Source organism: Spinacia oleracea, chromosome 4, assembly GCF_020520425.1.
Source record: "Spinacia oleracea cultivar Varoflay chromosome 4, BTI_SOV_V1, whole genome shotgun sequence".
In the NCBI taxonomy this organism is placed as follows: Eukaryota; Viridiplantae; Streptophyta; class Magnoliopsida; order Caryophyllales; family Amaranthaceae; genus Spinacia; species Spinacia oleracea.
Genome location: NC_079490.1, coordinates 63,107,764 through 63,251,942, shown reverse-complemented (window position 1 = coordinate 63,251,942; position 144,179 = coordinate 63,107,764). Strand labels below are relative to the sequence as shown.

The 144,179-nt window shown below is 36.5% G+C and overlaps 7 protein-coding genes and 1 long non-coding RNA gene across 14 annotated transcripts; 6 read left to right on the top strand and 2 right to left on the bottom strand.

The window, feature by feature from the left end:
* The first annotated feature begins 1,815 nt into the window (after positions 1-1,815).
* LOC110802915 (probable inactive receptor kinase At5g10020) lies at positions 1,816-6,546 on the top strand. The gene is made up of 3 exons (XM_022008366.2): positions 1,816-3,356; positions 4,248-5,744; positions 5,849-6,546. Exons 1-3 carry the CDS (start codon positions 2,459-2,461, stop codon positions 6,436-6,438), a joined length of 2,985 nt encoding a protein of 994 aa, XP_021864058.2. The 5' UTR covers positions 1,816-2,458; the 3' UTR covers positions 6,439-6,546.
* A 10,518-nt stretch (positions 6,547-17,064) lies between these two features.
* LOC110802912 (uncharacterized) lies at positions 17,065-17,559 on the top strand. The gene has a single exon (XM_022008363.1). The coding sequence runs from the start codon at positions 17,065-17,067 to the stop codon at positions 17,557-17,559; it is 495 nt and encodes a 164-aa protein (XP_021864055.1).
* Positions 17,560-83,724: 66,165 nt separating this feature from the next.
* On the top strand, positions 83,725-86,120 carry LOC110789121 (calmodulin-7). The gene is made up of 2 exons (XM_021993776.2): positions 83,725-83,883; positions 85,380-86,120. The coding sequence occupies exons 1-2, from the start codon at positions 83,808-83,810 to the stop codon at positions 85,751-85,753; spliced, it is 450 nt and encodes a 149-aa protein (XP_021849468.1). The 5' UTR covers positions 83,725-83,807; the 3' UTR covers positions 85,754-86,120.
* Positions 86,121-88,338: 2,218 nt separating this feature from the next.
* LOC130460105 (uncharacterized) lies at positions 88,339-89,280 on the top strand. The gene is made up of 2 exons (XR_008920027.1): positions 88,339-88,555; positions 89,027-89,280. It is a non-coding gene; the product is annotated as an uncharacterized lncRNA (long non-coding RNA).
* LOC110789120 (SNF1-related protein kinase regulatory subunit beta-1) lies at positions 88,781-104,463 on the bottom strand. Of its 4 annotated transcripts, XM_021993775.2 has the most exons (6): positions 104,320-104,463; positions 103,913-104,180; positions 91,968-92,146; positions 91,740-91,902; positions 89,523-89,839; positions 88,781-89,020 (listed from the first exon to the last, which is right to left on the bottom strand). In XM_021993775.2, exons 2-6 carry the CDS (start codon positions 104,105-104,107, stop codon positions 89,017-89,019), a joined length of 858 nt encoding a protein of 285 aa, XP_021849467.1. In that variant the 5' UTR covers positions 104,108-104,180; positions 104,320-104,463; the 3' UTR covers positions 88,781-89,016. The 4 variants fall into 4 exon arrangements, with proteins under 4 accessions (XP_021849467.1, XP_021849466.1, XP_056683744.1 ...); XM_021993774.2 differs by lacking the exon at positions 88,781-89,020 and having other exon boundaries at positions 89,175-89,839; positions 104,320-104,462; XM_056827766.1 differs by lacking the exons at positions 88,781-89,020; positions 103,913-104,180; positions 104,320-104,463 and adding an exon at positions 102,184-102,735 and having other exon boundaries at positions 89,175-89,839.
* A 23-nt stretch (positions 104,464-104,486) lies between these two features.
* Positions 104,487-119,865, top strand: LOC110789116 (uncharacterized). The gene is made up of 4 exons (XM_056827765.1): positions 104,487-105,092; positions 116,588-117,666; positions 118,443-119,513; positions 119,617-119,865. The coding sequence occupies exons 3-4, from the start codon at positions 118,749-118,751 to the stop codon at positions 119,734-119,736; spliced, it is 885 nt and encodes a 294-aa protein (XP_056683743.1). The 5' UTR covers positions 104,487-105,092; positions 116,588-117,666; positions 118,443-118,748; the 3' UTR covers positions 119,737-119,865.
* LOC110789111 (protein FAR1-RELATED SEQUENCE 5-like) lies at positions 104,993-117,397 on the top strand. Its single transcript, XM_021993768.2, has 3 exons — positions 104,993-105,092; positions 116,588-116,701; positions 116,823-117,397. The coding sequence occupies exons 1-3, from the start codon at positions 104,993-104,995 to the stop codon at positions 117,395-117,397; spliced, it is 789 nt and encodes a 262-aa protein (XP_021849460.2).
* A 610-nt stretch (positions 119,866-120,475) lies between the features above and the next one.
* On the bottom strand, positions 120,476-123,943 carry LOC110789113 (uncharacterized). Of its 4 annotated transcripts, none has more exons than XR_008932976.1 (9): positions 123,810-123,942; positions 123,357-123,600; positions 122,523-123,064; positions 122,352-122,420; positions 122,087-122,248; positions 121,549-121,936; positions 121,312-121,455; positions 121,027-121,221; positions 120,487-120,875 (listed from the first exon to the last, which is right to left on the bottom strand). XR_008932976.1 is itself a non-coding variant. In XM_056843725.1 (5 exons), exons 2-5 carry the CDS (start codon positions 121,588-121,590, stop codon positions 120,774-120,776), a joined length of 483 nt encoding a protein of 160 aa, XP_056699703.1. In that variant the 5' UTR covers positions 121,591-121,936; positions 122,087-122,343; the 3' UTR covers positions 120,476-120,773. The 4 variants fall into 4 exon arrangements, 1 of the variants encoding a protein (XP_056699703.1); XR_008932977.1 differs by having other exon boundaries at positions 120,488-120,875; positions 123,357-123,579; positions 123,810-123,935; XR_008932978.1 differs by lacking the exon at positions 122,087-122,248 and having other exon boundaries at positions 120,485-120,875; positions 123,810-123,943.
* Positions 123,944-144,179: the final 20,236 nt, after the last annotated feature.

The window sequence follows — 144,179 nt, the reverse complement described above, 5'->3', positions numbered from 1 at the left end:
CCTTTTTCAATCTCTTTTAGGGGGTTGAGTTGGAGTGCAACTCTGCTCGTAAATCTATTTTGGATGGTTTACTATTTTTAGCAGATACTTAGAATGGAAGCTACTATAAATATCAATTACTATAAATGGAAATATGGGTTTGGAGAATGAGTCAGTTAGTCTTAGAACGTCCGTTGCTTGATTAGGAATACATTTGACAAGTGGATGTTTTGTTTATCACTAAACTTATTGCTTCTAGCCTTAGGCTCAAATGTAGACATCTACACTCGGTCCAATATGATAGAAGCTAAAAGGGGACATCTACCCGTGTCACATGGTATATATCTAATTAAGCAAGACTCAATGTCCTAAACCATCTGATGAGCGTAGAAAATATGAGTATGATTCCATATATATGCTTCGGCCATTGGATATATCATGTATGCCATGATTTGTACAAGACCGTATGTTTCTTCCGCACTAAGTACAACGAGCAGATACTAGTGAGACTCAGGAGAGACGCATTGGACTTTGGTCAAGAATATCCTTAAATATCTGGAAAAAAAAATGTACGTGAAGTAATTCTGTAACACTATTTGACTAGCTATATAAGGCTATAACTAAAAAATTATGTAACTTTATGAGATTATAAGTTTATAAATATCTAGTTTTATAAGACTATAACTATACGGTAATACACCTCTATTGAAGGATTCACGAGGAAAAGTTCATTAAAGTAAATGTTTTCTAACGATACAATTGCAATTTTTTACCTTTTGTAATTTTTTTTTCTTCCTTCTATCTCGAGATTTTAAGAAGTACCCTAAAAAAAATTATAAGAAACAAATAATAATAATACATGTTACTGGTCGTGAATGGTTTTGGGTTAGACGAGTTATGGGTTATAAAAGGATTACAGATTGAAACGGTGGGATTAAATGGGTTATGAGTTGAAACGGTTTGGATTAAATGGGTCACGGATTGCAAAAGGATTTTCCTCGGGCAGGATCATTTCGGTTCGGATTGAACGAATTCGGATTGCCACTGATCGGTCTGTTATCGAATTCAGATCTGAATCGGATCAATATTTACATATTGGGTCGGATTCGGGTTGATTATAATTGGATTAGGTGATCGGGTCGGATTTTAGATTTTAGCTCGTGGGTTTTAAACGGTTATGATTCTAAACTGTCGAGAATGGACACCTACTTCAGATAAGGGAGTAGTGCTTGTTTAATGTTAGAATCTACGGAGTACTTGTTTGATGTTAACATCTACTCCCTCCGTCCAAAAATTATAGCCATGTATTCTAAATCGGGCGTCCTATAATTATAGCATTATTTTCTTATTTGAACATAAAATAATTCTCATATTACCCTTATTTGGGACCACAAAATAAATTAAAAAATGCATTGAAAACTTCTTCATATACTTCATTATTTTCCCTTCCCCGTGTACTTTATTACTTTTTATATGTACTTTATTCATTTTTACTTTTACTATATTGTACTTTCTCATACAAATTAATCATCATACACTATATTTAATTTTCCAACCACTATATTACATTTTTCTTAAAATCCGTAATTTTAATCAAACATGACTATAATTTTGGAACATATGGAGTACAATACAACTATTATACTACTTCGGGATCCTACCACATGTACACCTAGTGTACAAGGCATCTTATACACCATATTTTTCTATTGGTTAAAATTGAATATTTATAGTCTTTCATTCTCATTTTTTAGTAGATTTGATAATGTGTCAACAAATTAATAGTGGTGTACAAGAAAATCTTGTACACTAAATGTACAAGAAAATCTTGTACACTAAGTGTACATGTAGTCTTTTCTCTACTTTCGTCCTCTCTCCCTTAATCCAGGCTTCCAATGCCCCTCAAATCCCAAAAAAATCTTTTTTAATGGCAGCCATTTTTAACTTTACTTTAAAACCAGTATTTAATGTCTACAATTTTAGTTATTTTCTGGGTCACTGAGTTGCTGACTCGCTTCAACAAGCTCCCCGGACCACACATTGTGTAACTCTACCTCTTTCTGCATATTTTGCTCACTTGGGGTTTGCTTTTGTTCTAACAGATTCAGATTTTCGGATTATTTTTTGTATTTCTTGTTGAATATTCGAATAAAGATCTAGTGGGGTTTTCTTGTTTCTTTTGCATGTTGCTTCAAATTCATTGTAAGTGCCTTCTTTATGCTCATTTGATTGATTTCATCATTTTTTGGCAGTTTTTTCACCTTCTAAATGCTACTTTCCTTTCACCTTTATAAATGCTACTTTTTGTGCAATTTGATATATGTTGGCTTTCATATGTACCCAAATCCCTTAGTTGATTAATTTAAATTGTAAAAGTTTAAAGGGTTCTTAAAAGGTTGAGTTTTTTTTGGTTAAATTATTTCAAAGCATTGAATTTTGAAACTTTTTGGTTTAATTGGGAGTTGGGTGTAAAGAAGGAATGCAGACATTCTTCTGGGTAATTTTTGTCTGGGTGCAACTGGCGTTAGCGGGTTCCGACTTTAATGCACTTTTAGAGCTTAAAAAAGGCATTAAAAATGGTCCTAATGGAATTCTTGACTCTTGGAATGCTAAATCATTAGCTTCTGATGGATGCCCAGAGGGTTGGCATGGAGTTAGTTGTAGAAAGGGTAATGTAGAGTCAATCATGCTTAATGATGCTGGTTTGATTGGAGAGATTGATTTCGAAACGATTTCGAGTCTTAAATTGCTTCGAAATCTGTCAATATCGAATAATCAATTATCTGGGAGTATTTTGGAGATTTCTTCCCTAGAATCTCTAGAAAATTTGGACCTCTCGCGAAATTCTTTCCGTGGATTAATGCCTTCTAACATTACTCGGTTGAAGAACTTAGTGTCTGTAAATCTTTCGACGAATAACTTTGAAGGTGTAGTGCCCTCTGGGTTCCTTGAGCTGAAGAATTTGAAGTACCTTGATTTGCACTCTAATAAATTTTCTGGGGATGTTATGAGTCTTATCTCAAAAGTGGGTGGCCTGTTTGTGCTTGATCTTAGCTGCAATCAGTTTAATGGGCAGTTGGATATTGGACTTGGAAGGCCTAGCTTTGTTTCCAATATTCAGTATTTAAATGTCAGTCATAATGCTTTGGTAGGAGAGCTCTTCTCCCATGACGGGACGCCATTTTTTGACAGCCTTGAGGTGTTTGATGCTAGCTATAATCAGATTAATGGTACCATACCTTCTTTCAATTTCGTTGTCTCTCTTCGTGTTCTTCTACTTGGAAGCAATATGTTATCAGGGCCTCTTCCAGAAGTGCTTTTGCAAGATAGTTCAATGGTCTTATCAGAGCTGGATCTCAGCCTTAACCAGCTTCAAGGTAATTGCTGAAAAGCTATAAATATTATATGCACCTTCTCTTTCCTAAATGCAAGGCCTACTTTTAAAAACAATTTTAAGAACTGTTTTAGTGATCTATTTATTCAAACTGAAGCTTGATTGTATGAACGCCAACTGGTCTTATGCACAAATGTGTGCAAATGGTATAACCATGTAAGCAGGCAAAGTAGTCACAAAGAAAAGAAATGTCTACCTTGCAAATGGTTCCTTATTCTTGCTAATGGGGTTATGCTGCATTGCTAAGATAGAAGACTGAACTCTTTGAATATAGAGAGAGAAATTGAGAGAATATGAGATGAGAGTGAATGAACTTGTGATTATTATTGAATGAATGGTTACATCCTATACTTGGTCTATATTTGCTAAGTACATAAGCTGACAGAAGTAGACAGCTGATCACAATTAAGTAACAGTTTCCCTTAAAATCAGGAGGCTAACTAATTTTCCTGCCAAAAGTAATCTTCTGGAAATCAAATTACAACAAGATTAAGGCTAATTAATATGGATACCCTTATCAGGTTATGTTGCAGCCATGTAACTGAATTATACACATTCGGCTTTTGTTTACACCTATGAATAGTGATGAAAATGAAATATTCAGATTATTTTTTCATGAAGGCCCTTAATCCTTTGACCATTCTCTCTCGAAGGGTTAGTTATGATACTAGTGTAAAATGCTTGTCTTCAATAAAAATATGAGCCACTTCTCCAGCAGGTGAGTAATAGATAAAGAGCAACCAGGGGATATGGATGCCCCAATTTTTCATGCTATTAAAAAGGCCAACACTACTGTATCTTGCATTCATTTTTCTAGTTGACACTTTTTTCCCCTCTAGGATGCATATGTCTCAATATATTTAATTTGTTTCAGGGCTGGTGGGAAGTATTACATCTACGAACTTGAGGAGTCTAAACTTATCTTCAAATCAACTTTCAGGCTCCTTGCCCCTGAAGATTGGGCATTGTGTTACCATAGACCTTAGCAACAATAAGTTTTCAGGAAACCTCTCAAGGATTCAACATTGGGGAAGTGATGTAGAGGTTGTTGATTTAAGTTCTAATTCTTTGACAGGGATTTTTCCAAGTAAAACTTGTCAGTTTTTGAGACTGACTTCTCTCAAGGTATCCAACAACTCAGTTGAAGGGGGTCTCCCAACCAATCTAGGCACATACCCTGAGCTAAAATTCATTGATCTAAGCTATAATTTGCTGAGTGGATTCCTCCCAAGTGTATTCAGTTGGACGAAATTTACCAGTCTTAACCTGTCGCACAACAATTTCAGTGGAATTGTCCCTCTTGAAGCAGGATCAGAAATTGATAATTTAGCTTCATACAATTTTAGCTTATTGTCATTGGATTTATCACATAACTATTTAAGTGGTGATTTTCCTATTGAAATAAGCAATTTCCACAACTTACAATATCTCGACCTGTCCAGTAACAATTTTGCGGGCAGCATCCCAAGTAATCTTTCAGAGCAGTTAACTGGACTCAATGTTTCTTACAATAACCTTTCAGGTATTGTGCCTGGGAATCTTAGAAGGTTTGCAGATGCCTCATTTCATCCTGGTAATTCACTACTGATATTCCCTGGTTCACCTGGAAGTAACTTAAGCATGAATTCAAGTCGTCATCATAGCCGGAATCAAGCTGTTGCATCCATTATTGCTGGTCTAATTGGTGGTGCTGTTGTTCTAGTTCTTTTATGGCTGATAATGTATTACAGGAATAAGGTGAAGAAGCATTCTGAAACAGATAAGATAGGGCAAAGTGAGAATAAGAGTAGGCCATCTTCGCTCCCAAGTACAACAGCGTCCTTGAAAAGTATTGATCCATCATCAAATTCACCTAGCTCAGGTCAGGGATCAAAGATGGAAGCTACAGCTGCACTAGGAAGCTCTACATCCAATGTAACAAAGTGCAAAGATCTGGAATCAAGTAGAAAACATGGTGAGATATCATCTTCAAATCAATCGCCTGCCAAAGGCCAAATTGTATTCCAGAATCTTGGTGCAGTTAAGATTGGTTCGCCAGACCAACTTGCTGGGGATTTACATATCTTTGATGGGTCTTTGGTGCTAACTGCTGAACAGCTCTCACGTGCTCCTGCTGAAGTCATTGGGAGAAGTTGCCATGGAATTCTATACAGAGCTGCACTTGACAATGGCCATATGTTAGTCATAAAAAGACTGAAAGAAGGGATAGCAAAAGGAAGAAAAGAGTTTGCAAGGGAAGCCAAAAAGCTAGGAAATGTTAGACATCCAAATCTGGTATCTCTCCAGGGCATTTACTGGGGTCCAAGGGAGCATGAGAAGTTGATTGTTTCAAATTACTTTAATGCACCATGCTTAGGCATCTACATACAAGGTAACCTTATTATTTCATCAGATTTTTTTTCTATATCATCAATGTCTTTCTTTTGTTATTTATTTATGTTTAGCCAATATGTAACAGAACCACTTATGTGACAGGACCAGAACGAAAACAAGTCCCGTGTTTGTCCTTAATGAAACGAGTGAAAGCAGCAAGAGATGTTGCCCAATGTTTAGATTACCTTCACAATGAGAAAGCCATACCTCATGGCAACCTCAAGTCTACAAACATTCTTATACATCCTTTGGTAGAGAGTGTACTCGTCACAGACTATGGTCTCCACCGGCTAATGACACCAACTGGCATTGCTGACCAGGTCCTTAATGCAGGTGCTCTAGGTTACCTTCCACCTGAATTCATCAACTCAAGCGAACCATGTCCATCTTTAAAGAGCGATGTATATGGTTTTGGAGTTATTTTGATGGAGCTTTTAACTGGAAGAAGCTCAGCTGAGATAGTTTCTGCAAATCAAGGTGCCGTTGACTTGACAGATTGGGTGAAAATGTTGGTGTCTGATAACCGCGCTACTGATTGTTTTGATAAAGAAATCTTAGGTAAAAATGCATCTGAAACCGAGCATACAACAGTTGATAAAATGCTGCAGATTGCTCTGAGATGCATTCTCCCAGCATCTGAGAGACCTGATATTAGAACAGTCTTACACAATCTTGACTCCATACAGCAATAGAAATTTTGATTAAATTTCTGTTACTGCACTTGTATATTGCTTGCTTTTCTTAATTCAAAGGCATTAGGGTTTTTTAAACAATAAATAATAATAAATATTTTAAACACATCCCTTAAATAGTAATCCTTAACTAAGTAGTTAGTAAAAGTAAATCCTACTTTTAATTATTCCAGAAGTAGTTTTTGGGGGTTGGAGGTAGAGCTTGTAATTCTTTCCGAATCCGATGGATATCCACCCCCGCGATCCGTAAAGAAGCGGATGGTTAATGAATGAAGTATTGATCGGATGATGGGTGGGTTGAATATGGATGAAGGTGCATCCAACCAACCACCCGATCCTTCACCCGATCCATCAACCAATTAAATTAGTTGTATTATTTATTTTTTGTTCAATTTACTTAAATTTTTTTAAATTTATTGAACATAAAATTATACTAGACATAAGCGTAACACAAAATATTGCGTTCCCTTACTAGGATTATGCAAAGATAAATCTAAATATTTCTAAAACTAATGCTATGGTTGTATGGTGTTTCAAAATGGAAAAAAAGTCATGTGGACTATATGTGGATTAATTATTCCTAACTGCAACATGTGTGTATTTATGTAGTTTTTATGTACCGTCAAATGTTTAACACCCGATTATCTCCCGACCGACCCGAATTACCCGTGGATGATGGATGGATCTGATGTGGATTGAGAATTATACGGATGATGGATGGTTGGATGACGGTTGAAAATGTCATGGATGGATGCCGATTGAGCTTGACCCGATCCAAACCTGAGCCATTGCCACCCCTAGATGGAGGTGAGGTGGGTTTCACAAATTATTTGTTCAATAAGAAGATGGGTCATAAGGTGAAATAGAAATTTTATTTAATTAGTTTGTGGGGGTGAAAAATTACTAAATTTGGCTAGTGTATCAGTTAAATTAATTTGGTCGTTTTAGGCAAGTGTATCACTTAAATAAATACGAATGGAGTAATTATTTCAAGACTATTCCTTGATTAGACAATACAATGACCTCAAATTTACAAGGGACCCTTTATGTACATAGATTATTAGAGTAGTAGGGGCCAAGTAAATAGGGTTGTAGGGGCCAAGTTATTAGGGTACAAGTACATTGTTTTTAATCATTTATTGGTCCAGCAATGTTAGTAATCAAAATTACCATAAATGCTTAATGTTTTTGTTATAAATATAAGCCTAGTTTTATCCTCATATCCTGCGTTACTCCTACAAACCAAGAACTTTGCACCCAAAGTTCAAAACTACAAAGTTATGGCTTTTCCTTTTTATCCCTTCTTTGTTAGGGTACCATCCCCCCTTGCCATTATATACACCACCCCCCTCAATCGAGAAAATGCAGAAGCAAACATTAATCTATTCAATTTTTTTTATAACGAGTCCAAGGCAGGTATCCTTGACGTAATACCCGCACATGTTATTCGGAATATTATACGTAATGAAAACGTGAGTATAGAAGAGTATAAGGAGATGTGTGTACTCAGTGATTCTTTTGAAGTTATCCCAGCTCATCTTCCCAACCTGTATGACTTGTTTGGCTTGGATGAAGCCTTTAAGCAGTACATCTGGGGGGCTTTAGATAATCTTGATCTAATGCAGTCTACTAATTTCCTCCTGGAAAATGTCATGCACATGGTAGATCCGCGTCCTGTTATAAATTGGGTTGGGCCGCTGTACATGTTATTTGCCCCAACTACAATCCATATGGCATCTTATACCGATGCAGTCCACGTTATGGAAATGAATGTTGAGAATTCTCTAATATTTTTTGAAATTTTCTGTGTAGATGATGTTGTACGTGCTCATGAGGTTTTCCTTAAGAGAGGAAGTTCCATAGAGTACCCTGGCTATTTTAGTGTACCAGATCCGTCTAGGTATGTGTGTTGGAATGTTAGGGGAATGGCTAGGGAATCATTTGTTGAAAATTTTATGAATATGTTCCTAACTCATCGGCCGACCGTGGTTGTTTTACTAGAGTCACGACTATCTAGTGAAAATATTGAGGTTATCGTTACTCGGTTACCCGGTAGATACATTTTTTCCACGTTTGGTCCTGTCGGATTTGGTGGTGGGGTGGTTGTTTTATGGATGGATGTCGCGGTTAGTATTGTAATTGGTTACCATAACCGTAGGCAGAACATGGTGGCTGAGTTTTGCTTTGAGGTACTACCCATAGATCCTGGAATTTTAAATTTATGATGTCTCATTTAATGGCACCGGTTAACACGTTACTTTGATTCATATTTGCAGGGTATTCCACCCAAACCCTCGACGAGACGTAGGTTGTTTACGGAGCAGGAGGGTACAGGTACATCATCAAGTGACCGCGATATTCTAGATTAGTATTATAATGGCATAATTTCGAGTTCCTATCTTGTTTAATTAAGAAACTGATCTAAATGTAGTCTAAAAGTCTTTCGTGGTCTTGTGCAACATTTTAAGTCGGTCGTTCCTATCTAGTTTTGTAAAGTACTTTTTTAGCATTATAATAATTATTGTGTACTATTGGTAGCACTTGGTTTACTGTCAATTTTCAATACTAAAAAAATGTAATGCTTAGATAATTTCATAAAGTAAAATGAGAATGGCTATTGAAATGACCCTCATTAACTAAACATGGACTTAATTATGAGAATCACTATTAATACTAGAAACAAGGGCTTACTATTAATACTAGAAACAAGGGCTTACTTATCATAAACACTAATACAACTTAAAACATGGACTTATTTAACCTAAACACGAATATTACTTGCAACATTATCTTAATTAACTAAACACTCACGTAAGCGAGCCTGTTCCACCGAGTACCAAAAATGGGCCAATGTAATTATAATGCCGTAGTAATTATAATTATTTGGGTCTAAATAGGTCTAACAATAAGTAGCACGTTATTGATATATGAATGGGTACAAAATGGACTTGTTCACAATTTTTCCACTTTGAACAGTGTGGATATCAGTTAACATTTTCCCCTGGTGATAAAATTGGATGTCTTTCGGGCGTACGCCCATAGCATGAGCATACGCTTCATAAACAATTTTCAGTTTGTCGGTAACTAAAGCCTCTACCGGGAAATCGTTTGGAATGTTGTATACGGGTCGGACTATAAACCTTTTGATATAAGTGTTCACATTCATTCCATCCACCTGTACAAATGACATATTCTGTTAGTAGTAAAACATTGTAGTTATTAACAAAATAATGCAACGACGAGGATTTGAAACTAATACGTACGAGTCCAACGACGGTAAACACTTCCCCGTTCTTAATAGCAAGTTGCCTAACGGTGACATTGATAATTGGAAATTTTTTAAGACGCCTACGTATGGCAATATCCTGGGCTGGATAACCAATACGACTAGCGTAATCATTGTATACCCTAATCATGGTTTCATTAGGATGGAGGATGTATTGGACACCAGGATCGGTCTCTGACTCACTCCTTACCAATATAGTAACCATGTCTAGTGGAAGTTCGGGTGGTGAAAAGGGTGTTGGTGGATAAGGGAAATTAGGAGTGAATGGTGCACGTAGACCCCAGTAGTTTGGGTCACGCATCCCATAAAGGGTCCGAAAGGAGGAAGTTGATGAGGTGGAGGAGTAACCACTTGTGGACGGGTTAAAGGGGATGGAGGACGATGAAACGGATATTGATGTGTCTGTGGTGTTACCAGAAGAAATGGAGATGGCCGTGTCGGCCGTATCGGCCGTGTCTGAAGAGGCAGAAGAAGAGTATGCAGGCAAAACGGAAGGAGAATTGGAGGACAAGGTATACCCATAGGAAACAGACATAATTGCAGAGATTAAAACCAAGATTAGAAGTTTTGTGGGTTGATAAGCACTATGAAGAATGGTGTGGGTAAAATCCCCTTTTATAATGGTCATGGGAAAACCCTAAAGGTCCATCTTATGGCGCCAATTAATTGGTAATGAAGGTCAAAGTTGGCGCCAAATTGTTATGGACTCCTTGTACAATAGCCTCCTTGATTATGGACTCCTTGTACAATAGCCTCCTTGATTATTGACTCCTTGTACAACAGCCTCCTTGAATTAGGGCTGTCAAAACAGGTCATCGGGTCGATTTTGGGTGGGCTTATCTCGGGTATCGGGTCATGATCTTGTCGGGTTGTATCGGGTCAATATTCCGTTCGGGTTGAGCTCGGGTTTGGTCGGGTCGATTTCAGGTCGGGTCATGTCGGACTTTGTCCTAGGTCGGGTTCGGGTCGGGTCACATTACGGTCAGGTTTGATTTCGGGTTTAGGTCTTATCGAGTCGGGTATAAGTCGGTTTGTAACAGGTAATTTCGGGTTCGGGTCTTATCAAGTCGGGTTTAAGTCGGTTTGCAAAATAAATATTTGCGGGTTCTGTCTCGGTTTTGATCGGATAATAATTGGATCAGATAGAATTCAGGTCGGGTCACTCTCGGGGACGGGTCAAACTCGGGTCTGATAATTAACTTATACATTTTAATTATTTTATATTGTAAAAAACAATGTTTAACTAATTTTAGAGTCACATTTTTTAAGGACCAAATAATCGGGTGTTTTTGTCAAGTCAATACATATATACAGTGAATATGGATTACGAGCCAATGATCGATTTGGTCATCTCAAATGTGAAAGTGAAAACCATTTTAGCGTATACAAAATAAAGGCTTGCACACCTTATTGATAAACCAATTTATCACTAATAAACAACGTTTTAGAGTCATTTTGATGTACGACAAGAATAAAAGTTACATGTTATTAAACCATAAATCGCATTCAATTAAAGTGATTACCAACAATTTGCCAAGTTCTGTCAGGGGATATTTACCTTAGCTCATAATTAAACGATGTCTTCGAAAACCCAATACATAATTCACGTTATTGAGTATGGCCCTCCCCCATCATTTCACATTTGAAATTTCAAACAATTTTATCCAATTAACATCATCAATAGTTGATGGATTACAATATAACCGTAGGGGACGATTGGCTATAAAGGAGGTGCTAAATTTACAATCTCCCATTCATTCCACTTGATTCTTTGTCATAAATTGAATATAAATTGGTACAAACTTATGGCAAACTTGAGCAACAAATCCACCAATTCTTCTAACAACAACGGCATGATTAACAGGCGGTTAATATGTTATTGTAACGACTTAGCCGTTATTAGAACGGCAAAGAGTGGAGTAAACGCTGGCAAGCAGTTCTACGGTTGTCCTCACTGACCTGTAAGTTTGTAATGGTTTGTGTTTACGTTTATTTGACTTGACATACAAGTTTTAACAATAAAAATTATACATATGTGTTTTGTATCAAAATTAGGGTGCAAGTGCTTGTAAGTTATTTGAGTGGGTAATGGATGATTCATGCACCAAGAGGGGTCCAATGTTTGATGATCGACACATAAAAATCCTGGAGAAAGACACTAAGATTGCTGAGCTGGAGCTCAAGATTCAAATGCTGGAGGAGAAATTCAAGAAAATACAAGTTAAGAAGGAATGCGTGGAAGAGGAATTGCAGGAGATTAAGAACGAGCTATGTCATACGCGAATTGAGTTATTGAATTGCGGCCGATCAGAGAAAAATCTAGCCATGATTTTGGTCTTATCATGGATAATGTTTGGCGTACTAGCTTTGTTAATGCGGTAGTAACTAGTTTAATTTTATTAGCGCTTCCCTATACGAGGATTGTCGTGTTATGATGGTATTGTAATGTAAAATGTTCAGAACCTAACAATTAGAAATTAATTGGCTCAAATTCAAGTGACCTGTCAATGTTGTGTTGTTTACTTCCTATTTATGGGCCCAAATATGTAACACGTACTTCGTTTACCATGGATGAGGAAATGTTCTCATATAATTATAGTAATTAAATATTTATCACTCCAACTGAAGTTGTGAAACACTCCTTCCATGACTGGGAAGGTACATCAACCAAAAGAAATCAGGTTTTTGATAAGGATAGCCACACGCAACCCAAGGTGAACATGAGATCTAAACATATCTTTCAATTTTTTTTCTAACTTCATGTCATGTCATTAATTAGGCCTTCTAGCCACATGCACTCTCATCACTCCTAACCTCAGTTCCTCTGCGTGGGTAATGAAATTGGTCACAATGTACAATTTTTGTAGTCCATTTTTTAAAAGGACCAAATCCTCTGCGTTCGTTTAACTAGGAATTTAACTAAATTATATACCCGGAGATTGTGAATTATAACTTCATCCTCGTACATTCCACCTAAGAGAAGTTACATTGTCCCGATCTCAATAATTATGTAGTTGTCATTTGAATTTTGATGCGCGTGAAACCCCAAAGAAAAGTTACATTCTCCCTTTTTCAAAAGTAATTAATTTCGATGAAACGCTTGAAGAAAAGCCTAGAATTTTAAATTTTATTTTAAAAAAAAATGATACCCAGGATGAAAGTGGGTTTTAACTACAAACTTGTATAATACAGAAGCATAATTATTTGCTAAGAAAATGTTAACTGTGAAGCAAGAAAAATTTGAAACTGAGTTACATGGTCTAGTACAGTACCCTTTAAGGGGTACTGCAATTGGATGGTATAGAGTGATACAATTGGGTACTATTTGGAGTGGAGTACAAGTACTCGATTGCAAGAGACATTGAAAGCAACAACTGCAGTTATGGGGCCCATTCCCTACCTCAAGACATGCACTTGTACTACACTTTCTGACAGAGAAGGTTTATAATTATCTTTATTCTATGGAAGGTGGAATAATAAACCTGTTATTCCTTCAATTTGCATTCCACCAACGACTTATGGGAAAGCCTATTTTTGGCCCCAAAAACGTCCCCCAGACTTCGTCTGTTGTTAGGCCCACTTACACCAGGCCCACTACAATTTCTTGATTAATGATAATGAGTCTTTCGAACTTAAAAGGGAATTTATTAAACATGTTTAGGATATTTGGACTTTAATTAGCCATTTTAGTCCTAATTTTGCCTAATTTAGGTTTATTATTAAACATGTTAAACATGTTTAGCATTTTTGGACTTTAAAATACTAATTTAGGTATAATAATTTAATTTTTGGACTTTAATTAGCCATTTTAGTCCTAATTTTGCCTACAATAGAATAAACGATCATTAAATGTGCATAACTTGACCTTAATAGGTGGTAATGATACTTTGAAACCTGGAACCGACTTTAAAATAGTCACTTAATTTCATTAGTGGAAAGTTGGAACGGAACCTACTCTCAAACTCCTCTACGCATAAACTCTCATACACAACCTCTTTCACCACATCTTTCAACTCTGCATACCTACCAATATATAATTATTATTGTTAATTCAGTTGTTGTGTAAATACCCGACTGTGTAAAATCGTCATTTTAGCAAACAAAGATAACCAAAAATGCAGAGTCTCCGCAAACGATTCTCCTACACTATAACTTAAACTTTCCACACCATGACCAGAACAAGGCAAAGAACCATAACCCAACAGGTACACGACCTATTAATTAAGGTACTATCTCAACATTAATATGCACTATTTTCTAATCATCCTGTACTGTTTTCTCGGAGATACTATCTACCAACTTAATCGTACTATTTTTCCCAGTTAAACATACATTAAAATATGTAATGCGTTTTACACATGACACTAAGTGAATAAATCAAACATCATACAGGGGGTTAACAATTCACATTACCCTACAAACACAAGCTATGGAACATGTGTATGACCTAGTGAATACCAAAGACATTAGTATTACCAAGTGAGTATGACAATATACCGCTTTAAATTCCTTACATGACATCTCTCATGACCAACGATAATAAAACATATCAAATAAATAAATTTATTCGAAATACGTTATTCATTGCAAATAATAAAATAATAAGGTCATAATGCATACCGGCTATGAGTACCAATCTTCGTAGGAATTTTGTTCATTATGTGCCACAAGCACCAACGATGACGGGCCTCAGGCATCACTTCTTGCAAGGGACATCTCATTGCTGGTGCCTGGTCAGTTAAAATGGCGGCAGGACATCTACCACCCATGCAAATACGCCACTGCTTAAACAACCAACTAAAACTATCGCAATCTTCACGGGACATCAATGCACAGCCTAGCAACAGTGAATGTCCATGATGATTCACCCCTACGAAATTTGCAAAAGGTAGCTCATACGAGTTGGTTAGGTACGTGGCATCGAAGCATACAACCTCCCCAAAGTCACTAAAGGCTACACGGCTCCTTGCATCAACCTACATAATGTCCTTTAGATGACCTCCCTGATCAATCCTATGAGTGTGGTAGAATTTGTCATTGTCCTTTTGTAACCCCTCAAAATAGGCCATCATTGCATTCGCATCCCCGCCTTCCGTTTTCAACTTCCGATCGGTTTGAACTATGTGATTCATGTCTTTTTCAGATAAGACTACATTTTCAATCCCACCCAAAAGTTCGGCAAGATTTTCCCTAACTTGTGACACTGGAGCTCCCGAATCATAACTCGTAATTAAACCTTGCTTAAAATGCTGTGTAACATGACCCATCCTATACTCCTTCACTCCCCTCCACTTGCTGGGAGTTGGCTGGTGATTAACATGTTCCAGTACAACTCTCTTTACTTCCCACTCACCCACCCCATTAACACTAGCTCTCAACATTGCAAGACAATGACACTTCTTTGACTTCCGGTTCATTCTTGGGGGTGGCTCTGGTACTGAGGTGCCACCCAACTGCATATTCTTAACTCTCTTCTTCGCCTCCCTCGTCTGTCTCATATAAGGAGAACCATAACACTCACACCTCCATGTTGCACCCGTCAGAATCTTGTTTTTGTTTTGTGTACCTTGTGGTCTACATACACCAAATCCCTGTTGTTTTGCATACCCATTATAGTATTCCTCAACCTCCTGCCAACTCCCAAATATAAGCCCCACAGTGGGTGGTGGAATTATTTCCTCATTGGTGGTAGCAGCAGAAAGGATACCTCCACTTTTAACATGTTCGGGAGTGAAAAATATACCATCACCCTCTGATATGGTCCTGTTATTACCATTCCTCCTTACAGGGGTTACATTAGAGGATTGTATTGATGAACCACATATTAACGTAGTGGAACAACTCTGAGGGCTTAAACCAAATAAATTATTGTCAAGGTTGCTACTGTTTGAATTACGGATTGGGGTCAAAAATGACAAATCAAAGCTACCTGCACATGAACCAAATGGAGACTGAAGCTCAATACTATTATCAACACCATCCCCACATCGAGACCCACGGATCACACAACTTCCTGAAGGAGTTTCCTGCGGGGTAACGCCTCCTTTGTGAATTTCCCCCAATCCAACCGGCCGTTGATCAATTCCTGGATGTGGATCACCGCATAATAAACTATACCATTAATATTAAGCAAACCAACAACAAATTATTTTTTCGCACATTTCATCAAGGTGGGAAACTATATTATCATATTTTCCAGCATACATCATACAACATAGTTTTTGTATTTTACCAACATATAACTACCATTTTTAGGAGGAATTTAATGACTGTTCATCTACAATGCCCACTACTCCCACACCCACACCCAACAAAAATTCAAACAATAAATCCACAACCAACGTCAATTCAAACTACACATCCACGACCACATCCCCCCATAAATTTTAACAATTATTGATAACAATAACTAACATCCAATTACACCGAATTCATAAACAAAAACAACAATTTCAGGAATTAATTAACCCTTACCTCGATTACCCGGAATTTTCACCCAACTCGAACTCCAAAACAACGGAATTTCAACAATGGTAAGGGGGTTAGGTTTTCAATTAAGATGAGAGAGAAAATGTGGGTAACTTTTGGGATTGGAAATGAGTTTTAAAAATTTCAGTACATCCCATATGAAATTCAAAAGGCACGGAGCAAAACGTCTGCCAAACAGATGTAAACGGCTGACAAAAAGACCCAAACGGCAGTTAAAATTTAATGTTACCGTCTACTAACGCCCAACACCCTACCTTTTTCTATTTCCCTTTATTTTTAATTCTGACAACGCCTTTCCCTTGGTTGGTCGTTTATTTCTACCGATATTACCCCCAGATTAACGCTCTTTGTTAATCGGCTGGATTAACTGGGGGGCCTCTGAATACATATTATCACACTTCTTTCTACATCCATATGGACCACAATCAGCAATTAGCTGTGCCCTATATTAGCCGTCATCTTCTTATGCTATGGTCAATTGTCCATGGTCTAAGGTCTATTTTTTAGGATAGTGCCCCCATAAATGAGCTCAAGCGTCACATACTCACATGGCCGCGATTTGTGATCTATTGATTCTCTTTTTCAAAGGACTAACTAAACTCTTAAATAATACAACAAATATTACAAGTGTTGTGAGGCTCTCTCCAAATGATTAAAAGTTACCCTAATATAATATAATAATAAAAAACTTACCTCTAAAACTTCACCCAACATATGTTAAAGTTAAAAAACGGATTAAAAGGCTTATTAAGTGGGAGTACCCTCGTGAAGAGTGTGTACGGTTAATCACGGATGGTGCAGGTAAGAGGAACCCGGAAAAGGCAGGTGTTGGTGGCTTGATTCGGGGGCATATGGGAGAACTCCATGTAGTGTTTGCAGTCAATTGCAATACTTGTTCTTACACGAAAGCAGAGTTACTTGGGGTGATGAGAGGCTTGGCTATAACATGGAATGGAGGAAATCACAAAGTTCAACTAACGGTGGACTCCAAGACGGTGGTCCGTTTTCTGGTGGAGGAAGCTCTTGCCCATTCTCTACACATTCACATTATTAGAAAGTGCAAATCCCTCATTCAATGGAAGGAGTGGGAGATCACTTTTTCGCATTGCTACTACAGAGAGGTTAATCGGGTGGCTGACTGGTTAGCCTACTTTGGAGTTAATCTCGATCGTAAGGTGACAATCTTTGAGGCGGACCCAATGGGCTTTCAAGCCGTTTTATTGGAGGACTTGGGAGGGTTGACCCATTCGCGACTTGTTCCTGTTGGTAGCTTGGCAGGAGAGAGAATGGATAGGCTTGTTCTTGTTTTGTTATGTTCTGTTGTTCAATTTGTATGGAATAATTAGTTCTGTTATGTTCAATTTGTATGAAATGGTTAATTATATTTTTGTTCAATCTGTACAAAATAGTTAATTATATTATGTTCAATCTGTACAAAATATAAGTATTTATTTCATACAAATCGCATGAAAAGGCTCAAAAAACAAGAAAAAAAAAATATTACCTCAATTCTAAGGTTTTCCACGTAAAAAGATCGTCAATTGCAATCAAAATATGTATTCTAATTTGATTAGATACACGTGACACAAAAAAATCAAATTTATTTCAACCAAACTAATATAAAAAAAGGTTGAGAGAAAATAATAAAACTAGAGTTAGGGTTTTTTTAGAATGAAAAAAATAAAAGTAAAAAGAGTTGCATCAAGTAAAATCAGGCTGCGTTTAGCAACTGTGTTGTTTTTTTTAGCTTTTACTTAGCTTTCGTTTATTTCCCGTTTTTTCTCTTATTTTGGGCTTGACCCTGGATCACGCCCAAAAAAAACGGATTAAACGTTATACGGTGTAACATAAATTTATTATACTACATATATCTGGGAAAGCGTAAAGAACTTTCAGGAACGGAGGTAGTAGTAATTAATAATAAATTAATAATAATAATAATAATAATATAAATATAAATAAAAGTAATTGCAATACTAAAATAATAATAATGATGATCATAAGGCCCTGTTTAGTTCACCTTATTTCAGGACCTTATTACTTATTTCAGATCTAATCAGATCAGACCAGATCAGATCAGATCAGATCAGAAAAAATAAGTTCAGATCAGACCAGATTATTATTATTATTATTATTATTATTATTATTATATTATACTCCCTCTGTTTCATAATGTTCCTCACTTTTTCATTATGCGCGGTCTCCAATGCACTACTTTGACCGTTAATAACTTTAATTTCGTATTAATTAGTAAAAATTATAAAAAAATTGATATTTAGAAAATTTATATTGAAACGAATCCAATGATATCCCACAAGTTAACATTTATATTCTTAATCATACTATTAATTACGGTCAAAGTTTTTAAACTTTGACCATATGAATAGTAAACGTGAGGAACATTATGGAACGGAGGGAGTATTATATTATTATTATTATTATTATTATTATTATTATTATTATTATTATTATTATTATTATTATTATTATTATTATTATTATTATTATTATTATTATTATTATTATTATTATGAGAAAACATCAAAACGTTACAAGCTTAACAAGCTACAAAGATCAAGTAAACTACAAGAAGTTGGAGGGGAGCCGAGATACAATCTGGGCCCCCACTCCTCTAGCAATGGCGAACCCGATCCTACTGAAAATGTGGGCAGCTGCCCGTGCCCCAATGTCTTGAGCCCTGGAGTACGTCTGGACCCGCTTCAGCAAAGAACAGCCCCTTTCTCTAATTCCCCAAAAGAAGAGAAGGAAAAAGGAAAGAAACCGTAACCCAAAGCCCTACAACGTGCCGCATACTTATCCAGCTTCCGCTGCGCTGCAACCGCCACAACCCGACCCGGAACGAAGCCTGACAACCCCGATTGCGTCATAGGGGAAGACCCAGTCAAGTCAACACACACATCTAGACCGCCATCCCATGAATAAAGCAATATATCTGCAGGACGAAGAGCTCCATCACCCTCACTAGTCAGCCCAACATCAACCTCCTTGCGAGCAGAAATCCCCGACCGATAGCAAATATCCAAAAGGGTATCACGAACAACATTATGCCGATGTTTGATACCCACAATCCCAGCACAAGACACGGCATGATCCCCATAAATGTCCCCATCAAAAACCCGAGAGCAAGCAGAACACGGCGTCGAATCAGAGAACAACGGAATACCCAACCGATAGCAAAGAACCGAACGATAAGTCTTACCGTTCATAGTCTGGCCTAAACCTGAGATGGGGACTGCCCGCAACCAAGCTGAGGAGTGATCCCCCTGCTGTGATTTCCATAAGGCAACATGACGTGAAGATAAGGAGTAAGCGGATACCGCATCAGCAGTAACCTTCGTGAAATATATGTCTGCCAATTTCTTCATGAGTGTGGGGGCAGCGATCTCACTAGGGCTACTCATAAGGTCGGTATCCACGGTCCTATTGAAAAGACCAAGAGCATCATCGAAGGCCGGTCCCCGACCATCAACACCTGAAAGCCGAAGAAGCGAATCCTGCAAACCAGAAGACTGCAAACGGGATGCAAGAAAAGCATAATGCCGAACATCACCAGCTGAATAAACACCCAATCCTCCATAAGAATAAGGCAAGGTGGCAAGACGCCATTGCCAGTCACCGAACCCAGGTCCCGAAGCAGTCACGATACGCTCTAAAGAAGCCCGAAGAGCCACATCAAAGGATAATTGGGCCGCTTCGAAAAGATGAGGCAGACAAGTGCGCATAGAAAAGTAGAGTTTAGAGACTCCAGTACACGCACGAAGAAGCAACAACTCACACTGGGGATCATTAAGCTTAGAAAACGCACCCGTAACCGCCTGAGAAACCACCCGAAACTGCACCAAAACTGCACCTGTAACCGCCTGAGAAACCACCCGAAACCGCACCTAAAGCACCCTGAAACCGCCGTCTAACCTTCACCTAAAGAATCGTCGTCGGAATAGCCTTGTATGTCGCCGGAATATTGGCGTGGAGCCCCTAATCGCCCATAATACGAACCAGCGGCGGAAATCGGAGAAATAGTCTGCATGAAGGTGCAGCTAAATTATAGTGGAATGGGTCAATGTATATCATCAAGAGGATCTGAGATGAAAAAGCACAAGGTAAATTGGAGATCACATCGTAATAATGATAATAATAATGGGTATTGGACTGTTGTAAAGGAGCAACGTTCTAGATTTTATATTATTATTATTATTATTATTATTATTATTATTAGTGTTGTTGTTTATATCATTGTTATTATATTTAATATTTTATTACTATTATTGTTTTAATGAAAAATAATGTTGTTGTCGGTGCAATTAAAATCTATTATTTAAGGCATAAAAAACACTAACAAAACACTCAAATTGATCATGTCCAAATTAAAACCATTAAGTCCAGATCAAAAACGATATAATCAGGTCATGTCCATATCAGAATTGATTTTTATAGATCAAAACCATTATATATCCAGACTAGAACTGATAGGATCAGATAATATCCAGATCATAACTGATCTGTACAGATCATGTCCAGATCTGCAAAGATCTTGTCTACATCAGAACCGATCCTTACAGAACCAATATGTTCAGATCAAAACAGATTTGTACAGATCATGTCCAGATCAGAATCGATATGTCCAAATTATAACTGGTATAGATATCGACTCTATACAGATTATGTTCAGATCAGAATTGATCTACAAAGATCATGTCCAGATCAGAACTAGTCTGTACATATCATGTCCAGATCAGAATTGATCTATACAGATCATGTCTAGATAAAAACTGATCTGTATAGATCATGTCCAGATCAGAACTGATTTGTACAGATCATGTCTAGATCAGAACTGAACTATACATATCATGTCTAGATTTGAACTGATCTGTACAGATCATGTCCAAATCATGTCTAGATCATAACTGAACTGTACATATCATGTCCATATCAGAACTAATCTGTACATATCATGTCGAGATTAGAACTGATCATGTCCTGATCATAACTGATCTGTACAAATCATGTCTAGATCAGAACCGATCTGTACATATCACATCCATATCAGAACTTATATGTCTAGATCATAACCGATCTATCTATATCATGTATAAGGCTATCTAATATAAGGAATAGTTAAATCATGAGAAAAGTCAAATAAATAATAACAATATTATAAATTTGTGTAACATTTATTTTACACGTAAGTCGTTTAATATTAATAAATGTAGATTTTTGTTTAAACTTAATTCTGAAGAATCAGATCAGATCAGATCAGATTAGATAAGATCAGACCAGACCAGATCAGATCAATTCAGATCAAAAAAATAAGATCAGATCAGATCAGATCAGGAGAAATAAGGTGAACTAAACAGGGCCTAAGTTGAATTGTATTGAGCTAAACTGAACTGGACTAAACTTAACTGAACTGAATTGTGAAATAAGTCATGAAACTGCATTTAAGCCAAAAAAAAACAGGGCCTAACTTATTTTTAACTAGATTTTAGCCCGTGCGATGCACGGATTCTATTAAATTGTTATGTTTAAATAAAAATCTTATGTATATACCACTTTTATATATTAGATTAGATTAGTTTTTGATTTTGCATTGAATTTCATTTTAGATTATTTATTTATTATGAGAGTGTTTGTTTTTGGATGAAATTGTATATGCGTAATATTAATAATTAATTAATAAAAAATATCAACGTGACACTTAATCATTTCTTTACGTGGCACTCGACTTTTTTAATTCAAAATTAATTTTCATATCTTATCTTTCATTGGCCGAAACCATTAGATTTTCCTACGTGGCGCTCTAATATTGGATTAATGTTTGATTTTAAATTAAATTTTATTTATTTTATTTTAGATTATTGTTTGATTTTAGATGAATTTTATTTTAGATTTATTTTTTTAATTATTAGAGTATTTGATTTTAGATGGAGTTGTATATATTAGTAATTAATTAATTAATTAAAATATCTATGTGGCACCTAATTAATTATCTACGTGGCAATCGATTATTTTTTAATTATTAGAGTGTTTGATTTTCGATGGAGTTGTATATATTAATAATTAATTAATTAAAATATATACGTGGAACCTAATTAAATATCTACGTGGAACTTTATTTTTTTAATTCAAAAATAAATTAGAAACCTTATTTTTAATTGGCCGAAACTATTAGTAATCCTAGGTGGCACTCTAATCTTTCAGCAAATATGCCTCCTTTATATATGTATACTAGTTTTAAGCCCGTGCGATGCACGGGTTAATTTAATTGATTTTTTTATGTTTTATACATATTATTGCAGTCAAAATTTTTTATTGGCTGATTTAAAGCCCAATATTAGCAGGTTTGTATTTATAAAATATCAAATTCAAATAATACAGGATAAGAGTTAATATATGTTATGTTGTATTATTTGATTCTTCATCCTATTCTCAATCCATCAACTTAATATATATATGATTTTATCTTTTAGCAAAAAATAAAAAAGATATTTATCATTTTATATCTTTTACATATTCGTTTAATCTTATTATATTATATCTTTTATATATTCGTTTAATATTATCTTTTTATCCTAAACGTATTTACTTTGTTTTTACAATTGGTTAATTCATTCATAATTATTTATCCTAAACTATATAGATACATAAATCAAATTTTGTTTTAAGTGACGACATGTGCAAAAAGGAAACTATACTAATATAAAAAAACAAAAAAAAAAGAGAAAAAGGAAAACAATCTCTTTGAGTGAACTGACTTTTTCGACATCAGATCGATGCATCAAGATATTTATAAAATTGGTTTTTAAGGTGTTTTTAATTTATTTGTAGTACACTAATCGATCGAGCACTTTTTCATGATCAATAAATTAAACCTTTTCAGAGATAATATCTATGGAGTACTACGTAGTTCATCTATACACACTCTGTTCCATAATTATACTCTTGTTAGACAAAAAAATACAGGGTTTATAAAAAAGTGGAATATATATAATATACAGAAAACCGAAATATAGTACATTAATTTGTATGAGAAAGTGGAGTACATGTTCTTATTTTTTTATGATTTTTAATTAATATACGAAGTAGTAATGGAAAGGTAGAGAATTGAATGACAAAAAAAATGTTAAAAAAAATTAGGACGCTCAATTAAGAAATCCATATTATAATTACGAAATGGAGGAAATACCAATTTAAGGTATTCGTAGTATAAAGTTTGTAAGAACAAAACACGGAGATTATATTAATTATAGCACGATCACAAAAATGTACAATCAAATTAATCATGGTTGTTCATTAATTGTAGGATATGTATATATACGCACTATAATGTGATCCATATATCAAGATGAAGAAAAAACAATGTGAACCGTAGGACAAATCAAATACTTCATTAAAATAATAAAAGTGATACTGTTAGAGTTATAGTATTCAGGAATATCATTCACTACAAGAATTTGTATCTTTAACGACAACCTAATTACGACGGGTCAAAAATTCCGTCGCAAAAGCCTTTTGCGACGGGGCTAACAACCAAACAATGACGGGAATAACCGTCGCAAATGTCTTTTACGACGGGTTGACGACGGATTTACGACGGGATTTCTATTAACGACGGCCCCCTTTTATGACGGGTCCGCGACAGGAAATCCCGTCGCTAATTAACGATTATTGGCCTTTCGCGACGGGATTTCCCGTCGTTAATAGTACAATTTCTTGTAGTGATTGAATCATCAAATTTGCTCGGTAACAGATCAATAGCATCGACAGTCAAAACAATATCCAATGGCATAATAACGTGCAAATACTCCATTATACGATCATTCAACTGAACAAAAGATTCTCAGGAAAAAAATCGAAACCTTTATCCAATTATCTAGTAATATCTAATCCTCCAATAACGCCATTTAAATCTACCAGATTTATTTTCCCAAAACCTTCCATTCCAATTCTCTAATAACATCATACCCTCCAAATCTCCAATGTACTCCGTACCACTATTGGCAAAATACATACATATTCACATAATTGTAAAATGCAAACTCTCGCAACTCGGACGACTTGGAACAAAAGGAACGTAAAGTTTAGATGTATATATATATACAAAAAGGGTTAAGAGAAATAGGATAAATTTTTGTTGGAATCTATCTTTATCATACCAATTTAATCATGGCAAGACTCTATTTTTTTTAAAAAAATAAACCTAAAATATTTTATATGTGATGACATGGAAATCATACGTGAACGCTCTAAATGCTCTCCAAAAAACTCCCCTTTATATATATATATATATATATATATATTAGATTAGATTACTTTATAGCATATTTAAACACCAATAATTTTTATATATATATATATATTAGATTAGATTACTTTATAGCATATTTGAACACCAATAATTTTTAACAAGCTTAATTCGAACACGTTACTCCCTGCTCGCTGAGATATTTTTTTCTTTTTTAAAAGTAAAGATCGCTCAAATAAGGAGAGTTATTTATTCAACTAGGTTAGGTCGTGATGATACAAAATAAATTTTATTTTTTCTGTTCTGCCTAATTTATCTAAAATAATTTTTAATAAAATAAAATAAAATCGTTCTATGATGGTTTTTTAGTAAAACAAGATAACATTATCATTTCTTCGAATTCAAAGTTATGTAATTAGTACAATTTTAGGATTTTGGGTTTCGACCAAAACATTTAAGTTGGGAAAAAAGAAGAAAAATATTTATCAGACCGTTATCACTTATCAGGTACCCGTTTCTTTTAGATTTGAACTAGTATAGGACCCGTGCGATGCACGGTTTACAAATCTTAACTTTAAGTGCGAAGTTAAATTTGTTTAGAAAAATTTTTTTGTGGATTTTTCATTCTCATTTGCACCCGTCACCCATAATTTCATGTTAGGTATAAAAATCAATTAACATCCTTTTTTTTATTGTGTTACCCATACGCATTTGATTACATGCCTCATTAGTCTTTATTAGAGATGGACAGTGAGTCGGGTCTGACATAACCCATCCTGACACAGCACATAGTGGGTTACGTGGGTCAGAGCCACTTATGACCCATGACACAATGTGTCGTCGGTCGAGTTTTTTCGACACAACCCATTTCGACCAACCCCATCGAAATCGACACAACCCACCACGGTACACCCGACCCATCCAACTCAACACCCGAACCAAACCCACCCGATACAAGAACTCAACCCACCGAACCATTCCTTTAAAAATCGTCTAAACGCACCTAACCCACACCAGTCCTAAAACTCGTCTAAACCCACCAAACCCACCTAATACACCTGACCCATCGGAGTCACATCTGGCCTAAACCTGTCGTAACCTACCAAACTCATCGGACCCACTCGACACGCACCAATCAGCACGACCCATGTAACCCACGACCCATCATGTACTTTGTCCATTTTTTCCGACACAACACACTACTCGACCCACCCTGATTTAACTGCGTAGGTTTGTGTGTTAATTATCCCCGCCCCACGACCCACCAAACTCACTCATGAGCCATCCAACATGCCATGTTGGACATCTCTAGTTATTATCCCACTATAAATGCATCTTATCCGAAATTTCTTTTACCTTACATACTAACTTTAAAATTTAAATATGAATCTATGTAAAATGTGCAATATATTTACTCACTTTTGAGAATGTTGAACTTATTTTATTAACAAAATATTTTATTAACTATAAAAATTATGGAAATATTCGGAACACATGATTATAACTTATATTACATATGTGTTTTCTTCACCCTTGAAAAAAAAAGTTATATGTTCAGATATTATGTCATTTTTTTATTGTGTTACCCGTATCATTTTGTTGCCCACCTCATTTTGTTACTTGCTCTATTTCAAGTTCACTCTTTTGAAATCAGTTATGGTCAAATCCAATAAGGTTAATTAGGTCTATTAGATTTAATCAAGTCCAAATCTAATAAGTTTAGATAAATTTAAATTCATTTTAAATAAGGTGAAAAGAATGCACCTTAACGCCATTTTTTTTTGTTCCATTTGTTTTTATGTGGTCAAAATAAAATTTTAAAAATTGGTTGTACTTTGTGGATTGTATTTATGAAGAAAGAAACTACATTGGCTAAAACTCAAAACCAAACCCACCACGTCACCATGGAGAATATTATTTTATCTCTATAAATGTTCATCACTACTTATTCACGTCCAAACAGGGCGGAGACAGATGAATTTCCATTAAATATGTTCCACCGTTTTTTATTTTAATTATGATTTAACATATTTATATGGTGATATTGTAGATAATAATGTCGTGCAATTGAGAATAATATTTCTCGTAAAGTCATAATATCTTAGATATTAGTTACTTTATTTGGATATAGTGTTCGTATTTCATTGATATGTTTCCAATGTATACTTCGTAAAAGGTTAATAATAAAAATTAAAACAACCATTAACAAATTATAACTAACAGCTTATTGTTATATTGTCAAATTGGTTGTTGAGTATTCCACGATTTTGGTCAATATGAATAACATAGTAGCGCTCAAAAGAACGAAGAGTAGTATATACTAAAATGCTTTCATTCCTTGATAGACAAAAATTGTTTTCATTCCTATATTATATAGGGAAGGTACACTAATTTTATTAAAATTTAATTGTTTTTCTATAGTAGTACATTTTATCAAATATGAAAATAATTTAAGTTTAAGATTCATATCTTGTGTACTCTTACATAAATTATCCCCTCTAAGAAATTACTATGCAATTCATATTATTAATAAAAATAATATGATGTTTGTTTACAATTCTTATTTTAAAAATATGTATAGATATTCAGTTCCATTCTATAAAGACGTGATAGTGTACCATAAAATTGTATAATGGATTAAATAAGTATGTATATATGTTAGTAATGTTGGCAATGATATTTTTGTAATACCTCGTATTTTTCTATAATTATAAATATATTTTATTATATTTATAAAGCATTTCGTCGTATTTATAAAGTATTGTTATAAATTGATTTCATTTAATGAGAATTAAATGCTTTTTATTTTTTAATTAATTTAATATTAATTATTACGAAAACCGGATTTTATTAAATAGATTCAACGAATTTATTTAATTGGGATTTGTTGGGTCGTATTTCGAAAACGGATTTAATTTAATTAAAGCCCAGTTGATTTTTCCATGATCAAACCCAACAAAGCTTGCAAGGAAGTTTAATGAATTGAGCCCGGAAATAAGCCCAACATAAATTACCATAACCTAGCCCACATGGGAGAGAAAAACTATAAATAGACCCTCTCATTAAACCCTCAAAAAAATTTCAACACTCCATCTCTCTCCTCTTTTTCTCTCTCCTTGCGGCACCCTCTCCCCTCTCGTCCGACTTTTCTTGCAGCCCAAGGCACGAGTGTGCCGTGTGTGTGGTGCCCAGCCTCGTGCGCGCAAGCCCCTCGCTGCCCTCTCTCTTCGTGCCTCGTCCCGCAGCGCAACACCATCGCTGCTGCTGTGTGTCGCGTGCCCTCGCCCCTCCCCGCAGCCCCGCAGCGCTGAGCCTCGTGCTCGCTGTTGCTCGTGTGTCGAGTACCCCGCGCCAGCGCCCTGTCCCTCTCGCCCTTGTTGCGCGCTGCCGCGCTGCTTGCGTGCTGCGGTGCGTGTGTTGTTGTTGTTGTTGCGTTCTTTGTTCGACGCACACACACACAAAACACAATTAATTGTTGTGTGTGTGTGTGTGTGTTGTTGATTGGGATAATCAGATTTTGTTTTCAAAAATATTAATTTTAAGTTTTAAGTTGATTTAATTATTGTGATTAGTTTAAATATTTGGGTTGTTTAAATTAATTAAAACGGTTATGAACACCGTATTGGGTTAGTATTGTGTTTTAATTAAAGAGATTGGTTTTGATGATTGAGTTTATAATCTTCAGATTTAATAAGGTTATAAAGTGTTGATTTTTGGAGTCAAAACATGTTTTCGGATTAAACTATTGTTAGGGTTTTGGTTTCAAATTGATTAAGCGATTGATTCACATAATTTAATGACAATTTAAATGGGGGTCGGGGGAGTATTCCTTTGTTAACCTGTAAACTATGGAAGAAAAAGAAAGGATTGGAAGTGTAAGAATGTGACAACTGGGTTGAAAAGACCTTGTGAAACGCTCACAAGCATCTTGAGTCACTAAATGTGACTTTGGTAGCAAGCAATGAACCCCCAAAAATTGGAGAGCTGCTTTCAGATTAAGGGTTTTGAAAGCGTTGAATTTTTACAACGCTAACCTAATATTAGAATTAGCAAAAGTGAATCCCAAAGACCAACAACTACAACCGATGAACACCAAACCTTCCATTGAATAACATCTCCTTCCTCTGCCATACCACCTAAGAGCATCACTCTAAGATTACTTCCAAAGCAACTTAACATTTTCCAGCACAAATACAAAAAATCCAACCCTTTCACTTCCTCAATTAAACATCACATCAACAAAAACCACGTTTTATTACCAACACAAACATCAACAAACTCATAAGGAACAACTAAACCATAAAGAAGCCATATTAAAATCAACCTATTAAAACACAACATAGGAAATAACCACCCCACTAGCTCAAAGAGTAACTAAGGATACAAACAACTAGGGGATCGAGCCCCAGGGACACAAAACAGCAAATTAAGACCTTATTTAAAAACCCTAATCTTTACCTTTACCGTCAAGGTCGATGTTTTGCCGACACCACGAGACGGCGGCGACAAGGCTAAATTCGGAATCAAAGATGCCAAAACCCTAATCTTTACCTTTACCGTCAAGGTCGGTGTTTTCCGACACCACGAGACGGCGGCGACAAGGTTACTTTCGGAATTAAAGATTTCAAAATACTAAGGACAACGGATCACAACCTAAACTAGTGTTTCCTATCCCTAAATAGAAACCCTAACCCTTAACTTTACCTTTACCGACGATTTAACGATAGCGGCGCTACGGGAAGATTTGGAAATGGGCACCAAGGTTGATGGCAATCGATCCAACTAATCGTCCGACCCAAACTCGGCTGAGCTTATTTAGGTTGTTTCCTTCCGATGATACGTAAAAGGAAAAAGAGAAATCCGACAAGAAGAGGAGAACACTAGGAGGAGTGGGAAGCAATCGGTGCGAATTCCTCGTTTCTTCTTCGCCGGCGAAAAACACCACCGTGTATCTAAAATGACCACCTAGTTACTACTACGCCGACGCAAACTCGCCGGTGACCGTGAAGGCTGTGGCCACCGGCGAGCAAGAGGCGCGGCTAAGGGTCTGTTCGCTACCATTTTCTATTTTGAGTTTTTTGTTTTTAAAAAACTGGTAACTGATTTCCGTTTTGGTTTTTTTCTTTTTCAAAACTAATTGAAAACAGGGTCTTTTTGTTTCTTCTATTGAAGGAATTAAATTATCATCTTCTTCATCTTCTTCATTTTTTACTTCTTTCCTTCAGTATTCGTGTAATACACCATGGCTCCCAGTCTCCCACAGTCCCACATAAATCTGAATCTAATACCCCAAATTTTATCTCCGATGTTCTTTAATTATCAATATTCCCAACCAAATAACTATTGTTCACCTAAAAACATTCAAATAAAAATAATAATAAGCCTTATGAATGTTCACCATCACCATCGTCTTCATACTGTTAGGTTATGATACATATGACAATTCATAAATCATGCGGAAAAACCATAAAGCCAGGAAAACATATTATTTACACATAATCATTTAGCATAGTTTAGATGCATACTCTTTGTTGCGTGCCTTCCCTAGCTGCGCCCGAACCGAACAAGAACAAGTCTTTAGGACTCCAAGTGTCGTCCCTCCGTAGATAGTCCACAGCACGTCCGGATCCTCCTTAAGATTGACCAACTAGAATCGCCCTTAAGGTACTATTATTTTCGGCACTTTATAGGCAAATGTGTGACTGAATTTTTCTCTCAAAAACTCACTTTGAATACTTGAATAATCTCTGTAAATATGTGACCCTAGGCACTTATTTATAGAGTTATGGAAAAGGATTTGGAATCCTATTAGGATACTAATTTATTTAATTATAACCCTACTAGGACTCTAATTAAATAATCATTATCTAATAGTTTTAGGATTTAATCATATTTCGAATCCCGATTGCTTTAGGATTCCCGCACAAGCATTGCACGAGCACCGTACACCCGCGCAAGCCTTGCGGCCCACGCTAGGCGCACAGCGCTCGGCCCACAGCTGTTGTGCTCTCGCGTGCGCGCCCCAGGCCTTGGCTGGACCTGGCCTTGCGCTGGGCCTGGTCGAGGCTTGGCACGCGATGGTGCGTGTTGGCTCGCTGGGCGATGGCCTGGCTTCGTGCTGGGCCTTCGTCTAGCGGGCCTCGTCCGATGCTAATTCGTACGATACGCTTCCGATTAAATTCCTGATTCCGGAATTCATTTCCGATACGAACAATTTTTAATATTTCCGATTCCGGAATCAATTTCCGTTTCGAACAAATATTTAATATTTCCGTTTCCGGAATTATTTTCCGATTCCGATAATATTTCCGATTCTGACAATATTTCCGTTTCCGGCAATATTTCCGATTCCGGCAATATTTCCATTTCCGATAATATTTTCCGATACGTACCATGTTTCCGTTTCCGGCAACATCTACGACTTGGATAATGTTTATATTTCCGATACGATCCATATTTCCGTTTCCGGCAATATCATCGTTTCCGGAGTATTCATTTCTTGCCTGTGACGATCTCAGCTCCCACTGAAACCAAGATCCGTCGATTCCGAATATCCATAGATGGAGTATTTAATGCCATTAAATACTTGATCCGTTTACGTACTATTTGTGTGACCTACGGGTTCAGTCAAGAGTAAGCTGTGGATTAATATCATTAATTCCACTTGAACTGAAGCGGCCTCTAGCTAGGCATTCAGCTCACTTGATCTCACTGAATTATTAACTTGTTAATTAATACTGAACCGCATTTATTAGACTTAACATTGAATGCATACTTGGACCAAGGGCATTATTTCCTTCAGTCTCCCACTTGTCCTTAGGGACAAGTGTGCATTTCCTAATTCCTTTGTCGCTCGATGCTTGCTCTTGAACATGAGGTAAGAGTTGTCATCCTTATTATGTCCAGAGGTGTTTCTCGGTTTCAGAGTTCAACTGATCAAATAAACAGATAATCATAGCCTATGATTCATCCGAGCACGGCCATGCATTTCACAGTTTCTAGCTCTCCGAGTGGCCTTGTACAACTTTTAAGCATCTCATCCCGATTTATGGGAGGACAATCCCAATCTTGCGATCTTGAGATTAGACTTCGTTTGATAGGTGATTACCTGAGCGTTGCCTTTATAGCCTCCTTTTACGGTGCGACGGTTGGTCAACGTCAAAGCAACAAGTTCTCAAACAAGTAATCTCAAATCACTCAGGTATTGAGGATTTAGTGTCTAATAATTTTAATGAAATTTACTTATGACAGATTTTCATCTCTTACAGTAAAGTTTCATAGGTCTTGTCCGATACTAGTCTTCCCAAAGTAAGTATCTATGCAAATGATTATGACATTGCCATGTCCACATAGTTCAAGAAACAGAACTACTAGTCATCTTGCATTCTAATCGTCTAACGTTTTCTATGTGTCCAATTTTATAGAAAACTCCGACTAGGGACCATTTTCAACCTTTGACATTCAAGTTCACTTGATAGACATTTCTTAGTCACAGGACTGGTCCTGACAGTCTATCTTGAATATATCGTCAAATTGAAGGGACTCATCATTTAATACTAAACCAAGATTAAATGGAATATGAAAATTCATTTCATATATGATAAATGTTCAACCCCAATGTTTTACCACCATGGGCCTCAAACCCATCTTCTAAAGCAGTTCATGGAATTCAAAGCTATGCTTGATTTCCAGTGCTACAATGTGAGTGTTGTTTCTCACTTGTTGCATAGGTTTAGTTATCATGCTTTGCCAATCTTAATATCCTTTTCATCGAATGTTCTTCGAGATAGATGATAAGATCTTTTGAGTATGTTTATTTTGTGATCTAGTCTTTTCTAGCTTCAAGAGTGGTTATACGCATTTTTTTCAATGAAGAACCATCAAGCTGAAGGAAATAATGCCCTTGGTCCAAGTATGCATTCTATGTTAAGTCTAATAAATGCGGTTCAGTATTAATTAACAAGTTAATAATTCAGTGAGATCAAGTGAACTGAATGCCTAGCTAGAGGCCGCTTCAGTTCAAGTGGAATTAATGATATTAATCCACAGCTTACTCTTGACTGAACCCGTAGGGTCATACAAATAGTACGTAAACGGATCAAGTATTTAATGGCATTAAATACTCCATCTATGGATATTCGGAATCGACGGATCTTGGTTTCAGTGGGAGCTGAGATCGTCACAGGCAAGAAATGAATACTCCGGAAACGATGATGTTGCCGGAAACGGAAATATGGATCGTATCGGAAATATAAATATTATCCAAGTCGTAGATGTTGCCGGAAACGGAAACATGGTACGTATCGGAAAATATTATCGGAAATGGAAATATTGCCAGAATCGGAAATATTGCCGGAAACGGAAATATTGTCAGAATCGGAAATATTATCGGAATCGGAAAATAATTCCGGAAACGGAAATATTAAATATTTGTTCGAAACGGAAATTGATTCCGGAATCGGAAATATTAAATATTGTTCGTATCGGAAATGAATTCCGGAACCGGGAATTTAATCGGAAGCGTATCGTACGAATTAGCATCGGACGAGGCCTGCCGGACGAAGGCCCAGCACGAAGTCGGGCCATCGCCCAGCAAGCCAAACGCGCGCCCAGCCAAGGCAGCGCCCAGGCCCACCGCAAGGCAGGCCCAGCGCGCGCCAAGGCCATGGCCTCGCTGCGTGGGCTGCTGCTCGCACGCACACGCATGGGCGGCCCTCGTGGCTGCCGTGTGTGTGTGAGTTTGTGTTCATGCATGATTCCTAAAACTATTAGAGTTAGTATATGATTAAATTCCTATTCCTAAAAGGATAAATTAATTAATTAGAGTTCTTGTAGGATTCTAAGTTTAATTAATTCGTGTCCTATTAGGATTCCAATTCCCTTTCCATAACTCTATAAATACGTGCCTAGGGTCACATATTTTCAGAGATTAATTCAAGTATTCAAAGTGAGTTTTGAGAGAAAAATTCAGCCACATTTCTTACCTAAGAGTGCCGAAAATTCTAGTATCTTAAGGGCGATTCTAGTTGGTCAATCTTAAGGCGGATCCGGACGTGCTGTGGACTATCTACGGAGGGACGACACTTGGAGTCCTAAAGACTTGTTCTTGTTCGGTTCGGGCGCAGCTAGGGAAGGCACGCAACAAAGAGTATGCATCTAAATTATGCTATATGATTATGTGTAAATAATATGTATTCCTGGCTTAATGGTTGTTTCCGCATGATTTATGTATTGTCATATGTATCATAACCTAACAGTAGTATCACGAGCCCCTTATTATTTTCATAATCTAAATTGCATGAACATTGTTAAATATTACAAATTTGCAAGAATTAAAAGGGGTGATTAATTTTCGTAATTGTTAATTAATTGCAAATTGCGTTTATTTGATTATACGTACGCAGTTTTTCGGCAGTTTCTTCGTTACTCATCCAAATCGAGTGATTTTTGTGTCAATTCCGCATGTAAAAGGCATTCTAAAATTTTGACAAAAAAAAAATATTTTTCTGCCGAACCCAGAATATTCAAATTCGAAGCCTAACTATGACTTTTCGAAGGTTTTAGTTTTTCGAATGCAAAATTTCGTAAATTTAAGATGTTAAATTAAATATTTGCGATTCTTGTTGATAAATCTTGAATTTTTGATTGACCTACTGTATATGTTTAACAAGTTTGAATGCCTAGCCTTGTTAATTATGCAATCTAATTTGTAATTATGATTAATTTGTTGAAAATTAGAATAATTTAGAATTAATTTGATTTTCATAATTAATTATAATTTAATTAGAAACCTATGATTAAAAACCACCATAAAAATTGTAAATTTATGATAAATTTTTATGACCTAGACTTGAATCCATGACAATCGGAAATCAATTGAATAATAAATTTTCGATTTTTCGCCCTAAAATTATGAAATTAATATTATTTATTAATTTGTCATTAATTTTAAATACAAATTTTAAATTTTTATGCGATTCGTTCATATAACTTGCACGCACAAAGCAATGGACGCTTCGTGTTACCCTTAAGGGGTGTTGTATAGTGCGGGCATGCGACGACGAGCAAGGGAGCTCGTCGCCCGTGCGGCACGAATGCAATGAGCAAGGCATGGTGCACGAGCACAAGGCAGCAGCCCTGCCTTGTGTCGTGGGCCACGAGCTATGGACGAATGGGCATGGGCGAAAGGCAAGCCATGGCAGTCGCGTGTGGGCAGCAAGCGAGCTGCGCCACAACACGCACTGCCTCGCGCAAGGACGCGCAGCCTCGCGCGCAGCGAGCGCAAGCTCGCGTGCCACGAGCGCTGCGCCCAGCGTTGATCGCGCGGAATTGCTCGCGCACAGCGAGCGATGGCTCGCGCGCACAACGAGCGATGGCTCGCGCGCACAGCGAGCAATGGCTCGCGCGCACAGCGAGCGATGGAGCGCGCGCAGCGAGCGCTGGCGAGCGCGCACAGCGAGCGATGGCTCGCGTGTGACGAGCGCTGGCGCGCGCGCAGCGAGCACCACAGCGTGCGATGGCTTGCGATGGAAGATGCAGCAGCTATGCGACGAGCGCATGGGCTGCGCGCACATGGCCAACAATGGCTGTGTGCGTGCGGCCCATGGGCGTGCAATGCGTAGGGTGTTTGCGTTGCGATTAAATCGTTTTGAATGTTTAATTTGAAATTTTTCAGTTTACGTAATTTTAATTAATTTTAAAATTAATAATTTAAATTATTTTCTTGGATTTTAATTTTGAATATTGTAATTATAATAAATTTTATTTATTCTAATTATTTTACTAAAATTAAAATCATGAATTAATTTAAATACGACTGAAATTAAATTAAACTTTTTGGATTCAATTATAAATTTATATGAGCTTTAAATTTTAATTAAATTTGTATGTTTCCGGTTAGACTTGAAATACATTTTTATGTTTAAAATTAGTAAAGCATATGAATTTATTGGTTTAAGTGGGAGCCCTTTTAGTCATAAAACTCTTGATTAGGTCTACAAATCCTTAAGGTTAAAACAACTTGATTAGAATTAATAAGGACTGAATAATTGGTAGATTATTAGTGCCCTTGATTAATTGCTGCAAATGTTTACGTGATGCATAATGTGTTTTACTAACCAGCTATGTGGGCCATTCATGATAATGAATGGGTGAATGGTATATATTGTATATGTACTGTTTTGCAGGTTATGAAGTGACTAGTATGGCCCAAATAGGATAGAAAATATGGTCTGCGTACCATTAATTTGAATGTAATTGGTCTAAAGTACCAAAGTTATTTTTCAATTCAAATATGGTCTGCGTACCATCAAATAGTTGTAATTAGTTATAGCTTATCCTATTTGAAGAAAATGGTGCCTCCCACGGAGATTTTCAAGACGGACTTTGAAGTAAAAGCTTCAAGATGAAGTCGGGCCATACTAGATCACATTTATCTTATGCATGTTTTAAGTTATTTATTGCTTTTAAATATGTCTTAAAATGCATGAGATCAAAAGCTTGATTATGTTGCATGATTAAGGATTTTAGTTCACTTAAAATCTAACCAACATAGTAAGAGCCTTAAGTTCCAAACTTAAAAATTGAGTTAAAAGGTGCCATGCCAAAATATACACTTGCTTGGATATCCTTTACATCAATCTAGTAATAGTTTTCGCTCAGCGAGGTGTTACTTATTGGTCCTAAAGGGGCAAGGTACACAAATAATTGTGAGTACATGTTAGTTTTGGTGAAACTCAACGATATAAGTAAGGAGTCCTTTTATGTCGTGGCAAAATCGATAGGTTTACCTAATAAGTTCTTAGACGTACCTATCAACCAAGAATAGTTTCTAGACTATTAGCAAAAGGCTTTTGCTTACCTAAGATGTTCTAGGATTAAGTCGACAAACTGTGCTTAGTTCTTCAATGATTTTAGGATCTTGGAATCATTTTATTCACACCTGCCGGAACACATAACTTGAATAAAATGCTTAATAAACATTGAATTATGCATGTATGCTAGAATTTAAGTTTATTAAGAGAAACTGTGAATGGTTATTTATTTGTTTATTCTTTTCAATTGTAGTTTTTAATATGGCAAACAACAATTCATTCAACATTCGATCAATTCTCGAAAAAGAGAAGTTGAACGGGAAAAACTTCCTTGACTGGCAAAGGAACTTGCAAATAGTTCTTATGCAGGAAGAAAAGGAGTATGTCCTAGATGAGGCGATGCCCGAAGCCGCAGGCGACGGGGTCACTCAGGCAGCCCTCAATCGTTGGATTGATGCCAACAAGGATGTGAAATGTCTAATGCTCGCCACCATGAGTGCGGATCTGCAGAAAACGTTCATCAACTCAGATGCTTTCACAATCATCAGTGAGTTGAAGAACATGTTCCAAGATCTGGCTCGAGTCGAAAGATTCGAGACTCATAGGCAAATTCTTGAGACCAAGCTTAAGAAAGGCGAGCCCGTAAGTCCACATGTTCTCAAAATGATTGGACTCATTGAGAATATGAGTCGGCTGGATCAGCAATTTTCTCAGGAAATGGCTATAGACACCATCCTCCATTCTCTTCATAGCGGGTATGATCAGTTCAAACTGAACTACAGTATGAATAGTCTGGACAAAACGCTCACTGAGCTTCACGGTATGCTAAAGACCGCTGAAAAGACGCTCAAAAGTGATAAGCAGGATGTGCTTATGGTGCGTGGGGGAAAGTTCAAGAAATCTGGAAAGAAGAGGAATGCTAAGAAAGGTGGCAACAAGGCCAGCCCAACTAAGCAAACTGGCGCCAAATCTGTAAAGAGGAAGGTCAGTCAACCCACTTCTAAATCCGAATGCTTCTACTGCAAGAAGAAGGGGCATTGGAAGAGAGATTGCTTGAAGCTAAAGGAAGATCAGAAGAACGGAACAGTCGTTCCATCTTCAGGTATTTTCGTTATAGACTGTATACTTGCTAATTCAACTTCTTGGGTATTAGATACAGGTTGTGGCTCACACTTATGTTCCAATCCACAGGGACTAAGAAGAAGTAGAAAGTTAAGCAAGGGTGAAGTCGACCTACGAGTGGGAAATGGAGCACGGATTGCTGCATTAGCTGTAGGAACTTACTATTTGTCGTTGCCCTCCGGGCTAGTTTTGGAACTGGAAGAATGTTTCCATGTTCCAAGTCTTACTAAAAACATCATTTCAGTTTCTTGCTTAGATGCTAAGGGATTTTCCTTTTTAATAAAAGACAATAGTTGTTCGTTTTATTTTAAAGAGATGTTTTATGGATCTGCTAGATTAGTCAATGGACTTTATTTATTAGATCACGACAAACAAGTATATAACATAAATACCAAAAAGGCCAAAAAGGATGATTCAGATCTCACCTATCTGTGGCATTGTCGATTAGGCCATATAAACTTGAAACGCTTAGAAAGACTTCAAAAGGAAGGAATTCTAGAACCATTTGACTTAGAGGATTATGGTAAATGCGAATCATGTTTACTTGGCAAAATGACAAAGCAACCTTTCTCTAAAGTTGGAGAAAGAGCAAATGAACTATTGGGTTTAATCCATACAGATGTATGTGGACCAATGAGTACAAATGCTAGAGGTGGTTTCAGCTACTTTATCACTTTCACTGATGACTTCAGTAGGTATGGTTATGTCTACCTAATGAAGCATAAGTCTGAATCCTTTGACAAATTCAAGGAATTTCAGAGTGAAGTAGAGAATCAATTAGGCAAGAAGATTAAGGCACTGCGGTCTGATAGAGGCGGTGAATATCTGAGCTATGAATTTGATGACCATCTGAAAGAATGTGGAATTCTATCAGAATTGACTCCTCCTGGAACACCACAATGGAACGGTGTGTCGGAACGGAGGAACAGAACCTTGCTAGACATGGTCAGGTCAATGATGGGTCAGGCCGAACTTCCATTAGAATTTTGGGGACATGCACTAAATACAGCTGCACTCACTATAAATAGAGCTCCGTCTAAAGCTGTCGAAAAGACTCCATACGAATTATGGTTTGGAAAGCCTCCAAATGTGTCTTTTCTTAAGATTTGGGGATGTGAAGTATACGTCAAACGATTAATTTCAGACAAACTTCATCCAAAATCTGACAAATGTATCCTTGTGGGCTATCCAAAGGAAACAAAGGGGTATTACTTCTACAATACATCTGAGAACAAGGTGTTTGTTGCTCGAGATGGTGTCTTTTTGGAGAAAGATCACATTTCCAAAATGACAAGTGGGAGAAAAGTAGACCTCGAAGAAATTCGAGTCGAACAACAAACTCTAGAGAATGCTCAAGATGACATTCAGGATGAAACTCAGAGATCTTTAGAAGAATCTGGTGAGAATCATGATCAATCTAGAAATGTTACCCCGCGTAGATCGCAAAGATATAGATCTCAACCGGAAAGGTACTTAGGTATTTTGACGAACGAGAGCTATGACGTTCTATTACTTGAAAGTGATGAACCTGCGACTTACAAACAAGCTATGACGAGCCCTAGCTCCAAGCAATGGCAAGAAGCCATGCAATCTGAATTAGACTCCATGTCTGAAAACCAAGTATGGGATTTGGTCGATTTGCCTGATGGCTACCAAGCCATTGGAAGCAAATGGGTTTTCAAACTGAAAAAGGACAAGGATGGGAAACTTGAAGTTTACAAAGCTAGATTGGTTGCAAAAGGTTACAGGCAAGTCCACGGTGTGGATTACGATGAAACCTTTTCACCAGTTGCAATGCTAAAGTCTATTCGGATAATGTTAGCAATCGCTGCATATTACGATTACGAAATATGGCAGATGGATGTCAAAACTGCTTTCTTAAACGGCGTTTTAACAGAAACTGTGTTTATGACACAGCCTGAAGGTTTTGAGGATCCAAAGAATGCTAAAAAGGTATGCAAGCTAAAGAAATCAATCTACGGATTGAAGCAGGCATCCAGGAGCTAGAACATACGTTTTGATGAAGCAGTCAAGGACTTTGGTTTCATCGAGAACGCGGACGAATCTTGTGTATACAAGAAGGTCAGTGGGAGCAAAATTTCTTTCCTAGTATTATATGTTGACGACATATTGCTTATCGGAAATGACATTCCTATGTTGAATTCTGTCAAGATTTGGCTTGGGAAATGTTTTTCGATGAAGGATCTAGGAGAAGCACAGTACATATTGGGCATCAAGATTTACAGAGATAGATCTAAAAGGATGATTGGACTTAGTCAAAGCACCTATATCAATAAAGTGCTTGATAGGTTCAAGATGGCGGACTCCAAGCGAGGCTACCTACCCATGTCTCATGGAATGACTCTAAGCAAGACTCAGTGCCCAAAAACACTTGATGAGCGTAGACGAATGAATGGGATTCCATATGCATCATTGATTGGTTCAATAATGTATGCTATGATATGTACACGTCCGGATGTTGCGTACGCACTCAGTGCTACGAGAAGATACCAGTCAGACCCAGGAGAGGCGCATTGGACTGCTGCCAAGAACATTCTGAAGTACCTGAAAAGGCACAAAGATGACTTCCTGGTCTATGGTGGAGATGATGAATTAATTGTTAAAGGCTATACGGACGCAAGTTTCCAAACCGACAAAGATGATTTCAGATCACAGTCTGGGTTTGTCTTCTGCCTCAACGGAGGAGCATTAAGCTGGAAAAGTTCTAAGCAAAGCACCATTGCGGATTCTACAACTGAAGCGGAGTACATTGCTGCACATGAAGCAGCAAAGGAAGCTATATGGCTAAGGAAGTTCATAGGTGAACTTGGTGTAGTCCCCTCCATTAAAGGACCAATAGCCCTGTATTGTGACAATAACGGAGCTATTGCACAGGCAAAAGAGCCTAGGCACCACCAGAGAGTCAAGCATGTACTTCGTAGATTTCACCTTCTACGAGAGTTCGTTGAAAGAAAAGAAGTCGAGATAAGCAAAATTGGAACTGATGACAACATATCAGATCCATTAACTAAACCTCTGCCGCAGGCGAAGCACAACTCGCACACTGCAGCTATGGGAATCAAGCATATTGGAGAATGGCTTTGATGTCTCTGTTTAATGTTTTGAAGTTTTAGAGTTTAAATCTTTGTAAAACATTATTGGTTAATCATTCACAATAAATGAAAAGAATTCATTTTTCCATTTAATTTGTGGTTTATTAAATGATGAGTCCCTTCAATTTGACGATATATTCAAGATAGACTGTCAGGACCAGTCCTGTGACTAAGAAATGTCTATCAAGTGAACTTGAATGTCAAAGGTTGAAAATGGTCCCTAGTCGGAGTTTTCTATAAAATTGGACGCATAGAAAACGTTAGACGATTAGAATGCAAGATGACTAGTAGTTCTGTTTCTTGAACTATGTGGACATGGCAATGTCATAATCATTTGCATAGATACTTACTTTGGGAAGACTAGTATCGGACAAGACCTATGAAACTTTACTGTAAGAGATGAAAATCTGTCATAAGTAAATTTCATTAAATTATTAGACACTAAATCCTCAATACCTGAGTGATTTGAGATTACTTGTTTGAGAACTGGTTGCTTTGACGTTGACCAACCGTCGCACCGTAAAAGGAGGCTATAAAGGCAACGCTCAGGTAATCACCTATCAAACGAAGTCTAATCTCAAGATCGCAAGATTGGGATTGTCCTCCCATAAATCAGGATGAGATGCTTAAAAGTTGTACAAGGCCACTCGGAGAGCTAGAAACTGTGAAATGCATGGCCGTGCTCGGATGAATCATAGGCTATGATTATTTGTTTATTTGATCAGTTGAACTCTGAAACCGAGGAACACCTCTGGACATAATAAGGATGACAACTCTTACCTTATGTTCAAGAGCAAGCATCGAGCGACAAAGGAATTAGGAAATGCACACTTGTCCCTAAGGACAAGTGGGAGACTGAAGGAAATAATGCCCTTGGTCCAAGTATGCATTCTATGTTAAGTCTAATAAATGCGGTTCAGTATTAATTAACAAGTTAATAATTCAGTGAGATCAAGTGAACTGAATGCCTAGCTAGAGGCCGCTTCAGTTCAAGTGGAATTAATGATATTAATCCACAGCTTACTCTTGACTGAACCCGTAGGGTCACACAAATAGTACGTAAACGGATCAAGTATTTAATGGCATTAGATACTCCATCTATGGATATTCGGAATCGACGGATCTTGGTTTCAGTGGGAGCTGAGATCGTCACAGGCAAGAAATGAATACTCCGGAAACGATGATGTTGCCGGAAACGGAAATATGGATCGTATCGGAAATATAAATATTATCCAAGTCGTAGATGTTGCCTGAAGCGGAAACATGGTACGTATCGGAAAATATTATCGGAAATGGAAATATTGCCAGAATCGGAAATATTGCCGGAAACGGAAATATTGTCAGAATCGGAAATATTATCGGAATCGGAAAATAATTCCGGAAACGGAAATATTAAATATTTTTTCGAAACGGAAATTGATTCCGGAATCGGAAATATTAAATATTGTTCGTATCGGAAATGAATTCCGGAACCGGGAATTTAATCGGAAGCGTATCGTACGAATTAGCATCGGACGAGGCCTGCCGGACGAAGGCCCAGCACGAAGTCGGGCCATCGCCCAGCAAGCCAAACGCACGCCCAGCCAAGGCAGCGCCCAGGCCCACCGCAAGGCAGGCCCAGCGCGCGCCAAGGCCATGGCCTCGCTGCGTGGGCTGCTGCTCGCACGCACACGCATGGGCGGCCCTCGTGGCTGCCGTGTGTGTGTGAGTTTGTGTTCATGCATGATTCCTAAAACTATTAGAGTTAGTATATGATTAAATTCCTATTCCTAAAAGGATAAATTAATTAATTAGAGTTCTTGTAGGATTCTAAGTTTAATTAATTCGTGTCCTACTAGGATTCCAATTCCCTTTCCATAACTCTATAAATACGTGCCTAGGGTCACATATTTTCAGAGATTAATTCAAGTATTCAAAGTGAGTTTTGAGAGAAAAATTCAGCCACATTTCTTACCTAAGAGTGCCGAAAATTCTAGTACCTTAAGGGCGATTCTAGTTGGTCAATCTTAAGGCGGATCCGGACGTGCTGTGGACTATCTACGGAGGGACGACACTTGGAGTCCTAAAGACTTGTTCTTGTTCGGTTCGGGCGCAGCTAGGGAAGGCACGCAACAAAGAGTATGCATCTAAATTATGCTATATGATTATGTGTAAATAATATGTATTCCTGGCTTAATGGTTGTTTCCGCATGATTTATGTATTGTCATATGTATCATAACCTAACACAAGCCAGCAGACATGTGATCTACCCAAGTTCAGTGAAGAACTCTTTAACATAAACAACCCTGTTTTATTGCTTCTTAGGCAATAAGTATTTTTACTTCAACTTTATAGGTTGCTAGTGATGCTTTGTTTGGAATTACTTATCCAAGCAGTTCACAGATATGTGGAATACTTTCCAGCTGTATCTTAGAACATAGAAATTAATATTTTAATATCCCACGCAACAACTCATGGTCTCCAATCCATGTTGCTATTTCAAAACACGGTGCTCTATAGCTCGTCCTTATCAATGGTTAACTCCAAAGGGTCTTGCTTGATCCTTTGCCAGTGTTTATGCGTGTAGCATCAATATTTAGCATATCTTTATTTCCTTGAATCAAGAACTATTCCTATGTACCTTTTCAAGTACCATAAGTATTCTTGATCTCAATCTAGTTGATCTTCACTTAGATCAATAGAGATTGGTATATGTTCGTCATGCCTAAAGTCATACGATACGTTTTTTTTAGCGATCCTCATATTATATCATACATGATAAATTCTTTTGCAGAATAATTCCCAATTGAATTCTATTCATGTAACTTTAGCTTATCTAGTTTCAGTAGATACTAAATTCAGCTAAATTCTTTGACATATAATATAGGTTTAGAATCTCATTTAGACTCTTTGATGTTTAACTTAGTAAATGCTTATACATAGTTCAAACATCCTTTACTTAGATTTATTCACATGGGTCGAATATCTCCAATGGAGACTTTCGTGTTTGATTTAGTAAATGCCATTACTTAATCCAAAACAATATCATAAGATCTTTGTAAATAGATCTTAATACCCAGTATGTACTAAGTTTCGCCATGGTCCATCATTGATGAATAATCTCAAATCTAAGTCATTAGCATTTGAATGTTATTTTACAATAGAGAGATATGTGTGTGATACACATAGGACCAATTAAGTTTTACGTACTCCCACTAAACTTCTTATATATCTATAAGAATTATGTACGTTTTATGAAACTAAAATACTTATTAGTTTTACTAAAATACAGTTCCAATTCCCAATTGCTTGCTTAAATCTGTACTTAGATTTCATAAGCTAGCATTCCTTTTCAAACATTTATTTGGATCCACAAATCCTATGACATACCCTGTACATAGTTTCTTCCAACATTTGACTGAGGAAGATGTTTTGTCATCCAATTGTCATATGTACCAATATGCAATCATTGCTTGAATCATAGACTTGAGCATTACGATTATGCATGAGGTTTCAACACAATCCACGCCGTGAATTTGCTTGTAACCTTTAGCAACTAATCTAGCTTTGTGTGTGAACACAATTTCATGTTTGATGGTTTTTATCCTTAAAACAAACTTGCAACCAATAGGTGTGAAACTATTCTTACAAATCAACAAATTTTCAATTTTGTCATCAAAACACTGAGTATGTTTTATGGCCTCTAACCATTTAAAACATTTGAGTCTATATATGGCCTCTAACCATTTTAGGGAATCTGGGTTTCGTCATAGCTTTCTTACAGGTCACAAACTCATTAATCTATATGATAATAGTTTGACTGCAAGTTGTAGGTTTCTTCACTATCTAATAGAAGAATCTCATAGTTTCAGTGACTTAAACTCTATGCCTGCTTGGGTATAGAACATCGATCAAACAATAGAATACCAACAGCCACTTGAAAGTCCTTTGAATATTCTGTTCTCCTTGAAGCACTTGTAAAGTCTTCTAAGAGATGTCTATTCTTTAAAGCCACTTGTAAAGTCCTTACAGAATAAGTTCGGATTTTCTGAAGCACTTCGAAAAGCCTCCGGAATGTCCGTTTATGTTTGTTGTTCGCCTCGAAGACTTTCGAGGTTTATTTTCTCCCACTTGTCATTTTGGAAACGAATCTCCAAAAGGACATCATTTCGAGCAAACAAACATTTTGTTCTCAAAAATTCGTGGTAGAAACAATACCCTTGTGTCTCATTTGAATAAATCACAATGAAACATATATCTATACTTGGGCCTTAGTTTGTCGAATGACAAACACTAAGCTCCCACTGAGTTTTGCAACTCTCTAGATATATTTTATGAAAATTATTCTGAAATTACTTTTCAATAGCTTTGACGAATTTGGTTTAGTTTGGTGGTAGTTGAGCATTTTGTTTTAGAAATTATAGGAAAAGTCTTTATGATTCATCATTGATCGAATCAAGTACTAATTGACTTCGATCATTCCAACGTAGATATGTCATATCTTATGGAGTTAGATTGTGAAATTACAACACACAATCATTGATGATCATATTTGGTCTCAAGTAATCATCAACATGATCTAACCTAGATCTTTATGATTTCTTGCCAAGTGGATTTTATACTTCTGAATCTTTGAACTAGCCAAACAGATTCAACTTATATCATATTTGAGTAAATAAACCTATATTCACTCAAATCCATGTGAAATAATAAAGTCATAAAATCTTTCTTTAGCTTTGAACTCTATTGTCTAGGTGTTCTAACAATAGTTCATATCTTTTGTTACTTTCAACAAGTAAGACTAGTTGTCTTAAATTGATTTAGAAATCAATGAACTTTCAAAAGTCCATCAAAATAGAGCTTTTGAATGTTAACTTGTTGATATGGTCTAAGCAACAATGCCAAAGATTAGTGGAACTCAAATCAAGGGGTTGATTTGAACCTAGTAAAGTTCCTTAAAGAGTTGTTTGTTTTAATCAAGCATATTGACTCAACCCGTAAATGACCATTTTATTCAAATAAACAAACAAACAAACAAACAAGAATTGTTTTTGTTCTTCTGAATGTGAGTCTTTCTGTGTTTGAAGCAGAAATTTAGGTATGCTGATTATGGAACAAAATAGCCATTAAGTTCCAGCCTTGAAAGGACTTAAAACAAACTATATGACCCTACAACTAATGTAGCATTGCCATGCTTCATTTCCCACTTGTAGGCCATTAGTGTAGCCTAGCTTCCATTGTTTGAGTTATTACCGAAGTAAGAACCTCAAGCGGTATATGATACCAAGGAAGTTTGATTGCTAGGTCACTACTCTTTAAACATAAACTTATAGGTAGAACCGGAATCGTAAATTCCTTTCATTTGTTCCTTTGTTTTCCTATTTCTTGTACCCTTTCTTATAGTCTTAAGAATTGAATTCTATAGTGTTGACTTTTATACTTTGTTAGACATGTCCGATGTCATTCCAACAGAGTTCTTACCATTTTATTTATGTTGAATATTCTGTTTCAACTAGATGATCTTACCAGAAGCTTCTAAAGTTCTCTAAGCATCAATCTATTCGAATGTCTAGGGACTAGACTCATTCGAGAATTAAATGGACAAAGATATTAGGTTGTTAACCATTGGTAAAGCTGAGTGTTTAAACTGAATGCTTTATGATCTCAAAACTACATTGTATTTTGAATTCACAAGCACCAATTGGTTTGCCATTCGATTTTGATATTTGAAAACAACCATAAAAGTCGCTAAAAGAAACGTACATTTTAAATTGCTCATTTTCTCTCATTTCCGTGAATCGTTCTTGGATTTACTACCAATCGAGGAAATTTAATGTTACCTTTCTAAAAGGATTTATTGCAGTGCAGGATATTTAATTATAAACAATAATTAAAACATACATTGAAGCATGCAAAGTCTAAACATTTATCATGAATAATAACTTGAAAATGAAAGCAATCATGCAATTTAAACAAGTCATTAGCATTTTATTCGAATTATGTGTTCCGGCAGGTGTGAATAAAATGATTCCAAGACCCTAAAACCATTGAAGAATTAAGCACAGTTTGTCGACTCAATTCTAAAACATTTTAGGTAAGCAAAAGCCTTTTGCTAATAGTCTAGAAACTACTCTTGGTTGATAGGTACGTCTAAGAACTTATTAGGTAAACCTATCGATTTTGCCACGACATAAAAGGACTCCTTACTTATATCGTTGAGTTTCACCAAAACTAACATGTACTCACAATTATTTGTGTACCTTGCCCCTTTAGGACCAATAAGTAACACCTCGCTGAGCGAAAACTATTACTAGATTGATGTAAAGGATATCCAAGCAAGTGTATATTTTGGCATGGCACCTTTTAACTCAATTTTTAAGTTTGGAACTTAAGGCTCTTACTATGTTGGTTAGATTTTAAGTGAACTAAAATCCTTAATCATGCAACATAATCAAGCTTTTGATCTCATGCATTTTAAGACATATTTAAAAGCAATAAATAACTTAAAACATGCATAAGATAAATGTGATCTAGTATGGCCCGACTTCATCTTGAAGCTTTTACTTCAAAGTCCGTCTTGAAAATCTCCGTGGGAGGCACCATTTTCTTCAAATAGGATAAGCTATAATTAAAACTAATTACAACTATTTGATGGTACGCAGACCATATTTGAATTAAAAAAAAAACAACTTTGGTACTTTAGACCAATTACATTCAAATTAATGGTACGCAGACCATATTTTCTATCCTATTTGGGCCATACTAGTCACTTCATAACCTGCAAAACAGTACATATACAATATATACCATTCACCCATTCATTATCATGAATGGCCCACATAGCTGGTTAGTAAAACACATTATGCATCACGTAAACATTTGCAGCAATTAATCAAGGGCACCAATAATCTACCAATTATTCAGTCCTTATTAATTCTAATCAAGTTGTTTTAACCTTAAGGATTTGTAGACCTAATCAAGAGTTTATGACTAAAAGGGCTCCCACTTAAACCAATAAATTCATATGCTTTACTAATTTTAAACATAAAAATGTATTTCTAGTCTAACCGGAAACATACAAATTTAATTAAAATTTAAAGCTCATATAAATTTATAATTGAATCCAAAAAGTTTAATTTAATTTCAGTCGTATTTAAATTAATTCATGATTTTAATTTTAGTAAAATAATTAGAATAAATAAAATTTATTATAATTACAATATTCAAAATTAAAATCCAAGAAAATAATTTAAATTATTAATTTTAAAATTAATTAAAATTACGTAAACTGAAAATTTCAAATTAAAATTTCAAAACGATCTAATCGCAACGCAAACACCCTACGCAACGTACGCCCATGGGCCACACGCACACAGCCATCGCTGGCCATGTGCGCGCAGCCCATGCGCTGCGTCGCATCGCTGCTGCTGCCATCCTTCGCAAGGCACCATGCGAGCCAGCGCTCGCTGCGCGTGCTCGCCAGCGCTCGCTTTATGCGGGCCAGCGCTCGCTGCGCGCTCTTGCCAGTGCTCGCTTTGTGCGGGCCAGCGCTCGATGCGCGAGGCATCGACGCTGGGCGTAGCACTCGTGGCACGCGAGCTTGCGCTCGCTGCGTGCGAGGATTCGCACACTTGCGCGAGGCAGTGCGCGCTGTGGCGCAGCTCGCTTGCTGCCCACACGCGACTGCTGTGCCTTGCTTTCGCCCTCGCCCATTCGTCCATTGCTCACGGCCCACGACACAAGGCAGGGTTGCTGCCTTGTGCTCGTGCACCATGGCCTTGCTCATTGCATTCGTGCCGCATGGGCCACGAGCTCCCTTGCTCGTCGTCACATGCCCGCACTATACAACACCCCTTAAGGGTAACACGTAGCGTCCATTGCTTTGTGCGTGCAAGTTATATGAGCGAATCGCATAAAATTTAAAAAATTTATATTTAAAATTAATGACAAATTAATAAATAATATTAATTTCATAATTTTAGGGCGAAAAAATCGAAAATTTATTATTCAATTGATTTCCGATTAACATGGATTCAATTCTAGGTCATAAAAATTTAAAATTTAACATAAATTTACAATTTTTATGGTGGTTTTTAATCATAGGTATCTAATTAAATTATAATTAATTATGAAAATCAAATTAATTCTAAATTATTCTAATTTTCAACAAATTAATCATAATTACAAATTAGATTGCATAATTAACAAGGCTAGGCATTCAAACTTGTTAAACATATACAGTAGGTCAATCAAAAATTCAAGATTTATCAACAAGAATCGCAAATATTTAATTTAACATCTTAAATTTACGAAATTTTGCATTCGAAAAACTAAAACCTCCGAAAAGTCATAGTTAGGCTTCGAATTTGAGAATTCTGGGTTCGGCAGAAAAACACTAATTTTGTCAAAATTTTAGAATGCCTTTTACATGCGAAATTGACACAAAAATCACTCGATTTGGATGAGTAACGAAGAAACTGCCGAAAAACTGCGTACGTATAATTAAATAAACGCAATTTGCAATTAATTAACAATTACGAAAATTAATCACCCCTTTTAATTCTTGCAAATTTGTAATATTTAACCATGTTCATGCAATTTAGATTATGAAAATAATAAGAGGCTCGTGATACCACTGTTAGGTTATGATACATATGACAATTCATAAATCATGCGGAAAAACCATAAAGCCAGGAAAACATATTATTTACACATAATCATTTAGCATAGTTTAGATGCATACTCTTTGTTGCGTGCCTTCCCTAGCTGCGCCCGAACCGAACAAGAACAAGTCTTTAGGACTCCAAGTGACGTCCCTCCGTAGATAGTCCACAGCACGTCCGGATCCGCCTTAAGATTGACCAACTAGAATCGCCCTTAAGGTACTATTATTTTCGGCACTTTATAGGCAAATGTGTGACTGAATTTTTCTCTCAAAAACTCACTTTGAATACTTGAATAATCTCTGTAAATATGTGACCCTAGGCACTTATTTATAGAGTTATGGAAAAGGATTTGGAATCCTATTAGGATACTAATTTATTTAATTATAACCCTACTAGGACTCTAATTAAATAATCATTATCTAATAGTTTTAGGATTTAATCATATTTCGAATCCCGATTGCTTTAGGATTCCCGCACAAGCATTGCACGAGCACCGTACACCCGCGCAAGCCTTGCGGCCCACGCTAGGCGCACAGCGCTCGGCCCACTGCTGCTGTGCTCTCGCGCGCGCGCCCCAGGCCTTGGTTGGGCCTGGCCTTGCGCTGGGCCTGGTCGAGGCTTGGCACGCGATGGTGCGTGTTGGCTCGCTGGGCGATGGCCTGGCTTCGTGCTTGGCCTTCGTCTAGCGGGCCTCGTCCGATGCTAATTCGTACGATACGCTTCCGTTTAAATTCCTGATTCCGGAATTCATTTCCGATACGAACAATATTTAATATTTCCGATTCCGGAATCAATTTCCGTTTCGAACAAATATTTAATATTTCCGTTTCCGGAATTATTTTCCGATTCCGATAATATTTCCGATTCTGACAATATTTCCGTTTCCGGCAATATTTCCGATTCCGGCAATATTTCCATTTCCGATAATATTTTCCGATACGTACCATGTTTCCGTTTCCGGCAACATCTACGACTTGGATAATGTTTATATTTCCGATACGATCCATATTTCCGTTTCCGGCAATATCATCGTTTCCGGAGTATTCATTTCTTGCCTGTGACGATCTCAGCTCCCACTGAAACCAAGATCCGTCGATTCCGAATATCCATAGATGGAGTATTTAATGCCATTAAATACTTGATCCGTTTACGTACTATTTGTGTGACCCTACGGGTTCAGTCAAGAGTAAGCTGTGGATTAATATCATTAATTTCACTTGAACTGAAGCGGCCTCTAGCTAGGCATTCAGCTCACTTGATCTCACTGAATTATTAACTTGTTAATTAATACTGAACCGCATTTATTAGACTTAACATTGAATGCATACTTGGACCAAGGGCATTATTTCCTTCACATACTACCAATCGCCAATTTACCATCATCACTGACTAGCCTTCTCCTTCCAATGCACCCTCCTGGTCTTCTAACCTTTCCAAGTTCCAACAAAAAATGTTGTCGAATCCCCCAAAAACGTTGTCGAATCCCCACGAGAGAAAATCAAATGAGTAGTCGCCGCCATCTCCTCACGAATGTCGCCACCACTTCACATACTTCTGGTTACATCCTTTGGATATTATTGCAATTATTCTCGAATATGTGACGGAGATTTCTATGGAGTAGAAATTGAAATATGGATAATTCATGAGCTTTTGGATGAGAGAAAAATGAGAGGCGGTGACGGTGACAGATTGTGGAGCTTGTTTTTCAAAACCAAATTTCTAAAACCGCTAAAAGTGGTTTCGCCTTTATCGTTACAGTTTTGGCAAAACTACCCGATATTCGTTTTATTAAACTATTTATTCGAACAAGTTTTGTTTTTCTTTTAGAAAAAAAACGGAAAACAACAAAACTGTAATAGTGCCGAACAGGCCCTAAGGTTTTGGCTTTTTGGTTTTTTTTAAGTTTCTTGTGGAAGAGGAAAGGTAGAGAGAAAGAGCGTTCCAAATAATTATTTAATAATTAATGTTTAATAAAACACTTAAAATCAGGTATAACACATAAACGGTTATCGATTTACCAACCACCTTCCCATCTTTCACACGATAACTCAATTCTTACAAGTAGTATTTAGCAAGATTAACGCTAGTCTGAGCAATAGTCTGAGCAATAATCTTTTTGAGTATTAACCTAAGACCTCCCATTTAAGTACAAGAGTATGACAAAAGTCTGAACACGAGTCTTGGAATTTCAAGACTCTACTTAAGACGTTTAAACAGTAAATTCAATCTTAATTATTATTATTTTTCTTTTTTATTTTATTATTTTCTTAAGTTTGAGGAGTCTTGAATGAGTACGAGGGGTGAAGTGTAAAAATTAAGCAAGTCTGAAAGGGTCTCAACAAGAATCTGAGAAATTGAAAATAAATAAAAATTAAAAAAAGATGATGTGGAAGTCTTAGCTTATACTAGCGCCAATCTTTCTCTTAATTGATTAATGAATTAGAGCATTACCAACATACAATTATACTTCTCTAACTCACCCTCCTTCATGATCAAAGTCGCATTTGACAGAATGTTCTATTCTGTTGTAAATTATAAAATTTTGACAACATTATGTTTGGTGTAGGAAAAAAATAATGTTAATAAATGTTAGTTTTGTTGTAATCGTACATTGCGCGAGTCCTAAACTAGTAGTACCCTATTTTCTAGGTTGGAAATCTAACCGGGTTTCATATTTATATGTAACTAGTCTGTTGGCCCGTGCGATGCACAGGCTACACACAAGGTAAACTCGGGAATAAAAATGTGATAAGATGCCATTTTTGTATTGTTTTTGAAGGAATTATGTCCTTAGACATTTCCGGCAATTACTAAATATAAATAGGAATTAATTATGAAGATAATAAGTTAATTATTTTAGTAATCATATTTGCTTTAGTGGTATCAGTTAGCCCCTTGCATACGTTAATTATGATCATGATTAAAGTTTTATTTTTTATGCATATTCTTGATTATTTTGATTCAATTACGGCAGAATTTAATATATGGGATAACAAGAAAAAATTAAAATATTGATTTTAACAAACAGTCACGGCAATACCCTAGAGCTTCCCAATAAAATTTCGAATTATACTTATATTTATGCAACTAATTATGATTAATTGTATAAATTTAAAATACATTAAAAATATTTGATTTTTTTGTGCAAACATAAATCCTGAAGGAAATAATGCCCTTGGTCCAAGTATGCATTCTATGTTAAGTCTAATAAATGCGGTTCAGTATTAATTAACAAGTTAATAATTCAGTGAGATCAAGTGAGCTGAATGCCTAGCTAGAGGCCGCTTCAGTTCAAGTGGAATTAATGATATTAATCCACAGCTTACTCTTGACTGAACCCGTAGGGTCACACAAATAGTACGTAAACGGATCAAGTATTTAATGGCATTAAATACTCCATCTATGAATATTCGGAACCGACGGATCTTGGTTTCAGTGGGAGCTAAGATCGTCACAGGCAAGAAATGAATACTCCGGAAACGATGATATTGCCGGAAACGGAAATATGGATCGTATCGGAAATATGAATATTATCCAAGTCGTAGATGTTGCCGGAAACGGAAACATGGTACGTATCGGAAAATATTATTGGAAATGGAAATATTACCAGAATCGGAAATATTGCCGGAAACGGAAATATTGTCAGAATCGGAAATATTGCCGGAATCGGAAAATAATTCCGGAAACGGAAATATTAAATATTTGTTCGAAACGGAAATTAATTCCGGAATCGGAAATGTTAAATATTGTTCGTATCGGAAATAGATTCCGGAAATGGAAATTTAATCGGAAGCGTATCGTACGAATTAGCATCGGACGAGGCTTGCCGGACGAAGGCCCAGCACGAAGCCGGGGCCATCGCCCAGCAAGCATGCGCGCCACAAAGCCCAGCCAAGGCAGCGGCCAGGCCTACCGCAAGGCAGGCCCAGCGCGCGCCAAGAGGCCACGGCTGCGTGGGCCTTGCCGCACGGGCTGCTGCTCGCACGCGCATGGGCAGCCCTTGTGGCTGCCGTGTGTGTGTGAGTTTGTGCTCATGCGTGATTCCTGAATCTGCAAGAGTCAGTGTATGATTAAATGTCTATTCCTAATTGGATAAATTAATTAAATAGAATTCATGTAGGATTCTAATTCCAATTAATTCGCATCCTACTAGGATTACGATTCCTTTTCCATAACTCTATAAATAAAGGCCTAGGGGTCATAATTTATACAAAAAGTTTCAAAGTATTCAAAAGTGAGTTTTTTGAGAGAAAATCAAACACACATCTTGCTCAAAAGTGCCGAAATTTCCTAGTACCTTAAGGGCGATTCTAGTTGGTCAATCTTAAGGCGGATCCGGACGTGCTGTGGACTATCTACGGAGGGACGACACTTGGAGTCCTAAAAGACTTGTTCTTGTTCGGTTCGGGCGCAGCTAGGGAGGGCACGCAACAAAGAGTATGCATCTAAATTATGCTATATGATTATGTGTAAATAATATGTTGTCCTGGGTTAATGGTTGTTTCCGCATGATCTATGTAGTGTCATATGTATCATAACCTAACAGTGGTATCACGAGCCCCTTATTATTTTCATAATCTAAATTGCATGAACATGGTTAAATATTACAAATTTGCAAGAATTAAAAGGGGTGATTAATTTTCGTAATTGTTAATTAATTGCAAATTGCGTTTATTTAATTATATGTACGCAGTTTTTCGGCAGTTTCTTCATTACTCATCCGAATTAAGTGATTTTTGTGTCAATTCCGCATGTAAAAGGCATTCTAAAATTTTGACAAAAATAATATTTTTCTGCCGAACCCAGAATTCTCAAATTCGAAGCCTAACTATGACTTTTCGAAGGTTTTAGTTTTTCGAATGCAAAATTTCGTAAATTTAAGATGTTAAATTAAATATTTGCTATTCCTGTTGATAAATCTTGAATTTTTGATTGACCTACTGCATATGTTTAACAAGTTTGAATGCCTAGTCTTGTTAATTATGCAATCTAATTTGTAATTATGATTAATTTGTTGAAAATTAGAATAATTTAGAATTAATTTGATTTTCATAATTAATTGTAATTTAATTAGAAACCTATGATTAAAAACCACCATAAAAATTGTAAATTTACGATAAATTTTAAATTTTTATGACCTAGACTTGAATCCATAACAATCGGAAATCAATTGGATAATAAATTTTCGATTTTTCGCCCTAAAATTATGAAATTAATAATATTTATTAATTTGTCATTAATTTTAAATATAAATTTTAAATTTTATGCGATTCGTTCAAATAACTTGCACGCACGAAGCAATGGACGCTTCGTGTTACCCTTAAGGGGTGTTGTATAATGCGGGCATGCGACGACGAGCAAGGGAGCTCGTCGCCCGTGCGGCACGAATGCAATGAGCAAGGGCGTAGTGCCACGAGCAATGAACGAATGGGCATGGGCGAAGGGCGAGCCAAGGCAGTCGCGTGTGGGCAGCAAGCGAGCTGCGCCACAACGCGCGCTGCCTCGCACAAGTGCGCGCAGCCTCGCGCGCAGCGAGCGCAAGCTCGCGTGCCACGAGCGCTGCGCCCAGCACTGCTCGCGCGCACAGCGCGCGATGTCGCGCACCAGCGAGCGATGGCTCGCGCCAGCGAGCGATGGCTCGCGCGCGCAGCGCGCGATGTCGCTCGCCCAGCGAGCGATGTCGCGCCCCAGCGAGCGATGGCTCGCGCGCACAGCGAGCAAGCCAGCGCGCCCAGCGAGCGATCTCGCGCGCGCACTGCGAGCGATAGCTCGCGTGCGATGGGGCGCTGTGCGGAGGCTTGCGATGAGACAGCAACAGCTATGCGACGAGCGCATGGGCTGCGCGCACATGGCCAGCAATGGCTGTGTGCGTACGGCCCATGGGCGTGCAACGCGTAGGGTGTTTGCGTTACGATTAGATCGTTTTGAATGTTTAATTTGAAAATTTCAGTTCACGTAATTTTAATTAATTTTAAAATTAATAATTTGAATTAATTTCTTGGATTTTAATTTTGAATATTATAATTATAATAAATGGAATTTATTCTAATTATTTTACTAAAATTAAAATCATGAATTAATTTAAATGCGACTGAAATTAAATTAAATTTTGGATTCAATTGTAAATTTATATGAGCTTTAAATTTTAATTAAATTTGTATGTTTCCGGTTAGACTAGAAATACAATTTTATGTTTAAAATTAGTAAAGCATATGAATTTATTGGTTTGAGTGGGAGCGCTTTTTAGTCATAAACTCTTGATTAGGTCTACAAATCCTTAAGGTTAAAACAACTTGATTAGAATTAATAAGGACTGAATAATTGGTAGATTATTGGTGCCCTTGATTAATTGCTGCAAATGTTTACGTGATGCATAATGTGTTTTACTAACCAGCTATGTGGGCCATTCATGATAATGAATGGGTGAATGGTATATATTGTATATGTACTGTTTTGCAGGTTATGAAGTGACTAGTATGGCCCAAATAGGATAGAAAATATGGTCTGCGTACCATTAATTTGAATGTAATTGGTCTAAAGTACCAAAGTTATTTTTCAATTCAAATATGGTCTACGAACCATCAAATAGTTGTAATTAGTTATAGCTTATCCTATTTGAAGAAAATGGTGCCTCCCACGGAGATTTTCAAGACGGACTTTGAAGTCAAAGCTTCAAGATGAAGTCGGGCCATACTAGATCACAAATATCTTATGCATGTTTTAAGTTATTTATTGTTTTAAATATGTCTTAAAATGCATGAGATCAAAAGCTTGATTATGTTGCATGATTAAGGATTTTAGTTCACTTAAAATCTAACCAACATAGTAAGAGCCTTAAGTTCCAAACTTAAAAATTGAGTTAAAAGGTGCCATGCCAAAATATACACTTGCTTGGATATCCTTTACATCAATCTAGTAATAGTTTTCGCTCAGCGAGGTGTTACTTATTGGTCCTAAAGGGGCAAGGTACACAAATAATTGTGAGTACATGTTAGTTTTGGTGAAACTCAACGATATAAGTAAGGAGTCCTTTTATGTCGTGGCAAATTCGATAGGTTTACCTAATAAGTTCTTAGACGTACCTATCAACCAAGAGTAGTTTCTAGACTATTAGCAAAAGGCTTTTGCTTACCTAAAATGTTTTAGAATTGAGTCGACAAACTGTGCTTAATTCTTCAATGGTTTTAGGGTCTTGGAATCATTTTATTCACACCTGCCGGAACAATAAAATCGAATAAAATGCTAATAACTTGTTTGAATTGCATGGTTGCTTTAATTTCAAGTTATTATTCATGATAAATGTTTAGACTTTGCATGCTTCAATGTATGTTTTAATTATTGTTTATAATTAAATATCTTGCACTGCAATAAATCCTTTTAGAAAGGTAACAGTAAATTTCCTCGATTGGTAGTGAATCCAAGAACGATTCACGGAAAAAGAGAGAAAGTGAGCAATTTAAAATGTACATTTCTTATATCGACTTTTATGGTTGTTTTCGAATATCAAAATCGAATGGCAAACCAATTGGTGCTTGTGAATTCAAAATACATTGTAGTTTTGAGATCATAAAGCATTGAGTTTAATACGCTCAGCTTTACCAATGGTTAACAACCTAATATCTTTGTCCATTTAATTCTCGAATGAGTCTAGTCCCTAGACATTCGAATAGATCGATGCTTAGAGAACTTTAGAAGCTTCTGGTAAGATCATCTAGTTGAAACAAAATATTCAACATAAATTAAAATGGTAAAGAACCTTGTTGGTGACATTGGACATGTCTAACAAAGTATAAAAGTCAACACTAAAGAATTCAATTCTTAAGACTATAAGAAAGGGTACAAGAAATAGGAAAACGAGGAACAAATGAAAGGAATTTACGATTCCGTTTCTACCTATAAGTTTATGTTTAAAGAGAAGTGACCTAGCAATCAAACTTCCTTGGTATCATATACCGCTTGAGGTTCTTACTTCGGTAATAACTCAAACAATGGAAGCTAGGATACACTAATGACCTACAAGTGGGAAATGAAGCATGGCAATGCTACATTAGTTGTAGGGTCATCTAGTTTGTTTTAAGTCCTTTCAAAGGCTGGAACTTAATGGCTATTTTGTTCCATAATCAACATACCTAAATTTCTGTTTTCAAACACAGAAAGACTCACATTCAAGAAAAAACAAAGACAATGTTTGTTTGTTTATTTGAATAAAATGGTCAATTACAGGTTGAGTCAATATGCTTGATTAAAACAAACAACTCTTTAAAGAACTTTACTAAGGTTCAAATCAACCCCTTGATTTGAGTTCCACTAATCTTTGGCATTGTTGCTTAGACCATATCAACAAGTTAACATTCAAAAACTCTATTTTAATGGACTTTTGAAAGTTGGTTGATTTCTAGATCAACTTAAGACAAGCTAGTCTTACTTGTTGAAAGTAACAAAAAATGTGAACTATTGTTAGAACGCCTAGACAATAGAGTTCAAAGCTAAAGAAAGATTTTATGACTTTATTATTTCACATGGATTTGAGTGAATATAGGTTTATTTACTCAATGTGATATAAGTTTGAATCTGTTTGGCTAGTTCAAAGATTCAGAAGTATAAAATCCACTTGGCAAGAAATCATAAAGATCTAGGTTAGATCATGTTCATGATTACTTGAGACCAAATATGATCATCAATGATTGTGTGTTCACAATCTAGGTCCATAAGATATGGCATATCTACGTTGGAATGATCGAAGTCAATTAGTACTTGATTCGATCAATGATGAATCATAAAGACTTTTCCTATAATTTCTAAAACAAAATGCTCAACTACCACCAAACTAAACCAAATTCGTCAAAGCTATTGAAAAGTAATTTCAGAATATCTTTTCATAATATATCTAAAGAGTTCCTAAACTCAGTGGGAGCTTAGTGTTTGTTATTCAACAAACTAAGGCCCAAGCATAGATATATGTTTCATTGTGATTTATTCAAATGAGACACAAGGGTATTGTTTCTACCACGAATTTTTGAGAACATAATGTTTGTTTGCTCGAAATAATGTCCTTTTGGAGATTCGTTTCCAAAATGACAAGTGGGAGAAAATAGACCTCGAAAGTTTTCGAGGCGAACAACAAACATAAACGGACATTCCGGAGGCTTTTCGAAGTGCTTCAGAAAATCCGAACTCATTCTTTAAGGACGTTAGAAGTGGCTTTAAAGAATAGATATCTCTTAGAAGACTTTACAAGTGCTTCAAGGAGAACAGAATATTCAAAGGACTTTCAAGTGGCTATTGATATTCTATTGTTTGATGTTCTATACCCAAGTAGGCATAGAATTCAAGTCACTGAAACTATGAGATTCTTCTATTAGATAGTAAAGAAACATAGAGATCAGGTCAATGAAACTATGAGATTCTTCTATTAAATAGTGAAGAAACCTACAACTTGCAGTCAAACTATTATCATGTAGATTAATGAGTTTGTGACTTGTAAGAAAGCTATGACGAAACCCAGATTCCCTAAAATGGTTAGAGGCCATATATAGACTCAAATGTTTTTAAATGGTTAGAGGCCATAAAACATACTCAATGTTTTGATGACAAAATTGAAATTTTGTTGATTTGCAAGAATAGTTTCACACCTATTGGTTGCAAGTTTGTTTTAAGGATAAAAACCATCAAACATGGAATTGTGTTCACACACAAAGCTAGATTAGTTGCTAAAAGTTACAAGCAAATTCACAATGTGGATTGTGTTGAAACCTCATGCAAAATCGTAATGCTTCAAGTCTATAATTCAAGCAATGATTGCATATTGGTAAATATGGCAATTGGATGACAAAAGTATTCCTCAATCAAATGTTGGAATAAACTATGTACATGGCATGTCATAGGATTTGTGGATCCAAATAGATGCTTGAAAAGGAAAGCTAGCTTATAAAATCTAAGTACAGATTTAAGCAAGCAATTGGGAATTGGAACTGTATTTTAAGTGAAGCTAATAAGCATTTTAGTTTCATAAAATGTACATGATTCTTATAGATGTATAAGAAGTTTAGTGGGAGTACATAAAAACTTATTTGGTCCTATGTGTATCACACACATATCTCTCTATTGTGAAATAACATTCAAATGCTAATGACTTAGATTTGAAATTATTCATCAATGATGGACCATGGCGAAACTTAGTACATATTGGGTATTAAGATCTATTTACAAAGATCTTATAATATTGTTTTAGATTAAGTAATGGCATTTACTAAATCAAACACGAAAGTCTCCATTGGAGATATTCGACCCATGTGAATAAATCTAAGTAAAGAATGTTTGAACTATGTATAAGCATTTACTAAGTTAAAACATCAAAGAGTCTAAATGAGATTCTTAACCTATATTATATGTCAAAGAATTTAGCTGGATTCAGTATCTACTAAAATTGAATGAGCTAAAGTTACATGAATAGAATTCAATTGGGAATTATTCTGCAAAAGAATTTATCATGTATGATATAATATGAGGATCGCCAAAAACGTATCGTATGACTTTAAGGCATGACGAACATATACCAATCTCTATTGATCTAAGTGAAGATCAACTAGATTGAGACCAAGAATACTTATGGTACTTGAAAAGGTACATAGGAATAGTTCTTGATTCAAGGAAATAAAGATACGCTAAATATTGATGCTACACGCATAAACACTGGCAAAGGATCAAGCAAGACCCTTTGGAGTTAACCATTGATAAGGACGAGCTATAGAGCATGGTGTTTTGAAATGGCAACATGGATTGGAGACCATGAGTTGTTGCGTGGGAAATTAAAATATTAATTTCTATGTTCTAAGATATAGTTGGAGAGTCTTCCACATATCTATGAACTGCTTGGATAGGTAAATCCAAACAAAGCATCACTAGCAACCTATGCAGTTGAAGTAAAAGTAATTATTGCCTAAGAAGCAATAAAACAGGGTTGTTTAAAGTTCTTCACTGAACTTGGGTAGATCACCTATCTGCTGGCTTGATGGTTCTTCATTGAAAAATGCGTGGAACCACTCTTGAAGCAAGAAAAACGTCTGCTAACTTAATGGTTCTTCATTGCAAAATGCGTAGAACCACTAATGTAGTAAGAAAGACTAGATCACATAATAAACAAACTCGAAAAGATCTTATCATCATATCTCAAAGAACATTCGATGAAAAGGATGTTAAGATTGGCAAAGCATGATAACTAAACCTATGCAACAAGTGAGAAGCAACACTCACGTTGTAGCACTGGAAATCAAGCATAGCTTTGAATTCCATGAATTGTTTTAGAAGATGGGTTTGAGGCCCATGGTTATAAAACATTGGGGTTGAACATTTATCATATATGAAATGTATTTTCATATTCCATTTAATCTTGGTTTAGTATTAAATGATGAGTCCCTTCAATTTGACGATATATTCAAGATAGACTGTCAGGACCAGTCCTGTGACTAAGAAATATCTATCAAGTGAACTTGAATGTCAAAGGTTGAAAATGGTCCCTAATCGGAGTTTTCTATAAAATTGGACGCATAGAAAACGTTAGACGATTAGAATGCAAGATGACTAGTAGTTCTGTTTCTTGAACTATGTGGACATGGCAATGTCATAATCATTTGCATAGATACTTACTTTGGGAAGACTAGTATCGGACAAGACCTATGAAACTTTACTGTAAGAGATGAAAGTCTGTCATAAGTAAATTTCATTAAATTATTAGACACTAAATCCTCAATACCTGAGTGATTTGAGATTACTTGTTTGAGAACTGGTTGCTTTGACGTTGACCAACCGTCGCACCGTAAAAGGAGGCTATAAAGGCAACGCTCAGGTAATCACCTATCAAACGAAGTCTAATCTCAAGATCGCAAGATTGGGATTGTCCTCCCATAAATCGGGATGAGATGCTTAAAAGTTGTACAAGGCCACTCGGAGAGCTAGAAACTGTGAAATGCATGGCCGTGCTCGGATGAATCATAGGCTATGATTATCTGTTTATTTGATCAGTTGAACTCTGAAACCGAGGAACACCTCTGGACATAATAAGGATGACAACTCTTACCTTATGTTCAAGAGCAAGCATCGAGCGACAAAGGAATTAGGAAATGCACACTTGTCCCTAAGGACAAGTGGGAGACTGAAGGAAATAATGCCCTTGGTCCAAGTATGCATTCTATGTTAAGTCTAATAAATGCGGTTCAGTATTAATTAACAAGTTAATAATTCAGTGAGATCAAGTGAGCTGAATGCCTAGCTAGAGGCCGCTTCAGTTCAAGTGGAATTAATGATATTAATCCACAGCTTACTCTTGACTGAACCCGTAGGGTCACACAAATAGTACGTAAACGGATCAAGTATTTAATGGCATTAAATACTCCATCTATGAATATTCGGAACCGACGGATCTTGGTTTCAGTGGGAGCTAAGATCGTCACAGGCAAGAAATGAATACTCCGGAAACGATGATATTGCCGGAAACGGAAATATGGATCGTATCGGAAATATGAATATTATCCAAGTCGTAGATGTTGCCGGAAACGGAAACATGGTACGTATCGGAAAATATTATTGGAAATGGAAATATTACCAGAATCGGAAATATTGCCGGAAACGGAAATATTGTCAGAATCGGAAATATTGCCGGAATCGGAAAATAATTCCGGAAACGGAAATATTAAATATTTGTTCGAAACGGAAATTAATTCCGGAATCGGAAATGTTAAATATTGTTCGTATCGGAAATAGATTCCGGAAATGGAAATTTAATCGGAAGCGTATCGTACGAATTAGCATCGGACGAGGCTTGCCGGACGAAGGCCCAGCACGAAGCCGGGGCCATCGCCCAGCAAGCATGCGCGCCACAAAGCCCAGCCAAGGCAGCGGCCAGGCCTACCGCAAGGCAGGCCCAGCGCGCGCCAAGAGGCCACGGCTGCGTGGGCCTTGCCGCACGGGCTGCTGCTCGCACGCGCATGGGCAGCCCTTGTGGCTGCCGTGTGTGTGTGAGTTTGTGCTCATGCGTGATTCCTGAATCTGCAAGAGTCAGTGTATGATTAAATGTCTATTCCTAATTGGATAAATTAATTAAATAGAATTCATGTAGGATTCTAATTCCAATTAATTCGCATCCTACTAGGATTACGATTCCTTTTCCATAACTCTATAAATAAAGGCCTAGGGGTCATAATTTATACAAAAAGTTTCAAAGTATTCAAAAGTGAGTTTTTTGAGAGAAAATCAAACACACATCTTGCTCAAAAGTGCCGAAATTTCCTAGTACCTTAAGGGCGATTCTAGTTGGTCAATCTTAAGGCGGATCCGGACGTGCTGTGGACTATCTACGGAGGGACGACACTTGGAGTCCTAAAAGACTTGTTCTTGTTCGGTTCGGGCGCAGCTAGGGAGGGCACGCAACAAAGAGTATGCATCTAAATTATGCTATATGATTATGTGTAAATAATATGTTGTCCTGGGTTAATGGTTGTTTCCGCATGATCTATGTAGTGTCATATGTATCATAACCTAACAAATCCGAAAATTACCAAGGAAAATTCGAAATTTATACGTAAATAATCAGATTATTTAGCCTATTTAATTTCGATTTCGTACCTAATTATGCCCAACAACATTGATTAATTGTGCACAAAATCGTTTTATGCCCAATTTCTTCTATGAACCCTAATTTTATGAAAATTACAAACCCCAAATTCAATCAAATTGTTTCCTTGAAATCTTACCAAATTCACGCAAATTGTTGCACGAATTGAGTGGGAGAAACGGGGATTGTGCAAGGCGGAGGTCGTGGGTTGTTAGGGACGACGGGTTGTCGAGGCAAGCAGAACCGCCCGCAAATCGTTGCGTGGTGGTGGCTGCTGGAGGTTGCGACACGAAAAAGGGTTGCTCCGGTGCTCGCGCAACTGTTGCGTGGAGCCTTCACGGGCTGCTTCAATGGTTGTGACGACCAGCCTGGTGCTGTGTTGTTGCGGTTGCCAAACGTGGGTCTGCAAATTTCCTTTACTCTTCACCGACCCAAATAATGAATGTTGGGGATTTGATTTCCAAAATTATTTTGGCGTTATGTGTGGATGTGGACCACAAACAAGCAATTAATGATACAGTGACTTTTATTCCATATAAATTTTGAATTGCATCAAATTAATAAGAAAACTTCTTTAATTAGTTATTTAAGTTAGTTAAGTTAATTAATTAAAAACAAGATAATTATTAATATGATTATTAGTTAATTAAGGTCATTTACTTTAATTAAGTAAATGAATGAATGATAATATTTTGATATTATATGATATGCGTGTATGGAATATATGATATTTTGTTACAGGTACGTGACTAGTATGGCCCAAAATAGGATAGAAAATACGATCTGCGTATCGTTTTGTATTCTTGTAAATTTTAAATACGATCTGCGTATCGTTTGTATTATTGTAATTTAAGAGTTTAAATTAGATTATAAATTCACTATTGTAAGCACAATGGAGCAAGAAGGTCCAATCAAGATTCAAGGATGGAGATCCAAGAACGATGAACAGGACTTTTGAAGATTTGATCTTAATTTTTTAGGGGCCATACTAGGATCACATTTATTTTTATGCATTTTATATTGCCTTAAAATGCTTATTGAGTTTATGTATGTGGTTATTTAAAGCAATGTGTTCACGTTTAATTAACCAACATAGTAAACTTAGGTCCCAAAATAATATTGAGTTTAAATGCTTTTCCATACAACACCTATAAAGCCTTAGATCATGAGTAATAGGTTCTGCCAAAGCAGGGTGTTGCTTATAATTCCGGGGATAGTAGGGTAGGTTTTTGAAACTTACATGTTAATGTTTGGTTTAACTCAACAAAACTATCAAAAGACAAAGTTTTGGGTTTTGAAGCTAAGAGATAGGAAAATACAAAGAGTTGTTAACCTGTCTACCAAGAGTTATAATTAGTTATAATTAGTAAAATGTTTACTTACCTCGAATACTATAAATTAAAGTAGCAGGGCCAAAGTCCGTTTGATTGTAGTGGGAGGGGATCTTGGTTAATTCTTTATTCAATGGGGACTTCTAATTTTGAATAAAGGGTGGTAGTGAATTGAATTTGTTTAATTGCTACTTTTGATAAACATTATATTGAATCTTGCTTTACTTTTTTATTGTAGTTATCATGTCTGGTGCAAACAACTCTACTTTTAACTTGCGTCCTCTAATTGAAAAAGACAAACTGAATGCTACCAACTTCCTACAATGGCAAATGGCTGTGAGAATTGTTCTCAGAGCGGAAGGAAAAGAAAGTGTTCTTGACAATCCTCTCCCTGAACCCTTGCCAGAAAATGCTACTGCAGCTCAAAAGCGAGCTAGACAAACTCTAGAGGATAACTCCTTGCAAGTAACATGCTTGATGCTTGCTTGCATGGAACCAGAGTATCAAAAACGTTTTGATGGTCTGGATGCCTACAGCATAATCCAGCAACTGAAAACTTTGTTTCAGAAAAATGCTAGATTGGAGAGATTTGAAGCAAACTGCAAACTTCTGGATTCCAAGTTGGAAGAGGGGAAGCCCGTTGGTCCGCATGTGTTCGATTTGATTGGACATTTTCAGACCATGGAGAAATTGGGTTTCCCTTATCCTAAGGACCTGGCAACTGACATAGTCATCAGATCCTTGCCTGAAGATTTTCATAACTTTAAGTTGAACTTCTACATGCAAGGAGGGGAGGCTACCCTGCAAGAGTTGCATGGTTCACTAATTCAGGCTGAGAGAAACTTACCAAGTAAACCTAAACATAAGGATGTTCTAATGGTTAGTAAAGGTAAGCAGTTCAAGAAGAAAGGGGCTCCCATGAAGAAGAACAAGGGCAAGGTAGTTGCCAATGAGAACTCTTCAACCAAGCCAAAGGCCACTCCCAAGGCTAAGGTAGCTGCTCAACATGAGTGCTACCACTGCCACAAGATTGGTCATTGGAAGAGGAACTGCCCCAAATATCTGGAGGATAAGAAGACTGGTGCTTTAACTTCAGGTATCTATGTCATAGAAGTTAATTTAGCTACAACTGCTTCTTGGGTATTTGATACCGCTTGTGGATCTCACATTATTGGTAATGTGCAGGGACTAAAAAGAAGTAGGAGCTTGAGCAAAGGCGAAGTGGATCTCCGAGTAGGCAATGGAGCAAGAGTTGCTGCTTTAGCTGTAGGAGATTATAGTTTACGCTTGCCTTCTGGTTTAATATTAGAACTTTATAATTGTTATTACGTTCCAGTTATTACCAAGAACATAATTTCTATTCCGATTTTGGATTCGGAAGGTTTTTCATTTCAAATTATGAATAATTGTTGTTCAGCATATTTGAATGGTATGTTCTATGTCTCTGCTAAATTATCAAATGGTTTGTATGTACTAGACTTACAAAACCATATCTATCACATAGAAAACAAGAAACACAAACCAAATGATTTGAACCCTACTTACCTATGGCATTGTCGATTAGGCCACATAAGCTCAAAGCGCATAGAGAAACTTCATAAGGATGGAATTCTCAAATCATTTGATTTTGAATCATTTGAAGTATGTGAGTTTTGCTTAATGGGGAAAATGACAAAGTCTCCTTTCACAGGCTCAAGTGAAAGGGCCAATGATCTTTTAGCCCTCATACATACTGATGTTTGCGGACCTATGAGTACTTTGGCTAGGGGAGGGTACGGGTATTTCATTACTTTTACTGATGATGTGAGCAGATTTGGATATGTTTACCTCATGCGACATAAGTCGGAATCCTTTGAAAAGTTCAAGGAATTCCAAAATGAAGTACAAAACCAACTTGGAAAGAAAATTAAAGCATTGCGATCCGATCGTGGTGGTGAATATTTATCTCAAGAGTTTGGTGATCATTTGAAAGATTGTGGAATACTTTCGCAATTGACTCCACCAGGGACACCACAGTTGAATGGGGTTTCCGAAAGAAGGAATCGAACTTTATTAGATATGGTTCGGTCCATGATGAGTCTTGCTAACCTTCCTGCCTCATTTTGGGGATTTGCGCTTGAAACAGCGGCATTCACACTCAACAGAGCTCCGTCCAAAGCAGTAGAAAAGACGCCATATGAGATGTGGACTGGAAAAGTTCCAAAATTGTCTTTTCTAAGGACATGGGGTTGTGAAGTTTATGTAAAACGTTTACTTTCTGATAAGCTTTCACCCAAGTCCGATAAGTGTCTTTTTGTGGGTTACCCAAAACAGACTAAGGGATACTACTTCTACAACCAAAGCGAAAACAAAGTGTTTGTTGCTCGCGATGGTGTCTTTCTGGAAAAGGAGTTTATTTCCAGAAAAACAAGTGGGAGTAATGTATATCTCGAAGAAATTCGAGATGAGCAACAAATGGATGAGGTTCACACCTCGTCAGAGACGACCCAGCATGAAAATGCTCAGGAGGCGGTGCATTCCATTCATGCGCCTTCTACCGTCCCACTTGGAGATAATCCATGCGAAATCCCTCAACCTAATGAGGTGGAAACTTCTCCTGTTGTTCCCCAACGTAGGTCTAGTAGGACTGTCATTCCGTCAAAGAGATATATTGATTTCCTTTTGACTGAAAGTTCTGAAATAGAGATTTTAGAACATGAGGAACCTACTAGCTACACAAATGCTTTGACGAGTCAAGACTCCGAGAAATGGCTTGAAGCCATGAGATCCGAAATGGATTCGATGTTTGAAAATCAAGTATGGGACTTGGTTGCTTTGCCTGATGGGGTTAAACCCATAGGTTGCAAATGGATTTTCAAACTGAAAAAGGACAAAGATGGAAACATTGATGTCTTTAAGGCAAGACTAGTGGCAAAAGGTTTTAGACAAATTCATGGTATTGACTATGATGAAACCTTCTCACCAGTAGCCATGCTGAAATCCATTAGGATAATTCTTGCGATTGCTGCCTTTCATGACTATGAGATCTGGCAGATGGACGTCAAAACCGCTTTCTTGAATGGGTTCTTGAAAGAGGATGTGTACATGACACAACCACAAGGTTTTGAAGATCCAAACAGTCCAAGAAAAGTTTGCAAGCTTAAGAAGTCCATTTATGGGCTTAAGCAAGCATCCCGGAGTTGGAACCTCAGATTTGATGAGGCAGTCAAATCTTTTGGCTTCCTCAGAAATGAAGAGGAATCTTGTATATACAAGAAGTTGAGTGGGAGTAGTATTGCTTTCCTAGTATTGTATGTGGATGACATACTTCTCATAGGAAACGACAAGACCATGCTTGATTCAGTCAAGGAATGGCTTAAAAGTTGTTTTTCCATGAAAGACCTAGGAGAAGCTGAATACATCTTGGGAATAAGGATCCATAGAGATAGATCCAAAAGGCTGATTGGACTTAGCCAAGAGACTTATATTGATAAGGTTCTTGCAAGGTTCAAGCTGGAAAACTCCAAAAGAGGTTTCATTCCCATGCAACATGGCATTTCACTTGGCAAGACTCAGTGTCCTTCGACACCTGATGAGGTCAAGCGCATGAGTAATGTTCCTTATGCCTCTGCAGTAGGGTCCATTATGTATGCCATGGTATGCACTCGACCGGATGTTGCATATGCTTTGAGTATGTGCAGCAGATACCAGTCAAACCCAGGAGAGGCGCACTGGATGGCAGCAAAGAATATCCTTAAGTACTTAAGAAGGACTAAGGATGATTTCTTGGTCTATGGTGGAGATAATGAGTTGGTTGCCACTGGATACACCGATGCAAGCTTCCAAAGTGACAAAGATGATTTCCGATCACAATCTGGTTTCATATTTTGTCTCAATGGAGGGGCTGTGAGCTGGAAGAGTTCTAAGCAGAGTACCATCGCAGATTCTACAACAGAGGCTGAGTATATTGCAGCAAGTGATGCAGCAAAAGAAGCTGTTTGGATCAAAAAGTTCATTAGTGAACTTGGTGTAGTTCCTAGCATTGAAAATGGCATTGAGTTGTATTGTGACAACAATGGTGCCATTTCCCAGTCCAAGGAACCCAGATCGCACCAAAAATCCAAACATGTGCTCAGGAGATTCCATCTTATTCGAGAGATCGTTGAAAGAGGGGATGTGAAAGTAAGCAAGGTTCATACTGAGGATAACGTGGCTGATCCTCTGACTAAACCGCTTGCTCAACCTAAGCATGAGAGTCATACTAGGTCTATGAGGCTTAGGCATATGGGAGAATGGCTTTAGTTTGTTTACTTTATGTTTACAATTGTAAAGAAATTTATTATGCTTTGAATGTTTATCAATAAAAGTTCATTCTTATTTAATTGTTTGGTTTAGTATTAAATAAAATGTCCAAATAACTTGTGTTTTCAAATAGGATTATCGAAAACGTTTTGATAATGGAACCCTTTAAAGTGAACTGAAATCACAACTTATTAAGTCCCTAGTCTGAATCACTAAATTGGACATAAGTGATTTATGAGAAGACTAGCATGTAATTAATTGATAGTGCAGTTCCATGGGCTATGGAGACATAGGGATGTCTAGTTGATTATATGGATGTATACTTGATGCATTGTGACTTGACCTAACTAGATTCTAAAAGTAGAATCAAACTTCTATATTTAGTGGATTCCTTAGACATGAGTATGTCTTAATAACCACGAGACAATTAGTTTAACTTTGACGCTGTTAAACGCCGCGCCGTAAAAGGAGGTTATAAAGGCAGTGATCAGGTGGGCTAAGAATTGAGTGGGAGTTATGGTCATACAAGAGTGAATAAGTCCTCCTATTTGATAGGAATGGTGTCTGGGCCTCTTGATGAGCGAGAACTGAAAATTGCATGGCCATGCGGAATGGGATTAAAAGTTAATCTTTATTTGAACAGTTCGAACTCGGCGATCAAGAAACTAGAGTTTGAGAATAACAGTGTGTTATCAAATTTTGGCATTAAGAGACTTAAGGAATTTAGCATTGCGTTCTTGTCTTCGGACAAGTGGGAGATTGAAGGAATTATGTCCTTAGACATTTCCGGCAATTACTAAATATAAATAGGAATTAATTATGAAGATAATAAGTTGATTATTTTAGTAATCATATTTGCTTGCTAGAGAATAAATGTGATTAGTAGGACAATATTGATTGGACCTACAACTAAAATATATTAATCCTATAAGGTCACACATATAAGCACTAATTGGAATGGGCCCAAAAGGCCCGATGGCAACTGGTCTATTAAGGGAAAGAATGTTGGGCTTTGGTTTTGTGTTAACCTAAAACTCTCACATTATAATAGTTATAATGTCAGGGATTTAGAAATTACGTTCATTCAATATCTGACAAAAAAGGAAAACACAAAAACCCTAATTCCAATTCTCTAAACGCCGTACATCCCAAACAAAGCAAGAGACAGATTGTGATCGTTCTCTTCCGTACTAGCATACGTGGGATTCAATTGGTGCTTGTGGACTGAGTAGAGGAGCAACAAGTGGGGCTCTAAGATCTTCGAAGCTTGCATACGAACGGGAGAACACGCTTCAAAGGTGATTATTCTTTCGACTTAATCTGATCTATACTATTGTTATGCATGAGATCCTGTGATAGATGTTAGGAAATTGTTTCCTGAAATTCCGCTTTATGCATCTATATGTTCCTTCAGTTTTTCCCATTCATCCATAATACAACGTATTAGGCAAAACTCAACGTATTAAATAAAATTGAAATCCTTTGTATGAAGCTTAGGACACTTAAATGGTCACCCAATCCAGCTAAAATAATAGCTAGGTACACTAAAAAACTCATTGAAGAGGTAACAAATTAACACTACCAAATATTCGCCCACACAACCTTTTTACACCATCTGCAATAGAGTAGTTCCTTAAGCCTACCCAGTCCATGCTTCATTTCTTGCAACCCTTCAAAAAAGTCAAATTAATAGATACTCCAATACGAAAAGTGGTACCAATGTGCCATTATACAATACTTTGTACGTGTGTTCCCTTCTTAAAATAAAGAAGAAAATATATTCCGTACATTTAAAAGATTTCCGTTAGTCACTTTTCTTTGTGGCCACCCACCTAAACCAGTCGAACAAACACGTAACGATACACAATTCGTGTAAAAAAAACATGTATGAAAAACAACAAAAGAAGTTCAATAAAAGTATTACGAATAAATACTATTATAATATTGAAATTCAACAAACATACAATATATATTACAGGTTAGTGTTGCGTAGATTGATATTTTGTCATGATTTGTACGTGGCCACGCTAAAGGGTGACCTGGACATGATTCAAACAACAATTTGACAAATGAAAATTTATACATTGAGGTTAATAATTAGTTCAACATTCAATTAAAGTTACCAACATCATCTCCACATTCTCCAGCGTAGTAGAAGCTCTTTTACATAGAAAATTCCAATACTTAAATAATCAATAAACCCAATTACCGTAGGTAAAGGTCCCAATTAGTGATGTTGCCTGCTTTGAGGGAATGAGCATTACATATTGAAACAAAAATAAAAACTTTTATAATTCTGTGCAAAAGTAAAAATTACTTCATATATACTCCTTTAATTAGGATAGTATCACAAGCATAGTGAGCTCTTCACATAATTGATCACTAGCTTGCAAACAACCTTATAGTGAAGATATTAAAGATGACGACATTGCCTATTAAATAAAATAATTAAAATGCTCACTTACCGATAGTATTAGATGTATTCGGGCTGATCAGCCATGGCGCCATATTTGACACTTGCAAACATAAAATGCATCCTTATTTTTCATTCCATTACCTGAAAACAACCTTAAAAATTAAAGAAAATTTAGATTGTGCATAGCAACAGTGAGTAAATGAGATGTGCCAATTATCCATATTTAATTAACTATTAGCTAATTGAATCTAAAACTCCCCACATACTCCAACTGTTTCAAATTACCTTTCATATTTGCTCCATCAATCCTCTCTCTATATATATAGAGAGAGAAATATATACTTATAAATATAAATCAAATACGAAACTCCCTCAATTATATCAAAACGTTTTAAATCCCTTGATTATTGATTCATCAATTAAAGGGCATTTGTGGGTAATTGAGTGATTAATATTAATAACTAATGGGGGTGAATATGAAGGTGAAGGGACACCCAACTCAAAAGAGTAGACCAAAAGGGGGAAGTTAAATAAAAGGTTAGGTAATTCAATCGCAGCATTTCTACAATTTATTCCCAAAATCAAGATGGGAAGATGGAAAAGACTCTCGGGATTTTCGGTGTTGTACTGCTGCTGAAATGCTGAGTGCATTTTGTTGGTTTTTTTTTTAATAATAATATATGAAAAGGAGAGTTGTGAGACGTGACACGTGGACATAGTAGATATGGTTTTGTTTTTTAAATACTAGGTATAGATTCTGTTGAACCCACTTTTTAACATTTTTTCCATAAAACGTAATAAATGAAAGAAAATAAATAATTTCTTGTTAGGGAAAGGACGTATAAAAACACATCATTTATTTATTTATTTACTATTGTAGGGTAAGAGTATTATGATATTTTTTAAAATAATTATGAAAATCAAAATATTTAATCTTTCTAAACACGCAATACCTTTGAAATCTATAATCTATCTATACCTAATATTTAAAAAGCGAAACCATGTATGGTTGGATGACATGTGTCATCTCTCCTTTCATCCATCAATTTGGTTTTTATTTTTTCAATATTCTCTTTTATTGCATGCTATATTTTACAGCTCTAATTCCTTTTCCACTTCATCTTTCTCATTCAACATCAATTCACCATCTAAAGATAATTTTGAAAACAACAACCTAATCCAAAAACTTCCTTCCCTGTCGCTAGAGCGCTTTCCCAGTGCACGGAGCAGGCAATGAGTCTATCAATAGAGGGAGCTCTGCGGACTTCCACGAAATGAAAACGGGCGGTTGTTCGTCGTCGAATTCTGTTCCTTCTTTTGGGCCTTTCTTCAAATCAACTTTCATCAAGAATCTAGGAGAGCGATGGAAAAAAAAGAAGTAGAAGAAAGATGTGCGATTATATATTCATTCATCTTCTTCTACTCCAACTCTCTCTTTAACACTCAACTAGTGTGTAGCCCGGGCGATGCCCCGGTTGCTACTTTGAATAATTAAAATTCGAAATGTTTTTTCAACTCAATATTTGACTAAAATACATGTAGACCATAAAAGTGAAAAGATTCATTAAGTTCATCAATTACACATGTACATTACCTTTATAATGCCAAATAATTTTCTTAATGTTTTAATTGTTTATTTCATGATTTTTCTAATATTTTTATTATTATTTTTATTCCAATATAGTCCATAAGAAATAAGAGGTAACATATAAATTTAGTTGTTTTAGACTTCATGTTAACATGTATTTATAAATTAACGTGCATTGATAAACAACAATTAGAGGTTGGTTAAGATGGTAATGAGAGTTATTCTCCAAACTTGAGGTCTTGTGTTCAAACCTTATTGTATTGATTTTTAGTTGTCAACAACATCCCATAACCTTGGTGAGTGAATGACGTGGCGTAAACAGAAGAGTTCTACGTGGCACATAAACATTTTTCGCAACGCCTTTTAATATATTAGTATAGATATTACTAATTCACCACTTAATTTACATATATTCATTCGACGTTCAAATTCCACTTCCATTTAAATCATATATTCCCACTAAAATCGCAAACCCCATAATAAAATTAGGACTTAAAAAGACATCTAAACAACCACTATATAATTGTCTTTTCTTTAAACGGGACCATGAGCTAGTTATACTAAAAGAGAGGCCCCTAAACACAAAACTGATACGTGTCGCTCTTACAATGAAAATTTTCTCGCTCTTTTGTCCTGTCCTGATTAAACATAATAATTATATTATTTACTTTATTTATGGCAATATTTTCCCTTCCAAAATTAAAAGGAATAATATATATATATATATATATATATATATATATATATATATATATATATATATATATATATATATACTGAACTTGATTTATGATAACACTATATTATTACACTCCTTATATGTTAAGAAAATATAGATTGTTAACTAAAGAAAATATTTTAAATGTATTATTTTTATTCTGCATATGTGAAAATGTTACAATTTTTCAAAAGATTCTACTATTTTGTACAGTACCTTTTTTTTTAACATGTTGGACATAAAAATTTAAAAACGTATTGTTTATCATAGATATATTTTGTCAGCTTTGTTAAGAGTATGTCTTTTTGTTAATTTTGTTAGTTTTTAAGAATTGTTTATTATATCATGAAAACTATATTATATTATTGCAAATAGGAGTACTAAAAAATATAAACAAATACTCCCTCTTTTTCTTTTTGTTTGTTACGTATTCCTTTTAGGTTGTTTCACAATGTTTGTTACGTGGGAGAATCTTTCCTTTTATAAACTTATTATACTATCATTTTTTGTGCCATCTTTTAATTTTCATTGGTCCACTTTTTTCAACTCATTAAATTTCTTTACAATTTCCCAAGTATGTTAAATTATCAATCTTTGTGCTTTTTCATTATTGGTTCATTTTGATAAATAAAACAATCTTATTGGTTGTTGCAATGATTAGTGGATTAAGGTTTTACTTGAGTTTATTTTTTAATAAAAAAGAAAAAGAATCTTTATTATACATTAATAAACGTGTAAAAGTACAAACGTAACAAACAAAAAGAAACGGAGGGAGTAATATATACTCCCTCCGTCCCTTAATACTCGACCTGTTTTGACTTTTTGCACTAATCACATAATTCACTTTGATCCTATTTTATTTCTAGTATATGAAAACAAATGTTAGTATATAATATATTGTTGGCTTCATCTTAATATATATTTTCAAAATTAATATTTTTTAAGCTTTTATAATATGTAGTTAAAGAAATTGGTGGTCAAAGTTGTGCATTGGCAAGCGTGTCCAGTCAAAACAGGTCGAGTATTAAGGGACGGAGGGAGTGTATAAACAAATAGCGATTGGCTTTTTTAGCTATAATCTAAGGCCGAGGAAAAATCCTTTAAGACCATTTCCCTATGTCGATGACCAAGTCAATGGGAGCTCTCTGAACCAGCATCCACATCATTTGGAGATCCGTTCTGAATGAATATGGGATTGTAGCTCACCAGAAATTTTTCGGAGTCAATCTCTAAATGAGCTTATGCACTCTACTTCAAATAAAAAAGAAAAAAAAAACTGAATCAAAATAATAGTGCTACGCTGTAGAAAAATTCTCTCCTAAAGGTTACTACACCTAAATTTTCTATAAAACTAAGTTACCCCCTCACTTCTTAATATATCTCATAAATTCTTATTTATTCTTCTATATTTTATTTTGTGCAGTATTGTTTAACGAAAAATATTATTTAAAAGTGTTTAATTGCAATATACGGCTAATAAGAATGTTATCTAATACTGTGAAACTAATTTAAGGGGTAAAATTTTTCCTCAATGCCAGTTAAAAAGAAGGGTTTGGATTAGGGGTGTTCATCGGTCCGAACTCGGACCGGATCAGACCGAAATTTAATAATTCAAGACCCGAAGACCGGACCGATTAAGCTTGCACTAGACCCAGACCCGGACCGGATCGGAAAAATCGGTCCTAAACCCGGACTGGACCGGCTTGGACCAGTTGTAAACCTATTTCTATATTATTTTTTTTCTAAAAATTATGGTTAAAAAGAAAAAATATGTATAAAAATCCAATTGTTTAAGGCCTTTTTTGAAAGCTAAAACAAAATATATCACAATATAGTAATATTTACAACATATTAAAGGAGATAATTAAATTTTTAAATATTCTATATTATATTTTATTAAGGAAAAATCGGATTTTGGAGCGGACCAGACCGGACTGGAGCGAAGACCAAAAATTGATATTTCTCGACCCAGAGACCGGACCGATTGCCTTCGGTTCGGTCCGGTTCGTTCTGGGCCGGTCTGGTCTGGACCAACTTTTGCACACCCCTAGTTTGGATAGGATAATATGTTAGGTTATGATACATATGATATTACATAAATCATGCGGAAACAACCATTAACCCAGGAATACATATTATTTACACATAATCATATAGCATAATTTAGATGCATACTCTTTGTTGCGTGCCTTCCCTAGCTGCGCCCGAACCGAACAAGAACAAGTCTTTAGGACTCCAAGTGTCGTCCCTCCGTAGATAGTCCACAGCACGTCCGGATCCGCCTTAAGATTGACCAACTAGAATCGCCCTTAAGGTACTAGAATTTTCGGCACTTTTGAGCAAGATGTGTGGCTGAATTTTTCTCTCAAAAACTCACTTTGAATACTTTTTAAACTCGTTATAAATTGTGAACCCAGGCCACATATTTATAGGGTTATGGAAAGGGAATTGGAATCCTATTCAGATACAAATTAATTAAACCTAGAATCCTACAAGAACTCTAATTTAATTAATTTATCAAATAGAATTAGGAATTTAATCATTAACCGAACTCTGCACGTTTTAGGAAACGTGCACGAACACAAACACTTACGCACACACACACGGAAGCCTCGATGGGCCGCCCATGCGTGCGTGCGAGCAGCAGCCCACGCAGCGAGGCCTGCGCGAGCCACAAGCCCACGCAAGCACCCGCGCGCGCTGCGCGCGCTGTGCGTGCTGCCACGGCCTGCTGGGCCTGGCCTTGCGCTGGGCCTGGCGTGGCTGTTTGTGTGGCGCGCTTGGCTTGCTGGGCGATGGCCTGGCTTCGTGCTGGGCCCTCGTCCGGCAGGCCTCGTCCGATGCTTTTTCGTACGATACGCTTCCGATTAAATTTCCGATTCCGGAATTCATTTCCGATACGAACAATATTTAACATTTCCGATTCCGGAATTAATTTCCGTTTCGAACAAATATTTAATATTTCCGTTTCCGGAATTATTTTCCGATTCCGGTAATATTTCCGATTCTGACAATATTTCCGTTTCCGGCAATATTTCCGATTCTGGTAATATTTCCATTTCCGATAATATTTTCCGATACGTACCATGTTTCCGTTTCCGGCAACATCTACGACTTGGATAATATTTATATTTCCGATACGATCCATATTTCCGTTTCCGGTAATATCATCGTTTCCGGAGTATTCATTTCTTGCCTGTGACGATCTCAGCTCCCACTGAAAACAAGATCCGTCGATTCCGAATATCCATAGATAGAGTATTTAATGCCATTAAATACTTGATCCGTTTACGTACTATTTGTGTGACCCTACTGGTTCAGTCAAGAGTAAGCTGTGGATTAATATCATTAATTCCACTTGAACTGAAGCGGCCTCTAGCTAGGCATTCAGCTCACTTGATCTCACTGAATTATTAACTTGTTAATTAATACTGAACCGCATTTATTAGACTTATCATAGAATGCATACTTGGACCAAGGGCATTATTTCCTTCATAATATACTTAGGGATAAAGGTTTTGTGCATATTTTTAACTTCACAATCTCTTCTTTTGTTTGAATGAATTTCGTATAAATATAATCCAAATTTTTATAAAATTCGTTAATTAATTATGGTCGAGCCTATGATTAGTGGTAACCTCCTAAAGAGACTTCAAAAAATAAAAGTGAGGATATTAATACTTTGGCAAGTACCGAATTACAACTCATAGGAAATTTGCTCACTCAAAAGGTTGGTGAACAAGAAGGTAGACCACTTGAGAAAGTAAATAAAGTACAGAGTACAATCTAGCTAATTTTATCTAATATGGAGTAAGAAACATCTTGACTTTCCTAATGTTCCTCAAATTTTTTATTTTAAAATTAGTTCATTAATAAAATAGTCATACAACATTTCACTATTGAAATCAAAAGTAACAAATACAAAACAATTTGGATGAAATGAAATTCTAATCGGACAAAATCTCGATCTTTGTGGATAATATCTGACAATGTTGAATTACCATCTTTCACATCGTTGTTTGATACAACGTTCAACGAGGGGAGTTTTCGATCTGTTGTAGTTTTGAGATTTAATTAAACTCGACTTAGTTGATTGTAGACGTAGAATCGACATATGTTGTAACAACGCACAAATCTTCATAAATAAATCAACTCTTCCTATGAAATTAAAACCATAGCCCATACTCTCACAAGGAAAGAGATAAAACCCAATATATGGGTAAAGAAACTCTCAAACAGAAATAGAATGAAGTTCTTATTCCAAACATAAAATCAAAAGCTACAAAAGAAACAAGAAAGGAGCTGAGGGGATAAACTCCTAGCTGAGTGATCACATGAGAAAACTAATTTTTTTTATTTATTATTTTAGTGCATTTAAAAGTTTTAAATTATTTTCAAATTTAGAGGGGGTTGTAATTGTATGTTTGTCCACTAATTATAAAAGAAAATAGGTTCCAATTCAGAGGTAAGGTTACCTTAGAAATCAAAATGAATATTGTGTATAACATAGATTGACCATATGCATATTTTATTTTTATTTTTGTTTTATAAAAAATGAGTATGTAAAATCCAAACAAAAATATCGTAGTTGGTTAACAATAAAGGGTGCAACTATAAGTTTAGTGTTTTAAAGCATACATGAATAATAAACCATCAAACAGTATTAAATGGAGATTGAATAATTAGGAAATATGATTGAAATACTGACATATTTATATCTAAACCGTGCAATAGCACGAGTATTATACTAGTTGTATGAGGATAATATATAGTTGATTTTGTAAAAGATATAATGAAAATTGTTACTTTGGTAATCAAATTTATTAATAAGGAGTGTGTGCATGGAAGATAAGAGGTTGCTGGCTTATTTTGAGGAGATATTTAGTTTTCTTATACTCCCCCGCGGTCTCCAATGCACATGTTTGACCATTAATAAATCCATTACATATGAAATTCCTTTCGATGAAATTAATATTTTGAAAATATCTATTGATAGGAATCCAAAAATATCACAAGCATTTGATATTTGTAATAGCGGAAATTTACGGACAAAGTTTATAAAGTTTGACTACAAAAATTAAAGTGTAGCCATAAAAAACGGAGGAAATACTTGTTTGTTTAGTTAAACAATTAAAAAGACTATTAACTTGTAAATACTATTGGTTGGTGTTTTTGTATGAAATATTAATTGATCAATCATAATTTAATTTAGCTCGTTGATTTATAATTATTTATTTGTATATTTTTGTTATGTGTGTGTAGGGGTTTTTTTTCTCCCCTACTCTACGAAAGTGTAGGACGCGTTTTGAGCGCGAATTTGACATAGAGAATAGGTAGAATAATTTTTTGAATGAGTCAAGATAAGAGCCGAAAATGAGTTTTCAAGGAAAAGCTCATAGACCTTTATGTGGGTTTTGATTAGGGATGTTTAAGGACGAATCAAATGGGACAAATCCACATAAAGGTTCCAATTAAAAGTACAAGAGGTAATGACTCCAATTTTGGTCATGAACCAGAACGGATAGAGGGACAAGAGTATGAATCCAATACCATATTAGATCCGCCCACTTTCGGCCTCTACTCCAATTCGCATAATACTTTGGAAAATGCAACAAAGGACTTAAAAATAATTAATATAATCCTAAGAAATTAAAGGAACTAAGTTGGTTCAATTAAACATATAAGACTAGAACTAATGTTATCACTTCATTTAAACAATTCAAACTAGTATTCGGCCCGGGCGATGCCCCTGATTAAAATGTGAATAATAATTAATTATTACTTCGTATATTCTTTAATGAAATTATGTTTGAATTGTTTTCACAAGATAAATATTCTATATTATATTAATATTAATATTAATTTTGCAAATATAACATGTAAAACATTATAACTCAAATGGATAGTACTCTAGTATTTGAAATTGGAGGTTGCAAGTTCGATCCTTATGCCAAACCATATTTCTTATTTTTTAAAAGAAAGTGTCTTGATAGCATAGACTTGTGGATTGAGGGAGAGTGCCACGTGACATGAAGACATTTGTAGAAACACTTTTTAATATATAGTATAGATAGATTAGTAAACAACCCCTAGATTCAATGATCAAAATTATCATTAATTGTGACTAATATTTAATTGGTCTTATATAGCAATAAACATGGTGATAAAAGCAAACAAGACAGAAAATTAATAAATCACAATAAACATGATACATAAAAAAAAATTGACAAAACATAAAAATGATAAAATACTAATCATGTATGATTTGGTTATTAATTAAAAATTAGTTTTTGGCCCATTCTACGCACGGGCTATGTTTTAGGAAACTTAATTAAAAAATGGTAAATTGACATACCAAAATGGTAAAGTTATAATTGTATAATATTTCACTATAAATTTTCACTAATAATTTTGACAATGCGTAGACAAACTAAAAATTTCAAGATATATTGGGTGAAATCATTACTTTTATGGAATATATTATGAACTCCCACAAGACAACAAATACATTCTTAGTTTAGGAGTATATCTTTTTATCCAAGGGGTTTTATAAAAATGAGAATAAGAGAAATATGCTAGTACGGAGTAACTAAGTTAAGCATATGTGTTCTTTGGATTAAACCAAAGAAATCCACAAATCTTCAATATGCTAAGAAATTCACCATTGTTGTTTGTTTGAATAAAAACTATGTTTCAGTTGCCAAGTATACATGAAGTTTCGTACTCTATCTTTTGCATCACAATCAAGAAAACTACCAAAAAGGAAAATGACCTAAGAATTAAGAGTTGTTGGTCAAGCTAACCAAACATGATATGTCAAAGTTCTGGAAAATATTAAAGACTAAACCATTTTTTTAAAACTCGAAATTATGCTTATAGAGTTAGGGGTGTGGTAGTAGTAGTTGTCATACAAATTTCAAAACAAAAATGCATCCATGTTTGTCGGTTTTTAAGTCGTTTGTAAAATAACTTGAAATATGATGCCGATTGAGGCATGTCAGGCAACGGGATGCAAAGAAGATGCACCGTTGATTTAAATGGACTAAAAAATGAATATAATGATAACATTAACTAATACCAACCTCATTAGAAGAAATATTTTTTCAGAAAAACATGTGATGGGCATGAATTAGAAATTCATAACATAATTTTATCTTCCAGCCACCTATAGGAAAATAGTAAAATTCTCCAGAATGAAGAAATTTAGCAAAATAAGTCAGGGAGGAATGTCGGTCTATAAAAAATTGTAAACATGTAGGTTTAATAAAGAGTCAAATTCATTAACCCGAGAATTATAACCATATATCTGAAATGTTTCTCATTCCCTTCTTGATTCACCATAACCGCCAATGTATTAATCAATGTCTCTAATTAAATTGTTCTAAACGGTTAAACTAAAATTGGAAATGGAAGGATGACATGTTGAGGTATAATGAAGAATTGTGTATGTATTCTTGGCCACGTGTCTTCTAAGTGGTGATGATTATGTGTCCGCCATGTGTCTTCAAAATGGTGTTGCTTACGTGTCCTCAAAATAGAGTTGGTTCTTTTTTAAATACTAGGTATTAATTGATTTGTACCTACAATCAAAAGGGTTAATTACAATAAAAATAATAATTACTTAAATCGCACATGAATTTATTAATTTCAACCTACAAGAAAAATGTTGATAATAATTAGATACAAGTAATAATAATTAAAACCATATAAAGAAGAGATTATTATGTATAATAATTAATAACATGCACGAATTTTTACATTACTAAGTTTTGTGCCCACATTAAAAATATGTTAGTCACAATAAATTAATGAACACAAATTTTATATATATGAATCATTATTAATTGATTAACCTACACAATAGAACAAGTTAATAGCATATTATGTACGAAAATTAAAATTAATATTAACAAATCTACATCATGAAATAATTACTAGGCATTAGTAATAATGGCAATGAAACAATAATAAATAATAATAAATAAATTAAAATGGTATAACAATGAAAGCAGGAGATTTTAGTTTTCGAAATAAATCTATACCTAGTATTTAAAAAGAAAAACCATAAATCTATAGATGACATTTGGCATCCCCTTTTTTCATACATCGTTTTTTGACATGTGGCATCCCTTTTTTAATTCATCATTTTTTTTCCAATTGTTTCTTATATTTTACGACTCTAGCACCTATTTCACTTCATATTCTTCATTCAACATCGATTTACCATTTTAATTCATATATCATTATTCAATCTTTTTCAATTCTCTCTTTCTTTTAACACTTAATATTAGTTTCATCATTTAATTTAATTTTATGAAAAATACTTTTAACCTTCAAATTTCTCACCTTTTTTAAATCATATATTCCTACTCAAATACAAGCTAGCCCTCCAAAAAAATTGAATTCTAAAAGACAGTTTAACAACTACTAATTGTCTGTTCTTAGAACGGGCTTAAGAGCTAGTTGAATTGAATAAGGTGCTCAAAATTATTCCCAAGGTTGTTTGGGTCTTAGATTCACACGAATCCTAGCACGTGAATTGAACTCACTTTGATGAACGAATTGTGAATGATTGATAATTTTAAGGTGTTTAGAGAATGAATTTGGGGGAATAAATGGCAAAAATGGATTCCTTTGGTGGGAAAACCTAGGAAACAGCTACTCGCAAGGCACACGTTTTAAAAGATAACTAGTATGTGGTCCGGACGTTGTCCCGGATTTCCGGGTTTTGAGATTTATTCGGGTTTATTTTTTGTAAATATGTGGCCTATAGATGGTGTCACCATCGAATTCGCGGTGGTACGTGACACAAGATTAACGACTGATCAACAACCTTTTCAATCTGAAACCCCACATCAGAAAATCAAAAAACATTTGTATCCTTTTCTTCATCATTAGTTAATTAATTACTTAACCTTCGTTAATGTTTCGGGTCTTACTCATTATTACACTCTGTTGCCCTGATTTTTTTTTTTTTTTGTAATTTGAGGCTTAAGCTAGGAAAGTAATAATTGTACATTTATAAATTAAGTAATCATTCCCTCTTTTTTGTTTTGCATTAACTTATTGAATTTATATGGAAAGACACAACATAAGTTGTAATTTTTTAAGATGGTAGCAAGTGTAACTTTTAACAAATGAGGTCTAGTGTTCGATATTTGCTACACATTTCTTTGGTTGTAAATGACATGTCATGATGCTGATTAGTGGTGATGTGGCGCAATAAGAAGGGATATACATTACACGTATACGTTATTTAGAAAACCTTTAATATATTAGTGTAGATTAGACATTTGAGAGCTTTGTCAATACTAAAGGAGGAAGTCTTAATCTATACTAGGTATACCATTGAAATGGTATACTAATATTCTGCATTTTTATTTAGTACCAAACCACATATTTTGGTACAAGAAAAGTAGTTGTATTTTCTCATGTGATACCAAACAACATAGTTTGGTAACGTGGTTTCATTTTTGTTTGGTTCTAAACAACATAGTTTGGTACTAACAAGTCAAAGATAAATGTTATTTTTCGTGGGCCAAACTCAATTTATTACATGAACTTACCATTTAACCCTTAATATACCAACTGAAGTTACTATTTTGCCATAGATTCAGAAAACCTCATACTAAAGGGAGAGTTGATGGTTGTTGATGAATTATGACGGCAATGAGCCCCTATTTATAGAAAAATTGGGGACTATTTTAAAAAGTGGTTCCGCCGCCAAGAAAATTTGGCGCTCCATGCCATAAGCTTGTGCTCCTAGCAAGGAGTTGGCGTTCCACAAAAGGAACCTTAAAATGAAACGGGAAAAACATTTAGGGACGGAGGAAGTAGGTGGTAGTTGGGTGGGTTTTTTTTTTTTTTTTTTTGGAAAAATTGATTCTAAAAATACAATCTTTATGCGATCTACTTAAAAAGGTCTGATTTTATGTTTATCTAAGAATTTTTTAATGTTCTTTTAAGGGAGTAAAAATACATGTGGGTTCAAGGTAAGTGAGAGAAATGAGAAATGTGTCAAATAGGGGTGGGGGTGATTTGAATTTTTTAATGTTCTTTTAAGGAAGTAAGAATACATATGAGTCCAAGGCAAGTGAGAGAAATGATATAATATTAGTAAAAACATGTTATTTATTGAAACGAAGCGAGTATTAAGGAACGACTTTATAGAGAAAGCAGCGCGAGTATTAAGGGGACGGAGGGAGTAACTTTTTTCTTTTTCCATGGACCCCACTAATCACTTTTAATACTTCCAGTATCTTTTACTCCAATTGTTTAATATATACTTATCCCAATTTTTTTTATTTAATAAAAATAAATTATTTTAATTAAACTCCGTAACGATCAAAGTACACTACTTAATAAACTACTCAACTTAATAAAATAGGGAGGAGTAATTCAGATAGTTTAGGATGAAGCATCTCAATAATGGGAAATTGAGAGAAAAGGATTACTCAAAATATGGGCTAAAGCATCAAATTCGAAACTCCATTAACACAACACATAGAATTTGGGCCCCGATCGACTTTTCCACCTTTTGTTATTGTCGTTTCTTCTTTCTCTCTCCTCCATCATTCCTTACATTATATAAACACCCTTTTCCCCCAATTTAATTTCAATCAACTCACATTTTCTTGCCCTCATTTTCCACCCTTTTCCTCATCTTTTTCTCTCTCTTTCGATCTCGTACAGCAATGGCCGATCAACTCAGCGACGATCAGATCTCTGAATTCAAGGAAGCCTTCAGCCTATTCGACAAGGATGGCGATGGTTTGAATTCCTCTTTCATCGTTTTCGATGTTGTTTTTCAATTTTATTTCGCATTGTTTGATTTAATCGTCGCTGCTTTTGTGTGATGTTTTCTTCTGTAGATCTTGTTTCTGGGTTGTTGTGGATTTCGATTATTTTGCTTTGATTTTGTGTTATTTTAGGGATTTCGAATGTCATTGATTGTTTATTGTTATTGTTTTGTTTTCCGATCTGCTTGGTGTTTTGTTTGATTTAGATCTTATACTTTGTTTGTTGAGGAAACTTTCTGTAAATTTGTGAGTGTTTAATTGGCATCTTTTGATCTAATTGGTCTGTAAGTGTTTGCATGTTCTAATTTTGGAAGCAAATGCAACATTGATAATTACACAATCTAGTGAATCAAACTCGTAATTGCATAGATTTCGACTACCATGTTTGCGTTTTGATTAAGCTAGTTATTTATTGACAATGTTATGAATGATGGCTCTTTAGAAAACAGGCAAATAAGACTAGGGTGCGCCTAATATTTGAATTATGAATCCTAAGTTTGCCAACACCTTCGATTACTAACCCACATCTCTATATATGTTAAGAGGAGTTGAGCCCCTTTGTGGTGTAATTATTGTCTAATTGTCAAAATCAATGGATGTTTGTTACACGGTGTTGTCGATTTTCTTTTTTCATTTTTTCCCCTCATTTTGGCGGAGAAGAAGGGTTAGGGGTGGGGGAGGTGGGTGTTCGAATGTGATTCTTTTTTTCATAATCTTTTCTTGTTGATCCCTTTGCATGAATTGGTTAGAATAGTTGCTCCATTGCCATTGGATAAAAATGGTGATATTTCATTAAGTGTAGTTGAACGTCGTCTAAATGTTTGTTGGGACGATACACCAATTGTCATTTCTAAGTGGACTTGTTTAGGTGTTGATTTATGCGTTCCTAGGTAATTACAAGGAAGCAAGGGGGAAAATAAGGGGTCGATTGGTCAAACCTTACATGTCCTCTTCTAAACAGTCGTCATAAATAAATATGTAGTCATGTGACTTGATAATTTTCCCCATTCAAAGGTCAATATTTGACTAACTATGGTTGATCCTTTCAAGTATGGGTTTTCAGTTTTCATCTATGTCTGATGCTTCTGAACTTGTTGATTCTCAAGGGTAAAATAGATTGTCATTTAGGTTGTTGTGTGCACCTCCAGTATGTGATATACTTGAGTGTTTGGTTCTTCAGTGTGATTGCAACTTATGGGGATACAAGAAATGGAGTTACCTGATTTAGACAAAATCCATCATCTTTTTAGGACCTACGATGGATCATCATTCTATCTGTTGGCCTCAACAGCTCCTATGCCCTGGTTTTCTTAGCTGTTTCTCTGTTGAGTTTTGTATTATTTACGAATGATGAGTAATCCTTGATAATATTTGCCAATTGCTCTCTGGTTAATGCTAGTATCAAATTTGTGATGTCTTCTTACCTTGGGTTGAGTGATATAATTTATGTATGTTCTCCTCTTCTAGGTTGTATTACAACTAAGGAACTCGGAACCGTTATGCGTTCACTTGGACAAAACCCAACTGAAGCAGAGCTCCAAGACATGATCAATGAAGTAGATGCTGATGGAAATGGTACAATCGACTTCCCTGAGTTCCTCAACCTGATGGCGAGGAAGATGAAGGATACTGACTCAGAGGAGGAACTGAAGGAAGCTTTCAGAGTGTTTGACAAGGATCAAAATGGTTTCATCTCTGCAGCTGAGCTTCGCCATGTGATGACAAACCTCGGTGAGAAGTTGACAGATGAAGAAGTTGATGAGATGATCCGCGAGGCTGATGTAGATGGTGATGGACAGATCAACTACGAGGAGTTCGTCAAGGTTATGATGGCCAAGTGAGAATCATCCATTCTTACTTAAAAACCCTTGAACTAAAATTACAGGACCAGGGCAGATAAGTTTGATGAGATTTCCAAAATTCTATCTCCTTTTAGGTCAAACTCATATGGCAACTACTATTATTTAGTCTTTTTTGGTGATGGTTTGTTTTCCTTTTCTTGCATTTAATTGTCTAGGTAAATCTTCTTTGCTATATGCTTGTTTTGCCCCTGTCCTAACTTCTACAAGTTTTGGGTTTCATAGTGTTTTTCTTATTTATTAAGTTTTCCATCTTTGGTATTTTGGAACCTAGAACAATTGGATTCAATTTTATCGTGACTAAATTTTTATTTATATATTTCAAAATCAAGAATTATTATTATTATTAGCATTTATTCCGTGAGACTCACACAAGTGGTTGTTTTTGTTTCCCAACGTTGACCAATTATTTTGGTTAATGATGTGCAAATTATGTGAGTGTAGCTGTCAATGTCATACAGTTAAATTATTTGTTAATTCTACCAACCAAATTGATTAAAATGGGTAATTGCATATGGGGCACATGTGTGCGTCAGATATCTTTGCGCACATATCGGTTACTATTACTAGGAAGAAATTCTTAAAATTTAACAAGTTACCAATCACAGTTTTCGTTTTGCTAAATGGCTAAGTTAGTTGATAGCTGAAGTTGTACTGTACATAGGTAAGGTAGCTAAACCATTAACCAAAATAACTGGTCAAAATAACTCGTTTTACTAATACCATGCGAAAGCACGACTAAAGAAGTAGACTATGGAGCAATTCAAACAACTACAGAGTACAGAGTAATTATTTTGTTAAAAGTAAACTGGCTTATTCGGTTGTCTTAATCAGAACCTTGGATCGACTTACCCATAATTTAGTTTCTTAAAACTCAAATTTACCAACAGTTTTTTCTACAAATATTCCTTGTTTAGATTCGGTACTTGACTTGCAAAAGGGATCGTTTCTGCGATGTCCTCCATTATTGATACGGAGTAGTTGTTGATACTTGATATCATGGAATAATCTTCTTTTGTCCCCGGTCTTCGTATCTTCTATAACTTGCTTAATTCATTTTTATACTTTCTTTCTTGTCTACATTTCCTTTCGATCAAGTTACTTCCATATTTCATCACTTACGACAGATGAATTTCACAAAATCTTACAGTGTATTTTTTTAACACCATTAGTCTTTGATTTTTCACCCAAGGGAAATGTAAAGCACGTTGCACCAATACAAAGATGTTATACATGAAAATAAATTATATATAAGCATAGCAAATTAATAATTGGTGCATTGATAACTAAGGTAAATTCTTTCTCAAAAATACCAAATAATTACGACTTTTTCGAAATATATTCATATTCATTAAATTGAGGGGTTTGCTGTCGCGCTTTTCACTTCATCTTCTGCTCTCTTTCGATTCTATCATCTCCTACTAATTGTATTGAGCTTGTTTATCCCTTTTCTCACCGTTTATCATATCATTTATTCGGAGTATTTGTTTTGCTTCCTTTTCTGATTTCTTTTAGTTGACAAAAAATTAATTAAATAAGAATAGGAGTATAGACATTGCTCTCTTTCTTTTAATCACCAAATATTTTCATTTAGGCTCCATTCGGTATGAAAATTGATTTTATTGGATTTTTGGTAAAATACCACCTTTAATTTTGGTGGTTTTGTAAATTGATACCTTTTAAAAATAAAGTTATATTTTACTACCTTATCAGTTTGGTTTGCTAGATTAACACTACCATTTGACGTTTGTCGTTAATGCTTTCCGTATTTGGACCCCGGTACAACGGTTATTTTAATGTGGCAAATGTACTAAATGGAAAAGGAACATAGCTATTTAAAAGAATAAAAAAATTACATGAGGGAAAACATTAATAGAAAAGTCAAATGGTAGTGTTAGTCAAACAAACCAAACTTATAAGATAGTTAAATTTAAAAAAGTTTTTAAAAGATAGTAATTCACAAAACCATCAAAGTTAAAAGGTAGTGTTTCACAAAATTTCCTTGATTTTACAAGGAAAAACAAATTTCTAAAATACCAAGTACCTTTTCTTTATAAGATCATAGAAAAAAGGGAAAGAGTAGATTGGTGAGGATTGATGGGAAACGATAAGAGGGAGATAAGGAGGAAGAGTGAAAAAGTGAATTCCATTACTTTAAATGAAAAATGTTTTCCACCATTGAAAGTGTTACAGGAAATTGTTTTACATCCCTTGCTATAACAAACAACTTAAAATGAATGAAAACGGAAAAATAATTTTCCATGACAACGTTTTCCACCAAATTAAATGAAGGATTATTTTTTATTTAATTTGTTGAACATTTTCTCTCTGAAAATCACCAAAAATAAAATTCACAAGGGACTATCTAACCATAGCAAAAGTTTGGTTGTAGATTAACTGCATTTTACTGATTAATCTGATATTGGCATGCCCTATTGCATTAATGAATTCAGGATGAAAAGAGTGAGCGCTCAACAAAAGGAACGACAAATGATCAGAAGACCAAAACGAAAGCATAGATGGAGGAGTCGTTGTAAATCATGGTTGTGTTCCAACAGAGTGTGCGTTTCCATCCCTTTTAAATAATACTTTTTTCATTATTTTTTACATAACCCGTCACATACATGCTTATTGTTTAAGGATATAAAATAATTCCACAAAGATTAAGTGAACTCGCGTGAGGAAAATATAGATATTGGCAAAAAAACCAATATTGTGTTTATCGACTAATTTTCCAAGAAAAAAGGACGTCATCGTCATATGCTCGAGGTCCAATTTTAAAAGGTAACAAAAAATAAGAGAAAACATATTTTTCCATATTTACGCTCATTTAAGTATCGGCTTTTCTTTTTAGAAAAAGATAATCCACTTGTTAAGCATCACATTCAAATCTTATTTATTTTCAGCTATGAGATTCGAATCTTATTTTGTTCACCTATGGATTATAATTGACCAAATCAGAATAACTCTTTAAAATTGCACACATTCAAAAACCTTAAAATCGGGCATTTCAAATCAAAGATCACTTTCTTTGTTATATTACAAGGATTTGGTTCATTTGATTGCAATAAAAACCCCCCTTTACTCGAGTATAAGCACGAGTCTTCTTTAGAGTTATAATCGTAATTCCTTGAATAAAACACGATAATGCTTTGAGAACGAACGAACAAACGGACAAACGAAATTGATACAGTATGCTGTAATTCATGTTTCAAAGGTGGAGGGTGATTCTCACAAATTAGTTGTCACCTACAGATAAGAAGCCGAAGAATGAGTTGGAACACTTGGAATACAGATTCAAGCTTGTTGCAACAATTAGCAGGCGAAAGCAAGCAATAGTATAACACTTGTTAGCAACTAGATCAACACTAATTGCTTAAATTTGAAACGCGCGTTGTTGTACTTGTTAAAATTACTAACTTTTTTATACAATACCTTGATTATAATTTGCAAACTAAGAAATGTTGTACTCCTACAGAATCTGATATACAACTATATATGGATGATAATTGTTTGCTCGCAACTTGATATTCCCACAAGGAAAGGGAACAAAAGACCATTGTATGTGTTCAACTACTGTATCAACAGCTTTACTTTCACACGTTCATTTACATGGTAATGGTACATTGACGACACCCACCCAAAAGGCCAAAACGAGAGAGTGGGTAAAGCCAAAGCAGAAACTGAAACGATAGGGATCCATAAAAACCGAAGAAGAAGAAGAAAAGCAAGAAAAAGTGTCAATCTTTACCTTCTTACTGGCTTATATAGGAGAACAGTGACATATTTTGATTGAAACCTATGGGTCAAACCAAGAGCAACCACAGACTGAGAAGCAGCCCAACCTTTTTCTATAAAAAGGTGGTTCAGAACAACATGCTGGGGCCTACAAGGGACAGCTTCATCTGAATTTTCCATTCCAACAACTGTTAGCTGTAGCTGCGATGGTACTATCATTGGCTCCTTTGCAAAATCGTCTTCTCCTGGAAATGAACGATTGTAGCTTGACTCTGGTGATGCTGGTGCCTCAAATTCAACTACGCTATCTAGGTTTTCTGGCACACAGTCCTGCATATCATTTTTCAACATCAATATTGGAATATTATCGTTATGCAATCAGAAAATATAACTTAAAGTCTCAATTCCTGTATCAAGGTAGTAAGGTTGTAATTTACACTTGCAATCTGTTCCACAGGAATAAGTAAATGGCAATACAGTAGTTACGGTAATGGATTTGTGTATTAACTTTGAAAATAATAAGCTCTCATATTAATGTTCATTGCAATTGCAATGTTATTCTACTCTCAAAGTGCGTTTTTTCTGTAATTTGAATTACCACTCATTACCACCTAGGACGTGGTTTTGGGTGGGAATGAAAGTTTATGAAGAAAACCACGTATTTGGAAATGGAACTGTATTTCAAAGGTCTTTGGCTTCAGGTCTGTGAACAAAACTACGCATATAGTCATGTTACAGTCATAATACTGTATACCAAATGATCATTAGAAGCCAAAAGTAGAAACCAAAACCTTCAGATGCAAAGTCGAACTGTGTCCTCCATAAGAAGGTACTAAAAGACATTTAATGAATTTAAGGGAAAGAAAACAGGTTTGCTTTCTTCCTTTCTCTCCCAGCTCACCCCAACCCCACTTCCCATAAAAAAGGTACTCAATAAGTGTGACAATAACCAACCCAACCTTCCTGGGGTATAACTGATATTGTCATATTTAACACTCTACTGTACGACGACTTACAATGAAAAAGTCATTTTTACCATGCACCAAACGAGTCATTAGTAGACAAAAGGAGACACTGCATAGTCTACATTACCCATAAAGTACTGTGCCTAACTGTGGTCTGCCATAAGAAAGAAGTGAAAGACATTTATCAAGTCAAGAGAAAGAAAACAGGTTTTAGGTTTTCTTGACTCCTTTTCTCCCAGCTCCCCTCTCCCAACCTCTTTCGACAGAAGGTACTTAAAGGCAATATTGAGGGTACTTTTCTTCTCAACAAAAGTAATCACTTAAACTCAATTACCAACTCCCTAAACAACCAAAAAAGAAAAACATTGCCGACTTTAAATCAGCAAAATGTGCTAGTAGCCAAAAAACCCTCAGGGATTATCCCAGTGTAGCCAAATGCAGGCATTTGTTCAGTTTTGAGTCATAAAGTTGAAAGATAAAAAGGTACTAGAAGCTCTAAAATTTAGGGGCTACTGGAATGGGGAAGGAGAGGAAAAAGGTAGGACAAGTGTCCACAAAGTACGCCAAAGGGTAGGGAGGTGCCAGTATTGTGTCACCAGCACCAGATGGGGAGAGGGTGTTCAAGGGTTCGCTCATGAGCACTTTTTGTTTAGGTCACATTCTCCTCCTTTGGTCCTAACTACCCAACAGTTGGATTGTATTGCTATTCTCAATCCCCCCCAGCCACGTGTTGACAGGTTTCAAGCTAGACTTATGATGGCAGAGTATTTTGAACTTTGAGTACAAGATGGACTAACAGGAGCACATCAATATGTGGAATCTTCTCTGCACTTGATTCTCTTTCATTCAGTTTCCCATAAGTGGTAAGATTGCTGTAATCTATCTTTACCAGATGGAAGCCTAACTGTAAACAGAAGCTGCTGCTGACTATAGAAAAGAGGTTTGACACAACTCTCACTTAATGCACCCTAAACATTCCCGGGTCACAGATACATCTGACAAAAATTTATTCACTCTGAATGCACAATCAGAAGCTAATAAGCCCAAAAGCTTTTTTGTTCAGAAAATTGCTTCACTGTTCTACTTGTTCAACAGGGTTTTTTGCAGCTAAAGAGAACCAAATACTATTTCATGGAAGTGGGGATCAATATCTTGAACTAGATGATGATATAAAAGTAAGCTAACTGCAATGCCCCACAGACTAATATCTTTAGATCACCCATCAGTGTCATTCAGAGAAAATTCCAATTTGAAGTCATACTTACATGAACATCAAGGACATTACAAACATGTCCCATCTCACTGGAAACATGTGGAAGATCTGGTGAGTACTGCGCCTCACCATCAATAATGAATTTATAATGATATATGCCTGATGGTAGAACTAACAGAACCGCGTGATCCTTGCCCGAACATCGCAAAATCTTCCTACAAAAAGAATGATTGAATCATATATTTAGCCATCTTAAAGGCATAGCCATTACAATGATTACCTTGATGTCCAATTGTCCCAGGATCCTTCTACAGAAACATTATTGCCACCAAGACTCCATGTGATCACAGTAGGAATTCCTTTCTCAGGAGGCTGATCAACAGTTCCAAGTCTCTCTGTCTGCAACATGTCACTATGAAATAGAGTACCATCATCCCGTTGCAAAGGAGCCACAGGTAGCTGCAAAACAATAATGTAAACGTGGGGGTTTTCAGAGAGGACACGACATATATTCAAGCACTAATCTGATATGCTGCACAATCTGACGATTACAAATTATAATAGCACTCAATGACGATCACGTATAAAATATCAACTGAATATCATTACTGCTAGTAGGTCACCATAACTTCATAAGCTACTAATTGCGTATAAAATTCCATGTATCATCTGACACTGTGACTTTACAGTGTCGAATACTATCAAGATAAAGCATAAAATACAAGCCAATATCATCTGCTTATTTCAAATTATCACTCTATGATAGAAAATAATAACTGGAGAGAATTTTTTGTAAGTACAAAGTCATCTACAACCAGCATACAAGCACAGCACACATAATAAGCCTTGCATGAGGCATGGCACTGTTGCTGCAATTCACTGCATTACGTATTTGGCCGTTGAGCTGATAACAAAGTAACAAACAAAAAGTAGTTCACTTAGATACACATATCATCCATCCATAGCTCAAGAAAAGGGATATGCAATTCTCGAAGTATCCTAATACCAATACATGATTGTATTATATATCGATAATATCTCAGTAGAAATTGTTATATGTTTCTATGATTTTACATTTTCATAATAGAAAATTCCGTTGCTACATTATTTTCTGAAACTCTCCTTTACAATTCAACCATTTCAGCTGAGAAAAGATTAGCAGTGGCAACTGAAACAAGATATAACCCAACAGGAAAGGGCTCAATCTCTTAGAGGCTTTGACAAAAATGGAGAGTGGAGATAGATTATGCAGTTATCTTCACGCAGATATGCCAATCAAAACAGAAATATATGATGAATAAGATGAAAGTCAAAATATTAAACAAAAATGCAGTACTTTTTTATTGTAACATGATGAGGTAACATATCAAGCAGAGATCACAAAAGAAACGCTAACATAATCACCATGTTTGGGTGAATTCAAAAGCCTCGGGGAGCTAAACACGAGGGGAAATAATTAGCACCAAGATATCCATAATTCCTATCCCTAGTCCCATGGTTATTAAAATCGCGATTCAAATCGTAGAATCGTAAATATGTCTTACGATTCAATTTACAATTCTACACTTTTTTCTCAACTAGCGAAAACCTCGTAAATTTGAATCATCCCGAGAAAGTTATTAATAGAAAAATATTGTTAGTTATTGCTTATTTAACTATTAAACAACTAAATATTTCAGTTATTAAGTTTTTCACCTATAGTATAAGCACTTTAAATGAAATTTGAGAATACAATTTTGATTATACTTGTTCGTAGAATCTTACGATTTTATGATTCGATTTTACGATTCGATTCTAAGAGTGCCTTCCGATTCAAACAAGAAGCCTAACTTGAGGGCAACCGAAGAGACCTACGGGTTACCCTAACAGAGAAAACAACTATTTTGCAAACGATAAACCTCTCAAATCTACCAGAAAATTAGACCTTAAAAAGGTAGGACAGCCTAAACCTAAACTAAATAGTACAACCTCCGTTTTCCAGAGTTAACAACAAAAACCAAGGAGAACTCAAGATTGGGACCATACAAGTAGGTGTTTTGGTTTTAGGAGGAGAGGGAGAGATAGTCAGGGTTGATAATATTGGGTTTCACAAAGTAGGGTTTCTCCGTTTAGAAATAGTTGCACCACTTTGACTTTCACGTTTGCCAATGTATAACTTTGACTTTCACGTTAGTTAATAACTTCAATTATCTATTAGTATTTTTTTTTAAAAAATATTTTGGAAATAGACATCGAGATTAATCCAACAAATTTTTATTTTTTATATGATAACATTTATTTTCTATATATTTGTAAAAAGAGAGTCAAAAGTTAATAATAATGCACAAAGTCAAGATGGTGCAACTATTTTTAAAAGGAGGAAGTATGAATAAAAGGTTGACTTAAATGGAATCACGTATAAGTGAATAGAACTTAGAAAAATGGATAAAACAATGGGTAGAACTTAGAAAAATGGATAAAACAATGAGTAGAACTTAGGAAAACGGAGGTAGTATGTGAGAGTGAAAAAAGAAATTTAATTAGCTCTAATTCAAGCCTGTTGCAAAATATCATCAGCAAGACCAGAAAAACCATATCAAAGTATGAAAGTATCTAATTTCAAAATGTAAGAGATGTACAGATGTCCAAGAAACATTACCATCCATGGCTGTATCTTAGTAGAAAAGGCTTACTCCAAAAGTCCAAAGTCAAAAGGACTGATTTTTCTTTATCCAAATAAACTTAAATTCGAGATTTCACCCTTCAAGGTTTTTACCCTCCCTGTTTTGTCTTATTATTAGGGTTAAAGCAGGACCCATTGAATATATGCTTCTCAGTTGAACAGCAATGCTTGACTCCGTTGTTTAATTGCTGAACACAAGACTTTGATCAAGGAAGGCCAGCACTGAACTTTATTATTCAACTAATGAATACAAGGCCGGGCCAGACCATGCTTATCAATCTTTTAAAGCAACTGAGAGCAATTTCCTAGGCGACCTCCGGTGAAAAATACCACCCGAGAAGTAAAAAAGCGGCATAATATCATGTGAAAATACCTCTGATAAATATGTCATGATGATCATGGGTTAAATCAAGGCTGTTCCTGATGACTCCCCTACGGCCTACCTCTAATCCTAATTAAAGAACTAGTTCCAAACTTTTGAACTAAGCCTCTAGGTGTACTTTGCTAACACAAGGAAAGACTAACCGACTAAAGGCTGAATTAAAAATTTGCAGCTTCTGGTTGGACATGACTAAACAACTTAGAGAACAAACTGTAACAAAGTGAACAAGACCTTTCAGACTGCAACTTGATAAGAGTAAGGCGGTACAGTTTCCTGACTCTAAGATCACAAAACAGAATGGCTTCGAACTGATAGTACCTAATGCCTGCTTAGTTGCCCTTGCTAATCTCCAGAAGCAACGTGTTCAATCACTGAAACGCTGAATTTTTCTCACTCTTGGTTAGTCACCCCTACCTATACCAGCTAACAAATGATAACAAACAAATCTAGAAGAGGAGATGCATCCTCAGTTATTTCTAATTGATTCCTATTACTTCACTTTCCTGGAGAGTCGTACACACTCTACTTATTAAACTTAGATAATTTTGTCAGATACTATGAATATTATAAAGAGATACTCAAATATATAATTTACCAGCTCCCAGCACATCGCCCCGATAATGAACAAACACTGTGTGTAATGTTTCATGCTTCTGCTACATAAGCTGATCTCCTATGTTTAAATACTTCCAAACCATTAATGAGCTACTATTATTGGTGGAGAAACTGGAAATGGCCTCAGTGCCTCCCCCTTGTGGTCCTACCTTTGAGGTGCTAAGTTCAGGCCTAATGCTCCAGCTTGGCAGCTGCCTTAAGCCAATCAAGGGATGACTAACACATATTTAGGTCTTTCCTTGCTCGAGTTCCATGTATCTGCATTTCCGCTTTGTAGAACTCTAGCGGCACTGTTACCAGGCCCTTCCTCGATCAGCTGCCAAAAAACTTAATCAAGGTGAATAAGTTTGTGCCCTATCTTTCCCTAACTCTGACTAGTTAGCTTTAAATGGTTTTGTGATTAACCTAATTCAGATTGCATTTTATTTCTGCTTACATGCTTAACTTGGTAGCTTTAGCTAAATGGTATTGTAATTAACCCAATGCAGACTGGGTTTGACTTCTGCTTCAGTGTCTATTCTCAAGGACTTGGATGCTACTTAGGGTGCAATTACCTAATGGTATGTTTGGGAATAAGGATTTCATTTGAAATGCAAGAATTGAAGTAAATCAAGTGTTTGACAAGTTTCAGAATTTGGATTTGGATTTGGGTCAAATCCATGGCCTTCCTAAAATAAGCCCAACATATGGAATTTCAAATCCACTTTTATTACGTGTAATTTGAAATTCCCTGATCTTCCAAAAAAGGAAACCACCCAAAAGGCCAAAAGAATTCACGACCTTTCTTTTATCTCTCCCTTCTTCTTCACCTTCACGTTGACATCCACCATTAAAGCTAATTGCAGAGCTTTTTTTTTTTTCCAATTATAGAGTCTGCTAGTGTCTCTCTTCTATCTTGAAATACAAAGTATGTGATTATCATACCAATTTGAAACGGATTCGTCGGAGCACCGTTGATGAGAATGAAATTAAGGCAATGAAAAGTAGTGTTTGAGGAGAGAAAAATGGAAACAGAGTAAAGAGAAGATTAGAGTTGCATCAAACGTAAATGATGATTTAATCTATCAATAGTATTGTCAAGATTTGAAGAGTTAGAGTTTGATTTTTTCTCCAAAATTTGATCAACTGTTCATTACAATCTGATTTTGATTTTCTGTAATTACTTGTCCATTGTTAATTACTTTAATCAAATAATTTCATGAATTAGCACCTTTAATTGTTGTAGAATTGATACATCTATTCCTTGAAAACATATTCATTTTATTTTTTATAAATTTCATGTTATTTCCTTCTCCAACTTCATGCCCCTTCACTACCAAAAAAAATTCCATGCCCCTTCACCTCCAATAAATTTCATGCCCCCTTTATCTTTCATATTTTCTATTAATTTCAAGTAATATACTGATTTAAATTTATATCTTCATTGTTTTCTCGGTTAAACACGAAATGAATACATTTACACTCTTTTTATGAATTGAAAAATTAACACTCACTTTTAATACATAACAAAAGCCGTGCAATGGCACGGGACCAATACTAGTTTTATGTAATCACTTGTCCATTTCCAATACTCTTGATTTGGGGGAATTTTAGGTGTTGAATTGATTGATTGAAGGCTTGATGTTATAATTGTTGCAAATAAATTCCAGGAGAGTGGTGGCAATAGGTGGTGAACGGAGGGTGATCGGAGGTGGTGGACGGAGGTGGTGAAGGTGAGGGAGTAGATTGGGAATATCTATCTCAATGAAATATCTTTGATTTTGTTTTTTTGTAATTCCAAAATTAAATTCTTAAAATTTACCAAACGCCATATTTGAAATTGAATTCCTGATTACAATTTCTGGAATTGAAATCCAATATTTCAAATGAATTACTGTTTCCAAACACTACCTAAAGGACTTTCAACAAATTGTCCTAGAAAAAGCCTTTTATAACATGTGTCAACAAAACTCAATGTAGACCGTCATGTTACATGTTTGAATGTACTAGTCTATTATTTTAGCCACGAAGCGTATAGATACTATAAAATTCACGTATAGGGAACATTCAACTCATACAAACAAGGTGCTAAAAAACATTTTTTTTCAAGTAATAATGAAGAATTTTGAAACTCTTCAATCACAAGACAGTGGAACTTTCCAAATCTGTTGATTCACATTGAGATGTTGTGTTGCGAGACGTTCCACCCGTGAGGTGCCACCTTCGCGACAGTGTAACCATTACTGTGATTGCAACTGCAACCTTAACTATATTTGTGCTCTTAGTTTTAAAAGGCACGAGGTGCACCAAGGTGCAAAAATCCCTGGAGCCTAGGCGCAAGGCGAAGGCGTGCGCCTTTCGTACTCAAGACACACAATTTTTTAATTTTTTGTGGTACTTATTTTCTAAAAGAAAAATCAAAATAGTAATACTTGTTATCACAAGGGGTAAATTAGCAATTACAATAAAATCAAAAGCCTTTTTAGAAAAAAAACCAAACAAAAGGGGGAATAAGGAAAGTTCAAGTAACTTTTAGTCACTTGCTATTCATTAGATTCTCGAAAGAAGTGCGCTACACCTTACATAAAACAATTTAAAATAGAAAAAAGGAGGAGTTTGCATGACATGTCGTTGAATGAGACAAGGAAAAGATGGAAAGTTTTAGCGTTTTCTCTCTCCTCTATTCAATATAGTAAATTCTAACGGTTAGGAAACCATTAAAGTCACGTGGTTTTGGCCTTATAAAAAAATAAAAATAAAATACATACAATATATATATATATATATATATATATATATATATATATATATATGTATATATATATATTACCTGTCAATAATCGGATCGGATCAGAGCCTTAAAACATAAGGCGCGTAAAGCGCTGCGCCTTGAGCTTGGGAAAAAGGCGCAAATGCGCACGCCTTTGCGAGGGAGCCTGTCATGGCTATGAGCCATGACCTTTTTAAAACTAATTTTGTGCTAATGATATATGAGATTGTTAGAAGATTAAACTATTTTTTTTCTGGAGCTCGAAATCACCCATGTCCAACTTATAAGTATTCCGCTCACAGGACTCCTTATTCCTTATTATACACAGGCTACATCCCTTAGAATTTTCCTTCTACACGTCTAGAACAGGAACTTACTATTGTTTGGCATTAGCTTACACTCCCTCTGTCCACAACCAATTGGCCACATTTGATTGGGGTCATTTTTAGAAATTGAGTAGAAGTTCAACAATTATCTTTCACAATTTACGCCAATGTACTCCTTGTTTTTTCTTTGTTGTACCCACTTTCCAAAAAGTGGTGTTTTTTTCGTTATACCCACTTCCACTTTATTCTATTTTTTACAAACATATTTACCATCTTACCCTTTTTCCCACGGTAATTACACTTTTTCATTATCTCTCTCCTACTTTACCCACCTTTTTCTTAGACCCAACCACTATTACCCATTATTTTACTACCTCTCTTACTTATTCCACCATTTTCTTACACCCACTCAACTACCCTCGAAACCTTAGTTTAAAAAGGCGCAAGGCGCACAAGGGCCCTGGAGCCTAGGCGCAAGGCGCAAGGCTCAGGCGCGCGCCTTTTGGATATGAGGCGCACATAAATTTCATAAAAAAGCTTAAATTCAATGTAGAACAAGACTAACACACTTTATACTCAAAACAACATAATAATTATATTAATAATGCATAAATGGACGAAGGGAAGCACAATTTGTTACGAACATAATGCTCAACGACAAAGTACTTAGTAGAAACTTAAAGTACCACACATATCACACAATCAACATAAAATAAATAAGTAGAAAAAGAAAGGAAACATATTAGTTCTTTAAGCTTGATAGTAGGCATCCTAAAATGCTACTCTATATCATCATCGTCATACATATCCTCTTCTCCTTAATAATCCTATCTCCACTATGCACTACCAAAAAATGTTTTAAAATAATAATTAAAACAGCTAATTAAAACAAAAACAATAATTAAAAAAATTAAAACAAAAAAAACGCAAAAATTAAAAAGTAAAAATTAAAAAAATAAAACAGAAACAAACACAAACATATCCTGTTTAGTTTTTGTTGTGCATATGGAGACAGCATACTATTAGAGCTTCTACCTCCAAGTTCCAACGTGAAATATCAAAAAAGGTAGCTGTCCTATTAGAGACACGTGTCAATTTTTGCTTTGTAGTCAAATTAGTGGTGTACATATAGTCCACTTGCTACTGCCTACTTGCACTTGTATTTATTACTTTGGTATTATTTATTTAATGTGCAGATGAGGCATTTAAAAACCTTAAAAGGGTCATCAATAATAATAGCAAACAGATCTCCGAAGAGATCATCACCATCCACTCAATCCAGTATTAAAAAAAAAAGAAAAAAGAAAATAAAAAAATCAAAATAAATACCCTCCAATTAACAGAAATAGGACGAAAAAGAAGGAGATAAGAATATAAGAAGACAAAAACGAAAAAAAGGAAGAAAAAAGAAGAAGAAGAAGAGACAGACAAAGAGAGAATTACATACCTGGAGCAGAGCCGTGGAGGAGAAGTTAGAAAACCGGTGGATGTTGGAGGAGGCCGCCGAGCAGCAACAAGAAAGAGAGAACAGATTTTGTTTTCTCTCTCCTCGGTAGGTCCAGTAGGTCTCATGTGACCGTTGGAGGTCACGTGGGAGAGGGTATTCATTTTTAAAAGAAAAATTTTAAAGCTTTTTTCTCTGTTCCAGCGCCTTGAGACTGAAAGCCCCAAAGGCGCACAAAAGCGCGCGCCTACCCGCGCCTACTGGACTGCGCTGTGCCTTGCCTACTCTAGGCGCTGAGAGCTGCGCCTAGGTGAGCCTTGCGCCTAGGCGCGCCTTGGGCGCGCTTTTTTAAACTAAGCTCGAAACAAGTCTATAGTAGCTATGAAGCGCGGGTACGACAAATTCATGAGGTATCCATACCGGGTATCTCTCGGGTACGGGTACTTTACGGGTACCTCATGGATACATGCCGGATTCGTATCCAAATAATGGGTACGATCAACGTAAATGGGTACGGTCAACAACTTAAATGGGTACGTTTTGGGTACTTTTGAGCCTAAAATAATTAGGACAAATTCTTTCTTCTCTGCGGCGACCTCCTCTCTCGTGTGCGGCGACCTCCTCTCTACTCTGCTAGACTTGCTCACCCATATTTGCCCGACGGATCTACTCCAGCGAGGTCGAAGTCTTCATCTCTGGTATCTCCAAGTGTAGATTGTGATTATGAATTTATCAATCGTCAATTGGTCGCTGTTTTGCTTCCCTTTTAGACGAAATTTGTGTGGACAACATTTGTGTGGATGTTCATTGATCAGTAATATAATGGTCCTCTGCTCCTTTAGAAGTTAGAATTCTTGCCTCTGCCGTCTGCGCTGCATTTTTAGAGTTTTGTCCAATTCTCAATTCCTCTCTTAATTTTAATAATTTATATTATTGCTCAGGTCCTACATAATATTTGTAGAGTCTGCTTAAATGATGGTCACAATATGTACTGATCTTGTAGATATCACAGAAAGATAAAAAAAATTATTCAAATGATTAGACCATAAAAACTTAAGTTGTTGATTTGTGATTTCTGCCTATGGTTTGTAACACTCTTTGAGGATTTATTGTGGCTGATTTTATTAATTAAATTTCGATATTTTTTGGATTTTTTTGTCGTATCCTAGCCTTACCCATTTTTTGAAAATTTGATTTTGCCGTTTCCCGACCTTGTACCCGTCCCGATATTTGTCCCTATACCCGTTTCTGTGCTACATAGATAGTAAGTAATTGGTCTAACAAAAAGAATAACAGAGGGAGTAGTAACCTTTTGAAATTTGTTGTTGAGGGTATCATATTTCTTCTTGTTAGTCTATCATTTATCAATAAAGGCAGTATAGAAAGCTTCAAAGTTTAAGTGACTAAAATTTGGATGTGGCCTATCATTTTAGGTCAAACTAAAATATAAATGACGCTATAATTTAGGAACAAAGGCTATAATGGACTAATATCTTACTAAACTATCTGGTCTTTCTATTAATTGTAAAATAGCAAACATAATCCAGTCATGGCATTTTGCAATCAAGGATTCAAGGGTTTTTGGTCTTCTCTCTTAATGCAGGGTAGGATTGCATACACCCACCATCACCCCCATTGAAGACTTCCTCAGATTAGAGTAGTTTGTACAAAGCATTTCTATGTTTCAACTTCAAGAGAAAGAACAGAAAATACAAAGGGAACCAGAACCAAACAATTCATTTAAGTTTTCAGTGCCAATTGATGTGAAATTCTCAATAGTAGAAGACTTCATCCCATTCTAAATCATGGGAAGCTCTTGTAACACTTTTCAAGTTTTCGACAACAGGGTAGGACTGTGTGTCATACCTGCTGCCATGGTGAAACAACTAGTTTAGCTCTTCTAAACCGTACACAAGGGTACAAGTACCAGAGTAGCAATTGGCACAGAAGTCAGTCATAATACCCGCCTGCATTGAGAAACTACCAATGATATTAGTGCTGCCCAGTCGGGTGTTGAAGTCGGGTTCAAATTGGTCATGCTGGTTCAAGTCAATTAGAGTTAGTCATCTCGGGTTGGATCACGTTTTGACAGCTCTAAGTAACCACTATGCATAAGTTTTGCTAAAACTATGCAGAGTAGTAATTACTAATTAGCAACACAACAATGAAATTCAGAACTGCAAAAAACATTTCAAGATGTTGTCTACATTAGCAGCTTGGAAGCAATCACTACCTCTCTTGCACAAGATCAAAGTCACAACAGAAACTAAAAAAGGTGAGTCTATTTGCCAGATAAGTGAATCGTATAAAAGATAGACCTGAAGGACATGTAGGACGCCCAGGCTAAGTATCAAAGTCGACTCATCCGCTAATGATCGAGCACTCATACTAAGAGATGGTTCCTCACCATAGTTTGCTGGACCAAAATTAACCTTGATGTCATCATCAAAAATATATGAATAAAAGTAAAGCTCATCCTCTGCAAACACCAAGATGCTTCAAATCCCCTCCATATAAACACCACTGTCCCTTGAAAAGTTGAAATCTCTCCTTTCTTCTAGGACTTCTAATCAGTTCATGGTACTTCAAAACTTAGAAAGATTTTATTGATTCTTTCAAGGTCATGCACTGTAGAAGAGTTTCCCCTTCTATGCTCATCATCATAAACGAATCTAACATCCATCTTACTAGAAGAAGCTATGAATTATACCTAGCTAGAAAAGCCAACTTTTACGGAGCTAAAGGTTTAAATTTTTTTAAATAGAGAAAAGGAAAAAAAAGGAAAAAGGAAAAAAAAAAGGAGAGAGGAAATGGGAGGAAATTCAAAGATCGGATCTTTGAAATTGAAAAGCAATAAAAACTCATCTCTTGGCTAATAACATAGGCTCATGATACCACTTTTATACATAATCCTCGTCAAAGATACTAATATAAAAGTGGTATCACTAGGGTAATAACATAGCCCACTTTTTATTCATTTATCCAACAATACAAAAACCCACTTGAAATTTTTGGTGTTTTATACTTTTGGGAAAATGAAATAAAAGACAAGCAAAAGATAAAGTTTAATAATCACATTATCACAATTTTACTCAAATCAAGGTTTTCACTCTTGAATCTCACACAAAGTCTGATTAAGATTGGATAATCACAAAGATTGAAGATCACAAGGATATAAAAAGGAGAGGATATCTCATACTCTTGCCTATTTATAAGGTGGCTAGGACTACTTTAGGTTACCATGAGAAACTTCTAATATGGCACTTTGGATTACAAATAAATGGCTAAGATAATTTCAATATAAACAAAAGAGATGCAAAACCTTTTTGTTTCATGCCCTTTGCATGAACGGGCACGTTTTAATGTTCTGCCCATATTGCACGAGCATGCAAACTTTGCAGTTTGGACAGTTGAAGTTCAAATGGTCCTATTTTGCTCGTCTGAAGTCAAATATTAGCTTAGAACCTATTTATGGAAAGAACTTGAACCCTCATCTCATTCCTAGCTGTCTTAAAATGATAAGAAAAGTCAGGAAGAAAAAGAATCAGCCTTTAATTCTTCGTATCATATAAATCTTTCGCACCTGTCTGCTCCCGCTAATGTAAAAGAGATACTTTTCACTCCCTTCAGCCTAGAAAAAACCTTTTCTCAGATCATTCTGAGGTGTTAGGTAACACAGGTAGTGATGAAAGCAGACTAAAAAACAGGTTCTGGGAAAGATGTCACCTAGCTAACCCAACCTAGGTCCCCCTACCCAAAACCTGGATTCAAAAACCATAGTCTACATCATCGTTTTTTGTGGCTTGTTACAAAACAATCAATAATAATAACTGCACATTACAACAAGTCATGATCATATTCCTGTTTCCGTCCTGAATTAAAACTCTAACGCAATTTCAACTAGTAACAATGAAAACTCAATATTCAACTCCCTTCCTCCGGAATTAAAATTAAAACTCTACTACATCGATATCGTAATTTGAACTAGTAACGCCACAACACAATCCCGACAACAAATGAATTAACGAAATGAATGGAAGCACAAACCTGAGGAGTAAACATAAGAGGCGATGCTGAACGAGGCGGGCTATCAGGGGGTGAATTACCAGCCATTGAATCTGACGAAGTAATTCGACCAACTACAACTGAATTTGTGTTCGTCGTAAGGTAATCATGTACATTACCTATATTAATATTCCCTCCCACAATTCCTTCTTCTTCTCTTCCATTTGCGTTACCCATTTTTGTTATCAAATTTACTCCACAAAATTGCACCAACTAATCACCGATTATTGATTCACCCAATTTTGGAGATCTGTGAATAAGATCAAAGTGAATTTGTCAATAAATAAGTAATATAAAATGGAACTTTTTTATGATTTTGGGGGAGAAATTGAAGTTGTTGTTCAAAGAAATGGAGGAGAGATAATCAAAGTTGAGATGCGGCGATTTACCGTGATAACGACGTGCCGGCGAGCGTAAATGGTGGTTGGATTAGAAGTTGTCTTTAACCCTTTTTTTACAAGATTTGATTTGATTAAAAAGGTCGATACTCGAAAGTAGAAACCAGAGGGATTTGCAGAACATAAGTCAACTATAACAAACCACGAAAATACTCAAGTCTGTCCAATTAAAAGGTCGAAGGTTATACCAATTGTATATTGGTTCAGTGTGATTGAGGCTGAACTTGGTAGGGATGACTCGTGTTCAATCCCCCGCAACAATAATTGGGAGAGGACTGGAACTTATCCACCCAGAACTCGCCCCGAATCCGGATTAATCAGAAGGGTGAATCGGGCGCAATTTAGATGGTGGACCATGGTGCACGTACCTCTACGTGCACCACTATCAATACTACGTCGTTTTACTATTTTTTGCATTTGTTTAAAAATAAAAAACTGGAAAGAAAATAGATTTTCAGATTTTATAATTATAAAAAATAGAAATAATAAAAAAAAACCCAAAAAGAACCATATTTTGCGGCAGAGACTACTCCCAACAAACTTTGAGCCAGAGACTAATCCCAACAAACTTTGACCATATATCCCAATTGATTTTGCCTAACTAATGAAACCTTAACAAAAAAAAAAAAAAGAAAAAAGGAAAAACAAATCAACCGATATTGCCATGGCTAATTCAAGCTCTATGGAATCGAATGACGATCAAGAAAATAACAATTACAGTGATGTTGAAGATCAAACTGATAATTTCGTTGACAAAAGTAAAGGTATTTGTTTATTTTTTCATTAATTTGACATTATATGCATAATTATACTACTAGTTACGTATTCTAGTGTTGTTGATTATGAAAACCATTAAAACTTTATATGTTTACTTGCGTTATTACAGCGTGATTATTGGCTTGTATATGTTATTATTAATGTCGAGGAAATCAGCAAATGCAGACGCCCCAACATCCTGATTTGATCGGTTCTTAGAGCTTTAAAGGTGTCATAAATTAAAAGAACGTAGGGAAACACATAAAACTTGTACAATCTCACACACAAAGTAATAGTTGTATTGTCTGCCTGCGTTTTGTACAATCTCGTACACAAAGTAAAAGTTGTGAATGTTGATTATATATGTGTACTTGCCTGATTAATTATTGGCTTTATCAGTTGTTGATTATACATGTCTTCAGTTTTTAGTTTACGGTCGACTTGCTAGTATGTACTTCGTATTATCGTAAAAGAACATACAAGCTATTTACTAAGGAACGTCTTTAGAATTATAATGATTGTACATACAAGCTATTATTAAGGAACATACAATCTCCGAATGATCAATGCTATAATAGGTCGTGTTTACGGTGTCTAATGACTAAAAATATGATGTAAATTAGCAGAACATAAAACCAAGATGCTTGTACAAAGTACCAAGTATAAAATAACACATACTCGTATTATATACTTCCGGTGTCCTTGTTGGTAGGTAGGCCGGCGTTCTTCCGTATATTTCCATTAAAAAAAGAACATGAAGTGTATATTTAAGAACATAATGTTTCCCGAAAAAGAACATCAGGTCAATTATTAAACAAGTTAATATATCAAGTTAATATATGGATGTTATGATCTTTTAATTTTTAAATTCTTATTTTTCATGTTAGACGTGCGTGGTATAAGTAATACTTGTTAGGTTATGATACATATGACAATTCATAAATCATGCGGAAAAACCATAAACCCAGGAAAACATATTATTTACACATAATCATTTAGCATAGATTAGATGCATACTCTTTGTTGCGTGCCTTCCCTAGCTGCGCCCGAACCGAACAAGAACAAGTCTTTAGGACTCCAAGTGTCGTCCCTCCGTAGATAGTCCACAGCACGTCCGGATCCGCCTTAAGATTGACCAACTAGAATCGCCCTTAAGGTACTATTATTTTCGGTACTTTATAGGCAAATGTGTGACTGAATTTTTCTCTCAAAAACTCACTTTGAATACTTTGAAACTTGTGTTATAAATTGTGAGCCCTAGCCTCATATTTATAGCGGTATGGAAAGGGAATCGAAATCCTATTCAGATACAAATTAATTAAACCTAGAATCCTACAAGAACTCTAATTTAATTAATTTATCAAATAGAATTAGGAATTTAATCATTAACCGAACTCTGCATGTTTTAGGAAACGTGCACGAACACAAACACTTGCACACACACGCACGGCAGCCACGATGGGCCCCATGCGTGCGCGCGAGCAGCAGCCCACTCAGCGCCCGCGCGCGCTGCGCGCTGCGCGTGCTGTGCGCGCTGTGCGCGCTGTGCGCGCTGTGCGCTGCGCGTGCTGTGCGCGCTGTGCACGCTGCGCGCTGCGCGCAGCCTGCTGGGCCTGGCCTTGCGCTGGGCCTGGCGTGGCTGTTTGTGCGGCGCGCTTGGCTTGCTGGGCGATGGCCTGGCTTCGTGCTGGGCCTCGTCCGGCAGGCCTCGTCCGATGCTTATTCGTACGATGCGCTTCCGATTAAATTTTCCGATTCCGGAATTCATTTCCGATACGAACAATATTTAATATTTCCGATTCCGGAATTAATTTCCGTTTCGAACAAATATTTAATATTTCCGTTTCCGGAATTATTTTCGATTCCGGTAATATTTCCGATTCTGAAAATATTTCCGTTTCCGGCAATATTTCCGATTCTGGCAATATTTCCATTTCCGATAATATTTTCCGACACGTACCATGTTTCCGTTTCCGGCAACATCTACGACTTGGATAATATTTATATTTCCGATACGATCCATATTTCCGTTTCCGGCAATATCATCGTTTCCGGAGTATTCATTCCTTGCCTGTGACGATCTTAGCTCCCACTGAAACCAAGATCCGTCGGTTCCGAATATTCATAGATGGAGTATTTAATGCTATTAAATACTTGATCCGTTTACGTACTATTTGTGTGACCCTACGGGTTCAGTCAAGAGTAAGTTGTGGATTAATATCATTAATTCCACTTGAACTGAAGCGGCCTCTAGCTAGGCATTCAGCTCACTTGATCTCACTGAATTATTAACTTGTTAATTAATACTGAACCGCATTTATTAGACTTAACATAGAATGCATACTTGGACCAAGGGCATTATTTCCTTCAGTCTCCCACTTGTCCTTAGGGACAAGTGTGCATTTCCTAATTCCTTTGTCACTCGATGCTTGCTCTTGAACATAAGGTAAGAGTTGTCATCCTTATTATGTCCAGAGGTGTTCCTCGGTTTCAGAGTTCAACTGATCAAATAAACAGATAATCATAGCCTATGATTCATCCGAGCACGGCCATGCATTTCACAGTTTCTAGCTCTCCGAGTGGCCTTGTACAACTTTTAAGCATCTCATCCCGATTTATGGGAGGACAATCCCAATCTTGCGATCTTGAGATTAGACTTCGTTTGATAGGTGATTACCTGAGCGTTGCCTTTATAGCCTCCTTTTACGGTGCGACGGTTGGTCAACGTCAAAGCAACCAGTTCTCAAACAAGTAATCTCAAATCACTCAGGTATTGAGGATTTAGTGTCTAATAATTTTAATGAAATTTACTTATGACAGATTTTCATCTCTTACAGTAAAGTTTCATAGGTCTCGTCCGATACTAGTCTTCCCAAAGTAAGTATCTATGCAAATGATTATGACATTGCCATGTCCACATAGTTCAAGAAACAGAACTACTAGTCATCTTGCATTCTAATTGTTTAACGTTTTCTATGCGTCCAATTTTATAGAAAACTCCGACCAGGGACCTTTTTCAACCTTTGACATTCAAGTTCACTTGATAGACATTTCTTAGTCACAGGACTGGTCCTGACAGTCTATCTTGAATATATCGTCAAATTTGAAGGGACTCATCATTTAATACTAAACCAAGATTAAATGGAATATGAAAATACATTTCATATATGATAAATGTTCAACCCCATTGTTTTACAACCATGGGCCTCAAACCCATCTTTAAAACAGTTCATGGAATTCAAAGCTATGCTTGATTTCCAGTGCTACAACGTGAGTGTTGCTTCTCACTTATTGCATAGGTTTAGTTATCATGCTTTGCCAATCTTAATATCCTTTTCATCGAATGTTCTTCGAGATATGATGATAAGATCTTTTCGAGTTTGTTTATTATGTGATCTAGTCTTTCTTACTTTGATGGTGGTTCTACGCATTTTGCAATGAAGAGCCATCAAGTTAGCAGACATGTGATCCACCAAAGTTCAATGAAGAACTCATTAATATAAACAACTCTGTTTTATTGCTTCTTAGGCAATAAGTACTTTTACTTCAACTGTTTAGGTTGCTAGTGATGCTTTGTTTGGATTTACTTATCCAAGCAGTTCACAGACATGTGGAAGACTTTCCAGCTGTATCTTAGAACATAGAAATTAATATTTTAATTTCCCACGCAACAACTCATGGTCTCCAATCCATGTTGCCATTTCAAAACACGATGCTTTTTAGCTCGTCCTTGTTAATGGTTAACTCCAAAGGGTCTTGCTTGATCCTTTGCCAGTGTTTATGCGTGTAGCATCAATATTTAGCATATCTTTATTTCCTTGAATCAAGAAGTAATCCTATGTACCTTTTCAGGTACCATAAGTTTTTCTTGATCTCAATCTAATTGGTCTTCACTTAGATCAATAGAGATTGGTATATGTTCGTCATGCCTAAAGTCATACGATACGTTTTTGGCGATCCTCATATTATATCATACATGATAAATTCTTTTGTAGAATAATTCCCAATTGAATTCTATTCATGTAACTTTAGCTCATTTAATTTCAGTAGATACTGAATCCAGCTAAATTCTTTGACATATAATATAGGTGAAGAATCTCATTAGATTCTTTGATGTTAACTTAGTAAATGCTTATACATAGTTCAAACATCCTTTACTTAGATTTATTCACATGGGTCGAATATCTCCAATGGAGACTTTCGTGTTTGATTTAGTAAATGCCATTTACTTAATCCAAAACAATATCATAAGATCTTTGTAAATAGATCTTAATACCCAGTATGTACTAAGTTTCGCCATGGTCCATCATTGATGAATAATCTCAAATCTAAGTCATTAGCATTTGAATGTTATTTTACAATAGAGAGATATGTGTGTGATACACATAGGACCAATTAAGTTTTTATGTACTCCCACTAAACTTCTTATATATGTATATGAATCATGTATATTTTATGAAACTAAAATGCTTATTAGCTTCACTTAAAATACAGTTCCAATTCCCAATTGCTTGCTTAAATCTGTACTTAGATTTTATAAGCTAGCTTTCTCTTTCAAGCATTTATTTGGATCCACAAATCCTATGACATACCATGTACATAGTTTATTCCAACATTTGATTGAGGAATACGTTTTGTCATCCAATTGCTATATGTACCAATATGCAATCATTGCTTGAATTATAGACTTGAGCATTACGATTATGCATTAGGTTTCAACACAATTTACACCATGAATTTGCTTGTAACCTTTAGCAACTAATCTAGCTTTGTGTGTGAACACAATTCCATGTTTGATGGTTTTTATCCTTAAAACAAACTTGCAACCAATAGGTGTGAACCCATTCTTGCAAATCAACAAAATTTCAATTTTGTCATCAAAACATTGAGTATGTTTTATGGCCTCTAACCATTTAAAACATTTGAGTCTATATATGGCCTCTAACCATTTTAGGGAATCTAGGTTTCGTCATAGCTTTCTTACAAGTCACAAACTCATTAATCTACATGATAATAGTTTGACTGCAAGTTGTAGGTTTCTTCACTATCTAATAGAAGAATTGCATAGTTTCAGTGACCTGAACTCCATGATTCTTCACTATCTAATAGAAGAATCTCATAGTTCCAGTGACTTGAACTTTATGCCTACTAGGGTATAGAACATCAAACAATAGAATATCAATAGCCACTTGAAAGTCCTTTGAATATTCTGTTCTCCTTGAAGCACTTGTAAAGTCTTCTAAGAGATGTCTATTCTTTAAAGCCACTTCTAAAGTCCTTAAAGAATAAGTTCGGATTTTCTGAAGCACTTCGAAAAGCCTCCGGAATGTCCGTTTATGTTTGTTGTTCGTCTCGAAGACTTTCGAGGTCTATTTTCTCCCACTTGTCATTTTGGAAACGAATCTCCAAAAGGACATTATTTCGAGCAAACAAACATTATGTTCTCAAAAATTCGTGGTAGAAACAATACCCTTGTGTCTCATTTGAATAAATCACAATGAAACATATATCTATACTTGGGCCTTAGTTTGTTGAATAACAAACACTAAGCTCCCACTGAGTTTAGGAACTCTTTAGATATATTATGAAAAGATATTCTGAAATTACTTTTCAATAGCTTTGACGAATTTGGTTTAGTTTGGTGGTAGTTGAGCATTTTGTTTTAGAAATTATAGGAAAAGTCTTTATGATTCATCATTGATCGAATCAAGTACTAATTGACTTCGATCATTCCAACGTAGATATGCCATATCTTATGGAGCTAGATTGTGAAATTACAACACACAATCATTGATGATCATATTTGGTCTCAAGTAATCATCAACATGATCTAACCTAGATCTTTATGATTTCTTGCCAAGTGGATTTTATACTTCTGAATCTTTGAACTAGCCAAACAGATTCAACTTATATCACATTTGAGTAAATAAACCTATATTCACTCGAATCCATGTGAAATAATAAAGTCATAAAATCTTTCTTTAGCTTTGAACTCTATCGTCTAGGCGTTCTAACAATAGTTCATATTCTTTGTTACTTTCAACAAGTAAGACTAGCTTGTCTTAAGTTGATCTAGAAATCAACCAACTTTCAAAAGTCCATCAAAATAGAGCTTATGAATGTTAACTTGTTGATATGGTCTAAGCAACAATGCCAAAGATTAGTGGAACTCAAATCAAGGGGTTGATTTGAACCTAGTAAAGTTCTTTAAAGAGTTGTTTGTTTTAATCAAGCATATTGAATCATTCCGTAAATGACCATTTCATTCAAATAAACAAACAAGCATTTTTTTTTGTTCTTCTGAATGTGAGTCTTTCTGTGTTTGAAGCAGAAATTTAGGTATGCTGATTATGGAACAAAATAGCCATTTAGTTCCAGCCTTGAAAGGACTTAAAACAAACTAGATGACCCTACAACTAATGTAGCATTGCCATGCTTCATTTCCCACTTGTAGGTCATTAGTGTATCCTAGCTTCCATTGTTTGAGTTATTACCGAAGTAAGAACCTCAAGCGGTATATGATACCAAGGAAGTTTGATTGCTAGGTCACTTCTCTTTAAACTTATAGGTAGAATCGGAATCGTAAATTCCTTTTATTTGTTCCTTTGTTTTCCTATTTCTTGTACCCTTTCTTATAGTCTTAAGAATTGAATTCTTTAGTGTTGACTTTTATACTTTGTTAGACATGTCCAATGTCACCCCAACAAGGTTCTTTACCATTTATGTTGAATATTTTGTTTCAACTAGATGATCTTACCAGAAGCTTCTAAAGTTCTCTAAGCATCGATCTATTCGAATGTCTAGGGACTAGACTCATTCGAGAATTAAATGGAAAAAGATATTAGGTTGTTAACCATTGGTAAAGCTGAGCGTGTTAAACTCAATGCTTCATGATCTCAAAACTACAGTGTATTTTGAATTCACAAGCACCAATTGGTTTGCCATTCGATTTTGATATTCGAAAACAACCATAAAAGTCGCTATAAGAAACGTACATTTTAAATTGCTCACTTTCTCTCTTTTCCGTGAATCGTTCTTGGATTCACTACCAATCGAGGAAATTTACTGTTACCTTTCTAAAAGGATTTATTGCAGTGCAAGATATTTAATTATAAACAATAATTAAAACATACATTGAAGCATGCAAAGTCTAAACATTTATCATGAATAATAACTTGAAATTAAAGCAACCATGCAATTCAAACAAGTTATTAGCATTTTATTCGATTTTATTGTTCCGGCAGGTGTGAATAAAATGATTCCAAGATCCTAAAATCATTGAAGAACTAAGCACAGTTTGTCGACTTAATCCTAAAACATCTTAGGTAAGCAAAAGCCTTTTGCTAATAGTCTAGAAACTACTCTTGGTTGATAGGTACGTCTAAGAACTTGTTAGGTAAACCTATCGATTTTGCCACGACATAAAAGGACTCCTTACTTATATCGTTGAGTTTCACCAAAACTAACATGTACTCACAATTATTTGTGTACCTTGCCCCTTTAGGACCAATAAGTAACACCTCGCTGAGCGAAAACTATTACTAGATTGATGTAAAGGATATCCAAGCAAGTGTATATTTTGGCATTACACCTTTTAACTCAATTTTTAAGTTTGGAACTTAAGGCTCTTACTATGTTGGTTAGATTTTAAGTGAACTAAAATCCTTAATCATGCAACATAATCAAGCTTTTGATCTCATGCATTTTAAGACATATTTAAAAGCAATAAATAACTTAAAACATGCATAAGATATTTGTGATCTAGTATGGCCCGACTTCACCTTGAAGCTTTGACTTCAAAGTCCGTCTTGAAAATCTCCGTGGGAGGCACCATTTTCTTCAAATAGGATAAGCTATAACTAATTACAACTATTTGATGGTACGCAGACCATATTTGAATTGAAAAATAACTTTGGTACTTTAGACCAATTACATTCAAATTAATGGTACGCAGACCATATTTTCTATCCTATTTGGGCCATACTAGTCACTTCATAACCTACAAAACAGTACATATACAATATATACCATTCACCCATTCATTATCATGAATGGCCCACATAGCTGGTTAGTAAAACACATTATGCATCACGTAAACATTTGCAGCAATTAATCAAGGGCACCAATAATCTACCAATTATTCAGTCCTTATTAATTCTAATCAAGTTGATTTAACCTTAAGGATTTGTAGACCTAATCAAGAGTTTATGACTAAAAAGCGCTCCCACTTAAACCAATAAATTCATATGCTTTACCAATTTTAAACATAAAAATGTATTTCTAGTCTAACCGGAAACATACAAATTTAATTAAAATTTAAAGCTCATATAAATTTATAATTGAATCCAAAAAGTTTAATTTAATTTCAGTCGCATTTAAATTAATTCATGATTTTAATTTTAGTAAAATAATTAGAATAAATAACATTTATTATAATTATAATATTCAAAATTAAAATCCAAGAAAATAATTTAAATTATTAATTTTAAAATTAATTAAAATTACGTGAACTGAAATTTTCAAATTAAACATTCAAAACGATCTAATCGTAACGCAAACACCCTACGCGTTGCACGCCCATGGGCCGCACGCACACAGCCATCGCTGGCCATGCGCGCGCAGCCCATGCGCTCGTCGCATAGCTGCTGCATCCCTATCGCAAGCCTCCGCACGCATTGGTGCTCACTGCGCGCGCCAGCGCTCATCGCACGCGGGCTATCGCTCGCAGTGCGCGCGCGACATCGCTCGCTGGGCGCGCGACATCGCTCGCTGGGCGCGCGACATCGCTCGCTGGGCGCGCGACATCGCTCGCTGGGCGCGCGACATCGCTCGCTGGGCGCGCGAGCCATCGCTCGCTGGGCGCGCGACATCGCTCGCTGGGCGCGCGACATCGCTCGCTGGGCGGGCGACATCGCTCGCTGTGCGCGCGAGCAATGCTAGGCGCAGCGCTCGTGGCACGCGAGCTTGCGCTCGCTGCGCGCGAGGCTGCGCGCGAGGCTGCGCGCTCTTGTGCGAGGCAGCGCGCGTTGTGGCGCAGCTCGCTTGCTGCCCACACGCGACTGCCTTGGCTCGCCCTACGCCCATGCCCATTCGTCCATTGGTCGTGGCACACGACACAAGGCAGGGCTGCTGCCTTGTGCTCGTGCACTACGCCCTTGCTCATTGCATTCGTGCCGCACGGGCGACGAGCTCCCTTGCTCGTCGTCGCATGCCCGCATTATACAACACCCCTTAAGGGTAACACGAAGCGTCCATTGCTTCGTGCGTGCAAGTTATATGAACGAATCGCATAAAAATTTAAAATTTATATTTAAAATTAATGACAAATTAATAAATAATATTAATTTCATAATTTTAGGGCGAAAAATCGAAAATTTATTATCCAATTGATTTCCGATTGTTATGGATTCAAGTCTAGGTCATAAAAATTTAAAATTTATCATAAATTTACAATTTTTATGGTGGTTTTTAATCATAGGTTTCTAATTAAATTACAATTAATTATGAAAATCAAATTAATTCTAAATTATTCTAATTTTCAACAAATTAATCATAATTACAAATTAGATTGCATAATTAACAAGACTAGGCATTCAAACTTGTTAAACATATGCAGTAGGTCAATCAAAAATTCAAGATTTATCAACAAGAATCGCAAATATTTAATTTAACATCTTAAATTTACGAAATTTTGCATTCGAAAAACTAAAACCTTCGAAAAGTCATAGTTAGGCTTCGAATTTGAGAATTCTGGGTTCGGCAGAAAAATACTTTTTTTGTCAAAATTTTAGAATGCCTTTTACATGCGGAATTGACACAAAAATCACTCAATTCGGATGAGTAACGAAGAAACTGCCGAAAAACTGCGTACGTATAATTAAATAAACGCAATTTGCAATTAATTAACAATTACGAAAATTAATCACCCCTTTTAATTCTTGCAAATTTGTAATATTTAACCATGTTCATGCAATTTAGATTATGAAAATAATAAGGGGCTCGTGATACCACTGTTAGGTTATGATACATATGACAATTCATAAATCATGCGGAAAAACCATAAACCCAGGAAAACATATTATTTACACATAATCATTTAGCATAGATTAGATGCATACTCTTTGTTGCGTGCCTTCCCTAGCTGCGCCCGAACCGAACAAGAACAAGTCTTTAGGACTCCAAGTGTCGTCCCTCCGTAGATAGTCCACAGCACGTCCGGATCCGCCTTAAGATTGACCAACTAGAATCGCCCTTAAGGTACTATTATTTTCGGTACTTTATAGGCAAATGTGTGACTGAATTTTTCTCTCAAAAACTCACTTTGAATACTTTGAAACTTGTGTTATAAATTGTGAGCCCTAGCCTCATATTTATAGCGGTATGGAAAGGGAATCGAAATCCTATTCAGATACAAATTAATTAAACCTAGAATCCTACAAGAACTCTAATTTAATTAATTTATCAAATAGAATTAGGAATTTAATCATTAACCGAACTCTGAATGTTTTAGGAAACGTGCACGAACACAAACACTTGCACACACACGCACGGCAGCCACGATGGGCCCCATGCGTGCGCGCGAGCAGCAGCCCACTCAGCGCCCGCGCGCGCTGCGCGCTGCGCGTGCTGTGCGCGCTGTGCGCGCTGTGCGCTGCGCGTGCTGTGCGCGCTGTGCACGCTGCGCGCTGCGCGCAGCCTGCTGGGCCTGGCCTTGCGCTGGGCCTGGCGTGGCTGTTTGTGCGGCGCGCTTGGCTTGCTGGGCGATGGCCTGGCTTCGTGCTGGGCCTCGTCCGGCAGGCCTCGTCCGATGCTTATTCGTACGATGCGCTTCCGATTAAATTTTCCGATTCCGGAATTCATTTCCGATACGAACAATATTTAATATTTCCGATTCCGGAATTAATTTCCGTTTCGAACAAATATTTAATATTTCCGTTTCCGGAATTATTTTCGATTCCGGTAATATTTCCGATTCTGACAATATTTCCGTTTCCGGCAATATTTCCGATTCTGGCAATATTTCCATTTCCGATAATATTTTCCGACACGTACCATGTTTCCGTTTCCGGCAACATCTACGACTTGGATAATATTTATATTTCCGATACGATCCATATTTCCGTTTCCGGCAATATCATCGTTTCCGGAGTATTCATTCCTTGCCTGTGACGATCTTAGCTCCCACTGAAACCAAGATCCGTCGGTTCCGAATATTCATAGATGGAGTATTTAATGCTATTAAATACTTGATCCGTTTACGTACTATTTGTGTGACCCTACGGGTTCAGTCAAGAGTAAGCTGTGGATTAATATCATTAATTCCACTTGAACTGAAGCGGCCTCTAGCTAGGCATTCAGCTCACTTGATCTCACTGAATTATTAACTTGTTAATTAATACTGAACCGCATTTATTAGACTTAACATAGAATGCATACTTGGACCAAGGGCATTATTTCCTTCAATACTAAGAGTATACATTATTCTTATTGTTTTTATACGTAGGATTTCACGAGGCAGAAGATTCTGAGCTATTGTATTCAAAGGTAAAGAGTGAACAGGAGGCCTACACGTTGTATAATGATTATGCGTTTAGGCAGGGGTTTGGAACTCGGAAGGGTAAGATATCTAGAAGAGCTGATAAAATAGTTTCGCAACGATTCTTCCTTTGTTCATATGCTGGTTTCAAGAAAGATAGTGGTGTTCAGCCTACGGCTTTTAAGAAATTGATTTTTCATAGCGGGTGCAAGGCTAGTATTCAATTTGATGTCGATAAAAAACGGGTCTCTTTATTGTGTTACCAAGCACAATATGATTCATAATCATGGAAGAGTTCCAGTTAGCAAAAGACATTTGATAAGGTCTCATAGGAAAGTAACGGAAGAACAATTGGCTATGCTTAGCTCCTTGAAAAAGTATGGTGTCCCGATTGCTGATGTTGTACGGGTGTTCAAAAATAAAGCCGGTGGGGAAGCCAACCTTGAGTTCCTTAAGAGGGATGCATATGATGCATTAGCTGCTAAAAAAAGGGACGGTTGTGATACAAAGCAGTTGATAAAGTATTTCAAGGACAGGCAAGCTAACGAGGTGGACTTCTATTATGATTTTGAGTTTGATGATGAAGGCTATCTTGATTGTTTTTTCTTTCGAGACGGTAAAATGAAGATTGATTATGATGTGTTTGGAGACCTTTTGGTGCACGACACGACATATCGTACCAATAAATATGACATGATATGTGGTCCTTTTGTTGGGATGAACCATCACAACAAGAATGTTATATTTGCTATTGGTTTTATCGTGAATGAGAAATGAGAGTCTTTTGAATGGTTGTTCAACACATTTTTGAAGTCTATGGGAGGGACACATCCAACTACCATTATGACAGATCAATCTAAATCTATGGCAAAAGCGATAAGAAAAGTTTTTCCGAATTCAAGACACCTGCTATGTACTTGGCATATAGGGGAAAATGCGAAGACGGGTATCAAAGGGTTGAGAGCAATGGAAGGTTTTAATACATTTTTCGACTACGTGTTGAAATTCACCGACACTATTGGAGAATTTGAGCATTATTGGTCAAGGTATTACTTTATAAACTTATTTTTTATTGTTGCTTGATGTTGTTGTTCTTTAAAATGCTACCATCATGTTAGTCTATTTTCACATTGTGTTCTTTTTAATATTAAATGATGGTACTTATATTTCTCCAACCTTAATATAATGCATACTAGAATATCCTTATTTGTAATATTATGGTGCATTCTCTTAAACATATATATTAATGTTCATATCATGTTACGGATAAAGTAGTAGTCAAGTATTTTTAGATAAATTAGAACTATAGTATTAGTATTTACGTTAAATATGTGATTTAGAGTATCATAGGCCTAATGAGAAAACTAGCGAATATACATTGTTTGCCGTGTAGTATTAGACAAGGCCTAATACTATATATCTTGGTTTATCAATGTTATCAAGACAAGCTTCAAGCTTTTACAATATATTTTAGATTTATGTTTGAGAGTAAGAAGTTGACTTTTTACGAGGCACAAAACAATAAATGCAGAAGCTTGTTATTGTTTGGTTTTTACGATTTGCATGTAATTCCCATGACAATCGATACGAAAAATGAATTAAAAATTGTGTAATTTATATATCTAATCGAAACTGTGATATGTATATGCATATTGTGATTAATGAGAAGAATATTATTTCCAATGTTCTTTTTATGATTTCTACATGTTCAATACAAAGAGATTAGATGTTCTTTTATCTCTGAATTGCATTCGTGGGTGTTGTTCTTTGGGTTATCCTAACATGTACTTTTTATTTTAAATTACGGTGTTTTTTTTATTAGCATGGTGAAAAAGTACGATTGTGCTGGCAATAAATGGCTTCAAAACTTGTACACCATTAGAGAATTTGGTGCCTTGCTTATTCAAAAGACTACTTTTCTGGAGGAGTTTTGTCTTCACAAAGGAGTGAAACAACTAACAAATCTGTCTCAAGAAGGCTCCATAAGGCTCATGGTCTATGTGATTTTTACAAGTGTTTCCTTGAAGTGGTTGATGAGTGGCGAAGTAACGAGAATGCTGATGATCACCAAAGTCAAGTTGGGAACCGATATTTAGTTGTTGAAGGGGTAGGCATACTTGAAGATGCTATGGAAATTTATAATATTGATATATATCTACAGCTAGAGTCGAACTTCCTTAAAAGCATGCCCTGCATTGTTAATATCGCAAGTTTTATGCCGCCAATATATGAATATCATGTTAAACATCCAAAAAAAGATTTGATTATGCACACCTTGAAGTTTGATCAGTCAAGGACATCAGTTGATTGCACCTGCAAATACTTTAGTGAGGTTGGTATCCTTTGTTCACATTCACTTCGTATTCTACATCTTAATAATGTTATCTCAATCCCTAAGAAGTATATTTTAAAGAGATGGACAAAGAGTGCTATGTGCCACAAGGTGGGTGATAATGTTACACAAGTGCTTTGGAGGTTGCAGACTACGAGGAACTTCATTAGTATAATAAACTCAAGCCAACATGACTTAGCTGCAAGGAAAGTCACGGAAACAACTTTCTTGGAGTGTAAGCAGAGGGTTGAAAGTTTGATTGGTGAACCAGAAAACAACATTACAAATCAAGAAGGTGAGGGTTCTTGCATGGTGGAAAGGGGATGCATTCTTGAACCAACTACCCAAGTGGAAGATAGTGTAGTTGAGGTTGAGGGAGTAGAAGGACAACCCATAAAGAACCCAAAGAAAAAGAGGAAGCAAGGGGGGAGAAATGTAAGACTAAAAGGGACTCAAGAAAAGGTTTGTAACAAGCTGAAAGCTAGAAAACCTCAAGCATGGAAGATGAAAACAACAAGAGGTGTTTCCAAGATGAAAGACAAAGCTCAGACTACATTACATGTAATGTTCTTGAACAATACACTTTATGTACAATATACGTATCATTATGTTCTTTTATGTTTTATTAAAGTTATGTCTCATTCATTTTGATATTTTAATATAGGATTACTTAGACGTTCCAGAAGGTTCAACCATAACACACCCGACAAATCCAGTTTCTGATTTGGAGTTTTTTGCGCCTGATGACTACTTTGGTGTTAACCTTACACCGTTCGAGAATTAGCAGTAACTTAAACAAACTAGACATCAATTTGTTGTTTTAATTTTTTTTTTTAACTAAGGTAAACCATGTATTGCCTTGAATAATTCATTTCGTATGGTTTTATCCATTAACGAGGATTCGATTTTTTAATTTTTTATATTGTCACTTTGATTTTCAGTTCCGTAAGTTATAGTACAATAACTTTAGGATCATGTGTGACTGAGAAATAGAATGCAAATTTTTATGACCTTTACCCCTTTCTCACGTTCATTTCCAGTGGTTTGTATTTGGACTAATTCGAACCACTTGAAAAGACATCTCTCAAGGACATGCATAAGTTACTCATTTTAGCAGAAAACATGTTAGATGTGCTGATAGGAACTTCGTATACGAACAAGAACAGGGACTAACCTATACAAAAACAAACCCAACAGACCAAATCTCCCCACTAGGTTCACTAGAAATTGAATATGATTTCCTAATACCATCAGCAAACCCCAAATCCATAAAATCCAATCTCTCAGGTGCTTGTGTGTTAGAGATTAGTGGGTAACTTTCAAGATTACAAAAAGGTTTAATTTCACTTCCTATATATTTCCAAGAATCCGTCACCACTTACGTGCACATATCATATAATTAAGCAATTAAGCATCACTAAAAACAAAAAAATTACTATGTTCTACTCTTAATTCACAACCAAAAAAACTAAAATACATCAGAAATTTTCAGCATAATTACTCAATAATAATTTCCCTATTTCAACATAAAAAATCAAGGAAAAAAAAATGTTTTGTAGCACTTGGAATTCATTTCAGTAGAACTCAACAAAACTGCATTTACCCATTCTGGAAGAACACCAAGTTCCACCAGATGGAAGATTTTTCTAATTTAAAAGAACATTCTAACTCACAATCAAAACAATGTGAAAAACTAATACCAAAACAAACAAAAAACAGTGTAAATCTCAAAAATAACAATTGATCCAGTATCATAAAAAAATACATTATTTCTCCTTAATAACCCTACGATGTAAACGTTATCTAATTGGTGTCGTGTGCCTATCTCGATGCTTTTACATTGACGTCAGCCTTCTTCTGATTTTTCTTGCAGGAAATAATTTCAGCAGAATATTTTAATCGCAGTTGCTTCAAAATATCATCCTAAAATAAAATACAAACTTCATTAGGGAAAAGGTACAACAATTTCAAAAAAAAGAATATGAAACGTTGAAGAACGTTATCTTAGATACAGAGTATCCGCACCTTTTCAAACCAGTCTACAAAAAGTTAATAGAAGAAAAATAAAACTCACATTATCCGGTTCCAAGCTACATCCCCATCTCTCTTTAGCATGGTACGTTTCCATGTGCTTCATTGTATATATTCCACAGTCCGTATTGTTTTTATTATTTCTCCACGGCATTTCTATTATCCGAACATTGTATTCGGTTAATGGTCTTTTTAATTTGTGTCCCAAACTATTGATGTACATGGAGAATGCTCCTAGCTGAAAAGAAAATCCAATAATTCAAGAAATAAATAATGTAATGAAGTTTTAAAGTATATAAAATGAATAATATTTTAAAAGACAACTTACAAGTTTTTCAGGATAATCATAATACTTTTTCTCACGACTCATTCCTTCCTCTAGGATTTTGTTGTCCAAGATGTCCAAAGTCTTATTCTTTATATTTATGCACATCACGTAGCAGTGTGATTGTTCATAAATTGGGAAGAAAATCTGAATTACGATGGTGTAGATTATATTGTGAATACCATTATATTCATCAAAATAAATTGTAATGACAAATAAGTGATTGGTATAAAAAATTACCAGACTATAGCCTTTAAGGGAACTAATATTGTGTTGTTCCATATTATATGAACAACTGTCAATAAATTTTTGCAGCCTTGCACAATCACTAAATTGACTATTTCCTCCAGCATTATCAATGTGAATAAGGATATTCTGCACATTACAACCACAGAGGGTGTTTAATTAAATACAAGTTGATGATATGGTTTACAAACTAAAAGGGTAAGTAAACTTAAGAAGGCTTCTACGGGGAAGAACACCCTTTCCCTGTTTTCCTTGGCTTGTCCGTATCGTTGAGGATGTATACCCACGAATCAATTACATCACTACGTATGCAAACATCATCTCTCAGTGTTTGAAGTACTCTCTGTTAACCATGTTGACTCCATCTTCGTACAATATCTCACTATCATAAAAATAATGTAAACCAACCAAGTCATCACCCGGCAAAATAAAAGTACGTTATATGTATAGAAAAGTAGTTCAAGTGAATAAAATGTTTATAAACAAAAAGAGCACAAACAATAAGACCAAGTTGAAAGGGAAAATTTATTACTTTTCATCAAGATCTGGGCAAAATGCGTAATCCAAAATGCGATTAATATCTTTCTCCTTCCCACTCAACAAATGAGAGTACTGAACCAAAAACGGAGATCTAAAAATTGATGGAAGCTTTCTTGCTCTTTTATCTTTTGGTTTTGCATAATCTTCTCTAGATCTATAAAAATATTACTTTGTAGTAAGTACTCCTTAAAAAGGGGTCACAAAAATGAAACCAATATACATAATATAAAATAACACATTTCACTTATATTTTATACCTTTGAAGATGATTGGGCTCTTTGTGCTCCGGTGTTGTTGTGGGTAATGAAGATTGGTGTTCTTCCATACTGTTACGTGTCAAAAAAGAACATTTATTGAATATATAAAGAACACAGAGTTAAAATAAAAGAACACTAGAAAACATGACTAGTATTCAGTCTTAGTGATACCCCTGATTCGGATCATTCAGCACATTGTCACCACTTGTTCTTTTATCCACCTTCGAATGTTCTTCATAATGTAGTAAATCCAATTCATTAACATGTATTTATGAACTAGAAGCCACCCTCAAACCCAGGTTCAATTCAAAAGAGGTGTCTGCTTGTTGGTCTGCTTGTTGGTTTGATTGATCAAGAAGGGGTTCTTGATGTACTTGGTATTGTTCGGGTATTTGATCTTCCTGGGGTGCCTGCTCCTGACCAATTTCCTTCTTAACAATTTCATCCATGACATTTTCAAACCAAATAGAAGAATACATATCAGTGTCTTGACTAAGCAAGGACCTGCTCCCACCTTGTTGACTCATAAGTTTGAATTCAGAGGGAAGATGAGAACCAGAGCACTTTGACCACATGTTAGCTAAGTTAAACGCCATGTCTTCCTTAAATATATTCCCTGGTGATATTTTCTCCCCAATTGCTAGGAGGTTGGTGAGTTTAACAAAACCATTGGCTATTGTGCCAGTCACCTCACCGAATTGATGCATAAACTCCTACAAATAAGTTCAAAGAAGAAAAAAAGAGCATATAGTATTATCAGAAGAACATCATAACCAACGAAGAAGAACATCACAAGAAATAAAAGAACACGGATATATAATTTTATGACAGCCATCTCATCCTAATACTAGAAAACATAACAATGAATGTATACCCCCAAGTCCCAACCAAATAGAAGATCTGATCACAACTTTATAATTATAAGGCTTGTTAGTAAATTAATTTGTTTTGACCTGGGATAGTAAGTAATCTCTACGGTTTTTGTTTAAATAAAATATCTCATACCTTCATAGTGGCCGGAAGCTTGCTTTGCTCTTGGTCCAGCTGCTCGTCATGCTGAAGTTGCTCTTGACGGTGGTGTTGCATTTCCAGTTGTTGTGGTTGCTGAACCGGAAAAGGGGCTTCGATCCTTTCTAACAACGTTCCCAAACCAAACCCGAACGTCAATTCCAGCTCTACTCTTTCTTTCACAGAATTTTTATTCCACGCAGAGATAAGTGGAAATGTCCTTGGAGGATCGAAAGTTAGTCTTTTAAGTCGGTCAAAGTAGCACACATGTCAATATTTGAAATTATACGAGATTCCAATAATAAAAACGTGTTCATTAGAAATATAAAATTAATTTTTGGACAAGAACATGAGTTAAAATTGACTTGTAATAGATTCTAACAGTACATATGTGAGTCATTTTTTAAACGAGAACCTGCAAAAAAATGAGCTTAATAAGCGTGATCTTACCATAAGGAATGGCAAGGGTCTTGTAAAGAAGCGCGACGTTTCTTTTTTTCCAATAAACGGTCCCGTCAACCAGACTTTGAAGGGCGTATTGACACCAATTGAACTCAGGTATGCGGTTGGTGTCATAAGATGTGCTGAGGAATCGCAAAAGTGGTTGTGGGTTGGTGGTAGATTTAATGCATGAGTTAACCGCCAATACTAAGAAGCTCCTCTTCCAATTGTCATCAACACTAGCTGTCACTAACTTGGTCACAATATTGGTCAGAGACGGAACATCTATAGTACCATGGTATGTGTAGACACCTACTTTTGTCCCCATTCCCGAAAGGGAAGGTTCGATGATGAGAACATAAATCTCCACTTGGCAACGCATCTCCTATAAAATAACGAATCTCAATCACCCTTTTCATTTCACCCGAAACCTGCTATTTATAGAAACCTGCTATTTATGGAAACCTGCTAAAAATAGTAACTGCCGTAATGGGTAGTTGTTAAAAGTGGCAAGTCATAAAAGATAGAAACGTGTCAGAATTAGGTGTTGCACTCCACATAAATCCTAAATGAGATAGAAATTGTGAGAGGAATCCTATTCCTAATATGATTCGAAAATAAGAGTTACGTATTAATTAAAATCCTAACGAGCCTAGAGTTCGTAACGGGCCCAGACGCATTCCGTCATAAAGTTAATACGCACTAAAAGACTTGGATAAGCCTCAAACACTCCGGATTCTAAGAGTCCAAATCTGACAAAGAACTCGGCCCAAACATCATTTTCAACGCCCAGCCCTGGGCGCTGAAATTGCCTGGATCCTATTTTCAACGCCCAGAGCTGGGCGCCGAAATCTTTGACGCCCAGCCCTGGGCGCTGAAATTACCTGGGACGTGTTCTTTCCTAATTCTTCGTGGATTAGAGCTCTAAAATTCTATCTTTCCACGAACTCTTTTCTATAAATATAGCCCCAAGTTCGACGTGAAGAGGACACACAATTCACATTCTGAGTATTGACTCCAACCCCTAAGCCTAAGCCTCACGCTGCGAAATTGATCCCGCGTTCTGTCGCAATCGATCCAAAAATCGAACAGAACGTATCCTGTCCCGTAACTTGAGATTCGTTAAATAAAAGGAGAAATAGCAAAGTCAAAGTGGTTAGTTTTCTGAGAACCGTGACGCGCCTCTCAAGGGTGCGTCGTAATGTGTCCCTTTTCCATGATTTAATTGCTTTCCTCGCCCTTTTATAAACTGTTAAACTAATCAAATCTGATTGTTCTATCACGCCTAATAAAGATAATATGTTGGGAAATTGGATTATCATGCTAGGTCCCTTAAAACAATCCAAATCAGATAATCGCGATCGATCTAGTATTATATGTTGCATATTGTTAAAATCAACTCAGATTAGTTTAATAGTTAATGCATGTCCCTTCAATTATTTATGCTGAGCTAGTAAGGATATCCTGCCTCTGGAGTTATCGAAGAGCGAGTACTCCTCTCGGTAGTTACAGTCCCCCGAACCCTCAATCTCTACCTTGCGGGTGTATGTTGAGAGATCCCCACACCAGGGATCACAAGGGAACCTACGGCCGTCGTGGTCAAACATAATTGCACTCCCTTTATGTCACGATAACCGGGTTTTGTCAGTTTTTCTCATTGTCGTTAAAAATTGAATGGCGACTCCTATATTACTAGTCAATTGGGTGTAAATTCACAGGAAATCCAATTACACTTGATTTGACAAAAAGAAACGTCACACCCACGAGGGACGAGGTCATGCATCAGCCTCGTGCTTTTTCGACTCCCTCACAATGGCGACTCCACTGGGGATAGTGAAGGAAATACTCGTGCTTGTAGGTAATCAAAATAGCCGAAGGGTGAAACGATCCTACCCCGCGTTTATTTCCCCATCAAGTTGGGACGACCTGAAAATCAGCATATTAATGTGAACGGGCAGAACCGCATAACGAATCTTGGCTCCCTCAGGGAGTTTGGACTAAGGATACCCATCGCCAACCGGGGGGTGCATACGCTTAGAATGTTTTCCACTCGGCACTTTCGCTAGTAGTACACCCGTCCCAAACCCAATCGCTCGCCCATTAGGTCCCTCTCATCGGTGCATGCCCCCTTGGCTTACATCGTGATTGGCCTCTTGGGCGAAATTCGCCTGTTGAAGGCACTACCTCGACCGGGGCATGTGTTGGATCTGCGATAGAAGCGGTACCAAGCCAGGCGCAAATACTACCCATAGAAGCCTATCATAAACTACATGACATGTTATTATTGCCTCATGATGTAATGTTAGTTATGTGTAGCGAAATATGTGATTGTGTGTGACAAACAACGTTAGAAAACCAACGAACTTAAAAAATTGCCCAAACATTCACAAACCAATTGGCCAAAGAGTTATACCAAAATACGTGTTCCGCAAACCCGAACGATCGCCACAAAAACAAGCGGCGCTCGGGATGGCCCGTAACGAATCCCACAAACGCCGCACAACGCGTAAAGGACGTTATTAGGCAAACACACAAAATTAAAGTCGCATAAACAAAAAGTATACGCAAACAAAAGACGAGAACCAGCCAGAGACGCATTTTCAACGCCCCTGGTTGGGCGCCAAAATTTCTCACGCCCTACGCTGGGCGCCGAAGTTGCTGCCTGGCCTTTGGGTCAGGCGCAGCAGCCTCGGTGCCCGCGCAAAAAATACGTAGCAAAAAAACTATTCGTAAAAATTGCTGCAAGGGCGTGTGAAAAGCACTCGATTCTTAAAGCGACTAAAAAAAATGAATAAAAATAAATAACTCTCTGTGTCGTTGATTAGGCCTCCTACGACGACAATGCTCGTGTTGTTCCTAAGTTTTGGTTGATGACACACACATATTGCAAACTTCCTGATTATGGTTGCTAAATGACTTTGAACAGGTAAATGCCCAAGTTTCTATTAGGATAGGAACTTGAATAAGCTGGTGAAGTTCCTGATGTACACTTGGAACAGTCACTGGAGTTCCAGAGCTGGAAGTTGTATTTGTTCCAGTTTGAAGTCACAAGAGGAGCAACACAGTTACATATCAAGAGTTCCGAATATCCACAAGAACTATTACAGACTCATGGCAACGAGTTCCTATTTAAACATAAGAGGAACTCATTATTGTTCCTGAGCTGGAACAAGTGAAGCTTCAGAGTTGAATGCCTCACCAAAGGAAAGACATATATGTCTAGGTAGTTTATCTTGCTTAGACTATATGTAATATATTAATATGCTAAGTAGTATATAAGGAACTAGAGGAACTTGGATTACTCGTGTGTTTTTGTCAAAAATATCAAGCAACACAGTTTTAAGGAAAATACTTTTAAATAAAATATCTTTTCCTATTCAATAAGAATAAGATTTTCATCACATTCTGTTACTTAAATAAAAACAGTTTTTATCTTCCTAAAACTTCTCCTATTTATTTTGACAAAATAAATAAACATTTTTCAGTGATTGACATAGTCTTAAACACGTCCAGCAGTTGAGGAAGTTGTGTGGGAAGTGGTCTCCCCTTGTTCCTCAAGTCTAGGGACGTGAAAATCAAAGTGTCAGTTGTTGGCAGTTGAGTTTTTGAAGGGAACAAACCCTAAGGACAAAACTCTATATAAGGCCAAGAAGTTTTCTGAAAAAAATACACAAACTTTCTAAGAGTTCTTGCTTTCCTAAAAACGCATTGTCAAAGATTTTTCTAAAAACAGTTTGTGTCCTAGTTAATCCTAAGTTCCTAAGTGACATATATACACAAAAGCATCATTAATATCTAGAGTTATCCAAACACGAATTGTATTTGGTATTAGTAAGGATAGAGTTATCTTGTTGAGACTTAGAGTTTAAGTCTGAGAGAGAGAAGTGAAAGAGCTGTAATCAGAGTAGATTACTGTGAGGAACACAAGTTTGAGAGGAACTTGTGTTGGAGAGATTATTGTAATCGAGGCATTACTATAATAAAAGAATTCTCTTCTTGATTAGTGTCAAGAAGTTTTCACAATTGTTGTTATTGTCTTCTCTATTCTCAGTTCCTTGATTGTTTCTTAAGTTCCGCAAGAAACTTTATCAAAGTTCTAATTACAATTCACCCCCCCCCTCTTGTGCGTGTTCCTACTGGAATAACAGTTGGTATCAGAGCCAGTACTCACTAAAACACAGGAAACCCTGTTTGAGTCAAGTTCCTGAAAGTATGAACTCACAAGAGAAACTGGAAGAAGGTTACTCGACACAAAGGCCACCTATGTTCAATGGCAAGTTCTACTCATACTGGAAGAATAGAATGGAGATATTCATCAAAGCTGAAAATTACCAAGTTTGGCGTGTAATTGAAGTTGGAGACTTCGAGGTAACAAAGACCAATGCTGAAAACGAGGTAGTTCCTAAACCAATGTCTGAATTTTCTAAAGAAGACTTTGATAAATATGAGATGAATGCCATGGCTGTCAAAATCTTGCATTGTGGGCTTGGACCTCATGAACACAACAGAGTCATGGGGTGCAAGAACGCAAAACAGATTTGGGAACTACTTCAAGTAACCCACGAAGGAACTAATGAAGTTAAGCGTTCCAAAATTGACCTTTTGATGTCTAAATATGAAAGATTTGAAATGCTTCCAAAAGAAACTATTCAAGAAATGTTCACTAGATTTACTAACATAACCAATGAATTAGTTTCTCTTGGTAGAATCATTCCCACAGATGAACAAGTAAGAAAAATACTAAGAAGCATGCCACAAGATGATCGTTGGAGAACAAAGGTCACTGCACTGTTTGAGACCAAGGACTTCACCAAGTTCAACATTGAACAACTTGCTGGTTCCTTGATGACACACGAATTGCATCTTGGAGCTGCTGTTCGTGAGAGCTCAAGAAGTCGAGGACTTGCTCTAAAGGCTGAGGAACTCGATGAATCTGAACCAGATGAAGAAGAGGCTGCCATGCTGGTCAGAAGAATGAGAAAGCTCTATAGGAACTTCAAACCAGGAAACCAGAAAGGAAGGAACTTTGCCAAGAAAATCACTAGTTCCAAAACTGAGCAAGGTTGCTTCAAATGTGGAGAAACTGATCATCAAATTCGTGAATGCCCTCTGTGGGAGAACGACAAGACCAGAGGAAAAGGGAAGGAACAGGTCAAAGATCGCTTTAACAAGTCTACCTTCAACAGACCAAACTTCAAGAAGGCCATGATAGCTGCATGGGGCGAAGCAACAGACTCAGAAGACGATGAGGAACAACCAAATGAAGAAACTGCAAATCTCTGCCTTATGGCTAGAACAGAAGGAACTGATCAAGTTCCATCAGAAGAAGTAAGTTCCTCCACTCTTCAGTGTCTCTCAAAGTCAAAACTAATTGAACTGTTGCTAGAAACTCTAGATGATTACAAAAAGCTAAGTATATTAAAAGCACAAAGTGATAGAGCTTTGGAACTCAGTAAAGACCACATAAATTATCTGAACAATATTCGATCTGATGTCCAAGGCAGGTTCTTTGAATTACTAGATAGAAATACCTCTATTAATGAGTCATTCGAAAAAATTAGAAATGAAAACATCCTTCTACAAGTTCAACTCAGTCAATATAAGATGTTTAATCTAAGTTTAGATCCTACAAAATCCTTGGAGATCAACATGGGAGTTTTTAACATCGACTTAGAAAATTTAAACAAAGATCTGATCACCACAAAGGAACAAAAAGAGAAACTGGAAAGGGAACTATCCATGGCCAGGGCACAGAGACAACCACCTAAAGTTCCTCCCAAATGGATTGAGAATGCTCAATCTAAGAGAACAGAAGGATTGGGCTTTAACCATAAAACTAGTCATAAGAAAAAGTATGTGGATCTTCCTAGTGTAAAAGTCTGTTTCTCATGTGGAAGTGGAAGTCATATAAGTACTGAGTGTTCCAAGATGAAGGAACAGGATCAAAGAAACATAAATTATGTAAAGCAAAAATGGGTCAAGAAGTCTGAAGTTATAGTTGAAAAGGAACTCGAGGAAACCCGAGTTCCTGTAACTAACCTTTGATCTCTTTACAGATTCTAGTGAAGGGGAACAGCTCGTGGTATCTCGACAGCGGGTGTTCCAAACACATGACAGGAGACAAATCTAAATTCCTCTCACTAGAAGCCTACAATGGAGGAACTGTGACCTTTGGAGACAACATGAAAGGAGAAATTGTTGGAATTGGAAAAGTTGGAAGGTCAAGTTCCTACGCCATTGAAAATGTATTTTTAGTCGAGGGTTTGATGCACAGTCTACTAAGCATCTCTCAATTCTGTGACAAAGGAAACTCTGTAAGTTTTACTTCTGAAAACTGTCAAATCATAAACAATAACACTGGGAAGGTTATTTTGGAAGGAACTCGTAAAGGGAACACATATTCTGTGGATCTCAATACAGTTCCCAGGAACAATCTAACCTGCCTCAGTGCCCTTGAAGAAAATTCCCTACTATGGCACAGGAGGTTTGGACATGCTAGTTTCTCTCTGCTTGACAAACTAAGATCAAAGGAACTGGTTCGAGGACTCCCCTCAATCAAGTTCCTAACTGATAAAGTGTGTGATGCATGTGCAAAAGGCAAGAATGTCCGAAGTTCCTTTAAATCTAAGAAATTGGTAAGCACCACAAAACCATTGGAACTCATCCATATGGACTTATGTGGACCAATGAGAATTCAAAGCAGAAGTGGGAAAAAATATGTATTAGTTATTGTTGATGATTACTCTCGCTTTACTTGGGTCATATTTCTAACAAGCAAGGATGAAACGTTTGATGAGTTTGTTACATTTTCAAAGAAAATCCAGAAAACCACAGGTCACCAACTGATCCATATAAGATCAGATCATGGAACAGAATTTGAAAATTACAAATTCGATGAATACTGCAAGGAACAAGGTATGGACCACAATTTCTCAGCTCCCAGAACTCCACAACAAAATGGAGTTGTTGAGAGGAAAAATAGAACCTTAGAGGACATGGCAAGAACCCTGCTAATAGCCAGTTCCCTGCCTAGGAACTTCTGGGCTGAAGCAGTCAATACTGCTTGTCACATTATAAATAGAGTTATGATTCGAGCAATCCTAAACAAAACCCCCTATGAGCTACTAAAAGGTATAAAACCCAACATCTCTTACTTTAGAGCCTTTGGCAGCAAATGTTTTGTCCACAACAATGGAAAAAGGAACTTGGGGAAGTTTGATGAAAGAAGCGATGAGGCAGTGTTCCTAGGATATGCCTTAAATAGCAAGGCTTATAGAGTTTATAACAAAAGATCTATGTGTGTTGAGGAAAGTGTACATATAATATTTGATGAATCTAACAAAACTGACATAGTACAGGAACAAGAATTTTTCGAGATTGGTTTATCTCGTGCTGCAGAAAATGATGAGGAATTCCAACCAAGCAAACACACAGCCAGAGGAACTGCTCAACAAAATCAAGAAGTTCCCGTACTAGAGGAACAAGCAGAAAACCAAGAAGATCCAGAAACAACACCAGAGGAACCCCACAATGACCAACAGGGAACTCAGGTCATAGAAGGAACTGACGAAAATGCCACAACACCAGTAGCTCAATTTCAACCTAAACCTTGGAAGCATCAAAAGTCCCACCCAATGGAACTCATTGTGAGTGACATCAGAAAAGGAACTCAGACAAGGTCACAACTAAGGAACTTTTGCGCATTCCACGCGTTCCTCTCCATATTTGAGCCAAGAAATCACACTGAGGCTCTGGAAGACGCTGACTGGATCATTGCCATGCAAGAAGAATTAAATGAATTCAAAAGAAACAAGGTATGGCACTTGGAACCCAAACCAAAGCACCAGAAGGTGATAGGGCTGAAATGGGTGTTCCGGAACAAGAAAGATGAACATGCAACAATCATAAGGAACAAAGCAAGGTTAGTGGTCAAAGGTTATAACCAACAGGAAGGTATTGACTTTGAAGAAACGTTTGCACCTGTTGCTAGATTAGAAGCCATTAGAATCTTAATTGCTTTTGCTGCTTTCATGGGTTTTAAACTTTATCAAATGGATGTTAAATGTGCTTTCTTAAACGGTTTCTTAGAGGAAGATGTTTATGTGGAACAGCCCCCTGGATTTGAAAATCCCGAATTTCCAAATCATATTTACAAATTAGATAAGGCTCTCTATGGACTAAAACAAGCCCCTAGATCTTGGTACGAGAGATTATCAAAGTTCCTCCTTCAAAATGATTTTAAAAGAGGTAGAATAGACAAAACCTTATTCTTAAAATCTAGAGGAACTGACTTGTTAGTAGTTCAAATTTATGTTGATGATATATTATTTGGAGCAACTAATGAAAATTTGTGCAAGGATTTTGCAAGCTTGATGAGCAGTGAATTTGAAATGAGTATGATGGGGGAACTCAATTTCTTCCTTGGTTTACAAATCAAGCAAACCGAGGAGGGAATCATGATACACCAACAAAAGTATGTGAAGGAACTCCTAAAGAAATATGAGCTAGAATCAGCCAAAGTAAATCACACTCCCATGGGAACTGCTACCAGATTAGACACTGATCCAAATGGGAAAAGTGTGAATCAAACGAAATACAGAGGTATGATTGGATCACTATTATATTTAACAGCCAGTAGACCTGACATTTCTTTTAGTGTAGGACTATGTGCAAGATTTCAATCGAATCCAAAGGAGTCCCATCTAACTGCGGTGAAAAGAATACTAAGATATCTCAAAGGAACTGATGACCTATGCCTATACTATCCAAGAAGTGGATCTTTCGAGCTAAGAGGATATGCGGATGCTGATTATGCAGGTGACTTAGTGAATAGAAAAAGCACATCAGGTATGGTACAGTTCCTAGGTCCATGCATGGTTTCTTGGGGTTCCAAGAAACAGAACACTGTTGCTCTATCCACAGCTGAAGCTGAGTATGTAGCTGCTGCAGCTTGTTGCTCACAAATTCTATGGATAAAACAACAGCTAAGAGATTTTGGTATTATCTATGATTGTGTTCCTATCTATTGTGATAACACTAGTGCTATTTGTATTTCAAAAGATCCAGTTCATCATTCCCGAGTCAAACACATCCACATTAGACACCATTTCCTTAAAGATAATGTTGAGAAAGGTTTGATCAAATTAGATTTTTGCCAAACTGATCACCAAATTGCTGATATTTTAACTAAGCCTTTGAACAGAGAGAAACATGAGAAAATGAGAATGGAACTCGGAATGATCAAGCTAAGGTAATTGCCAAATTGAAGTTCCTCTAAGGCAAAAGCAAAACTCATGGTACATATAGACTATTACAAACACAAAATCTTGTGTGCAAACATAGTTGAAGCTTACCATCGTGGCAAATTCACTCACACTCCAAATGAGCAAGGTAAGCAGTTCCTTTCAAACTAGTTAAGTCAGAGATACGAAATTAAGCAAGTCAAAGTCAAACACAATTTTTTTTACATTTTCCTTTTATTTTTATCTATTTATTTTTTAAAATTCAAAACCGAATACCCATATTCAAAGAATGTTTGGAACGGTTCCATTGGCAATAAATAGGAGAAACTCTTCCCTTTCCACATTCAATCCATGCAACCCCCTTTCTCTCTCTCCCACACGCCTTCTCCACTGACATCACCTCTCCTTTCACCTATAAAAACCTCCACCATGGTTCTCACAAGCAACAACACTGATCTCACATCCCTCAAACGAAAGAGAAACCCTTCATCTCCAGTTCCCATGGATACCTCACCCATTCAATCGCCAATTCCTCTTCGATCCCACAATCCAATGCTCGCAATCACTCAGGGGGAACAAACCGACACTGACATCGAAATGAAATCCCCAATCTCAAACCCTAGATCCTCCACAAGAAAATCCAAAAAACGACGAGTGGAAGCCTCTGGTGAAAACATCGAGGAAACAGAGGAGAATGCTCAAACTCAGGGGGAAGCAAAAGGGTCCAAGAAACTCACTGCAAAGGAAAACAACCTGGTCGAGGGGTTCGCAATCAACTCAACATGGTGTGAAGCCACGAAATTTAAAGAGTTGATGGAAATCCTTGAACAACAAAAATGGGTAAGTCTGTTGAGTACCTATGCCAAATCCCCCTTAATTCCTGAAGCTATGAAAGAATTCTGCAAGAACTTTGCATGTGTTGATAATGTATGTTCAAGTAAAGTGAATGGAACTCGCATCGAATTTGATGCCTCTTATCTGGAACAGCTGTTTGGTACACCCAATAGGGGTTTTGATATGTGGCTCAAAGGTCAAATCACAGTGACCATAGATAATGTAGATGAGAAAGATATAGTTGGTTCCATTGGAGGAGATTCTAAAGTATCCACCTCCACCTCACACAACTGCTTTTCACCTCTTCAAAAATTACTGTTTAATATTGTGTGGAGAGGTGTAGTTCCTCGAACTCAGAAAAGGAACATAGCAAGTCTGTTTGATGCATGTCTCATGTATTGTCTTGAAAGGAAAATTCCCATAAACTTTCCTGCAATCATGATCAAACACTTATCCACCTGTATCCCCAAATTCAAAATTCCATACTCCTCCCTTCTTACAGAAATCTTCAAAAGCTTCTCAGTTGACCTTAGCCCATACTTTGTGATTCCCTTAAAATCCACCCAAATCCTTCAACTTGAAATGCTCCATCTATTAAATCTTAAAGTGGTTCAGGGTAAAGTCATTAGGGCTGGAAAGGAAGAGAAACAAGATGAGGAAGATCAGGAAGGAACTGTAGTTAAAGAAGAAGTGGAGGAGGAGGAGGAACTCGAACAAATAGAGGTCCCTTTATCTCGAGGGAACAGGAAGAGTGTAGGAAAAAGAAAGAGCTTGAGGGTGGCAATGAAGGAGAACAAGAAAAGAGGGCCTGTCTTCATGGAAATAAATGAGGAAGGGGATGTCAAGGAGATGCCCATAGAGGAGGATGCTGTTCCACTGAATCAAGAGGAACTGCCTGAAACTGTTGGGCCAAGAAAAAGGACACCCAGATCCTCCAAAAAGTCCAAAGCTCGTCGTGTTCCATCTGAACAGGAACATGTTCAAGATCATGGGGGTGCCTGGAACACAAAGGATGATAAGATATTGGAGCTGAAGGCAACAGTTGCTCGTCTGGTGGAACTACAGGAGGGAACAGATCACAGGATTAGCTCAATGCAGGCCCACATAGGTGCATTGGTTACAAGTGTCAAGACTCTCCAAAACAATCTTCACCACTACTCAGAACAAGCCAATGCAACTCGTGCCACAATCCTCACCAAGATCAACAATCTGGAATCTTTTGAGGAGACTGTGATAGAAGAAACTGCTGGTTCTGGTTCCCCATCCCAAGCCTAAATCACCCTATCCCATGTTTCTTTTATCTTTTGCCATGGAACAATCTTTTTAATTTGCTTTCGGTTTGTATAATTTTCAAACTTGGGTATTTGTTCCATCTTATTTTGACTTGCTTGGTTACACATATCTGTGCTTTCTAGTTTTGATCATTACTGCTTGCTTTCCATTTATTGTATGAGTTGGCTTAATACTTTGAGGCTAGCTTAACTTGCCAAACGTTGATCGTGGGGCACTGTGTTTGGAATGGCTATATTTCGTGCTATGCTTTTTGTTGATGTCAACAGGGGGAAGTCAAGGGTGCAAACTTCCAAGGCACACTCAATCCCAGTTCCTGCATCAATCTCTCTGAATCTCTCTGTAAGTTTATTTTTCTTTCTTTCTTTCTTCTCTTTAATCTTTCTCTTTTGTTTTTCAATTTTTATGTTCTGTTTCACAATAGTCTGTATAAGTTCCTGTTTGTACTTACTCTCTTTGTAAAAAGTTTGCAAGTGTTGTCATCACCAAAAAGGGGGAATATTGTTGTTCCTAAGTTTTGGTTGATGACACACACATATTGCAAACTTCCTGATTATGGTTGCTAAATGACTTTGAACAGGTAAATGCCCAAGTTTCTATTAGGATAGGAACTTGAATAAGCTGGTGAAGTTCCTGATGTACACTTGGAACAGTCACTGGAGTTCCAGAGCTGGAAGTTGTATTTGTTCCAGTTTGAAGTCACAAGAGGAGCAACACAGTTACATATCAAGAGTTCCGAATATCCACAAGAACTATTACAGACTCATGGCAACGAGTTCCTATTTAAACATAAGAGGAACTCATTATTGTTCCTGAGCTGGAACAAGTGAAGCTTCAGAGTTGAATGCCTCACCAAAGGAAAGACATATATGTCTAGGTAGTTTATCTTGCTTAGACTATATGTAATATATTAATATGCTAAGTAGTATATAAGGAACTAGAGGAACTTGGATTACTCGTGTGTTTTTGTCAAAAATATCAAGCAACACAGTTTTAAGGAAAATACTTTTAAATAAAATATCTTTTCCTATTCAATAAGAATAAGATTTTCATCACATTCTGTTACTTAAATAAAAACAGTTTTTATCTTCCTAAAACTTCTCCTATTTATTTTGACAAAATAAATAAACATTTTTCAGTGATTGACATAGTCTTAAACACGTCCAGCAGTTGAGGAAGTTGTGTGGGAAGTGGTCTCCCCTTGTTCCTCAAGTCTAGGGACGTGAAAATCAAAGTGTCAGTTGTTGGCAGTTGAGTTTTTGAAGGGAACAAACCCTAAGGACAAAACTCTATATAAGGCCAAGAAGTTTTCTGAAAAAAATACACAAACTTTCTAAGAGTTCTTGCTTTCCTAAAAACGCATTGTCAAAGATTTTTCTAAAAACAGTTTGTGTCCTAGTTAATCCTAAGTTCCTAAGTGACATATATACACAAAAGCATCATTAATATCTAGAGTTATCCAAACACGAATTGTATTTGGTATTAGTAAGGATAGAGTTATCTTGTTGAGACTTAGAGTTTAAGTCTGAGAGAGAGAAGTGAAAGAGCTGTAATCAGAGTAGATTACTGTGAGGAACACAAGTTTGAGAGGAACTTGTGTTGGAGAGATTATTGTAATCGAGGCATTACTATAATAAAAGAATTCTCTTCTTGATTAGTGTCAAGAAGTTTTCACAATTGTTGTTATTGTCTTCTCTATTCTCAGTTCCTTGATTGTTTCTTAAGTTCCGCAAGAAACTTTATCAAAGTTCTAATTACAATTCACCCCCCCCCTCTTGTGCGTGTTCCTACTGGAATAACAGCTCGGCACCAAAACCGAACATGCTAATAACTATGAATGTCACACGGGCAAGTGTTTCGAAAATCCAAAGAATGACCAAAAGAAAAACCAAAAAAGTGTACCAACAAAAGAAAGAGCGAAAAAAGCAATAGAGAGAGTCAAGAGTCTAGACTAAGTAATGATTAAAACTTTGGGGCCTAAACTTTAGCTTATCTTATGCATAGGGCTGGTCCTGCCACTTGGTGCCGATCCGAAAATCAAAGGTTAGTGCGTCTCGAAGATACATCACCCAACACCAGGTTTAGTGACTCCAAGCTCCGTCCGTCATCCCTTATTTCAAGGATCTCCGCTTCCCCAACCTCGATTCGCACCCTCAAATATGTCTATAGAAGAGCTACAGAACCAAATGACCCAAATGACCCTACTCATGAACCAACTGAAAATGGAAAACGAATCCTTAGCGGCTGCGCAAGCCAAACATTTTGCATTACTGGTCATTTGGCCTCCCGAAACCGAATTAGTCCAAAAATTCATTGACAACCTGAACCCAACTTACAAACCACATCTTAGATACTTGAGCCGTGATACCTTCAAGAGGGTTTATGAAGTAGGAATGAAGATCGAGGATGACCTCACAAAAACAGTACAAAGCAAACCTGCATACAAGAGTAGCACCTACCACAGGGGCCCCATGCCCCAAGCCCAAGAGGTCCATGTTGTGAAAGAAACTCCAACCCGAAGGAGCCCGGGAGGGTGGACCCGAAATCGAAAGTTTGCCCCACTCGGGTCGACTCTAGTACAAGCTTTCCACAGACTAACCAATCAAGGAAAACTAAGGCCCATAGGCCCCACACCCGACCCTCCAGTCAAAAGTAAGTACTGGGTCGAGGGCGCTCGCTGCGAGTTCCATCAAGGGAATGGGCATGATACTGAAAACTGCTGGAGACTAAAAAACACGATCCAGGATATGATAGAGGAAATAATACCTCATCCCAACATTGGCAAACCTAACAACAACAAGAGCCCACTCGGTTCTTGTCACATCTCTCTTGACCAACCAGAAAATATGAACTTTGACCCTACGGCGTATATTACGCCCCAAGGTGCACCACTCGCCATGGTCCCTATGGATCAAATCGAGAGAGAAGTGTGCGGTGTGTGGGGTGATGATGCTGAAGATGTCTACCTGTCTCAAGTATCGGGCCAGGACCTCTTTACTGAAACTTGGCCCAGATTTGAAATTTCCCATGAACGCCATACCTTGGATGAGGCACCTCACCTCACCAAGACCAAAACAGCTGAAATATTGGACAACCAGGTTCTATGGACATTGTTTAACGAATCGAGGACTATGGAGAACGAGACTGTGATGACTACCCTAGCTTCACAAGATGAAGGTTTCGATCCAACCCGGTTAATCTCTCCTGCATCAACACTAGAAGAGGCCGAGAACGGATGGGTGAAGACATGTCAGTGGGCCAACACAAAAGGGATAGAATTCAAGATGAGTACCGGAGGAGGACCAAAGTTTTACGAGACTAAACCCAAGGCTTGAGCCATAGAGAGCACCTTAGTAAAAAAAAGCGCCTAATAATTCTTTAGATTGATGGAAAAAAAAATAAAGGCTTTAGATGGTCCTAAGACCCCTTAGAATATAGGTTAACTTTGTTTCAGTATTTTCCTTACTTTCCAAATTAATAAAGGCGTAAGATTTCTCCTAAAAACTTTTATTCTAACACTAAAGAAACACCAAATGTACTTGCAAATACAAAAACAAAGAGGCTGCCCACTCTAGGCCCAATAAACAAGGCCCACTCGGTCTTGAATCGTGACATCGAAATGAACCACACTATCATATTGCCACAACATAAGGGTCTAACCCATGCAACCCAAAGAAATCAAAAAGGAAATCAAATTCAAAACAATATAAATGTTGCTCAAGAAAAAAAAAACTCATAAAAATAAACACCGCCCCCCGCATCAACACGCACCTCAGCCCACTCAAAAGCCTATACAAAGATCTTCATATCTTCCACACACTAACCCCACTCTCGAAACCGTTTCGAGTCACGAATAAAAAAATTAATCCGGACAAAAATGCGTCTCACGCTAACAGTCAAAAAGTCTCCGAAATAACGTCAAAATTGATCTTAATACGAGTAAAAAGTAAAGCACAAAACAAAGAGAAAAGAAATAAATGCAAGAACATGTGAAGCAAAGCGTCAAAAAAAAGACCGCCCAAAAGTCATTTTCAGCGCCCAGGGCTGGGCGCCGAAATCATTGACGCCCCAGCCTGGGCGTTGAAACTCTCTGCCTGCCTAACTTTTTTCCAGAAGTGCTCGTCATTTTATCCGCACATAACGGAAAAATAACGAACACTTGGGGGGTACAACACGTATCCAGATATGCGTACCAAAAAATAGCCGTACAAAAAACACATGGAATTTCATTTTTATGAACAGGTACGCGGCTTACGGCAAAAAAAAAAAAAAAAAACAGCAGACTAAAATAATGATAATACTTCACTCATTTTACCAATTAAATAATATGTTTCCACCTCAGGGCATATTTATTAAAATTCGGCATCCTAAGAATTTATTCTAGCTAGAACTACGCGCGACCTGATTCTAACAAAGATACGTAGGCAATCCTATTTATGGATTCGGTCCAATCAAATAAAATATATATATATATATATATATATATATATATATATATATATATATATATATATATATATATATATATATATATATATATATATATATATATATATATATATATATATATATATATATATATATATATATATATACGTTGTGCAAAAGTGTTAGACATATATAAAATATAAAAAGAAAGAGGAGAAGCAAAAATGAAAGTAAAAATAAAAAAACGCCTTTATTAATAAAAATGATAAGAAGGAAAACAAAAGTGTTAAGAAGGAAAAAACAAACACAACTGAAATAAATAAAGGGCACCTACACCCTAGCAAGAACTACACTACTCTAGTTCTTCCGGATTATCAAATAAAGTCTTGTAGAGGGCAATGTTCGCAGGGTCCACCCCACAGTCTTCTGCGCTGCCCCTATATCAATCTCCATAAGAACCGGCTCCTGGACACTAAATTCCAAAGATGCCAAGGCTTCAGAAACATTCTCACTTATAGCCCGCTCAGCCTCAAGGGCACAGACAATGGTGGGGGAAGGATTATCAACATCAACTGGATTAGTCACTGTTTCTACAAGCGGCTGAGCCTTCCTAACCCATACATTGTTCCGGCGACGATCTCCGCGAGAGCTTGCATTTCTTTTAGCAACGGTAGGCCCCTTCATGTTAGGCATCTTCTTAGGCCTAGAACTGGAACGGGGAGGAACTTCCTTTCGCTTTCGATCAGGACGAGCTTTCACAGTCTTAATACCATGGGTGCGAGGATTGGCAGAATCACGGCCCTCATATCTAACCCGAATACGAGGTATTAAAAGCTCAGCCGGCTCCCCATTTCGAGCCTCGGTCCTCACAGCTTTATCATCGGAACTCATCCACAACTTGTAGTTTTCAGAAAGACCCACAAAGCCATTTGTAGCCACGGCCCAACGCGGGAGACCATCATAATACTTAGCCCATGCTTGAACCCGTGCTTGTGAAAAGGCCGCTACTTTAGGTGGTACCGTATCAGAAAAGGGGATAGTCTGCCTTAAGCCGTATTGACGCGTGACTCGGTAAGGAAAGATATAAATGGGCCGAGATAGCCCCAACAAAGAAACATAAACCGACACATCAAAACCCCCCGTCATAGTAGTCAAACCCCACCACAGTACCACCCACTTAATAGAACAGATACCATGAGTAAAAAAGGAGGCCCACTCGGCCTCGTCCTGGCCTCGGTGCAAATACTTCCGGTTACCCAAGGCTATAGGGCGATAATGTTTAGGATCGGCAGGAGTTTCTAAGAGCCTAAGTCGTTCCATGAGCCAAATCTGCAAAAACGGGTACGATCAGATCAAAAAAAAAAAAACGAAACCTGGGGCGCAGTTTCAACGCCCAGGACCAGGCGCCGGAAATTCTAACGCCCAGTCCTGGGCGCTGAAACTCAGCTCCAGGCAGGACGAGTAAAAAAAATAATATGCAAAAAAAACATATATGTGCGCAAAGAAAAGATCGATTACCTGCAGCAATAGGGGGCTTCCCTTAAAATATTCAGATTTGGCATTCTTCTTCAACTCATCCGCACTCAGCAAAGTCTCGGCGACAACCAACGGCATAATAGAATAACAACTTTCCATCTGGCTAATCAAGGGGATCAACCTTATGTCATCGAACTCACCATTGTTATTCGACAGCAAATAATGATTCAACAAACAAAATACAAGGGCTCGAATGTTCAATTTCTGTTCGGTCATATTTTTACTAGGCCTAAAGTGATGTTTTACAAGCTTTGCCAAATCAACCTCATCACCTACAACAATCTCAGCGAGCATGTTAGCATCTAGTCCTAGGAAAATCCCTATGGTTGTTTTACCTTCTTCAATGGTGCCAGGGGTGGCAGGAGTAGCATTAGTAGGATAACCAAGGATCGCAGCAAATTCATCTGGCAAAGGACATATTTCATTACCCCGAAAAACAAAAACATGGTGATCGGAATCCCAAAAACTCAGGGCTGCATACAGAAGGTTATAATCAATATTAATTTGTTGTAAGCCTAAAAGTGCCTCTAAGTGGTATTCTTTCAACAAAGCCTTTTCTGTAGGAGTAAGGGCTCTTAGCCAACGCCTCACAGCTCGTTGGAGGGAGAAGGGAGGAATCGACATGACAAAAACAAGGAGGAATTAAAGCTAAGCAACTACAAGAGAGAAGAAGATTGAGAGTGATGGAAAAGAGGACGTATCTAACCCCTATATATAGCTGAAGACATCAAATGACATCCTGATCCCATTCGGAAACGCGCTAAGAAATCCGAAAGCCAAAAATCGCCAGGAAAAGACTTTCAGCGCCCACGGCTGGGCGCCGAAATGATTAACGCCTAGCCTTGGGCGCTGAAAATGCAGCCCAAGGCCCGGATTTCACAAAACGCGGAACAGGAGAGGACTTAAAACCTTGTTGGTAGACACGAGGCCCTATTGCAATCAAGATCAAGCCCAAAAGCACCTTTAGCACCCAAATAGTGAAAATGAATGTTAAAACTTGGTCAAAACTTAGACTCGTCTCAAGGAATATATGTGTACACTTTTCAAAACAAATATGAGCAAAGTAAATATCAAGGTCATTCTTCGAAACACCAAAAAATATTGTTAAGTCGTTGGTTTCTCAAAATGAAAAATGTTTGTTTGTCAAAAGATTAATCCGGGCCAAGCTAAACCGGATATTATTGGAAAATAAACTTTGTCGCCCGGAAACTGAAGTCGCACTCCACGACTTTGTCAAAATAGCATACCACTATAAAGGTCGCTCGCACTTACGAGCACAATCCCAAACATAATCAAGGACATCGCAAAATGCGTATCCCCAAGGAATCTCTTTGACAAGAAATGACCATCAAGCACGAATGCTTGGGGGCTCGAAAGAAAATATATATTTCAAAAGAGAGTATGCAAAGTTAAAACAATATTCCCAGACTACGCTGTACGAAGTCCCGTGTTTGGATAACCTTAAAAGATAAAACCGGATTACGACCTCAAGACAAAGGTCGCCGTTGATACTTATACATAGTCCCCTAATCAAGGACCCAAGTAGTGGCAAAATTGAGCTGAAAAGACTAGCTCAAAACCATGAAAAGATGATGGCCACAAGACAATGGTCCGTCTAAGCACGTTGTCAACCCACATTCAAGTTACAACTAAATCCGAGCATCCCTCGAAAGAATTCGCTCTTACAAGAATGAATAAAAGAAATTCTCAAAAGAAATCACGATAGGGACTTGTCCACCTCAATCAGGCAAGACCGCGGCACGCGAATCCTAAATCAAAAAGACGAATTCAGGTTCGCTCACCTCCAGCGAGCGGGGCGTCCACCCTTAGCGGACAGGGCTCGCCCACCTTCAGCGGGCGGGGTCTGCGTCACTAGCCGCGCAGGTCCTCAGTTTTCGAAAAATAAAATCTTTAAAACAAAAAAACAGGCTCGCCATCTTTAGCCGGCGGGGTCTGCGCCACTAACCGCGCAGGTCCTTAGTCGCTGCAGCGATAACTTTTTCTGGCTTTCCCTTTTTCCAAAAATTAAAGGATCGGTTTCCCTTTTTCCAAATATTAAAGGATCGGTTTTCCCTTTTTCCAAAAATTAAAGGATTGGTTTCCCGTTTTTTCCAAAAAAGAGCGATGTGATTGGTTTTTTCCAAAAATTAAAAGATTGGTTTTCCATTTTTCCAAAAAAGAACGATGTGATTGGTTTTCCCTTTTTCCAAAAATTAAAGGATTGGTTTTCCGTTTTTCCAAAAAAGAACGATGTGTTGGATTTTTCTTCGTTTTACGTCCCATAAAAACAAGGGGGTTTTCTCGTTTAGCTAACCCTGAAAATGAGAATCTTTAAAAACATTTTTACCTCGTGATTGGGCTTGGCCAGGCCCAATTACACTTTATAGCTTTGATTTCGAAAACATCTGTAGCTACTCCTAATGACAAAGTGAGGGAGTTCCTACGCCTCTTTAGATACTTCCAATGACAAAGTGAGGGAGTTTCTATACAATCCGTTGACAAATCCCAATGACACGTGAGGGATATGTCGACACTTCAAGTGATGACCCTTAAGTCAAATGTTATCACTCGGGGGCTCGTGAGACCCTCGCAAAAGCAGGTCACCATGGCTTGTGTGACGCACTCCGTCTAATACTTTGACCATCGTCTTACTCCAAGACTCAGTCAAAGTGGGGGCTAACTATAGACACCTACTTTTGTCCCCATTCCCGAAAGGGAAGGTTCGATGATGAGAACATAAATCTCCACTTGGCAATGCATCTCCTATAAAATAACGAATCTCAATCACCCTTTTCATTTCACCCAAAACCTGCTATTTATAGAAACCTGCTATTTATGGAAACCTGCTAAAAATAGTAACTGCCGTAATGGGTAGTTGTTAAAAGTGGCAAGTCATAAAAGATAGAAACGTGTCAGAATTAGGTGTTGCACTCCAACATAAATCCTAAATGAGATAGAAATTGTGAGAGGAATCCGATTCCTAATATGATTCGAAAATAAGAGTTACGTATTAATTAAAATCCTAACGAGCCTAGAGTTCGTAACGGGC

Coding starts and splice junctions, on each gene's coding strand:
- LOC110789121 (XM_021993776.2), top strand. CDS start 83,808: ATGGCCGATCAACTCAGCGACGATCAGATCTCTGAATTCAAGGAAGCC. Junction 83,884..85,379: donor ATTCGACAAGGATGGCGATG/GTTTGAATTCCT, acceptor CTCCTCTTCTAG/GTTGTATTACAACTAAGGAA.
- LOC110789120 (XM_021993775.2), bottom strand. CDS start 104,107: ATGGGTAACGCAAATGGAAGAGAAGAAGAAGGAATTGTGGGAGGGAAT. Junction 91,903..91,967: donor TGGGACAATTGGACATCAAG/GTAATCATTGTA, acceptor TTCTTTTTGTAG/GAAGATTTTGCGATGTTCGG. Junction 89,840..91,739: donor GTAATGTCCTTGATGTTCAT/GTAAGTATGACT, acceptor AATGATATGCAG/GACTGTGTGCCAGAAAACCT.
- LOC110802912 (XM_022008363.1), top strand. CDS start 17,065: ATGGGAGAACTCCATGTAGTGTTTGCAGTCAATTGCAATACTTGTTCT.
- LOC110802915 (XM_022008366.2), top strand. CDS start 2,459: ATGCAGACATTCTTCTGGGTAATTTTTGTCTGGGTGCAACTGGCGTTA. Junction 3,357..4,247: donor CAGCCTTAACCAGCTTCAAG/GTAATTGCTGAA, acceptor AATTTGTTTCAG/GGCTGGTGGGAAGTATTACA. Junction 5,745..5,848: donor CTTAGGCATCTACATACAAG/GTAACCTTATTA, acceptor CTTATGTGACAG/GACCAGAACGAAAACAAGTC.
- LOC110789116 (XM_056827765.1), top strand. CDS start 118,749: ATGGAAATTTATAATATTGATATATATCTACAGCTAGAGTCGAACTTC. Junction 119,514..119,616: donor AAGCTCAGACTACATTACAT/GTAATGTTCTTG, acceptor ATTTTAATATAG/GATTACTTAGACGTTCCAGA.
- LOC110789113 (XM_056843725.1), bottom strand. CDS start 121,590: ATGGAACAACACAATATTAGTTCCCTTAAAGGCTATAGTCTG. Junction 121,456..121,548: donor CCCTTAAAGGCTATAGTCTG/GTAATTTTTTAT, acceptor ATCGTAATTCAG/ATTTTCTTCCCAATTTATGA. Junction 121,222..121,311: donor ATGATTATCCTGAAAAACTT/GTAAGTTGTCTT, acceptor TTTTCTTTTCAG/CTAGGAGCATTCTCCATGTA.
- LOC110789111 (XM_021993768.2), top strand. CDS start 104,993: ATGGCTAATTCAAGCTCTATGGAATCGAATGACGATCAAGAAAATAAC. Junction 105,093..116,587: donor TTTCGTTGACAAAAGTAAAG/GTATTTGTTTAT, acceptor TTTTATACGTAG/GATTTCACGAGGCAGAAGAT. Junction 116,702..116,822: donor GGGGTTTGGAACTCGGAAGG/GTAAGATATCTA, acceptor GATTTTTCATAG/CGGGTGCAAGGCTAGTATTC.